At 37.2% G+C, this 144,179-nt stretch overlaps 1 pseudogene; it reads left to right on the top strand.

Moving 5' to 3' along the window:
* Nucleotides 1–79,840: 79,840 nt before the first annotated feature.
* Nucleotides 79,841–140,712, top strand: LOC131046509 (uncharacterized; annotated as a pseudogene).
* Nucleotides 140,713–144,179: the final 3,467 nt, after the last annotated feature.

The raw sequence follows: 144,179 nt of genomic DNA, 5'->3' as shown, positions 1-144,179 counted from the left end.
CAAGCTAGACCTTAAAAGTGGTTATCACTAGATAAGAATTAAGGAGGGTGATGAGTGGAAGACTACTTTCAAGACCATAGAGGGATTGTATGAATGGCTTGTGATGCCATTTGGACTCACCAATGCTCCAAGAACCTTCATGAGGTTGATGAATGAAGTGTTGAAGGATTTCATAGGCAGATTTGTGGTGGTGTACCTAGATGACATTCTCATCTATAGCAGAACCAAAGAAGAGCACCTTGAGCATTTGAGGTTAGTCTTAGAGAGGTTGCATGAGGAGAAGCTATCCATCAACCTAGAGAAGTGTGACTTCTTGAAGCAAGAGCTGGTTTACTTAGGATTTGTGGTGTCTAAGGGAACCTTGAAGATGGATCCAAGCAAAGTGGAGGCAATCTTGAATTGGCCTGCACCTATGGATTAGCCCAATTCTATAGGAAGTTTGTAAGGAATTTTAGTGGTATATGTGCACCAGTCCTTGACACCATTAAGGGAGGTCTTAAAACTAAGTTTAAATGGACAGAGTAGGTAGACAAAGCATTTCAATTGTTGAAGCAAGAAGTAGCCACAAAACCTATCCTTCTCCTACCTACGTTTGATAAGCTATTCACTTTGGAGTGTGACGCAAGTGGAATTGCATTAGGTGGTGTGTTGAGTCAAGAGGGAAGACCTATAGCATTTTTCAATCAAAATCTTAATGAAGCAAAGAAGAATTACTCAGCTTATGACCTAGAGTGGTATGCATTAGTGCAGTCTCTAAAGAAATGGAGGCATTACCTACTTCCAAAAGAATTTATAGTGTTCACAAACAATCAAGTATTGAGTTACATCAACACTCAAGAGAAGCTAAGCAATAGAAATCTGAAATGGATGGAATATCTCCAATCCTTCACCTTCACCATCTAGCATAAGAAGGGGCAACTTAACAAGGTGGCAGATGCATTGAGTAGGAAGTTGTTGACGGTTCAAGAGTTACAGTTGTAGAGCATAGACATAGAAGGTTTCAAATACCTCTATGAAGAAGATGAAGACTTCTCATCAGCTTTCAAGGTTTGCAAAGAGTTTGAGAACCATTTCCATGGTGAGTATGCAGATTACACTCTCCAAAATGGTCTCTTGTTCAAGAGTAACTAGTTGTGTGTACCTAGAGGATCCATGAGGGAGAACCTCATCCAAGAGAAGAATAATGGTAGTTTGAGTGGATGCTTTGGGATTAATAAGACCCTATATTTAGTACAGAGGTACTACTATTGGCCAAAGTTGCCAAGGGATGTGAAAAGACATGTAGAATAGTGTGGTGTATGCCAAAGAGCAAAAGGAGGATCAAGCAATGCTGGTATTTATCAACCATTGTCTGTCCCTAATAGACCTTGGGAATGTATAAGCATGGACTTTGTAGTAGGACTTCCCAAGACTAAAATAGGTATGGACAACATCTATGTGGTAGTAGATAGATTTTCCAAGATGAGTCATTTCATTCCATGTAAGACTACACATGATGCTAGCTATGTTGCACATCCCTTCTTCAAAGAGATTGTTAGGATTCATGGACTACCTTTAAGCATTCTTTCATACAGGGACAGCAAGTTCATGGGTCATTTTTGGCAAACATTATGGAGGAGACTAGGAACTAGCTTGTCATTTAGCTCAGCTTACCATCCCCAAACAGATAATCAAACTAAAGTCATCAATAGGGTGTTAGGAAATTTGTTGAGGTGTCTAACTAAGGAGTAGGGTTAGACATGGGACCTTATCATTTCTCAATTAGAGTATGCATATAATGACAGTGTGAATAGAACCACAGGTAGAAGCCCTTTTGACCTCTCCCAACCGGGCACTATCCAGTCTCACCTAGGAGTGGGTCTTTGCTTAGCCTCCCTGCATTTTTAAGGGCCTTGCTTGCATGGGACTATAGTATAGGGTCTTAACTTCCATTCCCCATGGTTTCATGGTGATTCCACAATGGGGAATGGAGTTATGACTTCATTTACACAACCAATCCAAAACTGGACAGTGAGACTGCAAATTGCAAACTATTTACAAACACACTCAACCAGTAAACAAAAACCTAAACTAATCACTCACAATGAAAGTATTTACACCATATAAGACATTTCACATAGTTTTGCATGTAGTTCAATCCATTTAATTGCCCGGTAACTTCATTCAATCTGACTGGTAACCAACAAACAATCACAGTCAAGCTCTTCTTGCTTGGGCCGTACAATCTCTAACATCCAACCCATGCATTTAGGGTTTGCAAATACTTATACCACCTTTGCCTTGGTCTGTGTGCCCATATTAGGTTTGTCCATGCCAAACTAAGGATTTTGGCCTCCTGGTGGAAAAGTTGCTTGACAACTTTTAAAAGTTGTCATGTAACTTTTGCAACTTTTGAGCAACTTTCCCAATGTTGTTCTTCATGACTCCTAGACCCACAATGGGCCAACCTAAGGACACCACGATGATATGAAGGACCCCTAAACACCTCTAGGACACACATACACTCCATTTTCAAGAAAATCACAATCTTCAGATACTGGTTGATCTACCCATTTCACTAAGTGCTCCATGTAGACCTGGTGTCTGGTAGAATTCTTCACCCTTGATTCCAAGATCTCCTCTACTTTAGGCTTCTTCACTTGAGGTAAGGTGTTTACATCCAAGTCTTGTAACACCTTGGCTTGGTTCTCAGTCTGCTCTGCTATCTCTCCCTTGTACATTACTAGATCAGCAACATTGAAGACTAGTGAAATGGCTAAGTCTGAAGGTAAATCCACCTTATAGGTGTTCTCACCATATTTAGCTAGAATTTTACAAGGTCCTACCCTCTTCATTTGCAGTTTTGTAGGCCTACCACTTTGCATCCTAGCTTTGCTCAAATGTACCATCACATAGTCACCCACCTTGAACTGAACTTCTCTTCTTTTCCCATCCACTTTGGCTTTCAATTTTTGAGTGGATTCAAGGATTACCTTCTTAACATTCTCTTGGACTTCCTTGATGGTTTGAGTGAAGTCCTCTGCTTGCCCACTCTTCATCTCCAAAGTACTAAGGTCTCTCAACTCACATACTCCCCTTGGATGTTTGCCATATAGAACCTCAAAAGGGCTTCTACCTGTGGTTCTATTCACACTGTCATTATATGCATACTCTACTTGAGGAATGATAAGGTCCCATGTCTGACCATACTCCTTAGTTAGACACCTCAACAAATTGCCTAACACCCTATTGATGACTTCAGTTTGACCATCTGTTTGGGGATGGTAAGCTGAGCTAAATGACAAGCTGGTTCCTAGTCTCCTCCATAATGTCTGCCAAAAATGACCCATGAACTTGTTGTCCCTATCTGAAACAATGCTTAAAGGTAGTCCATGAATCCTAACAATCTCTTTGAAGAAGGGATGTGCAACATAGCTAGCATCATGTGTAGTCTTACATGGAATGAAATGACTCATCTTGGAAAATCTATCTACTACCACATAGATGTTGTCCATACCTGTTTTAGTCTTGGGAAGTCCTACTACAAATTCCATGCTTATGCATTCCAAGGTCTATTAGGGACCGGCAATGGTTGATAGAGACTGGCATTGCTTGATCCCCCTTTTGCTCTTTGGCATACACCACATTGTTCTACATACCTCTTCACATCTCTTGGCAACTTTGGCCAATAGTAGTACTTTTGTACTAAATCCAAGGTTTTGTTGACCCCAAAGTGTCCACTTAAACTGCCATTATGTTTTTCTTCAATGAGGTTCTCCCTCATGGATCCTCTATGTACACACAACTGGTTACCTTTGAACAAGAGACCATTTTGGAGAGTGTAATCTGCATACTCCCCATGGAAATGGTTCTCAAACTCTTTGCAAACCTTTTAAGCTGATGAGAAGTCCTCATCTCCTTCATAGAGGTCTTTGAAACCTTCTATTCCTATGCTCTGCAATTGTAACTCTTGAAATGTCAACAACTTCCTGCTCAATGCATCTGCCACCTTGTTAAGTTGCCCCTTCTTATGCTTAATGGTGAAGGTGAAGGATTGGAGATATTCCATCTATTTTAGATATCTATTGCTTAGCTTCTCTTGAGTATTGATGTAACTCAATGCCTGATTGTCTGTGAACACTACAAATTATTTTGGGAGTAGGTAATGCCTCCATTTCTTTAGAGACTGAACTAATGCATACAACTCTAGGTCATAGGCTGAGTACTTCTTCTTTGCTTCATTAAGCTTCTCACTGAAAAATGTCATAGGTCTTCCCTCTTGACTCAATACACCACCTACTGCAATTCCACTTGCATCACACTCCAAAGTGAATAGCTTAACAAACGTAGGTAGAAGAAGGATAGGTTTTGTGGCTACTTCTTGCTTCAACATTTGAAATGCTTTGTCATCCTGCTCAGTCCATTTAATCTTGGTTTTAAGACCTCCTTTAATGGTGTCAAGGAATGGAGCACATATACCATTGAAGTTCCTCACAAACTTACTATAGAATTGAGCTAATCCATGGAAACTTCTAACTTCAGTCCCTGTTTTAGGTGCTGGCCAATTCAAGATTGCCTCCACTTTGCTTGGATCCATCTTCAAGGTTCCCTTAGACACCACAAATCCTATGTAAACCAGCTCTTGCTTGAAGAAGTCACACTTCTCTAGGTTGATGGATAGCTTCTCCTCATGCAACCTCTCTAAGACTAACCTCAAATGCTCAAGGTGATCTTCTTTGGTTCTGCTATAGATGGGAATGTCATCTAGGTACACCACCACAAATCTACCTGTGAAATCCTTCAGCACCTCATTCATCAATCTCATGAAGGTTCTTGGAGCATTGGTGAGTCCAAATGGCATCACAAGCCATTCATACAATCCCTTTGTGGTCTTGAAAGTAGTCTTCCACTCATCACCCTCCTTAATTCTTATCTGGTGATAACCACTTTTAAGGTCTAGCTTGGTAAAATACATAGCCCCTCGTAAACAGTTCATTAGATCCTCTATTCTAGGAATAGGAAACCTATACCTTATGGTGATCCTATTGATTGCTCTTGAGTCAGTGCAAAGTCTCCACTTACCTCCTTTTTTTGATGCTAGCACTACGGGGATTGCACATGAGCTGATGCTCTTCTTAATCAGTCCTTGTTCCAATAACTCCTGTACTTGCCTTGCTACCTCCTTGTTTTGATCAGGTGTGAGTTTATATGCAACCTTGTTAGGTAAGGATTCACTAGGAACAAAGTCTATTTGATGGCTTAAAGACCTTCTTGGTGGGAGTGTTGTAGGTGTTCCATTACTCACTATATCCTTATGCTCTTGCAACATTTGCTTCACCTCCTTGGGTACTTCTACCTGCAACTTGTCTTCTTCCTCCTTTGGTTTCACAAAGATTGCACACTTCACTATCTCCTTCTCATGTAACAAGTTTAAGAACTCTTTACCGGTAGCCAATAAAACACTAGGTGTCTTTGAAGTTCCCTCTTCATTCTTTGTCAATGACTGAATCTTGAAGGTCTTGTTGTCCTTCTTAAAGGAAATGGAGTTCTCCTCTCCATCATAGATCACCTTCCTATCAAATTCCCAGGGTCTTCCTAGTAATAAGTGACATGCATCCATAGGTAACACATCATAAAGGATTTTATCCTTGTATCCTCCAATAGAAAACTCTACCCAAGTCTGTTCATTAACTAGCACACTCTACTCATGATTCAACCATGTCACCTTGTATGGGTTAGTGTGGGGTATCCTTGTGAGTTTCAACTTCTTAACTGCCTCTTCTGATATGATATTGTCAGTTGAGCCTGAATCAACTATTACCTTGCACACTTTACCAATAATCTTGCATCTCACCCTAAGCAATGCCCTCTTATGCTTAGGTTCATTCTTCTTTGGCTATCTTATCAAGACCCTATTGAACATCAGATTTTCTCCAATCTCTAATTCAATATGGTCCACCTTAGGTGTCTTGCTACTTGAAGAGTCTTCATGTGCATAAGCAACCCTCTTTCCATTGTTTGATGATGTAGGCTTGTCAGGCCATCTATATGCCCAGTGTCCCAATTGTCCACAATTGTAACACTTCATAGTTCCAAAGTAGGAGTTACCTCTACCAGTACCTCTGCCCCTACTTGGACCACCTTGTGCACCTCTTCCTCTAGAATGTCCTCCTCTAAGATTGGTTTCACTACCATGTTCAGTCAACTTGGCTTCTCCTTGGTTCCTTTGCTCATTTATCTTACTTTGATAACCATCTTGGTGCTTCATTTAGTCTCTACCTCTGCCTCTACCCCTGTTATTGGAATCTCCTTTCCTTTTGTTCCTCTCTTCTACCTTGGCAGCAAGCCGATGACACTTCTAGATAGTAGTAGGAGTCCATAGGCTTATCTCCTCTTGAATGTTCCACTTTAGGACACTTAAATACCTAGCCACCTTAATAGATTCATCTTCTTGAACTTTGGACCTAAGACATAGCTTTTGAAATTCTTTTGTGTAGAAGGTCACATCAAGATCTTTTTGCTTCAATCCCTATCTCTTCTTATGAAGTTGGACTTCATAATCCTCTGGTAAGTAGTTCTCCTTAATCTTACCCACCATAGCTTTCCAATTTGCAATACGTAGCTTTCCCATACTAACTCTTTCTTCTTGCAGGTACTTCCACCATGTCAAAGCTGCTCCCCTTACTCTTGATTTGGCAACTTTAACCTTCTAAGCCTCTGTCATTTCTTCACACTCAAAGTGGTTTTCCATGCCCTCAATCCATTCCATAACAGTGTCTATGTCCATTCTTCCACTGAAATGTGGCAATCCTTCAAAAGCCTTGGTGTTCAAAGCCTTAATAGCCTTTACAAATGGTTCTTCATTGAACAAGGGATCTGGTTCAGGGATAATATCATCTATGTCTATAGTTTTCTTTCCTTTACCCTTGGTGTCTTCATCCCAAGGTCCTTGTGTCCTCTGATCCACCACTTCCTACAGTTTATCCCTCATCTCACTCACAGCTTCTTCAAGGAGTCTATCACAAATCCTATGTCACATCCTAAGCCCGATTCTGACAGGGAGAGTACCATCAACAACCTTCACCATAATGTTTTAACCCTCACTGACAAATCTTATGAACTTAATCTGATCGATGAGGTAATTCCCATTATCCATTCTGAACTCATCAAATGGAACCAACCAAATCCCCCATGCCTTGACCAATTCTAAAATGATGAGGCAATCATTGACTTTTTGGAACTACGGGATAACATACCAAGAAGGGATCAAAAAGCTGGATTCGCCATTGAACTTAATAGTGCAACATACTTTGGGGTGGATGCCAAACCTTTCGACTACAAAAATATAACAATAAAACATGGATCTTCCAGTGAAAACCACACTATGGCATAGTTTGATCCCACAAAAGTAAAAAGAAAGAGTGTATCCAAGGGTGAAAACCTCTTTGAGGCACTTGAGGATGAAAGGTTTGACATTCTCCTTTCTAGTACACAGCAGGAATGATCCACGATCCTTATTGAGGAAATAAAAGAATTCAATGTGGGGACTCCTGAGACTCCTCACCTCATACATCTAGCATCTCTTTTGACTCCAGAGGAACAACCTAAGTTTGTAGGTTCTTCCAGAAGTGTCAGATCAAATTTGCATGCTCATATGTAGACATGTCTGGGCTTGATCCTGATTTGGTCATGCATCACCCCACCGTAGTAGAAGGAGCTCAGCCTGTCAAATAGAAGCTTCACAAGATGCACCCTCAGATTGCGGTACTCATCAAAGTAGAACTCAAGAAACTCCTAGATGTTGGTTTTATTAGACGAATTGATTATGCAGATTGGATATCCAATATTGTACCTATTGGCAAACCAAATGGGGCCAGCCGTATCTGTACTGACTTCAAAGATCTAAACAAGGCATGTCCTAAAGATGACTTCCCCCTACCAAACATTGACATAATAGTGGACCTAACCGCAGGTCATGCCATGCTCTCTCTCATGGATGGCTTTTCCAAGTTAAAGATCGCACCAGAGGATCAGCATAAGATGGCCTTCACATGTCCATGGGGGACATACTGCTAGAATGTAATGCCTTTTGGTCTAAAGAATGCAGGAGTGACCTATCAAAGAGCAATGACCACCATCTTTGATGATATGATGCATACCATAATGGAAGATTATGTTGATGACTTACTGGAAAAATAACTCACAAGAGAAGGTCATCTAGAAATATTACAGAAAATATTTGATAGACTCGAACAATATCATGTTTGACTCAACCCAAAGAAATATGTCTTTGGAGTAACCCCAGAGAAGCTTCTAGGATACATTGTCTCAAGCAAAGGCATTGAGGTCGACCTAGCAAAGGTCAAAGCAATCATGGACATGCCACCTCCAAGGAACATCAGTCAGCTAAGGACACTCCAAGGGCAGCTACAATCCATCCGATGATTCATTGCACAAATGGTAGATAAGCGTCACCCCTTTACACACCTGTTACACAAAAGCATCCACTTTCAATGGGATTCCAGATGCCAGCAAGCATTCCAGATGATTAAAGATTATCTCATGAATACACCATTCCTGATCCCACGAGATCCAAGTAGACCTCTATTGCTCTATATTTCAGCAACTAATACAACATTGGGAGTGCTATTGGCTCAACATAATGCAGAAGGGAAAGAGTGTGTTGTATACTATATCTCTCGCACACTGGTTAGCTATGAACTCAATTACACACCTATTGAGCGAGCTTTCCTAGCAATAATCTTGGTAGCCACCAAACCGAGGCACTACTTGTTAACACATAAAGTACAACTCATTGCAAAGATCGATCCACTAAAGTACTTACTCAGCAAAGTAGCATTGACAGGCCGCTTGGCCAAATGGGTGATGATTCTAAGTGAATTTGACATCGAGTATGTGGACCGTAAGGCTATCAAGGGCCAAGTTATTGTAAATCAGTTGGTTGATGCACCTCTCATAGGCGATCATCCTCTCATTTCCAATTTTCTGGATGAAGAGATATTCATGATCACAATAGCACAACCATGGAAACTATACTTTGATGGTTCCTATACTAGACATGGTTCGGGGGCAGGCATTTTGTTTATCACACCTCATGGTGACAGCATCCTAAAGTCTTATAGACTAACTTTTTCATGCACGAATAATATAGCTGAGTATGAGGCCTTGATCACAGGACTTTGACTAGTCGTACAATGGAAGTTAAAAGAGCTACAAGTATATGGCGACTCCCAACTGGTCATCCGACAAGTCATAGATGAATATCATACCAAGGATGATAAACTCATGTTGTACAAGCAAATGGTAGATAGTTTAAAGACATCCTTTACTAATATCACCTTTAAGCAAATACCTAGATATCAGAATCGAGCTGTTGATGCTATGGCTACCATTGCATCTCTCCTAGATCTTCCACAGAATTCAACACGCTACGAGTTCTTGGTAGAACAACTTTGGATTCTCGCTTATGATATCCTCGAATTTGAGATGATATGACACCTTGTTGGTTTTGAATCCCCATGGTACGATGAGTTCTACACCTACCTTCGCAATCACACACTTCCTCCTAACCAATTGAATAACCAACGCAAAACCTTCATTTGCCAAACTGCTTGATACACCATCATTATTGAAACCCTATACCGACGTAGTCTTGATGGTACTCTCCTTCAATGTTTGGAACAAGATGAGACAACAAAGGCCTTGGAAGAGGTACATGAAGGAATTTGTGAGACTCATTCAAGTGGTCCTTCATTAGCAAAGAAGATCATGCGCAATGGATACTATTGGCCGTCCATGAAAAAGACTCCTATTATTTTGTCAAAAAATGCAAGAAATGCCAAGTTCATGGAGACCTGATGCATGCACCAGCATAGGAATTGCAACCAATCACAACACCATGGCCTTTTTGTCAATGGGGGCTTGACCTCGTGGGTAACATCTATCCATCTTCATCCAATGGCGACAAGTTCATCATTATCGCCACCAAATATTTCACAAGTGGATCAAAGTTATTCCACTTACCCAAGTCACCGACAAGCAGATCGCCTCATTCATCCTTAATTACATCATCTGCCGATATGGTGTACCCATGTCCATCATCATAGATAACGGGCTTCCTTTCAAAAATCAGGATGTCTGTGAACTCTATGAGAAATATCACATCCAACACCGCTTTTCCACTCCCTATTAACCACAAGGCAATGGTCGGGTTGAAGCATCGATCAAAAACTTATTAAGAATCCTCAAGAAGATAGTCAATAATGTCAGTCGTGATTGGCACGTTCAATTAAATCCAACACTATGGGCATATCGAACTAGCATTCGAACCCCTACAAGTGCGACTCCATATTCACTGGTCTATGGCGCAGAAGCTATCTTGCCTATTAAGGTTGAGATACCATCTCTATGGGTTTCTTTGCATAATTGCATAGACGATGAAGCATACAGAGTATCACGTCTTCAAGACTTGGAGCTACTTGATGAGAAGCGACAAGCTGCATATAACCACCTCAAGGCCTATCAGCAACGCATGAGCAGAAGCTATAATCATTGGGTTCGATCTCGTACATTTGAGGTAAGTGATCTTGTTCTCTGGGAGAATCCTCGTAGCCAACCAAACAGAGAACATCAGGGCAAGTTTGAATCAAACTGGTTGGGTCCATACGTTATCACTGTTGTATTTGGGTTCGAGGCATATCAGTTGGCTACTTCAGAAGGATAACTGCTAGCAAATCCAATCAATAGCATGCACCTCAAATGATTTCATACATAAGCTATACAGAGCATTCGGCTCCCATACATATCAGAAAAACACCAAAAACATTCAGATAAATGTCTTGAAGAAAACACAAAAAAATCAAAATAGTAAAGAAAAATCATGCATCCAAATGGTGCACAACCACTCTGGTGGCACCTTGGGTAAGTGTGATGGTGAAAACATGGCAAATAGGCACCACTCGTAAAGGCTATGGCTCCATTGTCTTTTAGACTTGTTGTGATCACATTCATTAAATCCACTCATCCATCATTCAAAGCATGGCTTGTTATTGATCTGCAATCAAGGATAGTACTTCATGCGTCTTGCATCCCGCTCTTTCATAGTCATGTCTAAACTGGGGGAAATTATCTTAAACCTATTGATGGAAGTGGATTCTACATTACTTGTGATTCATTGAGTTCTTCATTCAAAACTGTCTCACAACAAAAATATTCAAAATTGTCTCACAAAAATCGAAAAACATTCAAAATTGTCTCACAAAAATCCAAAAGCATTCAAAATTGTCTCACAAAAATTGAAACACATTCAAAATTGTCTCACAAAAATCTAAAAACATTCAAAACTGTCTCACAAAATCCAAAAACATTCAAAACATGTCTCACAAAATACCAAAAACATTAAAAAACACTCACAAAATCCAAAAACATCAAAAATATGACAATGCATATAAAATCCCTTGTACGTATGCATTGAAACAGACACCAAACAAACATTTTGAGCTACTCAAATGATGATCATTTGTCAAATCAACCACACAATCAACGCAGGTACCCACTATAGACACCTAAAATTGTCCAGTCTAATTAAATAAATATCTTTATTTATTTAATTATTTAAGCCTATTTCTTCTATTAATTAAATGAATCTTTATTTATTTAATTAATTCATTTATCCTCTTCTAGCCTTATTTCTCATTTAAATAAATACATTTATTTATTTAAATTATCCTTCCTAAATTAAATAAATATTTCATTTATTTAATTAATCCCACTTCTTCTATTAATTAAATGAATCTTTATTTATTTAATTAATTCATTAGCCTTTTCTACCCATGACACATGTCATTCATCTCTTAATTCCTACACTACCTACCCTCTAATCCTAGCCGACCATTTATCTTTTACACCTCTCAATCTTATCCCTCAATTTCTTTTAGTGTCTTCTATATAAGGAGATATTTCCTTCATTATCAACCTCTCAACTACGCATTCAGACTCCAACTATGCTTTCAAACTTTCATATGCGATCAAGCCTACTAGCAACCACATTCCATTCTTTGTTGAGCTCTTGTGCACACATAAAATCTGAGAGCAAATATATCAAGCAAGATTAATGGAGATAGGAAGAATGGAGAGTCAAACCCTATTAGACATGTGATGGTATAATCTTTGTGATTTTCATTTGATTTACATTGTACTAGGTAATCTTCATATGTTATGGTGGATCTTTGTAGATTGTTAGGCTAAGGTTTCGTGGTTGAATCTATTTAGTCTTTCAATATTGTTCTTATCCACTTTTCACCATAAACACCCACAACTATATTAAACAAGGATGCATCCTTCCTTACCAAAGCAAAGACAAAAATAACATTTTCTTTGACAAGAAAATTTTGTTTAAGCTATCAAGTACTTGGTCAGTTTGATAAATTATTTATTCATTTATATCAGGTTCCTACACTACTCTGGGATATCCACAAGTGATTAGCATAGCCAGGATGGTTCCTAAGCATTGTTTGTTTATCTTCTGTGAATTATTCCAATGAAGTTCTAGGGCATGTACTAATGGTGTCTATGTGGGAAGTTCACTAAGCTACATGATCATATGCAAAAATCTAGTCATGGATCACTATGGCTTGCTGACTACAGCGTATACCTCGACCATATGAGTATGACCCATTATGGAGGGTCCATATTCTTTATCTATACTACTTGCTTATAGGTACAATGCTCCAAACTTGGTTCCTACTACCTCGTCCAAGATTGATACTACCATGCTCGATGATGAAAAATAAAGCACTATGGATCGTCATTCCATCTCATATGTATATATTGCATTCTATTGCATTCCATCCATCCATACATTCATAATAGATGCATATCATCCATACATAGTAATGACAATGGATACTCTATTTTCCTCTTCTTCCATAGGAATGAGTCATAGGTCCTCCATTTCTTCTATCTAACATTGAACCCCCCTTCACCCTCCCCATCTCGATAATCAGCATCACATACCCTACATCATTTCCCATCAACCCAATCAAGCAATTTACTCTATCTGCATAGGTACATTGACTCCCACACACCTAGACTATCAACATATACTCTAATCAAGTATCTTTGGGCCTCAATAGGTAATTGAATATGGCAAACCTAGACTACAATGGGCATTTATCATAATGACCTAGTCTCAATGGAGTTGTTATGATTCATCACAACCATCCATCACACACACACACACACACACACACACTATCAATTGATCAAACACAATCAAAATGGGCAATTACATTCATTGTCTAAGTCTCACCAAGTATTTTGCTTTAGATACCTTGACTTCATCGGGCAATTACATCAATTGTCTAAGTCTCATTAGGTCATTTTGATTCACTTACTCAGACTTTATCTTGTCCAAGAAAACAATTGACATCAACTATCATGCTTTGACTCAACCGGGGCAATTAAACCAATTGCACTAGATTGTTCCACCAATTTTTATCAATTGTACAACATCAATCAAAAGCACAACACCACATTTGCACCGTATCTCCTACATCACCTATGGGTACTCACTAGCTTGCCATTTCTTCATATTCACTCTGTTTTCTTCCATTCTTTAACTATTATTGTTAATTTCTTCTATTCTACCTCCCCTCCACTTCTCGTTCTTTTTCGAGAGATCGCCCGATTTTTTGAAATTTTTTCTACCCATCTCTCAAGGGGGCATACCACCAACTAAATTAACATTTATGGGGCATATTTCTTCGCACCTATTTTTCTTTCTTTGAAACAACGCGATAAACCGCACCATCTCAAAGAGGGGCAAATGTAGTCACATAAATCCGTCCACTTAATTAAATGAATATTTAGTATTTATTTGATTATTTAATCATCAATCAATAATTAATTAAATTAATATTTAATTAATTCATCTTAACCCTCTTCTCCTATTAATTAAATAAATTATTCATTTTATTTGATTTAATTCACTTAACCAAATTCAAACCATTAATTAAATAAATAAATCATATTTGTTTAATTAAATCTTCTCTCACATTTAAATAAATTAATATTTATTTAAATCCCCCAAAATCCCATCTCTCACATTTAAATAAATTAACATTTATTTAAATCACCTTTATCCTCCACCCACTTGAATTTTCCTACAAAATGCAAGTTGCACAACTATTTTAAATGAATAAATTATTTATTTAAAATCCTATTTATCCTCACCCACTTGAAACCTTTAATGGCTTCCCTTAAAGTCTTCAAACTTAATGGCTTCCTTCTAGAGTCTTCTCAAGACTTTAATGGTTTCCCTTAAAGTCTCCAAACTTAATGGTTTCCTTCTAAAGTCTTCTTAAGCCTTTAATGGTTTCCCTTAAAGTCTTCAAACTTAATGGCTTCTTTCTAGAATCTTCTTAAGCCTTTAATGGTTTCCCTCAAAGTCTTCAAGCATTCAATGCTTTATCTTCCTTTTTCTCATGTAAATAAATTAAGATTTATTTAAATAGAATCCAAAATTCACATTCACATTTAAATAAATAAATATTTATTTAAATATCTATCCAAATGCAAATTACACCATTTAATTGAAATAAATGATTTTATTTTAATTGAAAATCCCAAAATTCCTCCGACTTGCATTCTCCTACAAAATCCACTTGCATGCCTAAATCCCTTCTAGATTCTTCTAACTCCTTCTAATTAGCCTAATCCTATCCTAATCATTGTTACATTCCTAAATAAAAGGAAGTCACTTCTCAAAAACCTCCAAAGTCTTCAATAACCATTAAAGGCTTTATGTCTTCAAATGGTTAACCTCTAAAGTCTTCCAAACCATTAAAGGCTCTTACATAACTATTTATCATTAACTCACCTTTTACATTTGGTTAGATACTTTCCTCTAACTTAACTATCCTTTTTGACTCATGGGTCTCTTCAAAGCATTTATTTTTTTGACTAAGGTAACCATTTAACCCTTGCACATTCATTTATCCCTTGGATAAAAAGAATATCCATTAACCTAACCCTAACCCAACCTCTTAGGGTAACCATCGTGTCCCCTCAAGCATTTAATGCTCCTTATCTCTCCTCTCAAGTCTCCTCATGGTGATACTTGTCAACATTGGATTGGGTTCAAAGTCTCACATAGATTGAATATCTTTCAATCCCAACCCTTGTTAAGATTGCTCAATCTTAACCCTTCATTTCCCCATTTCTTCTATAAATAGAACCCTTATCCTCAAGCAAAGAAGGAAGCATTAGAGTATTGTTACTATACTAGTATTAGCATAGATCTTTTTCATAGCATCACTATCTACACTTGCATATCATTTGTTTATCATATCCAACCATCTTGAATCTCCATTTGGCATCTATGGCTAGTGCTAAAAGCTAAGAGCTACACTCATTTGGAAACTTGGAGAGGAGAGGAACAAGGGAGGAGGAGCTATAAGCATGGTAGAAGACATTTGGAGATGTCTTCTTGCATTTATTTTCATAGTTAAATGCTTTACTATATTTTTAGTGTCTCTCTTGGTATGCCTGCTTAGATTAGTCTTTGGTTGATTAACACTAACATTTATCTTGGTTTGTTGTGTTTCTTATGTGTTATATGACCACAGGTTTTTTTCTAACATAACTCCATTTTGCAAAGCATCATTTGGTGAACCTGACATGAATCAAACAACAAACTATTGAAATACTAACATTTTTTATTGTTTTACTTGACACACAGGTCGCACTTCGACACTTTTGTTCCCATTTTAGCATTGTTGGCTTTCTATATAATAATTTATTTTAGCTCTTTTATCCTTACTATCACGCTTTTGTGTTAAGTAGCGCTTCTATTCTCACATAGAGTAGCGCTATTGTAATAGAGCGTTGTAAAAAATGCCTTGTAACCGATAAATCAATTTTTTTTAGGCCTGTAGAGGCCCACCAAGTATGCAGATTTTACTAACTATTTGTTTCTTGTGAAGGTTTGAACTAACCCATTTTATTGCTTAAAATTTTATAAATTCTCTTTTCTTGATTTTATTGCAAGTTAAAATTAACTTCAAAACACTTCATTTTGGTGCTTAAAAATCAAACCTCAAAGACTTCATTTTGGTGCTTTAAAAACTCACAACAAACTTTGTTTTTCATGCAAGATACACAATTTGAACACTTCCTTTTTGGTGCTTAAAAATCAACTTCAAACACTTCATTTTTGGTGCTTAAAATTCAACAAGACAAATTTTGATTTCCTTGCATCAACTCAAGCTAAAATTCACAATCCACATTTTGTTTTGTGCAAATAAAAAGAACAATCTACTTGTTTTGTTTTTTAAAGCGATTTCCTTTATAAATAGAACCCTTTTCCTTAAGAAAAGAAGGATGCATTAGAGTATTGTTACTATAATGGTATTAGCATAGAGCTTTTTCATAGCATCACTATCTACACTTGCATAGCATTTGTTTATCATATCCAATCATCTTGAATCTCCAAATGGCATCCATGGCTAGTGCTAAAAGCTGAGAGCTATACTCATTTGGAAACTTGGAGAGAAGAGGAACAAGGGAGGAGGAGCTATAAGAATGGTAGAAGACATTTGGAGATGTCTTCTTGCATTTATTTTCATAGTTAAATGCTTTACTCTATTTTTAGTCTCTCTTGGTATGTCTTCTTAGATTAGTCTTTGGTTGATTAACACTAACATTTCTCTTGGTTTATTGTGTTTCTTATGTGTTATACGACCATAGGTTTTTGTCTAACATAACCCCATTTTACATAGCATCACCTATTGTAGTCTAGGTGTGTGTGAGTTGATGTACTTGTGTAAACAAAGTAACTTGATTTTCTTATAGGATGACCTAGGTAACATAGGTTACACAACCTCTCCTTGGAGAGATGGTCGGTGATGAACCTAGCTTGATTGGTTTGATGGGAAATGATGTAGGGTATATGATTATGATGATGAGCTGGATAGGGAGGGTGAGGGTGAGATTCAGTGTTAGAAAGAAGGTATGGAGGACCTAGGACCCATTTATATGTAATAAGAGAAAAATAGAGTATCCATTGTCATGACTATGTATGAATGATATGCAGTGATATGGATGGGTGATATGCAACGAAATGCAATATAAATAGATGAAATGAAATGGTGATCCATGGCTTATTCAGAGTGCATAATTTTCATCATCGAGCATGGTAGTATTGATCTGGGATGAGGCAGCAGGAACCAAGTTTGGAGCATTGTACCTGTAAGCAAGCAGTGTAGATAAAGAATATGGACCCTCCATTCTGGTTCATGTGCAGATGGTCGAGGTATATGTTGTATTCAGTAAGCCATAGTGATTTATGACTAGATTTTTGCATATGATCACATAGCTTAGTGAACTTCCCACGTAGATACCATTAGTACATGCCCGAGAACTTCACTAGAACAATTCGCAGATAGCAAACAAGACAATACTTAGGAACCATCTAGAGTATTTTAATCACTTGTGGATATCCTAGAGTAGCATAGGAACCTGATATAAAATAAAAATATAACTTAAAAAACCAACCAAGTACTTGATAGCTTAAACAAAATTTTCTTGTCAAAGAAAATTTTATCATGTCTTTGTTTTTGGTAAGAAAGGATGCATCCTTGTTAATACAGTTGTGTGTACCTGTGTTGATTGATTGGTTGATTTGATAAGTGATCATCATTTGAGTATCTCAAAATGTTTGTTTGGTGTCTATTGCGATGTGTATGTACAATTTTTTTTATGTGTTGCCATGTTTTTTATTGATTTTTGATGTTTTATCATTTTTTTAGATTTTATGAGTTTTGAATGTTTTTGGATTTTGTGAGTGTTGAATGAAGAACTCAATGAATCACCAGTAATGTAGAATCCACTTCCATCAATAGGTTAAGAGTATTGCCCCCAGTTTAGATGTCACTATGAAAAGCAGGATGCAGGACGCATGAAGTACTAACCCTGATTGCAAATCAATAACAAACCATGGTTTGAATGATGGATGAATGGATGCAATGGATGTGATCGCAACAAGTCTAAAAGACAATGGAGCCATAGATTTTGTGAATGGCACCTATTTGCCAGGTTTTCACCATTTCACTTACCCAAGGTGCCACCAAAGTTCTTGTTCACCGTTTGGATGCATGATTTTTCTTTTTACTATTTTGATTGATTTTTATTTTTTTGTAATTTCTTCAAGACATTTTTTTGAATGTTTTTGGTTTTTTCTGATATATATGGAGCTTGATGCTCTATATAGATTATGTATGGAATCATTTGAAGTGCATGTTGTTGATCAGATCTACAAGTGATTCTCCTTCTGAAGTTGCCAACTGACTTGCCCTAGACCCAAATACAACAGTGATAACATATGGACCTAGCCAATTAGATTCAAACTTTCCTTGATGTTCTTAGTTTGGTTGGTTTCGAGAATTCTCATTGAGAACAAGATCTCCTACCTCAAATGTACAAGGTCTAACCCGATGATTGTAGCTTCTATTCATGCGCTACTGATAGGCCTTGAGGTAGTTGTATGCAACTTGTCATCTTTCATCAAGTAGTTCCAAGTCTTGAAGACGTGAGACTCGGTATGCTTCATCATCTATAAAATTATGCAAAGAAACTCATAGAGATGGTATCTCAACCTTAATAGGAAGGATGGCTTTTGTGCCATAGACTAGTGAGTAGGGAGTTGCGCCTGTAGGGGTTTGAATGCTAGTTTGATATGCCCATAGTGCTAGATTTAATTGAATGTGCCAATCACGACTAGCATCATTGACTATCTTCTTGAGGATTCTCAATATATTCTTGTTTGAAGCTTCAGCCTGACTATTGCCTTGTGGGTAATATGGGGTGGAGAAGCGATGTTGGATATAAAACTTTTCACAGAGCTCACGGACATCCTTATTTTTGAAGGGGAGTCTGTTATCTGTGATGATGAACATGGGTACACCATACCGAAAGATGATGTAATTAAGGATGAATGAGGCGATTTGCTTGTTGGTGACTTGGGTAAGTGGAATGGCTTCAATCCACTTTGTGAAGTATTCGGTGGCGGTAATGATAAATTTATGGCCATTGGATGAAGATGGATGTATTTTGCCCACAAGGTCAAGTCCCCATTGACAAAAGGGCCATGGTGTTGTAATTGGTTGCAATTCTTATGCTGGTGCATGTATTAGGTCTCCATGGACTTGGTATTTCTTGCATTTTTTGAAAAAATAGTAGGAGTCTTTTTCCATGGATGGCCAATAGTATCCAGCGCGCATGATCTTCTTTGCTAGTGAAGAATCGCTTGAGTGAGTCCCATAAATTCCTTCATGTACCTCTTCCAAGGTCTTTGTTGTCTCATCATGCTTAAGACATCAAAGGAGAGTACCATCAAGACTGCGTCAGTATAGGGTTTCGGCAATGATGGTGTATCGAGCAATTTATGGGATGAAGGTTTTACATTGGTTATTGAATTAGTTAGGAGGGAGTGTGTGATTGTAGAGGTAAGTGTAGAAATCACCATACCATGGGGATTCAGAACTGACAAGGTGACATATCATCTCGGATTTGGGGATATCATAAGTGGGAATCTCAAGTTGTTCTACCAAGAACTCATAGCATGTTGAATTTTGTGGAAGATCTAAGAGAGATGCAATTGTATCCATGGCGTCAGTAGCTTGATTCTAATCTCTGGGCATCTGTTCAAAAGTGATAGCTATAAATGATATTTTTAAAGTATCCACCATTTGCTTGTATGGCATAAGTTTATCATCCTTGGTCTGATATTCATCTATGACTTCTCGAATGACCAGTTGGGAGTCGTCGTATATCTGTAGCTCTTTTAGTTTCCATTGTATGGCTAGTCTGAGTCCTGTGATTAAGGCCTCATATTCTACTATGTTGTTTGTACATGGAAAAGTTAGGCTGTAAGACTTTAGGATGTTGTCACCTTGAGGTGTGATAAACAAAATGCCTTCCCTCGAGCCATGTCTAGTATATGAACCATCAAAGTAGATCTTTCATGGTTGTGCTATTGTGATCATGAAGATCTCTTCATCTGGAAAATTAGAAATAAGAGGATGATCACCTATGAGGGGTGCATCGGCCAACTGATCTGCAATAACTTGGCCCTTAATAGCCTTACGGTCCACATACTCAATGTCAAATTCACTCAAAATCATCACCCATTTGGCCAAGCGGCCAGTCAAGGCTACTTTGCTGAGTAGGTACTTTAGTGGATTGATCTTTGCAATGAGTTGTACTTTATTCGTCAACATGTAGTGCCTCAATTTAGTGGCTACCAAAATAACTACTAGGCAAGCTTTCTTAATAGGTGTGTAATTGAGTTCATAGCCGACCAGTGTGTGAGATATATCGTATACAACACTCTTTCCCTTCTGCATTATGTTGTGCCAGGAGTACTCCTAATGCCATATTTGTAGCTGAAATATAGAGAAATAGAGGCCTACTTGGATCTGGTGGGATCAACAATGGTGTATTCATGAGATAGTCCTTGAGCATATGGAATGCTTGCTGGCATCTAGCATCCCATTGAAAGCGGATGTTTTTGTGTAACAGATATGTAAAGGGATGACACTTATCTACGAGTTGTGCAATGAATCTTTGAATTGATTGCAAGCACCCTTGTAGTGTCCTTAACTAACTGATGTTCTTCGAAGGTGGCATGTCCATGATTTCTTTGACTTTCACCGGATCTACTTCAATGCCTTTTCTTGAGATAATTTATCTGAGGAGCTTCCCGGAGGTTACTCGAAAGACACATTTCTTTGGATTGAGTCGAATGTGATACTGTTCTAGTCTTTCAAAGATTTTATCTAATATGGCAAGATGACCTTCTCTTGTTAATGATTTTGCTAGTAAGTCATCGACATAATCCTCCATTATGGTTGCATCATATCATGAAAGATGGTGGTCATAGCTCTTTGATAGGTCGCCCCTGCATTCTTTAAACCAAAAGGCATCACATTCCAATAGTATGTTCCCCACGAACATGCGAAGGCATCTTTATGTTGATCTTCTAGTGCGATCTTTATCTGGTTGTACCCTGAAAAGCCATCCATAAGATAAAGCATGGCATGTCCTATTGTTAGGTCCACGATCATGTCAATGTTTGGTAGGGGAAGTCATCTTTAGGACATGCTTTGTTCAAATCTCTAAAGTCAGTATAGATATGGATGCCCCCATTTGGTTTGCCGATAGGTACAATGTTAGAGATCCAATCTGCATAATCAATTGGTCGGATGAAACCAACATCTAAGAGCTTCTTAAGTTCTTCTTTGACTAGTATCGTAATCTAGGGGTGCACCTTGTGAAGCTTCAGTTTTACCGGTTTAGTTCCTTCTACCATGGTGAGGTGATGTGTGACCAAATCAGGATCTAGACCAGGCATGTCTGCATATGACCATGCGAAGTTGATCTGACGCTTCTCAAAGAATTCTACAAACTTAGGTTGTTCCTCTAGAGTTAAAAGAGCTGCCAAATGTATTTAATGAGGTGTCTCGAGGGTCCCCACATTGAATTCCTTTGTTTCTTCAATTAGGATCATTGAGCATTCCTGATTTGTACTAGAGGGGAGGATGTCAAACCTTTCATCCATAGGTGCCTCAAAGAGGTTTTCACCATTGGATACACTCTTTCTTTTCACTTTTTTGGGATCAAACAGTGCCACAGTGTGGTTTTCATTCGAAGATCCATGTTTCATTGTGATTGTTTTGTAGCTAAAAGGTTTGGCATCTACCCCAAAGTATGCTGCACTATTAAGTTTGATGGCGAATCCAGCTTTGTGATCCCGGCTTGGTATGTTATCCCATAGTTCCAAAAACTCAATGATTGCCTCATCGTTTTGGAATTGGTCAAGGTATGGGAGATTAGGTTGGTTCCATTCAATGAGTTCAGGATGGATAATGGGCATTACATCATTGATCAGGTTAAGTTCATGGGATGTGTCAGTGAGGGTTAGGACATTGTGGTGACGATCATTGATGGTACGCTCCCTACCAGAATCAGGTGTAGGATGTGACGTAAGGTCTATGGAAGGTGTTTCCATTTTAGGAACCCAAGAGGTTTTAATCTATACTTCTTCGTAAATAGGGATTTATTTGCAAGGTGGAGGGGGTGAGGTGTCTTTCCCATCTAATGTGTATAGATGTATAGAGTCAAATTCCCACTCACGTGAGTTGGTCTCTAAGTCACTTTCTAATATCTGATTACTATACCAAACCAGGATATCTTTTGAGTTGAACACTGCAGTTGTGATTAGCTGGTGTACTTCTGGAGATGGAATGGTTGGTGTTGTGGGGAGGATTATCAGTATCTTTAAATCTGACACTGGGAGTGTCAATGTTGTTGAATCTATTGTTTCTGATGGAATTATCAATATCGTCGATGGTATGGATGTTGTTGATGGATTTATGGGGTTTGTTGATGTTGTGGGTGCTACTGCTGCTACTAATGGGTTGATTACTTTTGTCGATGTTGTTGGGGGTACTAATACTACTAATGGTTTTGTTGATGTGGTTGTTGTTGTTGATGGGGTTGTAGGTTTGATTAGTGGGATGATTGGTGTTGTAGGTAGGATTATCGGTGTTATGGATGATACTGATGGAATTGTTGGCCTTGTTGGGGTAGTTGGTGTTGTTCTTGGTGCTATCAATATAATTAAGGGTGGCCTCTTTAGAGTATTAGGCTGATATAGAGGTTTGCTTGGTTTCCCTTTGAATCTGAGCTTAGGAAGAGATTCCTTTTGAAAACCTAATCCAATGTTATATTTGGGCTTTAATTCAAGCTGCAATGATTAGTATCGTCCTTGCTTGCAAGGCCCCAAAGCACTCTGACCATCATAGCCCATTCTCTGCATGATAATAAGACTGTTACAATATTTATCAGTGGGTAGTTTAGCCCATGGGATGTCTTTGATAGGGTCTTTGTAGATCCATTATGCTAGGTCTTCATCTCGAGTCTCCTCTTCCTGACTTTTTCTAGGCATGAACTGCGCCAAAGTGCATGTTGACTTGACCAATGGTCATTGAAGCTATTAGGATTCCCATAGATACTGAGAGGGGGGGTGAATCAGTATCTAACCGGTAATTATAATTTCTTAACTTAAAACATGTAGAGCAAGTTAAAACTATGTACCAGTAAACAAAAAATAATGCAATAAACAGAGATAGAAACAACCACATGAAAAATACACCATAACACAATATTTTAATGAGGAAACCCAGTGTGGGAAAAACCTCGGTGGGATTTGTGACCCACAATATTCACTTACTGGCCAATAAGAGAATATTACTATTACAAGAGGGACTTGCACATGCAGGAAGGCCAAGTTCCTAGAGCTCACTGCTCAAAATGGAAGTCTCACTAACTTACAAAATGGATTATGTAAATCCAATGTCTTGTACTGCTTCAGAATAGCATCTACTATGCCAGATCCAGTACCAGTTTATAGCTCTGCTTCTTACATAAACCCTTAACCTATAATTCGCATAATAGGTCTGCCTTATTTCGCCTAACTACATTTATCCATAATACATTCTTACATTCATGCAATGTTCTACAATGATCTCTCTTATATAGGAGTCATTTTACATCATGCCAAGTCAACTTACAATGTTTTTACAATAATTAAAAAAAAATATTAACAATAAAATTCTTGTCGGCTTCCTATGTTGATATGCTTCCTTTCACTGCCAGTGTCAATAGTCTGAGTGCCGGTGTAGAATCTGATCTTGCTAGTGTCGGTGGATTGCCTTGCCGGTGTCATAGGATTGTAAGGTTGCCATCAATGACAAAACCTTCAATCACTTACAATGTCTCATTGGAGTGTGCATTTGCCAACAATATCCCCCTTTGTCATTGATGGCAACACTCATGAGAAAATTCAAAAAGTGTGTCAAAAATTGAAGTCCAAAAAAAAAGTGTGAACTCCCCCTGAGCAGATGAGTCTTTACCTGATTATTTTCTCATACCACTACTCCCCCTTTGGCATCAATGACAAAGGTTGTCAAAGTGTCAATAGAGTATGGTTTCCTGTCTCAACCTTGTAACCGGGTGGTTACAATTTGAAAAATATCCGCCAAAATTAAATTTAAGTTTTCAAGAAACTTTTTACTGTCTTTTATTGTTGCCTCTGTTCTGTGAACTGTACCGGTGAGGTGTTGCATTTGCTTTGCTGGTGTTTTCTGTCCCTGTACTAGAGCTTCAAATATTTCTTTCCTTAAACATGCTAAGTAGTCTAACTTTGGACTTAATTTCCATTTCAGTTCCTTAGCCTTGCTTTTTATTTTCTCCTTTTCTCTTTCTAACTTTAGTAGCTCTTCCTCAAAACCTGTTATCTTTTGCTCAAAAATTGTTAATGAATCGGATGAATTAACAAAATTGTCAGCTAGCTTATTGATTTCCTCATGTATTTTGCTCATTTTCCTGTCAATGTCGACTGTAAAAAAGTTTGTCTTGCAAGTGTCTCTATACAAGGTCTTGAATTCCTTAAGTGTGTTGCATAGTTCCGGTAGAAGTGTGTCAAACTCCCTTGTACACTTCTTTATTTGATCCTCAAAGAATTTCTATTTTTCTTTTTCCAACCTCTCTTTGAGTGTATCTTCCTTTATTTTCTCAACCATTATTGTGTTGTCAGTAATATAATTTGACAAGGTGTCAAGTTGACTCAAAGAATCCTTATTATCTATATTGCATTTAGGAGCTATCATTTTCAAAATTGGGATTGTGACATCTATAGCTTTATAAGCTTGTGAACTACAATTTGTTATTTTCTTCAAAGAATCTAAAAGAACTTTAGTTACATTGGTTGATTTGAGTGTTGTAGACGAGGAACCAACATACTAAATTCTGCCAGTGGGAGCACTATCCTTGCTAGTAGTGACCTTTGGTAGGTCAGTCTGTGTTTCCATTTCCTTAAGCAATGGTTTACAATGTTCATTAGATACCGGTGGCACTGAATCTACATTTACCTGTTGCTGTTCTGGAGAATGTTGCTCAACTTGTTGTTTTGTTTGTTGCTCCATTTGATTTTTAGTTTGTGTCTCTGCCTATTTCTCTGTGTCATCATTTGCCAGTTTTTCTTGTGTGTTATCAGTGTTATCAGTTATCGATGGCTCACTAGCCGTATCTATCTTACCGATTGTGTATTTATCTACCACAATGTTGACCTTCTGAGTATCAACAACCACAGTGTATAGTACCTCAGAGTTAGGATTAGTATCCTCTTGTGATATATCCATATTGTCATCTGCCAGTTGGCCTTCAGTTGTTGCTGTCGGTGGAGTATATTGAGGTGGTGGGGTTAAATTATTAGTTATCTTTAAACTTGGAGGACCACCAACCTTGCCTTTTCCTTTATCTTTGTCCTTTTGATAAACTTAGATTGGCTTGGGGTTCCTGTACTCTTCATGTTTTTCCTTCTCCACAAGGAATATATCCCATCCATTAGCAGTTTCTTCTACAACCTCATTTACTCTTCCTACCATTAGTGCAATATGCCGGTGTGCAGTAGAGAATGTTGGCATTATGTGAATCGACATGAAGACATAACGATATTGTATGTTGTCATTGATGTCAATATGTGTTATGAAGAGAACCGACATATATGATAGGTGAAAAGAGAAAGGAACCGGCATATGTATGAACCGGTTTATATGCCAAAGTGAAGCGGCATATTTGTTCAAGATGAACCAGCATGTAGTTATGGGAACCGGCACATGGAAGCATTGTATGACTATCGGTTGGTAGGTAGCTTCCACTTCAGGGTTTCCGGTTGGAGCACCTCAAGTGACTCAATCAGTGATCTTTGTGTGATGAGTTAGCAATATGATGGAGGACAGATCATGTTGCCACATAAGCTCTGTGCGCATGAAGGATCTTGCATGAAGAAGACTATTCCTATCCACCTCGACAATTTGTGAAGTCTGTCAAACGGTGATAACGCGTGATGGGTTATCCGCCGCCACGAAATCGGTGGATAATGGATGATGGAGAATGTCTTGAGATCGGTGCAAGATTGTTGCATTTAATGCAATATGATTCAACGGTCAGGATCAAACCATTTAAATTGCTTAACCTAACATGTTTAGGGTTTAGGGTTTTTGCTACCAACCTGTATGTTTCCTATAAGGTCGATGTTGTGTTTCTTTTTGAGGTTGTTGGCAAAAGTTGTGAGTGTGTATCCAAGGGAAGTGATACGTGATTCTTGCTAGACCAAAGGAGAGAAGAGATATCTGCAAAGCGAATGTGCAGAAGATGAAGAGGAGCCAAAATAGATCTGCATTAGCATTGAGTGCTGTTAACAGATCATTGTAATTCATGTTGATCTCTAACCACTTCAGCAGTTGTAAAATCCCCTAACAAGGTAGCCTTAACTGGCTTGATTCAAAATCCCTTAAATCGGGTGGTCTTAACCGGCTTGTTTCAAATCCCTTAACCGAGTAACTCAAGGCTAATGAGTTCTGAGAAGCTAGAGAGCTTAGGAGATCCTTTCAGCTATTGAGTTCTTGAAATCCTCTAACAAGGTGACCCTACCGGGTTTAACCCTTAACCGGGTATCCCTAACAGGATCGGTTCCTACTAGAACTTATTGTAATGTCCTTAACCGGACAAGGCTCCTAACAGAGCGGACTTCTAAAGAGTTCAAAAAGTAGCTTGTGGGTATTCATCCCCACCATGGTTTTTCCCAGTTGGGTTTCCATGTGAAAAATATGTGTGTCATGTGAAATGCTTTTGTCTTGTGATGCTTTGTTTTATCTGTTAAGAACATGAAGGTTCTATGTTTTATGCATGTCTATAAAACATATTGAACTCACTGTTGTGAAGATCTAACGAATAAGTTTACCTATTTATGCATGAGAATATAATGATACTATAGTATTGAGCTAAGAGGAAAGCTTATTGAGTGACTGGTTCATGATTGATTGAGTTGTACTGGATGTTACCGGTTGCACTCTATTTTACCGGTATCCCTGTTTGTCAGTCACTTGGGGTATTTGCTGTCAAACTAGTTTTGGACTGATATTTGTGTTTGTATTGATTCACCCCCCCCCCCCTTCTCAATACCAGTTTGGTACTTGTGGTTCATCATTGAGTTATCAATTGGTAACAGAGCACCTCCAAGTCCTCTGTGTTGTAAGCCTAACCACTTGAGGAAAAGATCCTAGTCAAATGATGAAGAGGGGAGGTCCAAAGCTTAACAGGGAAAATTTTGGTATATGGAAAGACAGGATGAAGATATTCATCAAAAGCATGGGTGTTCAATACTGGAGTTATGTTGAAAATGTATATGTTGTTCCAACCGGTACTCTCACCAATGACCAAAAGAGAGAGATACAAGAAAATGGGCAAGTCATGGAAGCCCTCATCAGTAGTCTATCTGATATTGAGTTTATTGATGTTTAGGACAAGGCAAATCCCAAAGAGGTATGGGATGCTCTTGAAAATATCTATGGTGGTGATGAGCATGTAAAATAGGCTAAGGAAGAGAGCCTGAGAGGGAAGTTTGAAGACATGTGGATGGTTGAAGGAGAGACCATTCAGCAATATGGAATAAGAATCAAAATAGTTGTTGGAGAAATAAAGAGTGCAGGTGGCAAAATAGAAAATTCCACTGTGGTAAGAAAAGTCCTGAGATCCCTGTTGTCGGTCTATGCAATAAGGGTTGCTGCTATTCAGGAGCTGAGATCAATAGACAAGTCTAAGGCATCCTTGGACTCCATCATAACCAAGTTGACAGCCTATGAGCTGAATAGTTTTGATGGTAGTGTTCAAAAGATAGAATCAGCTTTTAGAGCCTCTGCTACACCTTCTAGAAAAGGAAAAGAGGCTAGCACTAGTGGGGAACCTAATCAAAGCAGAGAAATGAAGGATGAAGAGTTTCTGATGGAATTTGAAGCACTTCTTGCCAAGAAATTCTCAAAAGGAACTGGTAAATACAAAGGTAAGCTACCTTTGAAATGTTTTTCCTGTAACCAGAAAGGACATATTGCTATGAACTATCCTAATAGTGACAACAAGGATAAACTGGAAAGGTTCAAGAAATTCAAAGGAGGGAACCGGAGAAACTGTTTTGTGGTAGTTGATGAAGGTGTCACAGATGAGGAATCAGAAGATGAAGAGAATGAAGACATTGTGTTTGTTGCTATAAAGGAAGATGTGGCAGACAAGAAGGCTCTTGTCTCCCAGTTTGAAAATTCAAATGAGTGGATCATTGATAGTGGTTGTTCTCACCATATGACTGGTGTCCGGAGCAAGTTTCTATCCTTAGAGGAGTATGATGGTGGTGTGGTTCACTTTGGAAATGATGCACCTTGCATGGTCAAAGGAAGAGGGTCCATCTCTTTGAATGGAAAGAGTAGTGCTGACAATGTGTACTGGGTTGATGGTCTCAGACACAACCTTCTAAGTGTTGCCCAGCTAAATGACAGTGGCCTCACTCTGCAATTCAAAAATGGAGTTTGCAGAATCAAAGGAAAAGATGGCAAATTGGTGGCCACCAGCATGCAAACTAAAGGTAACCTATTTCATCTGAATGCAAATATAAGTACATGTCTTATGGCTAAGCTTGATGACAGCTGGATATGGCATAGGAGACTCTGCCATGTGAACTTTGATAACATTGTGAAGGCTAGTAAGATCAAGGTAGTTAGAGGGTTGTCGATGTTGAGCAAACTGGATAATACCTTGTGTAGAGAATGTCAATTGGGGAAAATGTCTTCCTCAACTTTTAAAGGTAAATCTTTCACTACTGACAACTTGCTTGATCTTGTGCATACTAATTTGTGTGGTCCTATGAAAACTAGAAGTGTGCAGGGTGATAGGTACTTCATGATCCTCACTGATGGCTGCTCAAGAATGATGTGGGTCACATTCTTGAAAGACAAGTCTAAAGCTTTTGGGAAATTCAAAGCTTTCAGAGCATTAGTGGAGAAGGAAAGCGATAAAAGGATCAAGTGTCTCAGAACTGATCAAGGAGGGGAATTCACTTCTGGTGAATTCAACAAGTATTGTGAAGAATTTGGCATCAAGAGACAGTTGTCTGCCCCCCGGACTCCACAGCAAAATGGCCTAGCAGAGAGGAATAACCGGACTATGGTTGAAGTAGCTAGAACCATGTTGATTCAAGGAAAGGTAGCTCACACCTTTTAGAGAGAAGCGGTGAGCACTGTAGTCTACACTATGAACCGGGTACTCATCAAAAAGGGTAAGGACAAAACTCCTTATGAGTATTGGACCGGTAAGACACCTATGGTTAATTACTTTAAGGTATTTGGTAGCAAATTTTACATCAAGAGGAGTGAACATCAGGGCAAATTTGAAGCTAAATGTGATGAGGGAATATTTCTAGGATATTCCACCAAGAGTAAAGCTTTCAAGTGCTACAACAATAGGACTCAGAGAATTATGGAGAGCATCAATGTAAGAGCTAATGAATCCTCTGAGAAGACTGAGGAAACTGGTAGTGAGAAAGCTATAAATGAACCGGTTGCAACCTTTTGGGAACCAGTTGTTAGCCAACCAAGTACCAGTAATAGTGTCCCTAAACCAGTGAATGCTGATAGTGATGAAGATGAGGATGAAGAAGAAAAGCAAGAAGAACTAGTTAAGACCATTCCTCGGTATGTCAAGTTGAATCATGATCCCAAGCAGATCATAGGTGATAAGGATGCAAGAATCCTTACAAGAAGAAAGATCAGAGAAAACTCATGTATGATCTCTAAATTTGAGCCTAAGTCATTCAAAGAGGCTCATAAAGATGAAGACCAGATCAAGGCAATGGAAGAGGAACTCGATCAGATAGAGAAAAATAGTACATGGTCCTTGGTACCCAAACCTGAGCATAAGAATGTCATTGGCACCAAATGGGTGTTCAGAAATAAGTTGAATGAGGATGGCACAGTGATTAGGAAAAAATCCAGATTGGTATGCAATGCTCAAGAAGAAGGAGAAGACTATGGGGAAACCTTTGCTCCTGTAGCCAAATTGGAAGGAGTTCATATGCTTCTTGCATATACAGCTTTTAAGAGGTTCAAGGTATATCAAATGGATGTAAAATCTGCATTCCTAAATGGTGTACTTGAAGAGGAGGTATATATTGAGCAACCAGATGGGTTTTCCCTATCTGAAGACAATGACATGGTATGTAGGCTACATAAAGCATTATATGGTCTAAAGCAAGCACCTAGGGCATGGTATGAGCACCTACATTCCCATCTTGTGAAGATTGGATTTGAGAGAACAAGTGAAGATAGCAATATCTACTTGAAGTCTGAAGGAGATCAGATCTTGATCTGTGAAGTTTTTGTTGATGACATCATCTTTGGTGGAGATGACAAGATGAGTCATGAGTTCGCTGATGAGATGAGAAAGAGTTTGAGATGTCACTCATAGGGGAGATTAAGTTCTTCATTGGACTGCAAATCCAATAGATGGAAGATGGAATCTTCATCACTCAGTCCAAATATGTCAAAGAGGTGTTGAAGACTTTTGGCATGGAAGATAGCAAACCGGTTGGTACACCGATGGTGATCGGTTGCAAATTGACAAAGGAGGATGATTCCGTACTGGTTGATGAGAAGCAATACCGATCAATGATTGGTCAGTTGCATTATGTAGTGCATAGCAGACCAGATATTGCACATGTAGTTGGCATCACTGCAAGGTTCCAGAAGAGTCCAAGAGAATCTCACTTGATTGCAGTCAAGCAGATTCTTAGGTATTTGAAGGGAACAATTGACTGTGGATTGTGGTACCCATACAATAATAATTTCAATCTGAAAGTATTCACAGATGTTGATTGGGCTGGTAATGTGGATGACCAGAAGAGCACAATCGGTGGTGCATTCTTTCTCGGTGGTAGACTGGTCTCATGGATGAGTAAAAAGTAGAGTTGTATCTCTCAGTCTACAGCAGAAGCGGAGTATGTTGCAGCTTTCATGAACTGCACTCAGACAATCTAGATGAAGCATGTACTGGAAGGCTTCAAGATCCCTGTTTCTGAACCAGTAAGTATATTCTATGATAACATAAGTGCTATCAATATATCAAAGAACCCATTTTTACATTCTAGAACCAAGCATTTTGAGCTTAAGTATCATTTCTTGAGGGAAAAGGTCCAGAATAAAGAGATTGCACTGGAGCATGTGTCCAGTAAGGAGCGGTTAGCAGACATATTCACCAAGCCTCTCCCAAAGACAACATTTGTGCAGTTGAGAGGTGAATTAGGGGTATTTCCCCTACAGGAGGTGAACTAAAAGTGATTGTTCCACATCAGTTAGGTACTGGAAAGACAAATTTTTGGTTGATTGGTGTGTTGAAGGATGCTACTCCTCAGGGGAAGCAGCATGATGAAATAGTGATGACTGTACCTCCACTTTGGCATTGTTGTCAAAGGGGGAGAAGGAGTGAAGCGAAAAGATATCTGCAGCAAATGGGGAGAAGATGTGAAGCAGAGAAGATATCTTCTATATATTGCCATCAATGCCAAAGGGGGAGATTGTTGGCATTATGTGAACCGGCATGAAGACATAATGACATTGTATGTTGTCATTGATGTCAATATGTGCTATGAAGAGAACTGGCATATGTGATAGGTGAAAAGAGAAAGGAACCAGCATATGTATGAACCAGTTTATATACCAAAGTGAAGCGGCATATTTGTTCAACATGAACCAGCATGTAGTTATGGTAACCGGCACATGGAAGCATTGTATGACTATCGGTTGGTAGGTAGCTTCCACTTTAGGGTTTCCAGTTGGAGCACCTCAAGTGACTCAATCAATGATCTTCGTGTGATGAGTTAGCAGTATGATGGAGGATAGATCATGTTTCCATGTAAGCTTTGTGCGCCTGAAGGATCTTGCATGAAGAAGACTATTCCTATCCACCTCGGGAATGTGCGAAGTCTGTCAAACGGTGATAACACATGATGGGTTATCCACCGCCATGAAATTAGTGGATAATGGATGATGGAGAATGTCTTGAGATCGATTCAAGATTGTTGCATTTAATGCAGTATGATTCAACGGTCAGGATCGAACCGTTTGAATTGCTTAACCTAATAGGTTTAGGGTTTAGGGTTTAGGGTTTTTGCTACCAACCTGTATGTTTCCTATAAGGTCAATGTTGTGTTTCTTTCTAAGGTTGTTGGAAAAAGTTGTGAGTGTGTATCCAAGGAAAGTGATACGTGATTCTTGCTAGACCAAAGGAGAGAAGAGATATCTGCAAAGTGAATGCGCAGAAGGTGAAGAGGAGCCAAAATAGATCTACATTAGCATTGAGTGCTATTAATAGATCATTGTAATTCCTGTTGATCTCTAACCACTTCAACAGTTGTAAAATCCCCTAACAGGGTAGCCTTAACTGGCTTGATTCAAAATCCCTTAAATCGGGTGGTCTTAACCGGCTTGTTTCAAATCCCTTAACTGGGTAACTCGAGGCTAATGAGTTCTGAGAAGCTAGAGAGCTTAGGAGATCCTTTCAGCTATTGAGTTCTTGAAATCCTCTAACAAGGTGACCCTACCAGGTTTAACCCTTAAGTGGGTATCCCTTAACCGGGTGATCCCTAAGAGGATCGGTTCCTACCAGAACCTATTGTAATGTCCTTAACCGGACAAGGCTCCTAACAGAGCGAACTTCTAAAGAGTTCAAAAAGCAACTTGTGGGTATTCATCCCCACTGTGGTTTTTCCCAGTTGGGTTTCCACATGAAAAATATGTGTGTCATGTGAAATGCTTTTGTCTTGTGATGCTTTGTTTTATATGTTAAGCACATGAAGGTTCTATGTTTTATGCATGTCTATAAAACATATTGAACTCACTGTTATGAAGATCTAACGAATAAGTTTACCTATTTATGCATGAGAATATAATGATACTATAGTATTGAGCTAAGAGGAAATCTTATTGAGTGACCGGTTCATGACTAATTGAGTTGTACTGGATGTTACCGGTTGCACTCTTTTTTACCGGTATCCCTATTTGTCAGTCACTTGGGGTATTTGTTGTCAAACTGGTTTTGGACTAATATTTGTTTTTCTACTGATTCACCCCCCCCCCCCCCCCTCTCAGTACCGGTTTGGTACTTGTGGTTCATCATTGAGTTATCAAAGAATACTGACCGGTTGGCTTCTGCAATCAGATCATCTATTTCTTTTGGAGAGTTGACTGGGTAGATAGTAAGTAATTTTTCAACTTTTATCTTTTTGTCAAGCTCTACAATAGCTTGTCTCCTTGCTTCCAGTCTCTTAAATAGTTCACTTGGTAGTTCATCTAAAACTTCCATTAAGAACTTCTTATAGATATCCAAGTGTAAAATAACACTGTTTTCAACTTGTTCTTTATCATCAACCGATAGTGAGTCATATAGTCTGTTGATGTTTTTGAGTTTTCCCTCTTCTATGATCTCATCTAATAGTCTATCATCGGAGCAATATTTTGTTGAGTCTTTTTCTTTGGTGTCAATTTCTTCTTCTTAGGTGTTGTCTTCTTGACCGGGGGCCTCACTGCCTATTGTTTTTGCCTGGTTCTTCTCGATGAAGGGGTGGATACCGGTGAAGGTTCTCTTTTCCTTACAGCTCTTTTGAATGCTGCAGGCATATCACTTTCAGAAGAAGTAGCTACCGATGAAAGGTGAGTTTCAGGTTGTAATGCCTCCAACTCATCTTCAGTGATACCGATTTGTTTCAGTACATCTTCTTTAATGGCCTTTTCCTATCTTGAGCCTCTCCTCATAGTTGCTTCAACTTTATTAACTCTCTTTTTGGATTGAATTTGACTTTCAATTGTTTTTGCACTACCAAATACCTCTTCCTTGGGTTCCTTGGGTTCCTTGGGTGCTTCCTGAAGGGCTTTAGCATATGTTTCAATGATGTGGTCATCGGTCTCATAGCCCATTTCAGTAACCCAGATTATTCTTGGGATCACTACTTCCATCCAAATCTCATCTTTCTTAATTACAAAACATATGTCATCCTTGTATTTATTCACAATTTCCTGAGACAGTCTGACTCTGGTGTTCATTCTAGCCTTTAGTGCTAGAAAATATTCATTGATATTCTTCTCCTTGTTTTCACCCATATTGTTAAATAAGTCAGCTAACTGTTTTCCTACCGATATGTCAAATCCAAGGTTCTTGTTGCCTATACTGAGAACTTGTTTGGTTATATGTAGCATCAAACATACAAGTAAATTGCCAAACCTAAATGTCTCTTTCTTATCCTTCTTGATCTTTCCTAAATTATCAATCAATTCATCTTTTAACCACTCACATACATCAATCTTCACATTGTCCTTAATCATGTCATGTGCACTTTTTATGCATAAGTTGGAAACTGAGTTTAGTTGGTTTGCATGAGTTGCTTTGTATCCTAAAATCATGCTAACAAATCTCACATTTATGTCAGTCACATCATTAACCCTTAATGATCTCTTGTAGGATGTTGCACCTGTTAGTTTTGTTACTAGGTCATTTGAGACCTTCTTTGTCTTGTCTAGTCTGTTACCGGTGGAGGGTAACCCTATTACAGATTTCATAGCTTCCTTGGTAATTTTATGAACCAAATCTAGCCAAAAGAATGCACCATGTACTCTACTCAATACTATCCTAATAACTTCTTTGGGGAAATCCAGAATGCTGAGGATTTCAGTGGATCCTAGGGTTTCAACAATTTGGTGTTTAGGTTTTACATTTATGGAATCATCACATATAACAGTTTTGTACATGTCCTTGATTTCTTCATCTCCTAATTCTTCTATATGGCAATGGATATAAATTCTAGGCTCTTCTGCATAAACAATTCCTTTGGGAATTTGGGAAAAAGGACCTACATTATCATCCTTCTTTGCTATCTCGGGAACTAGTTGAAACATGGGCCTAGGGCACTTGATTACTTCCACAACAGTAGGGTTTTCCATAAATTTAGGTACAGAGGAGGATGCCATGATAATAAATACCTTTATCTACCTTTGGAAAGATTGAATGCTGAAATGCTCTGCTTCTTCGCTTGAAATGCCTTAGCTCAGGGAATTTTGTGCTCTTCGAATGTTTGAATGCTCGGTGAAGTAAAATGGAGCCAAAACTATTCATTTATAATGTTAATTCACCAACTACCACATTTAATGCATGTCAGTTAAGTAGTCACTTAACTTCATTTGCTAGTATAGAAGTAATTTCTTCTCTTTACCATCAACTGAGGGAATAATAGTATTTCACATTGGTTGCCAAACCCTCAAGTGAATTTTCTTCAATTAGATGAGGAGACCCCTGCTAGTGGAGTGCTACTCTGTTTTGTCGGTGGAGGAGTATTCCTGTCCACATTCAGTTCTGATTTCTTGATCCATTGTTTTGAAAATTCATGCTTAACTTCTTCAACCTTTTCTTTTCCTTTCAAAATAGGACCTTTGTTGTTTACTGGTGAGGACTTGCTTCTACAAAATTTAGCAATATGTCCAATTATGTTACATGCATAACAAGTCAAATTATTTTTCTGAATAGCTTTTCCATAACCTATACCAGTTTGTGTTCTATATTGGTTAGATAAGTGTCCAAATCTTCCACAAATATAACATCTAACATTCATTCTGCAATTTTTAGAGTTATGACCAATTTTGTTACATTTGGAACATTGACCGGTGGGTGCATTGGTATCCAGATAACTTCTAGATCTACATTAATTTTCTCTATGACCATACTTGTTGCAGTTAAAGTATTTTCCATTGAATTTATAAGCAGTAGGTTGTCTTACTAGTTTGCTATGATCCTATGTGTTTGCAGTACTGGAGCTTTCACCAACTTCAAAGCCAATTCTACAAGTGTCACCTTTGGGTTTCCGATTCTTCACCAAGTTACCAAGTTCTTCTTAACTTTTCTTGAATTTTTCTTTATGCTGATTTGTAGTATCCAGTTCTCTTTCTAAGATTTCTTTCTGCCTCATTAGTTCATTTGAGTCATTTTGTGTATGCATCAAATCTGTCTTCAACAAATCATTTTCATAGCTAAGTCTGGTGTTTTCATTTGCTGCATCACTTAGTCTTTTGGTCAAATCTTCTTCATTCTTCTTTCTATCTTTAATTTCCTTACAAAATCTCATAGTCATATCCTGCATCTCATTCCTTGTTGTCATGTTCTCTTGTTTTAGCTTGCTTATCTGCTCTTCTTTTTCATCATTCTCAATTTGCATCTTTTCACAGAGTTCTCTTCTCTATTTTCTTGAAGTGCTTGAATAATTTCTTGAGCTACCTTTAGATCATCTTCAAGTTTGATATTTTTCAATTTTTCTGCATCAAAGTCTAAGAGAGCTGCTTCCAATTGCTTCATCAAATTTTCCATCTTTACCAGTGTCAAGATCTTTCTCAAGCTATTAGACTTCAGAAAATAGAGGACCAGGCTCTGATACCAATTGTTAGGATTCCCATAGATACTGAGAGGGGGGGTGAATCAGTATCTAACCGGTAATTATAATTTCTTAACTTAAAACATGTAGAGCAAGTTAAAACTGTGTACCAGTAAACAAAAAATAATGCAATAAATAGAGATAGAAACAACCACATGAAAAACACACCATAATATAATATTTTAATGAGGAAACCCAGTGTGGGAAAAATCTCAATGGGATTTGTGACCCACAATATTCACTTAGTGGCCAATAAGAGAATATTACTATTACAAGAGGGGCCTGCACATGCAGGAAGGCCAAGTGCCTAGAGCTCACTGCTCAAAATGGAAGTCTCACTGACTTACAAAATGGATTATGTAAATCCAATGTCTTGTACTGCTTTAGAATAGCATCTACTATGCCAGATCCAGTACCAGTTTATAGCTCTTCTTCTTACATAAGCCCTTAACCTATAATTCGCATAATAGGTCTGCCTTATTTCATCTAACTACATTTATCCATTATACATTCTTACATTCATGCAATGTTCTACAATGACCTCTCTTATATAGGAGTCATTTTACATCATGCCAAGTCGGCTTACAATGTTTTTACAATAATAAACAAAATATATTAACAATAAAATTCCTGTCGACTTCCTATGCCGGTATGCTTCCTTTCACTGCCGGTGTCGGTAGTCTGAGTGGCGGTGTAGAATTTGATCTTGCTAGTGCCGGTGGATTACCTATCTGATGTCATAGGATTGTAAGGTTGCCATCAATGACAAAACCTTCAATCACTTACAATGTCAAATTGGAGTGTGCATTTGCCAACAGAAGCAACCTTTGAGGCTTACCATAAGTTCTAGGGGAAGTGGGTAATTTCCCAACACAAAAGAGTTGGCTTAGATTATATTCCCCAGGACCTTCCTTGGCCATTTTCATTTTCAACTTCTCTTGCTTTGGTATATGGGTGATTAAACTAGAAAGAGAGGCTAGACTAACATATGATGTGGATGGGATAACTTCTCTATTTTTTGGAATGGTGATCTCTAGCTGATGGTTAATATTGTTACAATATGTAAATGGATTTTCATCGCCAAGGATTGTGATTTCTACACCATTATGGGGAAACTTGATACACTGATGATAGGTGGATGGAATGGCTTGCATGGCGTGTATCCAAGGTCTTCCCAACAACAAATTATACGGTAGAGGAAGGTCCAGAACTTGACAGATAATATGTTTCACCACTGGGCCCACTCTGATTGGTAATATAACAACTCCTTTGGAAGAACGCTCTACATCATCATAGGCCTTGATGGTTATCTTTTTGCTGGGGTCCACTAATTCTATTGCATACCCCAATGTTGTGACCAACTATAATGTACATATATTCAGCCCCACGCCATTGTCAATCAAGACTCGCTTGATCTTGTGTTGGTTCACAAATCCTTCAATATGGAGTGAGGCATTGTGAGGTTGTTAGAAGGATGTACTGTCACTTTTAGAGAAAGTGAGACATGGTGATGACCTTAGATTACCAACCGTAGCTTGAAATCGATCTATATTAAGATTTGCAAGGACTAACGCTTCTTGGAGAGCTTGATCCAAGATCATTTTATGGGACGGGGATAGACGCAAAATCTCTAAGATGGATATAAGTGTGTGCGTCTTATCTAACTACTCTAGAAGATTATACTACTTTGGGATGGAGGTTGTGCCTTGTGGAGTTGCTTTAATGGTAATCTTTCTATGACGCATGACAACATTGCAGGTAGGGTTCGGATCTTTGATGGTGATGGTTGCAATTTATTCATTGTCATCATACAAGTGATTCACAATATAATTATAGGCAGCTCCAATATAATCAGTTGTATCTGTGTTTTTCCTTGAGGTCGAAGGACCCCTTTGATCTTATGATGGAATCGGATTCTTGAACATGAGATGATCATTATTTGAGGTTTTTGGGTCGTGTCCTTTGATTTCAATTTCACCTCAGTCAATAAGATCTTGAACAAGATTTTTCAATCTATGACAGTTACTTGTTTTATGCCCTTTCCCTTGGTGGAATTCGCAATGTTCATTATCTCTCCACCATGGAGGTTTGACCAGAGGTTCATAGTTAGATGTCTTTGGTAAGGTCACTAGATTTGAAGAGACCAATTGACACAATACTATTTTGATGGGTTCCCCTAAGGGTGTGTATGTATATTTTGGTTTATAATTTTATTGTCGTTGTTTGGGTTCCTCTTGCGGTGTATTGTGACCTTGATTTGGTGGAGGAGCAATGGTGTTGTTTTTAGGAGGGGGATTTTGCCCCGCAAATCTAACCACAGGTTGTGCACTTTTTATGGTCCTTACATCTATGACCCCATCATTGACGATATTTTTGTTCTTATTCCAGAAGTTGGGTTTATCACTATTAAAATGTGGGCGAGGGCCATCTTTTCATTCATTATATATCTTGATAAGTCCCTTTTTGATGAGGGCCCATTCACATTTTAATCCCTGGGTGATCATGTCATTAAAGTACTTTGTGCCCTTCATGTCTATATGGAATTCCATTTCATTGTTCAAGTTGAAAATAAATATTTCCACTAGCTCTCATTTAGGTAGCTGAAGAGAACGTTTGCTAGATAGTTGTCTCCACCATTGTAGGAAAGTTGAAAAACAACTCCCTTGGCTTTTTCTTGGTATTGCACAAATTTGCCATGGTAACATCGTGTTCTATGTTGTGTGAATAATGTGCGATGAACTTTTGGACTAGTTCTTCGAATGTTCTAATGCCACCTGGTAATCATGAAAACCATTGCCTAGTTGTTCCCCCAAACTCTGAGGAAAGAGGCGCATGAGATATGTGTCTTCATATGCCACTTCTAGGAAAGCTGAGTGAAATTCCCTGACATGATCTCTAGGGTCTCCTTTTCCCCGATACTTTTCAAACTTAGGTGTTTCAAACCCTCACAGAAAAGGTGGCTTATGTAGGTTCCTATCAAAGGGATAGACACAAATATCATTAAGTGAAAACTGGGTAGTCTTCACACCACTATGGAGTCCTTGAGCAAGATTCTTGACTTGTTGCCTCAACATGTCTATGTCATTAGGAGGGGGAGGTGGAGGGTTTCTTTGATTAAGGTCATATCTGAAGCTATCTCGACCTCTTTCACCCTCATTACGACTATGGTGTTCTAATGTTTGTCGTAATTGTGCGGTATCAAAATCAAAGGGTAGTTTAGCTCCCTCTTGAGCAAGTCTCAAAAAATGAGCACCTGCGTTGCTTTTTAGGATCTCATCAAAAATTCAATTAGAGAGGGGGTTGTGTTGTGCTCTTTCTATTTCTTCAGGAGTGGGAGTACTAGGATCTTCATCATTTGTTCCTCCTCCAATGGCTTCTTGAAAGTCATTGAGATTTTCATCCTCTTATTCTTCAATCTCTAGTTGTCTGGTTCTTGATCTGGTGTGAGCCATTTTGTTTGAAAGTTATTTTTGAAGTTTGGTGATATAATGAGAGATAAATGTTTTGTGAAGTGTTTTAGAAGATGAATCTCTAACACTAAAGGTTTGATGTTATCAAAGTTCCTTTCTAAATTGCTTTGTGTGTTTTCAACAATGTTGATGTGATAAGGTATAGCAAGGTTTGAGATGTGTTACAAACCTAGCTACCTAGTAATGAGAGGATGCACTCATATACTAGTTTTAACCTACGTAGAAATGCCTCTTATGATGAGTTTATCCTAGATGTAGAAACACTCCAAAAAGTGATGTGTTGTTTTGATTTAAGCAATATCTAAAAAGAACTTAGGACAAGACCTTTTTATGTTTTGAGAGTTGAATGGATTGATGATGTATGAATGTGAGAGCGGATAGAATGTGAACTTCAATAAAAACTTTGTGTTACAAATGGGACAAACTCTTCATCTTCTTGCTCAGGGGTTGGTGGTTCTTCTCAAGCTATGTTATATGTAATGCAGATGTTTGGAAAGAAAGCAGGGTTGATTTTGCCTCCTTTGTTTTTGTGATCTCAAATCTATATACTGAGTAATGCTCTATTTTTCAAAGGCTCTTTATCAAACTCGTTGGATTTTTCATGAAGATATAGACACATATGACACAAGAAGGTTCTGTGTGAGATAAAAAATTATCTATTGAGATAGAAACATTTCCTTCTTTTGATAAAATCCTTTGAACTCAATGGTCTTTTCTTCAAGTTGATATGTTAATGAAGATACCTCTTTCTCAAGATTTGAATGATGGTCATATAATTTGATATCTTGTTTGCACTTTTGTTTGATGTTTGTTTTGGTCAAATTATTGGATGAAAATTTGTGCTGGATGAATACTTGTTTTTGAATTGGTTTTGAATTTATTTTGACAAGAAAACACAACAAGAATACAAGCACAATAATGTTGCCTCAAAAGGCACAAATAGGTGTGGGTCTAAATCAGCCCAATCATGAACTAAAAAATAAACAACAAAGAACTAAAAACCATTCCAAACATATCAAAAGAGATTTCAAAAGGCACGAAAGAAGTTTAACAAAACAAAAGAAAGGAGAAGAGCCTCCCTAAGATGCTTCCATGATTCCTTTTGATGCTTCTCCCTTGTTTCTCCCCTCTCCAAGTCACAAATGAGTGTATCTCTCAGCTTTTAGCACTAGCCATAGATGCCATATGGAGATTCAAGATGGTTGGATATGATAAACAAATGCTATGCAAGTGTAGATAGTGATGCTATGAAAAATCTCTATGCTAATACCAGTATAGTAACAATACTCTAATGCTTCCTCCTTTGCTTGAGGATAAGGGTTATATTTATAGAACAAAATTGGGAAATGAAGGGTTAAGATGGAGAAATATTAACAAGGGTCGGGATTGAAAGATATTCAATCCATGTGAGACTTTCAACCCAATCCCATGTTGACAAGTGTCACCATGAGGAGGCTTGAGAGGAGAGATAAGGAGCATTAAATGCTTGAGGGGACATGATGGTTACCCTAGGGGGTTGGGTTAGGGTTAGGTTAATGGATATGCCTTTTATCCAAGGAATAAATGAATGTGCAAGGGTTAAATGGTTACCTTAGTCAAAGAAATAAATGCTTTGAAGAGACCCATGAGTCAAAAGGATGGTTAAGCTAGAGGAAAGTCTCTAACCAAAGGTAAAAGGTGAGTTAACCTTAAATGGTTATGTAAGAGCCTTTAATGGTTTGGAAGACTTTAGAGGTTAACCATTTGAAGACATAAAGCCTTTAATGATTATTGAAGACTTTGGAGATTTTTGAGAAGTGACTTCCTTTTATTTAGGAATGTGACAATGATTAGAATAGGATTAGGCTAATTAGAAGGAGTTAGAATAATCTAAAAGGGATTTAGTCATCCAAGTGGATTTTGTAGGAGAATGCAAGTGGGAGGAATTTTGGGATTTTCAATTAAAATAAAATCATTTATTTCAATTGAATGGTGTAATTTGCATTTGGATAGATATTTAAATAAATATTAATTTATTTAAATGTGAATGTGAATTTTGGATTTTATTTATATAAATCTTAATTTATTTATATGAGAAAAAGGAAGATAAATCATTAAATGCTTGAAGACTTTGAGGGAAACCATTAAAGGCTTAAGAAAACTCTAGAAAGAAGTCATTAAGTTTGAAGACTTTAAGGGAAACCATTAAAGGCCTGAGAAGACTCTATAAGGAAGCATAAAAACTCTAACTACCAATAATTAGTTGGTATATCATACTACCAAATTATAACATACTCCAGAACTCTAGGTTTCTGGGGTTTCGAGGCATAAAAACTCTTCAAAACAGGCGCCAATTCTGGGATTCCTGGGTTTTGAGATCCTGAATCATGAAATGCAAAACAAGAAGCAACTTCGGGATTCTGGGGTTCCGAGGTCCCGAATCATGAAATGCAAAATAGGAAGCAACTTCAAGATTCTATGGTTCTGGGATCTCGAGTTAAGGAAAGACATAAAACTACTAACTTCGGAACTCTAGGGTTCTGAGTTATAAAAGGACCTCAAAAGGAATTTTGGAACTCTGGATTTATGGGGTTTTGAGATGCGTAAAAGCATTACAAGAATCAAAATTTGAATCTTTGGGGTTCCAAGGTTCCGAATTGGATGAGAGTTTCAAAAATAGACTCTGGGATTTTGGGATCCTGAGATAGGCAAATCTCTATCAGAGGGACTTCAGAACTCTGGGGTTCTGAGGCGAGGAAAGACCAAACTTATAAAGTGCAAAGTTTTAGGATTGAAAATTTTGGAATCCTGAAATGGGTAAAACTTCTAACAAATGGGCATTTCAGAACCTCAAGGTTCTGATGTTCCGAGACAAGCAAAACTAGACATTTCAAGATTTTGAGGTTCTAGAATCCCGAGGTGCTAAAACTAGGGCTCCGTGAGGAAGGAAATTGAAACAAACAACATTTTGAAAGCATGAAAAAATAATCTTACATAGCTAAAAACATGAAAAACGAGAAGAAAACAGGAAGAAACCAAGTTGATAGGAGGTGGTCAAACCAAAAAAAAAGAAAGCATGAGGGAGTAAATCACCTGGAGGCAGAGCTCAAGTTTCATAGAGAAGGAATGCACAAATGAATGAAAATCATCCATTTTTCCCTATTTATACCTCGGCTTCAAGAGACCGTAAAACCTTACTAAACACAACCTTGGGATTTTGAGATTTCGGGATCCCAAGACAAAACAACAAAGAGAAGCTTGGACTTTAAGCTTGCAGGGTTCTGAGGCTTCAAACACAAGCATGAAAAGGCACCTTGGGATCACGGGACTCCAGAGTTCCAAGGTGAAACACAAAGCAAAACTTTGGATTTCAGGATTCTGAAATCCTGAAACTCAAACAAAATATAACATGAAGAACTCAAAATTCTGGAATTTCGGGATTCTGAGGCTTCAACGAAATAAAAGAGACAAGACTTCAGAACTTTGGGGTTTTGGGGTTCCGAGGTCTTAAACCAAACAACAAAACAAGACTTTGGGACTTCGGGGTTTCAAAGTTTTGAGGTCTTGGCAGAAAAACAAAGGCACAAAGAACACTTTGGAAATCTTTTCGAACCGAAAATAAAAAACAAACAAAAGGACACTTTAGAACTCTGGAGTTCCGGGATTCTGAAGTCTCCAAAGCAAAAACACAAGCCAAGGCAAAAAGAAAGAAAGAAAAAAGACAGAAAAAGGGAAAGCCACATTTTCATGCAAAAGAAAATGATGGGGTAGGTATGCAAGGCATAACAGGTCCAACTGAATTAAATAAAAATAATGAGAAATAATGCAATATATTATTGGATGATGTTATAAATGATTTTTTCTTATTAATGATAAATTGTCAAACCAAGCTCTTGATATAAACAAAGAGATAGATCAAAATTATGCTCAAACCAATCAAAAACTTCTTGATGAGTGGCTAGATCAAATTTACATTATCCACGAGAGTAAATTAGAAGCTATTATGTGTGCGAATACAAATATTTGAATGCATGAATCTAATCTTCTATTGTAGAAAGGTGTTTATGAAAGGGTTAAGGTTGATGGAATACAAAGAAATCGACAATTTTTCAAGAAGAAAAATTAGAAATTGGGTAGTGTCTTTTTAAATCTAATTTTATGCATTCTAGAGAAATTTTGAGAGAAAAATCTCATTTTCTATTTTCTAATGATTTGTTTGATGATGAAATGCTTAATGTCAACTTTTCAATCTTTGTTGGTCATATCCAAGAAATTGAGGAAGATATTGACATTGTGCATGAAGAGGAGAGTTTTCAAAGTTTGCAAGCTGAAAATGATTATGTGTAACTCACTACAATAAATGAAGTACAAAGGATGATGAACCTTGTGTAAGGACTAAGTAGAAATGAGTAGTCCTAGTTACTCAAGTATCATGGTAAATTTTTCAGTAGGTGATTCATGTAGGATTTATCCTTTGAATTCAGATTCTAAGATAAGTTGTCCATATTTCACATTGGCATCAAAGATTGCCATAAATTTTAAGGTGGATGATGAACAATTCATTTTTGAAGATGAAGAAGGTAAGCCAAAGAATAAGGAGCTTAATATTTTTTATTTATTGGAATAAAGGTTTGAAGTAGGTAGTCCATTGGAATTCAAACATCATGATCCACTATTCTAAATTAATGCTCATGATGATGATGTGCTAGGAATTGAAATTAGTTTTGATGACAAGCATGGTACATCATTAATGGATGTTGTTTCTTTGGGAATGTATGAACTTGAGCAAGATGGCATGATGCATCATGAGTTGGGACCTAATGGATGAAGTCACTATATAGGAGTGTTCCTATACAAAAACTAAATTAAGTGTCTTCCTTCCTTTTTCCTTTGTATGTTAATTATTTTATGTTTAAGTATGATGACGGGGGGGATTTGAACTCATTTGTGGGTAGATCATGGTAAAAATCAAAACCCATAGTTGCTGGTGTTTTAAATTTTTCTGCTCCCAAAATGAATCAAAATTGCCAAAACAATATGTTTTTTATTACAAAAACAAATTTGCTAGACTTAGGACCTAGCCTACTAAATTAATACTACTACACAGTGAAAAATAAGTCAACAAGTGGTTAATTTTCTTTCTTGTTCCATCATTTTAAGGTCAATTTTCTAGTTACGTTAGGGTAAGTTGAGGCTAGTTAGGTAGGAGTGGTTTAGTTTTAGTTTTTGTTTCTTTTGTTTTTGTTTTATTTTATGTTTTATCTTTCCTTCTCTATGTTGTTTTTCTCTATTGGTGTCTTCTTTCAGTCTTGGATTTGTATTTTGGTTGTTGGTTTGGTTTTCTTATTTTTTCTTATGTTTTTCTTTCTCTCTGCGTTGTTTTCCGGGATTTCTTATTTATTGGTGGTGTTCTTGCTTCTTTGTCCTATTTTTCTTTTTATTTGAAGTCCCTTGTTCGAAGTGAAAATGGGGTTGTCACATACGGGGTATAGTGAAGGATGACTTAATTGGGTGAATTTTTTCTCATATTTTTGGATACTTGATCAATTGTTTTCCTTAATTTGCTTTCACGCTTTTCAATCTTGAGGATGCTAACATGCATTAGGACTCGGTGCAATTTTTAGTTTCTAGGAAGTAGTTGAAAACCTAGCATAGGTTACACATCTTAAGCAATACATGGGCTAGTTTATATTGAGTTTAGCAGCTTTATTCTAGGTGAAAAATCCAAAGGGTTATGTTTCCTTCATAATGTATGCCATGGTTCCTATCACAATTTTAGTCTTTATTGCTTGAGAATTGAGAAAGAAAAATTATGCAAGAGAAAAAAATTAAGATGTAAGCAACAAGAAAGAAGAAAAAGCTATCAAAAACTTAATTTACTAGGATGATTTGAGTACCTCCACTAGGGCTATGGACACTTGGCTGGTAGTGGAGAAATACTTAGGGGAAATTAGAGGTATCTTTATCAGGGCTATAGGCGTCTAGTTGGTAAAATAGTTATGCTTAGGATATCATTGCATTATGGAAAACATAGTTTTTTCAATATGCAGCCTGGATAGGATCTGCCCTACTTTGATCATAACAACACTCAATGGATGGTTAATTAATCACCTATACACATGCGGGATTTTAGATTCAACTTCGATCTCATTGGTGTTGTGAGCCTTAATTGTGTTAGTGTTTCTTAAGTTTCTTTGTATGGATGCAAATCAGAGATTTTGCATACTCAAAGGGTTGTGTGTTTTAAAATACATGGAGAATTTTCCCAATAAAGTTACCATTTGTTATGCCTAGCATAACACACCACAAATTTTCACTTTTTGAGCTAGGGCCCCCTCCTCTTCTTCCCTGTTTTGCTTGTTTTTTCTTTTGTTGTTTATGTTTTCTCCTTTTGTTTGCTCTATGTTTTCCTTGCTTCTTTTTCTTGTTGTGTCTTTTGTTCTTCTCCTTGTAGGACTTTGAGTTGCATAAGTTCCTTGTGCACTATTTGTTCTCTCATGGGATTTCAAGTACCAAAGGGACGTCAAGATTTATCCTTACATCTTTGTTTGGCTTGCATCCCCACCTTGGCTATGTTGTCATTTGGTTTTTCTATCAAAACTTAATGTTTTGCATCAACATGAGAATGAAATTTTGTTCTCATGTTCGCATCGGTCCTAACTCCTTATTTTTCCTTTGTGCATCCTATTGGGATCAAATGTCTTGCAGGGACATCTAGACCAAAGGCCTAAATAATCGGTCATCCTACATTCTAGGCCCTATTGGTGTTATTTTTGCTTTTCTTTTCATCCTTCATTATTATAAGTTTCTTGGTAGTTTATGTTAAAGAGTCTTGAAAAATCCTTAAAAGCTGAAAATAACCTTCAAAATACAAAAGAAAAATGCAAAAAATGATGAAAAACTCTAAAAATCGAAAAAGAACACCAAAATCCTTAAAAATGACCTTAGAAAATGTAAAAAAATTAATAAATTAAAAAATTTGAAATTAATAAATAAATAAATTTATTTTAATTATATTAAAATTAAAATTTTGTTTAATTTTTAAAAATGTTAATATTTAAATAAAACTAAATTTAAATATCTTAAATTTAAGTATTAAATTTAATTATGGCTTTGAATTAGAGAAATGAACTTTAGGTTTAATTTTTAATGTATTAAAGTTTTAACTTTTTGAGGTTTTAAGTGGGTGAAGGAAATAATGAAGAAAGTTTCAATGAAAGAAATCCCCAAGACTCACATTACCCTCAAACTCGAGAGCAAGCCTAGAAACCCAAGACATTGCAAATCCCTGCACAAGAACAAATTAGGGAGTCCCAAAACTATTGTAGTTCGTAAAGTGTGTCAATCCCAAAGTGGGTTAAGTTTGAAAATGTTTAATTGATAAAATAATGGCTTGGCAGCGAAAACATAAGGAAAAGTTGCTTCAAGGTAAATTGGAACATTCAAGAAGATTTTTGAACTCTGATCCAAGTAATTTGATCTTTCAATATTTGATTGCCTTGATTGAGACTCAACTGCATAAACTTGACATCTACAAAGGTCAAGGGGCTAAAAATTTGTGCCAGCTTACACTGGGTTAAAGAAGGTAATAGGGGCTCTAAATACTTCTTTAATTTTCTTAACTATAAACATAAAAAAGAGTTTATTGGAGCCATTCAAGATGATTCTGGACAAGTGCACACAAATCTGGAGGACATAAAACTAATTTTTTAGAATTTTTATGAGAAATTGTTTAGAGAAGAGTCTCATTGGTAGGATGTGCAATTAATTCTCGAGGATAGTATTAAAGTCTTCATTCCTAGGAAGGTGGAACCTAAGTATAGTTGTTACTTGGATAGTGAATTATCCATTGATGACCTTGAACATGTTGTATTCTCTATCTTTCCTCATAAAAGTCCTGGGATTGATGGGCTCTTTGTTGAGTTTTATCAAGCCATGTGACAACATATCAAAGATGATTTCTATCTTCTTTACCTTGAGGCTTTTCACCAAGATTCTTTAGGGCCAAATATTAACAAAGGCCTTGTGAAACTGCTTCCTAAAGGAAAGAATGAAGACACGATCTTAGGATAGCATCCTATTACCTTACTAAACATGTCTTATAAAATCATAGTGAAAGAAATAGTTAGGCCAGAACAAACAGGGTTCTTCAGTGGATGATTTATTCTTGATAACCTTATGTTGGCATGGGAGACTAGGGAATGGGCACAATAATCCAACCAAAATGCTTTACTTGTTAAGCTCGACTTTGATAAAGCTTACAATCATATGTGATGGAGGTTTATCCTTAAAATGCTACAGTGGCTGGGTTTTGGTTTGAAGTTTTGTAAACATGTGAAAATGCTATTCCGTGATGCCAATTCTCATTTGGTAATTAATAACTCATTCTCTGATTCATTCCCTTTGCAGCACTCAATCAGGCAAGATTTCCCTTTAGCTCCATTTCTCTATGTTCTTGATGTAGATGCACTTGGCTATCTATTGCAAGCCTATAGAAAAATGAATTTTATTAATGGAATCTCCATTCCTAACAATATGGTAGTTCTCAACTCTCATTCTGCTGATGACAACATGCTCTTTCTCTAGAATTCAAAACAAGAAATCAACAACATCCTTGAGGTCTTAGACCTTACTGCTCAATGTCAGGGTCCTTGATTTCTCATTCAAAGATTAATTTTTTTCCGATACAGCCTGATCATGTTCCTCATTGGATCCCTAAGGATTGGAAGAATATTAAGAATGGTCAAATTGTTCGATATTTGGGCATTCCTTTTGATCTTGGTGTTCCTCTTTCTGAAATGTGGAACAGATTTAGTTCTAAGTTGAAGAACAAACTTTGGAATTCGGGTAATAATTTTTTGTCATTAGCTAACAAAGTTCAAGTAGTGAACCGTATTTTCATTGCTTCACATGTTTATTATTCATCTTGTTTGATGCCTTCCAAGAAGGGGTATGAGGGCCTTATCAAATTAATTCATCATTTTTTATGGTCTAAATGGGATGGAAAATTTGGTTTTAAGTCCACTGCTTGGCTCCATTGTATCCAACCCAGAGCCAAAGGTGGTTTGGGTCTATTAGATCCCAAGACTCAAGGTATTTGTTTAGTTGCTAAATGGATACTCAGGGTTGTTTGTGGAGATGAACCATGGAAATTTTCTGGTTTGACATCGGATTAATCTTGCTGCTATAAAAAACAAATGGTATGATGTTCGATGGGTTGATAAAATTCTTCTTGCTCCCTTCTTTGGATTGAGAGCATCTTTTCCTCTTTAGTCCATCTGGAAAGCTTGGTAAGCAGTTTGCAAATTTTTGAACTAGAAAGACTATTCTTTGTAACATGAGTTTAGCTTTTCCACCTCTTCCATTTGATGGAACAACTTAATTTAGTATCAAGAGCAACCCCTTGTTGTTGCATTCCCTAGACAGGCTCATCACCTTTTCAAAAAAGGAGTGCATTTCTTTGGTGACATTTGGGACTTCAATAATTTTGATTGGTTCTCTTGGGACATGACTAAAAAATATTTCTACCTAAAATACAACATTAAAGGGTTTTTTATCTTTGTGATTTCTTTGGTTCATAAGGATCTTGTTATGAAACTCTGCACCCCTTTGCACTGCTCTTTTCTCAAGGATTGGTTGTGGCTTTCCAAGTTTTCATTCTATTGCTTTCCTCTTAATAAAATCTATTTAAGCCTCATTCTGTGCATGCCTCTAAATCCACGTTTGAATAAAAAATGAAAATGTAAGCTAAATGAGAAGACATGGAAGAGGTTGAGTAATCAAATATGGAGGTATTATGTTGATGCTAATGCTCAATTGTTGGCTTGGAAGATCCTACATTTCAAATTAACTATTGGTGATAGGTTGAAATGTATGATAGTTCAACCCATCAAGTGTCCTTTTTGTCATCATGATGAGAGCCTTAAACATATATTTTGGGGTTGTTTGTTTGCTAAAATGAAATGGAGGGTTATCAACAGTTACTTCCTTGTTGTCTTTGGTTCTAGTTTTGGCTAGAAAGTTGTTATTTTGGGCCTTGGCTTCCATAATAATGTGGTGGCTAATACTATAAGACATGTTGTTTTATTTAACATTTGGAAATGCAGGTGTATGGTCTTCTGTAATGTTCTCATTTGCAAATCTTCCATTCTTCAAATTGTAATCAACTTTTTCTTTTCAAGAGTTGGCCTATGTTTGAGGTCTTATAATAGTTTTCTGATTGTGGTTCTCTTGTTTACACTGTTGTTCTATTTGGTATCTTTTGTTCCAAGTTTTTGTATGGTTAGGGGTGTCTAGCAGCTTCTCTTGTTGTTGTTCACTAGTTTAGGTTGCTATTATGTTGGTGATTTGTTGATACTGTGGGCAGTCCTTTTACTGTCTTTCATTGCATATTTTAATTTAGATCATTGTGGCTTTCCTAGCATTAAGTTCACTATTTATTTTTTTGGCTAGGGTTGTTAATTTAGAAATTTAAACTAGAATGAGAAAGTAATCCATGAATGGTGTAGTTTTAGTGATCATTGAGAAGGTCTTAAGTGTCTCATTTTAAGACTCTAAATGATGCAATTTTTTTAAGGTTTGCATGCTTCTTTTGCTAGTTGTCAATGGGCATAGATTATTTGACCTCATACACATTATTAAAAATAATCATTTCATTTAGACATCAAATCTAGAAGAGAAACTGGGAACATTACAAAGTCCTAGGTCCATGGAAACTTTGGCACCTCTATGGGTGAATTACACAATTTGAATAGTGATAAGGATATAGAAACACCACCAAGAAATGTTGGCTTTGGGGGAGATTTTGGAATATGAAAGAAAATCGGCTCTTTGTTTTAATCTTAATGTCACCTGATTTTCCACTTCTCGTAGCTATATAATAGAATTTTATTATGCTTGCAAAATCTCATGGGATATTTTAGTCATATGTGATAGAGGTGAAGTTTGGGCTTTAACATGAGTTTAATTCAGCTTTCTTTTGGAGTGTTTTAAATTAAACTCTCCTTAAAAATATTTTAGTGTTTTTTCACTTTTTCTATCTACTAGCACTTGCACCAATATAGGAGCAATAGTTACGCTGATAGTGAGAGATACTTTGAATTGTATACTAGAGCGTTGAAGAATCACAAGTTTTGAGATGTTATAGGATCTTTAAGGTCAAATTCTCCTAGGTCACTCCTAGAAAAAATAGTTTTATAGTTGAAGAAATTATTAAGGACATTAATTTCAAGCATATATGTGCTCTACAAGGATGATGCAGCCTTAGATTTATTTTATGTTCTTTTAAGTGTTCCTAGGATGATTTGAAATTATTTGATTGATGAATGCTTGCTTCTCCCTCGATAGTAAATGAATGCACATTGAATTTCTTTAAAGAAAAATACATAGGGATAAAACATGCTAAATATGTATCAAGTCTTCTCATCGTAGGAAAGCAATCAAGGAGTTGGCCAAAAATTCTATTTGAATTTTACAATTTAATGGGCTAGATTTGCAAGCTCCCAATTGACTCCACACATGCAAGATCATGCCATGACCAAAAAGTAATAAATCTAAATTAAGAAAATTATTTTTAAAAGATGGGGCACAATAGTGGGAATGATAAATGTCAAATGTGTAAAAATATGCATGCATATATACATGATATGGAGCCATTACAAGATAGCACATAAACATGGATGAGTAATAACATGGAAGAATGGGCCCAATATTTCACAAAAGTGTGTCATTTATCAATATGTAATTGTATTGAATCATCTACTAATATGTAGCCAAAATTAAATAAGAATCGATATGGGTAAATAAATTTCACCATTATATTTTACAAAGAAATGTATTTTGTAATTTAAATTATAAATCCACACAATACTATCTTGTTACAAATGGTTATAATGATAAAGAAGGATTTACCTAGTAAATAAGATGTAGCTATTTTAGGAAAACCTTTATTCTTGTAAATGAATTAACAATCCTATTATGTTTGAATATAACATAATTAAAAGAGTTATATCATTGTTGAATAATGTACAAAGGGCATGCAAACATATTAAATAGTTTAAATAAGATCTAGTTCATGTTTCTTAATCATCAATTGAATTTATCAAAGTTTCATAAAATTGAATCCTTTTCTAGACTAGCAAGAAGTTACATTGAACTTCTTTCAAAATGATGTTAATATTATTATTATTATTCTAAATATGGTTAAAATATTATGTAACAACGACTATTTCTGCACAACACTAATCATAAGAGAAGCTTAATATTGGAATGTGTGTAACACTAATGCTCTTAATTTATATGTAAACTTAATGTGTTATTGTCAACAATCCAATGTATCCATATCCATCAAATGGGTGTGGGACAATATGAATAATTATATTTAGATTCTCCTCTTAATGTTAAAAATATGTATGGTCTTAAAAATTGACTTATAATTTTTTTTAGATTAATTAGTAATGAAAATATGTGCACTAAAATGCATAGTTTATTACTATTATTTACTTGATGGAATGAGACTTCTACACTTTAGTTGTATGCATTTTATTAGTGGATCTTAATAAAAATTAAACATAAGTTTGCTTATTTTCAATCATTACACTCAAGTGTACACCATTCTTAGTAGTGGGAAGGAGTCCTTAAAAGACGTGATTTGAAATTGTTTGTCATCAAATTGATATTTAGACTTTCAACATTTATTATTGAATATAAAAAATATGGAATAAAAATTATATAAAAACATAGTTGCTATAATTTAAGTTAAAAAAATATTCTTCATAAAATTTTCCTAAACCAAATATTTTCACCAGTATAATTTCACTGCTTGGAATACTTATTATTTTTTTAATACCCAAAAGAGAATAAAAAGAACATCATTTCATGATCTTGATAAAATTTGATGCCAAAAGTATACTCTTACACATCAGAGCCGATACTTAAAAAACATGATCACTAACACTCATAGAGTGTGATATTCATACTGAGATGGAAATAACATCTCCCTCATACGCATCAGTGTTGATGGTAGCAATTCCTTTGGCCATTGAGAAATCACCAATACCACCGACAACAAATATATCTCTGTACTTAACCAGAATTAGGTCTGCTTCATTGAAGGTGATGGTGCCCTTATAGTCTATTGAATTCAACACAAATGTGGAGCCAAGACAAGAACTAAATGTATTCTTCATATCAAAGAAATAAAATCCCTGAGCTCTTCCCACCAGAGGAGAATGAACATTATTATCCAAAGTGATAGGATCATCAAATACAACAAGATTTCCAAAATGGTTAATTTTCCAAAATGGTTATTGCCAATCATAATGGTGAGATTAGCTCCTTTAGGGGTTGCAATAAATACAGATGTTGCATTATGGCCATTTTGGCAATTGTAGATTATATCATGGAAATACAAAACAAAATTCCTACAGGTCTTTGGAAGCTTCCATTTTCTACCATGCCAATCTACACCACTGAGCAAAACTGTGGACACCAAAAGCCACATAATGCACAAGTTCAAAATCCTACCATTCCAAATTGCCATTGTACAACATATATCAAAAATGGTTGAAGAAAGTAGGACTCTGAAATAGAGAAAGAAGCAGTGTATTTCAGCTTGCACTTGAGTTGTCTATATATAACACTGAGTTGCACAGATTAGTTGAGGAGTCCTGGAAGATAACTTTGTGTCTGAAGAGGAGTAGGTAGGTGCTTACATCACTCATCTTCTTTTACGAAAACTTTCCATTCTTCTTCTTATTGTACGATCTCATTTTTTTTCCAATCAGAAAAACATTTGTATATTTGTGTAGTGTCATAAAATTATGACCCTAGCAATTTTTGACTGCATTAGGGTACTCACGCATGCAATATTGAAACCCTAAGCCTGATCGGAGAATGAAGATTGCTCAACCCCAAAAACTGCTTCTCCCCTTGCCTTCACACCACCTTGTCTGCACTCTACCCTAGAGAAAAGGGCAAGATAGGGGCATGGCACCCCTATCCCTACCCTATTTTAGGGTAGTACCCTTCCCTGAGATCACATTGTGGGTTGTGCATTGGGTGGGAAACCTTTCTCGACATCATCCCATGATGAAAATCAACTTCATTAACCCTAATTGATGAATATTAAAGTTGCATTTATCCTCCCATTTGCATAAGTTTTCATAAATGAAGTTCATGAGATCATGCATTCAAACAATCAAGCATTCAAGCATTCAAGCATTCAAGCATCCCTTTCAAGCATTGAGCATCTCAAGTCTCCCTTCAAGGCTAGGTGTTGCATTCAAGTCAAGGATTCAGCCATTGAAGAGGAGATCCATTTAAACATTCAACTTCATTCAAGCAATTCTATCAACATCTCTATCACAGCCTCCCTTGAGGTGATTTACATTTTAGTCTTTTATTTACATTTACTTGCAAGTACTTTCTTTCATTACTTGGTTAATTCCAAAACTGGGGTTTGACCTGAAGGCAAACCCCCAATCCCAACCCCTTTTCCTCTCTTTTATGTGTGTAGGTTGCAGGTGCATAGTTATACTTTTGGATTTGGACTCCATTTGCAAAGGAAGAAAAACCCTTTTCATTTCATGGATTTTTTGGAGGACCGTGTACATTCCCGCCATGATCCAGGCAATTTTTTCTCAAATTCACAAGATGACTTCATCTCGACTTTTTATTGCTAGATCCAGGTGCACAACATCATCCCATATCTCGATCTTAATTCATAATCACTTCTTTGTCACTTTTGCGCTTGATTTCAATACACAATTCAACCAATTCATTTCCATTAAAAGAAGAGGGGATCAATTCATCATTCTCATTTCATTTCGAATTCAATCTTCTTCCTTGGGGGTTGAATCTAGTGAATTATTCCTCCCCTCTTCCAATGTAATGGGTAAAAAGTGTTTGAAGAGAAATCTGTAGTGAAACTCTCATCTCTCTTTGGAGGGAAAGGGTAGCTTTCCTCTTGATCTCTCTCTCACAATCATTCCTTTTCCACCTATTACATTTTGGTGAAATCGACATCTTGCATGCTTTCCTTTGAATAAAATTGCATATTTTTCATTTACAAGTTTCCCTTTTCTGCAAACTTAGTGGTTAATTCATTTAAAACCCTAGTTTTTAAAATTGGAATTGAACTTATGATTTGTAAAAATTGTTTGTTATTATCTTAGATCTGAAAATTGTTTTGTTTGTCAAATTCAATTTCCTTATTGTTTTGTTCAATTTACAAAATCAAATTTACAAAATGAAGTGGTTAATTGCTAAAACCATAATTTTTAAAAATCATCTTGAACTTGTGCAAAAATTGGATTTCCATTTAATTTTCAGATTTGTGATTGTTCTTAGACTTGTCTTCATTCCTACAATTGAAAATTTCAATTTCCCTCCTTTTTCCAAAATTCAAATTTTAAAAATTAAGTGATTAGGTCATAAAACCCTAATTTTCAAATTTAATTAGATTTTGTGCAAAATTTCAATCAATTACATTCAAACTTAGATTTCTAAACATTTGCTAAGGTGTCCTTATCCATTAGGTTTGACCTTTTTCAAATTTGCAATTCAATTCCTCTTTTTCTTCAAAACCCTAATAGGGTCCTATTTTCATATTTGAACCTTCATTTTGTCTATCTAGAGATCGTAAAATTAGCCAATTTTTCGGGGTTAGCTTCAAAATCATCGTAATATTCATCCCTAAAAATTTCAAAAAAAGTTGGTCGAACCATTTGCATTCCCGTCACGGTCCTTAGCTTTTTTCCCAAAATTTTAGGAGACTATTAATGACTGTATTTAATAGCCTAAATCTAGAAGTTTGGCTGATTTTGTCAATTTTTGATCCTCTATAATCAAAAATACTTCCAAAATTCAACATTTCAAATTTCAAGACAATTTTTAAAATTAAGAAGTTAATTTTAATCTACCCTAATTTTAAAAATTATGTTAATTTTAAAATTAAATGGTATCCTTTTGGCCCTAATTTTAAAATTCCAATTTCCTTTGATTTATTACAATTTCTTTTTGGAAATCGTGTCTTTCTCTTTCTCCAACAAAGTTCAAATTGTTTAATCATTATTTTCTTAAATTTTGCATTACTCAATTTTGTAAGCTTTGTTCTTCAAAATTCAAATTTCCCTCTAGTGCATGAGTTTTACCACTATTAGTCCTACCTATACCATCCCCGTTAGACAAAGCATTAGATTTTAGGCCTCTCAAGGTTTAATTATCGAAGAGATGGAACCTAATTTGAATGACTTCTTTAATGAGGATCATGTTAAATCTTCTCATCCTACTCATGTGCCTATTTATCCCATTGATGAATCCCATGATGAAGAAGAAGCTTTGACTAGAGTCTCTATAGATCAACTTTCAAAATTGGAGAATCAATTTGATAATTTTCAACAATGGATGTCTCAAGAGCATCCTAATAGTGAATCTCTTCCATTAATTGAAGACCTTAAATGCATGATTCAAAGTGATAAGAATGGAATTGATATATTATGTGGCATTGCACATATTGTTGATTCTAATGTCATGCATATTAAGAGTTGTGTTGAAACCCTAGGTTATTCACAACCTTCAACAAAAGTCAATCCTTCTATTCCTTTGACTCCTATGACTAGTATTCCTACTTTCACCTCCAACATCATGGCTACTTCAACTCAAAATGTCATTCCTACAACAATTAGTCATGGGGCATTCCCTCTTCTTCATTCAATCCTCCATCTTTACCTATGTCTTCAATAAGTATTCCTACAATCCCTAAACCAATCAATGTGACACAAGGGAGCAATTCCTTCAACAAATTTGTTCCTCCTTTAAGTGTCCCTTTTCCTACCCAGTCATCTCCTATGCCTACTTATCATAATATTCCACCACCTTATTCTCAATCCATGCCTTCTTTCAATAACATCACACCACCTTCTCAATCAACTATGTCCAACATCAATTCTTCTACTGAAGAAACAATTAACAATCTTGCTCAAACTGTGTCTTCGTTACAACAACAAATTGCTTCTATGAGTCAATCCAAGTTTAGTGTACCCACCTTTGATGTTGCGAGCCCACTTTCTCTTGATATTGTTAAAGTTGTGTCACCTAAGCATGTAGAGGTCCCTCAATTAGAACTCTATAATGGAAAAGGTGATCCTCTTACGCATGTCAAAACATTTCAAACCTTGTGTACTAATTTTGCTTATGATCAAATATTGCTTGCAAAACTATTTACAAGAACACTAAGAGATAAGGCTTTACAATGGTATTTCTCTTTGCCTTCTTATTCTATCACTTCTTTTCAAAAACTAGCAAATGCTTTCATCCAACAATTTCAAAATAACATTGATCCTAAAATCACTTTGATTGATTTAATGCATTGTAAACAAGGCGTTAAAGAAAAAGTGATTGATTTCATTGGTAGATATAAGCATTTGTGTGCTCAAATTTCTTTTCTTGATAATGATATTCAAATAATTTTCATTTCTAATTTGCAAAAAGATATTAGGGAAAAGCTTCTTTTGTCTGAGTTTACTTCCTTTCTGTAGTTGTGGGCAACACTCCATAATTATCAACTGCTTGTGAGTCAAATGGAGCAATCCACTCCTATGGCTTTGAGTGATAAGGGGAAAAGTATTCAACAACCATTTGCGAAATTCAAACCAACAAAAATCTCCATCAAGTTCAATGATACAATCAACAACAACAATGTGAATTCTACAATAGGTGTGCCTCCTATTTCTAAATATTTCAAAAGAGAAAGACAATTTACTTCTATGAATGAATCTTTACATAGTATTATGTCTCAATTGTTGCAAAGAAATGTTATACAACTTCCTCCTATCAAACTAATTGATCCTTCTAAACTTGCATTTCCTTATTTGCCTGGTCATGATACTAAGAAACATTTTCCATTGAAAAGTAAGACTCAAGATTTGATTTATAATAATACTATATCTGTGGTAGGTGTGAATGATAAGGGAAATAAACTAGTAGCTCCTCCTAATCAAAATCTTAAGATTTTCACTGATCCCTTGCTTTCTCATACCTCTAATGTGATTGAGCATGTGCATACTTCTTTCTCTTCTGAGGAATTCACTTCTATGGCTTCGAAATTGGTGAATATGGTAGAGAAACAAGATAAACCTAAGGATCCTTGTATTACATTTGACCCTAGTGAGACCATTAAAGCACTCGATGGCCCTTTATACATAGTTGCGAAGGTTAAGGATATACCTTGCCGTGGTACTCTTGTTGATCCCTCTTGCATGGTTAATGACATAACTGAAGAGTATCTTTTCACTTTACGATTGCATAAACCCATCTATAATGACTCTAATGTAGTTATGAAGTTGTTTGATGGATTCTCTTGTCCTACCATTGGTTCTATCACCCTTCCTATTGAAGTTCATACTAAATCTATGGATGTTGACTTTTTTTATCATTCCCTCTTTCGAGCAATTCCATGTGAAGTTGGGCTATCCTTGGCTATCTTCCATGAAGGCTATTGCTTCTCCAATCCATATGTATTTGAAATTTACTCACAATGGCAAGATCATAACTGTGAACCATAGCTTATTTCAACCATCTGAAAGAAGCCTTGGCATTCCTATTGATTTATTTTGGCCTAAACAATTTCAATCTCTTCAATCAAGGAGCGATTCTCTTTTTCAATCTTATCAAAAATAGAAGAAAGGTATGATTTTATCCTTAAGTCAACCTAGATCCCCAACACTTGACATTCCTATCATTCTTGAAGATGAAGTTCCTCCCCTCATGGATAGAACTAATCTTCCTCCTAAGCAAGATCCTCAACCTGTTCCTATGGATGTGTCTATACCTTCTCCTAAGAAACAAAACAATTTCCATCCTAAGGTTAGACTCGTACCTCCTCCTCATGATGGACCTAGTCTCCTTCCTACACCTAATATTCCTCCTTTATATGGCGTAGTTCCACCTCCTTCCTCTTATAGAGAGAAGAGGCATGCTTCTCCTCTTGTCCAACCTAGAAGACCTCAACCTAAACCTTCAACTATCAAAGATGAGAATATTCCTCCTTCAACGAATGTTCCTATTCCTTCTCAGCCTTCCACTAGGACTCGACAAAATCATTGTGTGAGAGAACGTTGATGAAGACGTTGTGTTTGAGCTCGTGAAGAAGTCCCTCAAACTAATCAATCTCCTAAAACTCCAATAGTTGACATGATTCCCTTCTCTCCTAAACAAGATGTTGAACCTAAATCTCATAAACATAAATTGAAAAGCACATGTGATGGTTTTACTTCTATTCATGTGAGAGCTCCTCTTTCTATAAATCTCAATGAAGAAATAGGTGAAAATGATATTCATGGTAGAAATACAACTCATAATGCTTCTAATAGTGATTATGAATATGTTGATGTTGACAAGAATTTATCAGCTGAATTTTCAAAAGCCCCAATCCTGGCTCCTAGAGCTGAACAAAGTGACTTACCACATGAGCATAGTCCTTGTTTGGATCTTGTGATAGCTCCATTTGTTGTACTCAATTTCACTCCTCTGGTGTGTTTCTCACCTTCCCAAAATAGTGATCAGCAAGATTTGGAGGTGGATGTCATGCTAGATTAGCAACATTAGCACTGTAGATCTCTCCCTCTCCTTTCTTTCTCTTTTGTGACCATTCTTCTATGTGTATCCCTGTTATTCTTTTTTTCCCTTAATTTGTATTTGGGGACGATGCAAGGCATTGAGATCTTTCTTGGTCTCTTTCATGTTGACTCAAAAGACTCCTTTCTTCCCTTTCTTCCAAGGAACTTTCCTTTCTTTGGGGAATGACAATTATTATATGCACATACATATATGATATACATGAGTTATCATACAACATACTAACCCTGAGGGAAGTGAAACTACCTCGTGTTTTGTGTTCATTATCCTTGGGTTTATCCTTCGATTAGGGGCTAAATCCTTATGATAATGTGCTCCTTTTCTCTCTCTCTTGGGTGTGTCCTACCAATCACTCCCTATAAGGCACGCGCGATTGCTTTAACATGGGGGCATACACTCTGCTCATATTTTCCTTCTTGATACTTAGAGTTACTTAGTGAACTTGGCTTTGCTTTGTAATTTTGGTATCCTTTCTTTCATGACTCATACTGAGGGGAACCTTTCTACTTGCAATCATGGTTTTCCCCTTCTTGATCTTCCCTTTGAATTTGTCAATCGATGTCGTAAGATCCTAAGCCCACTGGGGGCTTGGCGCATCTTGCCTCCTTGATGTGGTAGAAGTCTTTCAATCTTGTTTCCTTGTACTTTACCGAGAGTATTGGTGTATGCTTATACTCTCACTAAAGTCATGGGGGCTAAATGTACTGTCATAAAATTGTGAACCTAGAAATTTTTGACTGCATTAGGATCCTCACGCACGCAAGATCGAATCCATAAGCCTGATCAGAGACCAAAGATTGCTCAAACCCAAAAACTGCTTCTCCCCTTGCCTCCGCACTAACTTGTCTGCACTCTGCCTTAGAGAAAAGGGTAGGACAGAGGTGTGGCGCCCCTGTCCCCCCTAGGATAGGGGTGTGGAGCCCCTGTCTGTGCCTTATTTTAGGGCAAGACCCTTCCCTAAGCCCGCATTGTGGGTTGTGCATTGGGCGGGAAACCTTTCTCAATGTCGGCCCGTGACAAAAATCAGCTTCATTAACCCTAATTGACGAGTATAAAATTTGCATTTATCCTCCCATTTGCATAATTTTTCATAAGATAAGTTTATGAGATCACACATTCAAGCGCATTCAAGCATCCCTTTCAAGCATTGAGCATCTCAAGTCTCCCTTCAAGGCTAGGTGTTGCATTCAAGTCGAAGATTCAACCATTGAAGAGGAGATCTATTTCAACATTCAACTTCATTCAAGAAATTCTATCAACATCTCTATCACAACCTCCCTTGAGGTGATTTACGTTTCAGTCTTTCATTTACATTTACTTGCAAACACTTTCTTTCATTACTTAGTTAATTCCAAAACTGGGGTTTGACCTAAAGGCAAACTCCCAATCCCAACCCCTTTTCCTCTGTTTTCTCTGTGTAGGTTGCAGGTATGCAGTTGTACTTTCGGATTTGGACTCCATTTGTAGAGGTGAAAAAACCCTTTTTGTTTCGTGGATTTTTCAGAGGACCGTGTACATTCCCACCACAATCCGGATAACTTTTTCTCAAATTCACAAGGTGACTTCGTCTCGACATTTTATTGCTAGATCCAGGTGCACAACTTCATCCCATATCTCGATCTTGAGTTATAATCACTTCTTTGTCACTTTTGCGTTTGATTTCAATACACAATTCAGCCAATTCATTTCCATTAAAAGAAGTGGGGATCAATTAATCATTCTCGTTTCATTCATAATTCAATCTTCTTCCTTGGGGGTTGAATCTAGTGAATTATTCCCCCCCTCTTCCAATGTAATGGGTGAAAAGTGTTTGAAGAGAAAATTGTAGTGAAACTCTCATCTCTCTTTGGAGGGAAAGGGCAGCTTTCCTCTTAATCTCTCTCTCACAATCATTCTTTTTCCACCCATTACAATTTGTGTCGTTAGTGTAGTTTGCAATGTTTTTGGTTTGGTTCTGCTTGTTGTTATAAACCTAGATAACATCTTAAACAGGTGAAAATGGCAACTGTGGAAGAAGGAATGAGAGTGGTGTACAACCCTCTGCAATAGATGATGAGAGTGGAGATACAGAAGATGAAATCCTTGCAAATGCAAAGATGAAAGCCTTGATGAGAGGAACTTTCTTATTTGGGTGACATATGAAAGAGATGTAAATATAGGAAAATGACTCATAGAGAGTGGTGTAGAGCCCTTTGTAATAGATGAAGTGGCACTCTGCTTCACCTTGCATTCAAGGAAGAACAATATAACAAGGTTGTTCATGTTCTTCTTTTGAGGGAGGACAATATTTTGCCTTTTGATTATGCAATTAATTATGATTGTGATGAGAGTACGGTGGTGTCCTTGTTGTCATTGTCCTTTTATTATTTTAAAATTTTAATCCAATGTTTCTATGGCATGGAAATCATTTTTTACTAATGCGAGATTGACCAAAAAAAAGTTTCGGCGTCTAACAATAGATGAATCTGATGGGGTTTCCCCACATATATAGCCTATCGGCTAATTAATATCATTTTATTTTTAATTGATTGGAGCAATGTAATTATAAATCCATAATAATTGATAGTCAAAGAAGATTATTGTTAGTATGTCAAAGATCTAAATCTTTTAATGTCATTATAATTTAATTTTTTATGTAGATTATAATGGTCATCATTTGAGAGACATTTAAAGCATTTGAAAGAATTTTATAGCATTTAATGAATTTGAATTAATCATATTTTTTTCCTTATGTTTTGCAGGTAAGATGACATTTATGGGAGAACATAAAATCACATGAGTATTATTAAATTTTAATTTGTTTTAAAATTAATAAATTGAAATTTGTTTTATTACTTTAAATTCACAATTAAAGTGGAAATTTTATTTTATATTAAATTGTGAATATTAAAAGTGGCATTTCAAATAGAAACTTGTTTTTATATTAAAATAAATTGATGTGTTTATTTATTACCATGTTAACGTATAGGTCTATATGGGAAAATAAGGATTAAAACAAAAATGAAAAGATGTCAAGGTTGGAGCCCGAACATGAATTGGATTCAAACTGAAGCCAACTAAGATTCAAATTAGAAATTTTGTCATTTCAAAGGACTTATTCAACTAAATCTAAATTGGAGCTTAAACTTGGAGTGTTGCTAGTTAAGTGCTTCCTTGCATAAAGAACTAGATAAAACCATGATGAAAGATGGAATGTTTTCAATTGAATCTTGTTGGGACCTTCAAATTTTTGCATAAATTTGAAGGGCTCATGTTGAAAATTTGTTTGTGAGACTCGGAAACACCCTTGCAAGATCTCTCCAAGTAGAAACCACTGGGGATACTATTAACCTATTATCAAAGATGGCTCATATTCATTTGCAGCTTCTCAAAATCAGACTTGATGATTTTTTGAAGTCTTTGTTTTGGGGTCCTGAGGTAGGTTTATTATTTGTACATTGTCAAACTTTTCTAAGTAACCACTTTCAAAGAGCTACATTTTGTTTCCAGTTGAATGTCATGTTAGACCAATAATTTTTTGCATCTTAATAAACTCTCATGCTAGTTTTTACAGCTCCATGAATGAATTTGACATGTTTCCTAAGCCAAATTCATATACAATTTGTGCAGAATTGCATATTAAACTATGTAAAATATGCTAAAGAAGCCTTGCATCCTAAACTTTATTTCATGACCTAATGACCTGCATGCCAAAGTGAGTATTTTCCATGATTCTTTGTGTATTCATCTACCACTTCACCTATTTGCAACAACCTAACACTTCATTTGACATTTTTCAAAGCCAAATCCAAATGGACTTTGTGAGGGTTGAAAATAAATATTCCCAAAAAATTCAAAGAGGGCAAGTTTGGACAGTAATATCTCACACATGTGATCAATTCAATCCAAACCCCTTTGGACACATGCTCACTATATCCAAATGAAATGATTTCCCTAGTGATAGCCCCTAATACTCAAGTTTTGTATTTTTTTTAAATGACGATTGAACAAGGTTTGAAAGGGTTCAGAAATGTTTAGTTTCATAAAGTATTTGAGTAGGCAACTTCAAGTCTTAAATGTTTTTGCCTCAAGCATCGTCTTGAATATCCATTTGGTATTCTAGATGTTTTGTATAATACTATGCATGTGTGTCAGTTTATGGGATTCAAGGATAATGTTTGATCGATTTTTTAAAGTAGTTCTGGAGGCTACTTGGGTTGTGTTTTATCACAGTGCCAAGACGTCAAGGGTAAAAGAACAAGACTGTCACGTTTCAAGCCAACTTATCAGCACAGGTGAATTTAAGTAATTCTAACTAAAAATTAATTTTAGTCAAATATATGTGTGTGTGTGAAAAGTGGACCTGTATCTGCAAGACACAACACTTCAATCAAGTCATTACATGCATGGTTAATCAGATATAATCAATGAATAAATAAACCATAACAAATCGACCCATTGCCTTCTAAAAGATGCGAGTATAAGATTGCTCTCAGATTATTAGCAATACCAATGACTAGACAACATCAAGATGAAGGATTTTATCTATATGAACATGATGAATGCTAGATGGATGCAATATTAATCTAACAATATTTTTGCAATATTAAACTAAATGATTTAATTAATATGAAATAATTAATATGCAATATATCAATGAAATCCTAGAGCAAAAACAGTATAATAACAATATATTCTCTAGCCTCCCTTTGAATGAGAGATGAGCCTGAATTTATAGAAAATTCAGAAAGAAACCAACGGTTGAGATCAAATGATGATGAGCGGTCAAGATTTTCCAAGAGGAAGCACAATCCAGGTGAATTGATGTGATTGGATGCTTTTCTCAGTTTTAAAGGAAATTGAACTAAAATTAAGATTAAATCAAGAAAAACTTGATTTAAAGGAAATTGAACTAAAATTAAGATTAAAATCAGGAAAAAACTGATTTATTCTCTATTTCATTCAATTTTAATATTTAATTATTTTAATTCTTTTCTTTGAGATTATCTATCAATTTTTAATTTGTTTTTTTCAAGATTATCTCCAATTGATTTCTTTTCTCAAATTTTAATTCTTTTTTGTCAATTAATTCCTTTTTTGATTTATTTCCATTTTTGAAGATTTGTGCTCAATTGATTTATTTAATTAAATTAATTCCTCTTTCTTGATTTGTTTCCTTTTTTGATGATTTGTGGCAAATTGCTTTATTTAATTAAATATGCTAGGATATTTAATTAAAATAAATAAGATAATTGTTTAAAATGATTTACTTGGAATGATTTAATTAATTAAATAAATATTTAATTAATATTGAGTGATTGATTTGCCATGTGACATTTGATGATTTTAGAATTAATTGTGTGCTCAAGATTTATTTAATTGCCTTTGGTTAGGACCTTGGTGATGTTGTCGAGATTAGGGGCCTATGGTTTAGATGACCATTTTTAGGGTATTACATTTGCCCCTCTTTGAATTAATGTGCGAGCAGCGCGTTGGTTCAAAGAATAGTTGATGTCTAGGAGATGTCAGTTCTGAACTTGATTGATCACGAACTACATAAAAAAGTGAGGTGTTTAGTTTGATTCAAAGCGACAAAGTTGAATAAAGTCTGATTAACATGATACCATTCCGGAACTTGATTGAACTTAGGAACGATAGAAAAAAAAAGATACCGAACTTGAACTTGATTGATCAAGAAGTGGATCTTACTGATCTCAAACTTGATTGAACTTAGATACAGTGAGTGATGATAAAAATCGATCTTGAACTTGATTGATCAAGATACGATGAAGATAAACTGTTCAGCTTGATCAAGAAATGAATAAAACGTAACACCTATTTAGATTTAGCATAATTAAAGATACTCTTTAAACCCTTGATTGAGTTTAAACAAAAAATCAGCTTGATGAAAAGCAATGGAACTGATTAACGTAAAGAGATTGATTTAGATAAAAGACAAATATCAGCTTCATATGAAGCGATGAAACTGATATGCCCCTAGAGATTGATTTAGATGAGATGATCGAGAAATCTCAACTTGATATAAAGCGATGAAGTTGAGATGCCCCTAGCGATGAGGTCTTATTTGATTTTCTTCAGTTGAAAAGATTTTTGCTCGACTTTCGATGAAGATTTAAAAAATTTCTCGACATTGAAGAATGTGAGGTCATAAGGTCATGAGTATGCCCCCTCGAGAGCGAAATTGAAAGATAGCGAGGGTTCATGATGATTATAGGCAATTTTGAGTGATGATAAGTTGTTTTGAGCACAAATGATTCAGAGGAATTTTTGAAATTTTAGCGAGAAATTGAGCGCAAAGTTGATTTGTAGAAATTCAATTGAGATTCAGCGTTGATTAACGAGAAATTGAGCGCAATTAGAAGAGAGAATGAACTTTTGATGAAAAGCACTAAGTGGTCCAAATTTTGAAATTGACTAGCAAAATGATCTCAATTTTCGATTTCGATCTCGAAAATGGACTCAGGACAACCGATTTACAAGCTCGTGATGTGATTTCATCGTACTTGTGTTGATGGCTTATGAGATGTTGTTCTATATGCTTTATTCTATATGTATGCATTTCTTTTCAGCATGAATGTATGCAATGCAAATGATCATGGATGTCTATTTTTGTTTCTTTTCATATGCAAATAAATGATAATGCAAATGAGTAAGGAGAATGAGTAATGCAAATTTATTTTTTTTCGTTTTTCTATGCAATAAGATGAATGCAAATGAATGATAGTGAATGTATGAATCTATATAATATGCTTATGTATGCAGCTAAACATCTCAAAACACAAGTACTCGATCAGAGAAATGATGAAAAGAGACCACTTAGCGAAGAAATGATTACGCTCCAACTCTCATTCAGCAGACAAAGAGGAAGCATTGTTACTATACCGAAATCACTCCAAATTCACAAAATGCAGAATGAAATGCAAGATGAGATGCAAAATGAGATGCAACCTAAACCTAGTCACTGGACTTTGAAAAGCTTAATTGTCATCATTGAGCATTTTACAATTATAGCAAGCAAAATAGAGTTCATTTCTTTTCATGTGCAATATTAATTATCTTGTCTGCAATAACCCTTCTTTGTTCATATCCTTGGACAAATTACGCATGGACCCAGATTGCACAATGAAGAAATTCCCTCAAAACAAACAAAGAAATGATGGGAACCTCCCTGTAGCATTCAAATAAGCGGAGTCGAGGTATGTGAGGCGATTCCACCTTGATGTGAAGGCTCTTATCACAGACACCTAGCTAATTTAGATGTTTCCAGATCATTGGGATCATTCCTTCAAGCAGCAAACAAGAAAATATTATGCCCCCAATCCTTGCTCCTCTTAGTCAAGATAGACTTCCTTGAGTTACTCAAAGGGATAATAATCGAAAACCAATATAAAAGACAACACACAAATACAATTTTCATGCATAGCTCAAATAGTTTAGTGATTGTTTGTCGTTATGTTGTTTTGCTTGTTAATTCAATGATAAAACTCTTTAGTAGTTAGGAGATAGGTAACTGACTCGGAGTGGACGACCAGGTTTCACTGACATAAGGTTGACTTGGTTGATACTGCTTAGGACATATAATGTGCTCTGTGGATTACCTAAGACTAGGACATTGATTGATTTCAAGCCATGAGGGTTCCAACGAACTAGGATGTCACAAAAGTGATTGAAATATGTACAAGCGAAAGAAAATATGCAGGAAAGCAAGAATGTCAATGTTGCGTTGATAGATGGAGCGCTTGAGTACAAGAGGCGCCTGTTTACTAGGTTTTCACCTGCTTGGCAGAGATTTTTTTTTTTTTTTTTTTCTTGAATTTCTTCAGGACTTTTTCTGATTTTTAGGATTTCTTCAGGACATTTTTTTTTATTTTTAGGATTTCTTCAGGACATTTTTTTTTATTTTTAGGATTTCTTCAGGACATTTTCTAATTTTTAGGATTTCTTTAGGACATTTTCTGATTTTTAGGATTTCTTCAGGACATTTTCCACTGTAAAAGCTGCTAGAATAGAGAATATCTAGGTGAAGAATTTCTTCAGATGGATGGTGTTAATCGGTTCACGGAGCTGTTCTCCTTCTGATGTTGAGAGTTGATAGGCACTAGAGCTGAAAGCTGCAGTGATGATATAGGGACCCAACCAGTTGGGTTCAAACTTCCCTTTGTTATCTCGAAACTATTGATTTTTAGGATTCTCTCTGAGAACTAAGTCACCAACCTGAAATTCTCGGTGTCGAACTTTCTTGTTATATCCTCTGGACATTTTCTTTTGATACACTCTGAGATGATCAAATGCCACTTGCCGACGCTCATCCAACAATTCAAGCTATTGCAATCTAGATATTCTATAGTCTTCATCAGTAATAAGACCTTGCAAGGAAACTCTTAGAGATGGTATTTCTACTTCAATGGGTAATACTGCTTCGGACCCATACACCAAAGAAAAAGGTGTAGCCCCAGTAGGTGTTCTGATACTTGTTTTATAAGCCCACAATGCAGGATTGAGCTGCAGATGCCAATCCTTCCCAGATTTGTTCACTGTTCTGTGCAAGATAGTCAGTAGGTTTTTGTTAGATGCCTCTGCTTGTCCATTACCTTGAGGGTAATATACTGAGGACCAGTGTTGTTTGATTTTAAACTTCTCACAAAGTTCATCTAGATCTTTGTTCTTAAACTGTCCTCCATTGTCTGTTATAATTGATGAAGGTATACCATACCTGCAGATGATATAGTTAAGAATAAATAGAGATACTTGTTTTCCTGTTGCCTTGATGAGTGGAACTGCTTCTACCCACTTAGTGAAGTACTCAGTGGCAGTGATAATAAATTTATGTCCATTAGATGATGCAGGATATATTTGGCCTATTAGATCGAACGCCCACTGTTGGAAGGGCCAGTGCGTTACAAATGGTATAAGATCCCTTGCAGGAGCATGGATAAGGTGCCCATGTAACTGACACTTTTCACAGGTTTTAGCAAATTTTATGGCTTCTTTCTCCATGTCTGGCCAGTAGTATCCAGCCCTTAGTAGTTTTCGCGCTAAATTTAGACCGTTTGAATGAGATCCACAAACACCTTCATGAACTTCGGATAATGCGCGTTGGGACTCCTCAGTTTCTAGACATCTAAGCAAAGTATTATCTAAACCTCGCCTAAATAAGTCGTTAGCAATGATGACGTACCGGGATGCATTTCGGATTAGGTTTCTTTTTTCATTTCGAGAAAGATTGGTAGGGACAACTTGGTCACATAGGTAAGAGTAAATGTGACTATAACGAGATGAGTCATGTCCAATAATAGAACAGACTACCTGGGACTTGGGAGAATCATAGGCAGGGTAATGTAACTCTTCCACTAGGAATTCAAAGCAAAAATTAGACTCTTGTAGCTGTGGTATAGATGCCAAAGTGGCCATTGCATCTGCCGCTCTATTTGCTATTCTGGGTATCTGCTGAAATGATATGGAGGTGAAATATTTCTTGAGGTCATCCACCATCCTCTTGTAAGGCATCAGTTTCTCATCTTTCGTCTGATATAGGTCATTAATCTGGTTGATAATGAGTTGAGAATCTCCATAGATGTGTAATTCCATGATCTTCCACTTGATGGCCAGCTTGATCCCATTTACCAAAGCTTCATACTCTGCAATATTGTTTGTGCAAGGGAAGAGAAGTTTGTAAGCTTTTGGAATTGAGTATTTCTAGGGAGTAACAAATAGTATCCCAGCACTAGAGCCATGTTGAGTAAAAGACCCATCAAAGAACATCTTCCATGATTGTTCAGTAAGGTGCATGGTTGATTCATCTGGGAATTCTATATGCAGGGGTTGATCATCTTCAAGTGGAGCTTCAGCAAGTTGGTCTGTGATAACCTGTCCTTTGATAGCTGTACGTTCTACATATTCAATGTCAAATTTTGTAAGGACCATGACCCATTTGGCCAGTCTTCCTGTAAGCGTTGCTTTACTGAGAAGGTACTTAAGTGGATCAATCTTGGCTACCAGCTTAATAGAATGTGCCAACATATAGTGCCTTAATTTTTGTGATGCAAAGACTAATGCTAAGCATGCTTTTTCTATTATAGTGTAATTCATTTCATATGACACCAATGTTCGGCTGATGTAATAGATAGCTCATTCCTTTTTATTGTCATCCTGTTGTGCCAGAAGTGCCCCCAGTGAAGTATCTGTAGCTGATATGTACAGAATCAGTGGCTTACCTTGAATCGGTGGCATTAATATGGGTGGATTAGAAAGATATTCTTTGATTTGTTGTAAATGTAGTTCACAATATTTATCCCAATTGTATTGAATCCCTTTCCTTAATACCTTCATGAAGGGTTGAGTCTTGTCAGCTAGCTGAGATATAAAACGCCTTATGGACTGAAGACGACCTTGTAGACTTCTCATCTGACTGATATTCTTGGGTGGAGGCATGTCCATTATAGCTTGGACCTTTTCAGGATCAACCTCAATTCCCTTTTTTGAAATTATGTAACCAAGTTATTTTCCTGATGTGACTCCAAATGCACACTTTTTTGGATTTAAGCGGAGCTTGAATCTTTCCATTCGATCTAATATGAGGCCTAGCTCTTGAATGTGTGTAGATCTCTTCATAGTTTTTACCAGGGTGTCATCTACATAATCTTCCATGTTTTTATGCATCATATCATGGAAAATAGTGGTTACTGCTCTTTGGTAAGTTGCTCCTGCATTCTTTAGACCAAATGGCATAACATTCCAGCAGAAGGTTCCCCACGCACATGTGAAGGTTGTCTTCTCTTGATCCTCAGGTGCTATCTTGATCTGATTGTAACCAGAGAATCCATCCATTAATGAATACATCTCATATCCAGCAGTCATATCTACTATCATGTCAATGTTGGGTAATGGAAAATCATCTTTTGGACATGCCTTGTTGAGATCCCTGAAATCTGTGCAAACTCTAATAGATTTGTATGCTTTTGATACAGGTGCTATGTTGGATATCCATTCTGTGTAGTCTATAGCTCTGATAAATCCAGCTTTTAGCAATTTCTCTAGTTCAGCCTTGACTAGTAGTGCCACATGAGGATGCATTTTTCGAAGTTTTTGTTTGACTGGTTTAACTCCTGGTATAATAGAGAGATGATGCATGATGAGATCAAGATCTAGTCCTGGCATATCTGAGTATGTCCATGCAAAGTTAATCTTCTTTTCTAAAAATACATTGGTGAAATCTTTTAACTCTTCTGCTGACAGTGATTGGGCTAAATGAATGACATGCGGTATCTCTTGACTCCCAATGTTCACTGGCTGAGTTGGTTCGATCAATATGGAAGATCTCTCCTGGAAGTGGCTCGACAGTATATCAAGTACCTCACCTTTAGGTGCCTCATAGAGGTTTTCACCTTTGGGTATGTCCTTTATTTTCTCTTTTTTAGAGTCTGACACAATGCGGTTTTCGCTATCAGATCTTTTATTCTTATTTTTCTTGTTTTTGCGACTAAGATACTTGATATTCGCTTCAATCATGTTTTCATTTTGTTCGCTGGTGGAAGAGTACATGGGTTCAACTGCATTGAGATAGTAGGCTAGTGTATAGTCATTGGCAAAAATAGGCACATTCAAGGGTTGGTTATAAAGAGTATTATCAATCAATTCTGGATGTATTAAGGATAAGGTTGGTACAGGCTCAAGGGAGTTCACAGTACTCTCATCATTGTTTTGAACTGACCAGTCGAGTTCCAGAATACTACCTTGCGTATGTGTCTCGAGACCAGGAAGAGTTATGACACAATTATTGTCATTCATGTTAGTATTTATTGGACCTAACTCAACCGACCTACTTCTAGCATCGTCGTGTATTTCATACTGGGCTACATACCGTGGTATAATAGTAGACAATATTTCATTATTCATGATAGAGTAGTCATAATGTGTTGTTGAATAGTTGTTGTCATAGATAGAGCTCCTGTCTGAGCCATCAGAGTCATAGTATGGAGTTGCTGACTCATCTTCAAGTGGTTTAGTGAAGGTATATATAGTATCAACACCCACATCCTTGATGTTGCAAGTTCCTTCTTGATTTGGTTCATTGATTGCTTGCATTTGACACACTTGTGGATATGACTTTGATGATTCTGTTAACCCCTGTCGTCTGTTCCATTCAACTTCTTTTGGACTGATGACTAGTTCTCTTGCTCTAGCTTCTAGTTCTTCTTGTGTGATTCCGTACTTGATTTGTCCTGTCTCATTAGGATAATTGGTAAGTGAAGGACTTGCTTGTGTCCTTTCTTTCTTCAGTTGTCGGTCATAGTCTTCTTGTTGTTTTAATCTAATTTCTTCTATTTCCTTTTGCATTCTTAGGCATATCATCTCTTGTGCGTCATCTACGGTATCCCTGAGTTCTTCAAGTGTTTATGTAGTAGATGTATCTGAGATGTGATCTAGACCCCATTCATACTCATTTGAATCAGTTTCTGAGTCATCTACTGTTGTCTGCCAGTATATGTGATTGGAATGTTCAGTGGTGCAAACAATTCTCTGATTCTGTATATTTCATCTCTCATATTCTCTGGAGCGTCTACTTCATGTGGTATCATAGCTGATACAACTGGAACTTGATTACCATCTATTTCCTTTCCCTGGGTGGGTTATTCTTTTTGTTCACCATCACATTCCTCCTGAGTTTGTTGAGTATTAATTTCTTGTGTTGTTAGAGGTAGTACCTTTTTCTTCCACTTACGTTGATGGCAAGGTGTGTGCTTCTGATCTGATGACTTTCTTGGATCATATCCCAGTCCAGCTTTATCATTGGTTGACTTAGTTTGTAGCTGAATAGGTTCAACAATACCTTTTTGACATTTGCCGAGAGGACCAGTACCTGAATATCCCATGCGTTGAAGCATCTTATAGCCTGGACCATATTGCATTGGAGAAATCTCACAATGTCGTATTTCTTTATTTGCACTATCTTCTTTGAAGAGTGATTTAAGGACATCATCCCCTTCTATTTCATCTGCAAGAGAAGTAGAGGACTGTATAAAGCTGCCATCATAAATGACTTTTGGAGTTGAAGTTTGTGGCCTCATGCCCTCTGTTGGTTTTCCTGACTGTCTTGGTGATGGAGGAAGAGACATGAGTGAGAGTATAGGCTCTATCTTGTAACCATCCATGCCAGTGTTTGTGATTTTCAGTTTCTTTTCCAAATCTTTTAGCAGAGATTCTGAACTTTCAGCTGCGGAAGCTGCTCTATTATTAGGAACAAAAGCATCAGCACCTTGCGTTAATGCATTGCAGGCATAGCTTATATCGGCAGGAATACTAACCTCTACTCCATTATAAGGAAACTTCAGACATTGATGGTACGTAGATGGTACTGCTTTCATTTCATGAATCCATGGCCTACCCAATAAGATGTTGTATGAAAGATGAAGATCCAGGACTTGAAAAATGATATCTCTCTCCACAGGTCCTACTCTTATTGGTAATGATACGAGTCCCTTAGAAGTTATTTCTTCTTTGTTGGATCAATAACATTTTCAAAGAATCCCAGCTGTGTTAATAGATTGTAAGAACAAATATTCAACCCAGCGCCTCCATCTATCAAAACACGTTTAACGCGGTGTTTATGGATCATGGCTTCAATGTGTAATGGCTGGTTATATGGATGACTCAGTGAGTTATCATCTTCTTTAGAAAATGTGAGGTAATGAGGGGAGATCAAGTGACCTACCATGATTGAAACCGATCTACGTCTAAATCTTTCGAAACACTGGTGGTAAGTAGAGCCTTGTCTAGGACTTCTTTATGAGCAAAAGAGATCTTAAGCAGTTCTAGAATGGAGATCTGAGCATTGGTTCTCTTTAATTGTTCAACAATACTATAGCCAGGAGAAGACGATGGAACTAGTTGCTTTGATTTGGCCATGATTGTGTCTGTTTGTTTATTTGGCAGTTTTGATGTTGTTTGATCAAAAGTGGAGGAACTATCTCTTGGGAGAGAAATCTTCCTTTGAGCACGAGTCACGACATTAGCAGCTTGTGCTTGATTTTGATGATCCTGGACTATGATCACATTGCAATATTCAGGTTGAACAGATTCAATCATGTTGATCACATTATCATTGTTAGTGTAAGTATAATTGACTCTAGCTCCTCCCTTGGATTTTGAGGAATCTCCTTGTTCATAAGTGGGTATGATCAGCATTAGTTGCGTGATTTCCCACAACGATCTTGCCTGCATCAATGAGATCTTGTATTTCATGTCGGAGTTTCATGGAGTGGTTTATGTTATGTCCCTTGTTCCGATGGTAGTCACAGTACTCATTTTCTCTCCACCATTTGGGTCTAACTTCTGGGTCATAGGGTCGGGAATTGTCTGGCAGTGTTATCAGATTATTTGCCAATAAAGTTTTAAAAGCCGATTCATATGACTCATCTAGAGGAGTAAACTCACGCTTAGGCTTTGAGACCCAAGGTTTGTCTTTAAACCACTCTCTTGTTTTCTTTAGGGGATTCTCTGTTGTAGTTTCAGCTACCTTGAGTGCTTGTGTGCCACTGGCTAAGTTAAATATTGTGGATTTTGTTTTTGCTTGAATAGTATCTACCACTCCATCGCTAACAACGTTCTTGTTGTTGTCTTTGCTATATTTCCAGTATTTACTCTTTTCTTTAGAGCTAGAACCTTGCAATGTTTCTTTCCAAAGTGATATATCTCCCTTTTTTATAAGTACATCTTCCATTCTAAGGGCGTTATCTACCATTTTGTTGAATGAAGGGTGCAATTGCATCTGGACACTGTATTTCAATTCAGGGACTAAGTTGTTGACGAAGATGTCCATTTTCTCAAGATCTGGGATAGTCCGTGAATATCTAGAGAACATCTTTCTCCATCGTTGGAGGAAAGTGAGAAAGGGTTCTCCTGTCTTTTGTCTGGTATTGCAAAGCTCTATCATAGTGACTGGATGACGAATGTTGTATGAGTATTGTTGTAAAAATAGTTGGATTAGTTCTTCAAACATTTTTATCCCTTTGGATAGACTTGCGAACCATTCCATTGCTTGACCTCCTAAACTCCTTGGGAAAAGGCGCATGAGGTACGTTTGATCATGCATGAACTCCATACAAGCGGCACAGAACTCTCTGACATGGTCTTGAGGATCTGAGGTACCATCATACTTGTCAAATTTTGGTATCTCAACTCGTGAAGGAAATGGAGACATGTAAAGGTTTTTGTCAAATGGGAATGGGCATATTGTGTCCAAAGAATATTGTTTTGGCGTTTTATCTTTGTTTTCTATTCTTGTGGCTGCAGTTTGTAATGCTTGCATTTGTTTGCTCATTTTTCCTCATGGTGTCTCTTCCTCTTTAGCAATGAGGGCCTCCACATTATAACCAGTAGGGAGTTTGGCACCTTGTTTTGCTAATTCTAGGAAATAGTCTTCTTTTTCCCTAGCCATGATGACCTTCATCATTTTTCGGAATTTTTTATTATTCTGACATCTATGTACTTCGTCTTCAGGAGGTTCAGAAAGCTCAGACTCAGTTGATGATTCACTGTCAGTGGCATGATTGCTGAAGTCGTCATGAGTGTTTTGTTTATTAGCTTCTCTTTCTTGTCTTTCCCCAGACATGGTGGGAGATAGGGGCTGATCGAAGATTGGTATATCATAAACTGGTATCTGTGATGAGAACGGTATCTGTGACGAGGATAGTTTATTGTAAAAGGGGTTTTCTTTGAAGAATGGATTGTCTTTGGTCGAAAAGGGGGTTTCTTTTTCTTTGTCCTTTTTATTGCGAGAACTTCTGGTTTGAACAGGCATTTCCAACCGACAGGACCGAGAGTGAGATGTGTTGCAGAAGTCAAGATCAAATTGTAGCTAGTAGTTCGTTTAACATAGTAATTAAGAGAAGTAACTTAAGATCTGGTCTGGTTTCAGGAACGATCTATCCTGTGTAAGACGTTATCTAAGTTGACTTAGGTTTGATAAAATGTTCGTTTGAACTAGCTTAAAGATGATCAACAAAATCGTGCAACGCAATGACAGAGGTACACTATCAAGGTTGTTTATGCTCAAGAGGATGATAACCAGTTTTAGGCTTGCTGTAGACTGATCTAGGAAACTTTGACTATTTTGACTGACAGGATCAGGAATTCATATTATAGAGGATTGGACAGAGACAAGATTCTGACAGACAGAGTTTCAATGACTGACGACTACTAGTTTTTGATAAGGATTGATGTTTCAATGACTAACAGAGACCAGTTTGGACACAGACAGAGTTTATCACTGACTTTGTTTGTTGTTTTCTCCAGTTTTGGTATTCCAGTTTTAGTTTTAGGGATGAAAACATAGAAAACACACAAGATATATAATAATTCAATCACAGCACGCTAACCCTATGGAAGTTGGCTTAGAGAAGAAAACCTTTGCTTGCTGACTTAGGTACACACCCAATAGCTAATCAGAATACGGCCGCTGAGTCTCACGCAATGGATTCTCAATGCCGTATTAGCTGACTGCAAATGCTAATGGGGGCACGATATGGCAAGTGTCTTGGGAGAGTTACTATCTCTCTTGCACAAAGATTATCAACCTTTCGGAGGTGAATCAGGTAGTTTCTATCTTATGGTTCTTAGTCAGGAATTCCGTTTGAAATTACCCCTTGAAGTCATGCAAGCATGATTGAGGCCTATAGCCCAACAAGGTACCGAAACAAGATGTAGTCACGTAAACATGATTGAGACCGCGAGGCCCTACAAAATGCTCGATATGAGAGATCTCAAAGAGAAAACTCAAATAATCCCATCCTCTGAGACTTTAATCACTAGAGGCCTATTTATTATAGTGAGTTGGAATGCTCAGGTCCAGCTGTACTCACTTGGGTCGTTCTCACAGGGTGATTACTTTTTCCCACTGTGACAGGCCCGCTAAAGGTACACAAATCTCAAAACTTAGAAAAAAACTTCAAGGGTCTAGATTTCTGATTGTCTATAAAAGACAAGAGCATACTCTCCTACCTCTTAGATTTTTCTGAAAACACGAAAGATAGATTTGTTCTTTAACCAGATAGCAATTTAAGTGCCTAAGAAAATACTAAATGAATACACAATGTTTAGTCGATTCTCCTTAGGCAACCTGCAAAACCAATATGTCAGTAGTCATTTTCTTCTTGATTCTTTGGCATGCGTAAGTTTGATTGATAGATTCTTTGACAAGCGTCCTGAAAACATTAAAATCTCAAAATTAGTTTCCAAGATAACATAAAAAAAATCATCAAAAGAAAATTCTATCATGTAAACTTTAAACTAATCTAACAAGAATTTCCATTTTATGACTATCCTAGTTATGACAATTTTTGATAGTACTGCACTTTGTCGCTTATTAACTTTTGAACCAGAAATAATTTGGCAAATCTCTTCGGTGGAAATATGGAAACCTTGGGTTTACAAAACATATTAAAATTTGGGTGAGATCCAATGGTTCAATAAAAAGTTATGCCCTCCGAACTGAGACCATTTTTGACTGTCATAGAAGAATAGGTAAAATGACAGTCCTGCCACTCTGTCAATCATAACTTTCAAACACAAAATATTTTGTCAAATCCGTTCGGTGAACCTGTAGAAAACTTCATTTTCAAAAACATATCAAACATTTGTTGAGATCCAATGGTTCAATAAAAAATTATACTCTTCCAACCGAGACCATTTTTGACTGTCATAGAAGAAGGAGTAAAATGATAGTCCTGCACTCTGTCAATAATAATTTTCAAATCCAAAATATTTAGGAAAATCCCTTCGGTGATCCTGTAGAAAACTTGATTTTACAAAACATATCACAAATTAGTTAAGATCCAATGGTTCAATAAAAATTTATACTCTCCAAACCGAGACCATTGTTTACTGTCATAGAAGAACAATAAAAAAGAAAGATTTTTATTTGCAAATTTAACACATGTTTATTAGTTATAAAAATCAAACATTAAATTTGTTCAAGAAACATTATAAATCTTGTAGTTGTGGGTTTGAGCCCCATGGTGGGCACCAGAAATGTGTGTGTGAAAAGTGGACCTGTATCTGCAAGACACAACACTTCAATCAAGTCATTACATGCATGGTTAATCAGATATAATCAATGAATAAATAAATCATAACAAATCGACCCATTGCCTTCTAAAAGATGTGAGTATAAGATTGCTCTCAGATTATTAGCAGTACCAATGACTAGACAACATTAAGACGAATGATTTTATCTATATGAACATGATGAATGCTAGATGGATGCAATATTAATCTAACAATATTTTTGCAATATTAAACTAAATGATTTAATTAATATGAAATAATTAATATGCAATATATCAATGAAATCCTAGAGCAAAAACAGTATAATAACAATATATTCTCTAGCCTCCCTTTGAATGAGAGATGAGCCTGAATTTATAGAAAATTCAGAAAGAAACCAACGGTTGAGATCAAATGATGATGAGCGGTCAAGATTTTTCAAGAGGAAGCACAATCCAAGTGAATTGATGTGATTGGATGCTTTTATCAGTTTTAAAGGAAATTGAACTAAAATTAAGATTAAATCAAGAAAAACCCGATTTAAAGGAAATTGAACTAAAATTAAGATTAAAATCAGGAAAAAACTGATTTATTCTCTATTTCATTCAATTTTAATATTTAATTGTTTTAATTCTTTTCTTTGAGATTATCTATCAATTTTTAATTCATTTTTTTCAAGATTATCTCCAATTGATTTCTTTTCTCAAATTTTAATTATTTTTTGTCAATTAATTCCTTTTTTGATTTATTTCCATTTTTGAAGATTTGTGCTCAATTGATTTATTTAATTAAATTAATTCCTCTTTCTTGATTTGTTTCCTTTTTTGAAGATTTATGGCAAATTGCTTTATTTAATTAAATATGCTAGGATATTTAATTAAAATAAATAAGATAATTGTTTAAAATGATTTACTTGGAATGATTTAATTAATTAAATAAATATTTAATTAATATTGAGTGTTTGATTTGCCATGTGACATTTGATGATTTTAGAATTAATTGTGTGCTCAAGATTTATTTAATTGCCTTTGGTTAGGACCTTGGTGATGTTGTCGAGATTAGGGGCCTATGGTTTAGATGACCATTTTTAGGGTATTACAATATGGTCCATATAGATTTATTATAGCTAAGTTATATATGAGCCACAACTTTTCCAATTGGAAGTGTTTACTAAATGTATATTTTATACCACTTTGGGTCTAATTACCCCAAAAAAATTTAAAAAAAAAAGCCTTGATATTTCAACAACTCCCACTCTTATAAATAATATTTTTTTGAAATGTAAAAATACCCTTTTATAGATCTACAAGTGAATTTTCCAAAATATATATCTTTTAATGTTTTAATTACTTTTTATATTTTATATTTTGTTTTTATCGAAAGTAGGTCATCAACACTAAATATATAAGGTTGATTGTCTTTTCAAAGAAAAATACTAAAATTTATTTAAATTTTTTGAAACAAATATGATGCAGTAAAGAAAAGAATCTATATCAAGATGATATAATTCTTTTCTAATTTGGATAAACAATTAATAAAAAAGGTGGTGGCAATTGGAAAGAGTTATATTTCAGCACACACAACTTTTCAACTTTATTGAAAAAAATATATCCATGCACTAAAGTTTCAAGTTATCAATATATACAAAAAGATTGAAGAAAAAAGGCAAAATTTACTATATAAAGTGTGGCAGCTTGTGTAACCTTAATTTCAACATTTTATAAGTAGCTAAATTATAGTGTTTACAATATAAAAAACTACATTCAAATATTTTTTAAATTTTTGTTAAAATTACAAACATAAAATAAACAAAAGAATATAAATTTAATTACTTTACATCATTTCAAAATTCAAACATATATTTGGCTTACTATTGGTTTAATTTAAAAAGTTGATTGTTTTTTCCATGAAATGTGAGAGATTATCCAAAGGTTTTAGTGTTCAACAATTGGTCCCTTTGTGTTCAATATAAGTTGTATTTTATATAATAATATGTTTTTTTTAACAACAAATAATTTTTTGTGTTCAACTATTGGTCCTTTGGTATTGGATATAAAAGTTAGAGATAACACACATTTATGATTACTAATAGGAATTTGGTCTATTTAAGTTGCATATAAGTTATATTTTACATAAAAATATGATATTATATTACCATTTTTGTGACTTAACCCTCGCTACTAATGATCCCTCTCCTATGTAAAGATTTAGAAGTTAAAAAATATTGATGCTCTAAAACACCTTAACATCTCTTTTGGAGCATGTTTTAATTTAATGGACAATGGTCTAGCAACTACTTAAATAAGGTATATAAACAATTCTCCACACCCTGTGAAATAAACGAGATCAAATGAACTAGAGGGCAAATGGGTTTTCTACTTAAGATCAGATACCTAAACAAATCTTCACACCCTGTGAAATATTGAGGGCACATGGGTTTTCAGGAATGTCTGGCGATTTGACGAGAGAACGAAACTGTTGGGACATATTTTAGGGTTACATGCGCAGAAGCGTATAGCTGTTCTGCTCCTCTATTTGCCCTTTACAGCATCAAATGAAAATTGGGAACAATTTGAAATGGATGCGCCTCTGCCCCCTGTTTAAACAGGTAAAAACTACACTCACAGAATCTCCTTTTTCTATAAAACATTTCATCGCATTATCTCAACACACACACAAACAGAAGCAGGTCGAGGAGGACAAAAATCGTATGATGCACACATCTGATATTGCACACTTTACCCAGTCTATAAATACCCTCTGGAAATTGGGCAATAAAAGCAAGGCGTGGAAGTTTTACCATTCAGCCTTAACTGAAGGCCTTTCTGTTAACGTCATAACATTCAATGTGCTTTTGCGCGGGCTTGGACATGATGGCGATTTCTGTAAAATCTATTCCCTTCTTGCTGAAATGACAGAGATGGGGGTTCATCCAGATGTCATCACTTATAATACCTTGATGAAGGCTTTATGTAAGTGGGGTCGAAGTGAAGAAGCAAATGACCTCTTGCACAGAATGAGGTATGCTCGTTGTTTTCCAAGTATTGTTACATATAGCACCCTTGTAGATGGAATCTGCAAGGAAGGGAAAGTAGATGAAGCTTTGGTATTGGTAGCTGAAATGATACAATATGGTTTGGTTCCTGATGTTATTACATATAGTACTCTTATTAATGGTCTATGCAATGTGGATAAAGTAAATGAAGCTCTGAAATTAGTAGCAAGAATGAGAAATAGTCATTGTTCTCCAAATATTGTTACATATAGTGCTCTTATAGATGGACTCTGCAAGAAAGGGAGAATAAATGAGGCTTTAGTATTGGTAGCTGAAATGATACAAAATGGTCTATCTCCTGATATTATCACATATAGTACCCTTATTAACGGTCTCTACAATGTTGATATGGAAGATGAAGCTCTCAGGTTGGTAAAAAAAATGAGATATGGCCATTGTTCTCCAAATATTATTACATACAACATTCTGATTGACGGAATCTGCAAGAAAGGGAGAGTAGATGAAGCTTTGGTATTGATATTTGAAATGATACAAAGTGGCCTTTCCCCTAATGTTATTACATATAATACCCTAATAAATGGTCTCTGCAGTGTGGATAGGGAAGATGAAGCTCTCAAATTAGTAGCAAGAATGAAAAATGCTCGTTGTTTTACTAATATTGTTACATACAACACCTTGATTGATGGAATGTGTAAAAAAGGTAGAATAGACGAAGCTTTGGTATTGGTTGCTGAAATGATACAAGATGGCCTTGCTCCTGTTATTTGTACATATAATGCCCTTATTAATGGTCTCTTTAAAGCAGATAGGGAAGATGAAGCTCTTGAATTAGTAGCAAGAATGAAACTTACTCATTGTTTTCCCGATACTATTACGTACAACACCCTGATTGATGGAATCTGCAAGAAAGGGAGAGTAGGTGAAGCTTTGGTATTAATATCTGAAATGATACAATATGGTCTTTCTCCTGACAGCGTTACATACAATACCTTTATTAATGGTCTCTGCAACGTTGATAGGGAAGATGAAGCTCTTATGTTACTAGCAAGGATGAGATATGGTCAGTGTTCTCCAGATACTGTTACATATGACACCCTGATTAATGGAATCTGCAAGAAAGGTAGAATAGATGAAGCATTGATATTGGTAGCTGAAATGATACAAGATGGCCTTTCTCCTGTTACTTTTACGTACAATGCCCTTATTAGCGGTTTCTACAAGGTGGATATGGAAGATAAGGCTCTCAAATTAGTAACAAGAATGAAACATACTCATTGTTTTCCAGATATTGCTACTTACAACATCCTGATTAGTGTAATGTGCAAGAAAGGGAGAGTAGATGAAGCTTTGGTATTGCTATCTGAAATGATACAATATAGTCTTTCTCCCAACGATATTACATATAATACCCACATTAATGCCCCACACAAGATCGATAGGGAAGATGGAGCTCCCATGTTAGTAGAAAGACCAGGACATGGTCAGTGTTCTCCAAATATTGTTACTTATGACACCCTAATTGATGGTCTCTGCAAAGCAGAAAGAGTAGATGAAGCTCTAGGGATGGTAGCTAAAATGATAAAACATGGATGTTGGCACCATAATACACCATTAAGGAATTCATTTAATATTGTGCAAGTAATTATTTAATAATTGCACATCTAATTAATATTGCTTGTTGTAACATAAGAAGGTTGTATAACATAAGCATGCCGCCTATGCACTTATAAGTAGGTTTTTGGATTTTCCCAATCAATTCATCCAAGGGCCTGAGGAAAGCTTCAGGCGAGTGGTAGCATTGAGGGGATTTAGCTACCCCTTTGCCAATATCCATGCAGTTTGTTCGTCATAATGTTGACAAAGATGATGTGCGTGATTCTTGGCAATCATATGTTGTGTTTACATTTGCGGTTGTAATTGTTACCCATAATCTAGACATATGGATTTATATTTAAGATCTTCTCCATTGCAAGACTCCATACTGGGTTTCGTAATCATGTGCAATTCGGGTGAGACTGTCCTTTGTGTTTGTTGCTGCTCTTTGCAGATCAGCAGGCCAGTGTGCAGGAATTGATGTCTGACGAGGAAGGTTGCAGTGCATGAGGTTAGGGAACACCTGATTAGCGTTGGTTCTGTTGACAGGACCCAATCTGGATTTCTGTCACAGAGATCTGGGTAGTTTTGTGTTTGTAGATGAGTCAGTTGGTGCTAATCTCAAGGTGCTGGATGCAGCAATTTAGTAGATTTATGTTTCCTAAACTGTTGATTGTTTGCCTGTGCATGATCACTCCACAAACAAAATACTGAGGGCTCGTTTGAAGGTAGTTGATTGGGATGGCATGTTTGTGGGGTGTATTGTGCATGGTGCACCTTAGATCGGAATTCCATGTTTGGTTTCCTAAGTGCTCTGCTGCATCTTTGGATCAGCATCTTGTTGGAAGAGTTTGTGAGTTTATTTTTGTCCGTATTTGTTGTGATTTTCCATTATAATCTCTGACCCAGGGCAGAAGTCTTATTTGGCTGTGCCTTACGTTCATATATCCAATCTGCATGATTTCTATTGTCAGTTTTGTTTGTGTTACTTTGTTAGCTGGTTTAATTGTGATCACTGGCACGAAGGTACACACAATTGTGGAACCTTTCAAGGATGGACGGTGCAGGAAAATAATTTGGACAGCACGCTCTAAAATGATAATGCAGGACACATGAGAAATTAACAAGACGCTGAGCAGGCTATTATGATTGCACAAGGGCATTAACAGATGAACAGAAAGCAGTACAGAGAGGCGGAGATTTGCAGTGCATTGCTGAGAAGGGCTAAAACGTATTGATATGATAAGAGCTTGCATTTGCATTTGTCAGGACAATAAAAAATATCCATTTATCCTCTTATACCCATGCATTGATAAATAATCTACTTTTGTAAACAAGAACACAAAAAAGGCATAATCACAATAAATCTGGAGGGAAAATTTTGGCGCTGCATCATACATTTTAGGTGTTATCAGGGTATAACATGGCTATTTGGTGCACAAGGCTAATTGGTTTCTCTTTGGTGGATAGGGTTTGATGCACCAGCAGCATCTCCAAAACAGAAAGTGCTTTATGTCTGGTTTGCCTGGGAAGGGAACTTTTGTATAGAACTTTAGTGAGTCACGAATGGCGCAGCTACATGATGTGGATTTGGTACAACTATATGTTGGAAAAGGAGCACACACCTGAACCAAAGATGAAGCTATCGTCAAGAGGACTGGTAGCTCAGTGGGAAAGCACCCTAGTAGCAAATAGGAGGTCTGAGGTTCTACTAGCTGATCCATGAAAAGTTTAACGTAGAATCAGAACACAGGTCAGCAGACACAGACCTAGCCAGGTTTTTCAAGCACCTGTAGTGTGACTCAAGAGGTGTGTTAAAAAATGAGCTACACCTGAACCAATGATGGACCAATCACCAAGATATATGAAGTCCAGTTGGCGCATAGGACAAAAGTAAATGCATATGGTGCATGCAGTGAGAATAAGAGAATGGTGTACTCTCAACAGAGATATTTTGGATGGGCAGCATTACATGCTGGTATGAAACAAAGGTATAATTCAGCCCTATGAATTTGTGCAGATTTCTGTTTGTACATCAATGTTGATGTGTATTTGGTGATTATTCTTCTGTCATAGATGTTACTTTGCTAAGCGTTCAACTACAGATGCGGAGTGCAACAATGTTTTTATTGCATAATTTTCGTGGTTAATGGATATGGTCCATGGCTTGATGACCCAGTGGACTGTGCAATAGAGTAGAGTGATGGATTTTACAAGCTGGTAAAACAGAGGATGCCTGCAATCTATTTGTACAGATGGAGTTCGGTTGTTTTCTCAACGAAGTTGCATTCCCTGTAATCATATTGATGGACTGGGCAAAGATGGCATGATGGGCAAGGCTTGGAATTGTTTAAATAACATAAACAGAAAGAGTTATCAGCCAAATGTGATTACTTGTAGTTCTTTGATTTGCAGTCTTTATGAATTACGAGGTGGAAAAGGCCCAAAAGTTGTTTAAAAAGATGCAAAGAAATGGCTTCTCCAAATATTTTTACAACTTTTTTATTGTTGGCTATTTCAGAGTAAAGAGGGAAAGGGAAGCATGTGCAGTTTTTTCCTGGAATGGAAAACAAGGACCGTCTTCGCAATGCAGTGACTAGTGACGCAATATACTGATACGTCCATTTTGTAGGAAAGTAGAATTGAAAAAGGCAGGGAAAATGTAGAGGAAATGACAAATAGGTAATTCATACCTGGTGAATTGATGTACACCAGTATCTAGGCAATAACTGGTAGGTTGTGTTTGCAGATTTTTATATGAATGTAGTTGCATTTCTTAGCGGCCATCAAATGCGAATTTGTAAGCAGAGATTCTCTGCATATTTATAATGTGTTCTAGCATAATAATGAATAAAGGAAGGATCTTTGTGTTGCTTTATTTATTTAGTAGTTTACTTGAAGTCCCTGTTGCCCAATATGTTTTATTATAAATTCAGTTATTTATTGTTCTGCCCTATTACTGTTTTGACAGGAAGTCTGTAGAAAATTGTTTTTGTCTAAAATCATAGCATAGGTGTGTGGGTGTGATCCATCATGTGAGAGCTACGTGTAGATGTGTGAGGGTGGTTGCCATCACTTATATCATGCTTGTGAATAAAACCTGGTAAGAAGAAAAATCGTGAATTACAAAGTTATCAATTAGTACAAATCTAGAAATTACACTTAAATTTGCTTAAAATCTAAAAATGACACTCTTTAACTCTTCAACAAATCTTATAAGAAAACTTAAGCTCAACCAAACAAAAGTTGTATTAATTTCATTATAAAATAATACGTGCTTTAAATAGACTGAGTTGTTAGTAACAACTCAACATATACCACTATTATAATAACATACCAAACAAACTTTGCGACTTATAATAATATTAAGTTGTTTCTTAACAACTTAATACTATGACACTTTATAACACAAATTTAAATACCTACATAAATTCTAATTTCTAACACTTATTTGAACACTAATTCCCAACACCCCCCCTTAGTGTGAACATGGGGAGATCACAATCCTTTATGACCACACTTAGTAGCTCACCTAAAAAATAAGGTAAGAATAGGGACATACGCATCTACTCATGGAACCAAGGATAGAGACTAACACATGTATCAAAGGTCTTACAACAAGGTTATGAACAAGGACAAACACATCTATCCAACATCAAGGTTATGAACAAGGACAAACACATCTACTCACAACAATTATTATTAGGGACACACACATCCATTCACAAACAACCAACAATATTGACTGGGGACAAACACATCCAATAACAAATGCAAACTTTTGATATAATTTAGAGAACATATTCCTCCTCACTATCTTCACGTGGAGGGTTTTTAGTAGCCATCCAATGAAGGCACTCTTCATCATTATTTGCAGCCAATGCCTTATCTGTATTTCATTTGCCATCAAGGAGATCCTTGGCACGCTAAGTGCAATTTATAACAATGTGTCCCTTCTTCTTGCAATAGCAGTACAAAATTCTATCCTTTGAAACATGGTTTCCCTTTGATGTAGAAGAATTGGATTTGAAGGAACAATTGAGCTTGTTTTTCCCAAACATTGCAGTTTCTTCTATGGTCGGGTCCATTTTCTTAGCTCCTTCATCTATTAAATTAGAAATTTTATCTTCTAGTCTAGCATCTATTTTGTTTAATGTGAACACAATATTACCATAACTAGAAGGCATGCTATTTAACAAAATATCTTTAGCATCATCATTGTTTACTTCAGCATCTATCCTTGCTAGTTGTTTTAATAGATAACAAAAGTTACTAATATGTTGAACAATGTTGTCACCTTCCATCTTTCAGTCTGAACAATTTCCGCTTTAAGCCCATCTTAGCACTTGATGCTTTTGATCCAAACAAAGCATTCAAAGTATCTCATACTTCATTTGAGGTCTTTGATAAGTCAATATGGTGGAGGTATGCATCAGACACCGCAAAACCAATCAAAGCTATTTTCATCAAGATTATTTGGCCTTGTTGTTGCTCTACTTACTATATCCCACAGATCCTTTTCAATAAGAATCAACTGTAACTTGATTTGACATGTGTGGAATTCTAAACTTTCAAAATTTTCAAACAAAACACTATTTCTCTCCATAGAATAAAATATCTGACCCCTCCTTAATCAAATAAATATCAAAGGTGTTGGATTATATCGATAATACACCTTTCAAAATGGCCAAAAACTTTTACAACACTAACGAGATAATAATAGAATGATGCTATTTTGAATACTTGAACATGTGTTGACTAATGATTGCATATGTGACTATAACCTCTCCTTACTACTCCCAAAGTGAATGGTGAGATATCTTGACAAATTAGCCAAAGCTAGCTACAATAGTAATCGATTGTTCAACCTCATGTGCCTCAACATTCACGTTGCCACCACTGCTGTAAAATAGAGCAAAAAAATTGTTTATATTTACCTCTATACTCGACGATTTGAAATTCCTCAACTCTACGTGTTGACTATTTGTGTTTTGCAAATGTGAAGGAGGTCCATGAAAGTTTACACCACTATGTTTTGCAGATGTTATTCATGTCGATGATCTCGTGTATTGTTGCAAAGAGATCAATCTACCTAACTTTGCACAATAGGAGGTCCATGCAAGTTTACACCACTATGTTTCACAAATGTTATTCATGTCGATGATCTCGTGTATTGTTGCAAAGAGATCAATCTACCTAACTCTGCACAATAGGACGACTTTTGTGCCCTCCTCGTTGTCTCAAGTCTGCTACAGGCTTATCCCAAGACATATGTTGATGAGAAAATCTATTCATGCATCTCAGGAGGACTCCATTGAAATTTCTCTTGAATAATACTCCTTCAATCAGTGCGTAACCGCTAGTCTATAGAATCTCCTTTTATGGAAAGGGGGGTTCGGTGGATACTTACCTGTTTGCATGAAGGTAATCCTATCCATTATCTAGCATCCTTCAGGCTCCAGATGATTGATTAGAACTTGTTCTGACTGATTTTCTTCATCCATAGTTGTGAGCTCTTGTGCCATGTATTCGCACAATACTTTTCCCCAAATTACCTTGGTTGGCCTAACCTCAACATCATACTCCAAAATTTTGGTAATCCAGTTAGCCTGCTTCTTTGTTATTTCTCCCTCCATGACATATTCCCACGCACTAGGGTGTACGACATAAAATATCATTTTATTGCAATCGATTAGGTGTCAAAACTTCTCTAACCCTTTGATAATAGCTGATGCTCTGCAAAAAGGATTAGAAAATCTATTTGATGGCAACACACACAAGAGCACAAGAAACAAACGTTAGTGTTAGCAACAAAAGATTATCCTAAATAAGCATATCAAGAGAGATATTAAGCATGAAATAGAAAGCATATAAACATAGAATAAAATAGCTAATCAAGATGCTCATAGTTGCTCCTCCCTTGTTCCTCTCCTCTCCAAGTCCCAAATGAGTGTAGCTCTCGGCTTTTAGCACTAGCCATGGATGCCATATGGAGATTCAAGATGGTTGAATATGATAAGCAAATGCTATGCAAGTGTAGACAGTGATGCTATGAAAAAGCCCTATGCTAATACCTGTATAACAACAATACTCTAATGCTTCCTTTTTGCTTGAGGAGAAGGGTTAAGATTGAGTAATCTTAACAAGGGTTAGGATTGAAAGATATTCAATCCATGTGAGACTTTCAACCCAATCTCATGTTGACAAGTGTCACCATGAGAAGGCTTGAGAGGAGAGATAAGGAGCATTAAATGCTTGAGGGGACATGATGGTTACCCTAGTCAAAGAAATAAATGCTTTGAAGAGACACATGGGTTACATGAGGGTTAAGTTAGGGGTCAAAGTCCTTAACCATGGGTGCAAGTGGAATTAACCATTAATGGTCATGTAAGAGCCATAAGTGGTTTGGAAGACTTCAGAGGTTAATTTGTTGAACACACAAAGCATTAATTGCTTTTCAAAGACTTTGGAGTCTTTGAGAAGTGACTCCAATTTGCTTAGGAATGTGACAATATTTGGGGGATGGATTAGGTTAATTAGGAAGGGTTTAGAAGAATCTAGAAGAGGTTTAGGCATGCAAGTGGATTTTGTAGGAAAATGCAAGTGGGAGAAATTTTGGTATTTTCAATTAAAATAAAATCATTTATTTCAATTAAATGGTGTAATTTGCATTTGGATAAATATTCAAATAAATATTAATTTATTTAAATGAGAAAAAAGAAGATAAAGCATTAAAATGCTTGAAGACTTTGAGGGAAACCATTAAAGGCTTGAAGACTTTAAGGAAAACCATTAAAGTCTTAAGAAGACTTTAAGGGAAGCCATTAAGTTTGAAGACTTTAAAGCCATCAAGTTTGAAGACTTTAAGGGAAACCATTAAAGGTTTCAAGTGGGTGAGGATAAATAGGATTTTAAATAAATAATTTATTTAAAATAGTTGTGCAACTTGCATTTGTAGGAAAATGCAAGTGGGTGGAGGATAAAGGTGATTTAAATAAATGATTTATTTAAAATAGTTGTGCAACTTGCATTTGTAGGAAAATGCAAGTGGGTGGAGGATAAAGGTGATTTAAATAAATGATTTATTTATTTAAATGTGAGAGGTGGGATTTTGGGGGATTTAAATAAATATTAATTTATTTAAATGTGAGAGAAGATTTAATTAAACAAATATGATTTATTTATTTAATTAATGGTATGAATTTGGTTAAGTGAATTAAATCAAATAAATTGAATAATTTATTTAATTAATAGGAGAAGAGGGTTAAGATGAATTAATTAAATATTAATTTAATTAATTATTAATTGATGGTTAAATAATCAAATAAATACTAAGTATTCATTTAATTAAGTGGACAGATTTATGTGACTACAATAGCAAAAGCATGTCTCTCCACAAAGTTATACTTAACTTCATAGTTCTTGAGCATCCTAGAATGGAATGCCACCGGATGCTCTCCCTTTGCTTCATCATCCTTTTGAGTTAAAACCATGGCTATACTATGTTTGCCACTTTAATAAACATACATAATGAAATCTTTGAGAGGTCCGGATTGACTAGTACTGGGGTAGAGGAAATGACCTTTTTAACTTTCTCAAAAGCTTCTCTTGGTTGGCTGGTACATTTGAAAGGTTGATCTTTTTTTAACATGAGGGTAATGGATCTAATCGTCCCTACAAAATCTGATAGAAATCTGCTGACAAAATTAATTTTTCCCTGGAAAGGTTGGACTCCCTTTTTGTTTATTGGTAGGGGTAATTCTTTAATAGTTGACACCCAGTTTGGATCAATTGTAACCCCATCTTTGGACAATACATGTCCAAGCAACTTCCCTTGTGGAACTCCAAAAATACACTTCTTCGAGGTCAGGGATGCTCCAAACTCTAAGCATTTCTAAAACACTAATTCTAAATGGTCAAAATGATCTTCTTTAAATTTGGAGAACATAGTGAGATCATCTAGGTAAATCAATATGATTTTATTTATCAACTCCTTGAAAGCTATGTTCAATGCTCTCTGAAAGGTAGCTCCCACATTGGAGTGACCGAAGGGCATTTTTGCAAGTGCAAACGTTACCCACTTGGTGATGAATGTTGTTCTGTGTTGATCCTCCTCCTTATCAGGCACTTGATTATACCAAAATAAACCATCAAGCATAGAAAACATTTCAGATCTGGCTACTGTTTGTAGGATTTGCTCCATGGAAGGCAAAGGGTAATGATCATTCAGGGAAGCCCTATTCAGATCTCTAAAGTCCACACAAAGGCAGATATCCCCATTTTTCTTCCAAATTAGAACTAAGTTAGAAATCCATATGTTGTGCTTGATTGGATATACAATCTGTGAGTCAATTAATTTTCAAAGCTCTTGAGGCATCAGAGTTTCAATCTTAGGGTTGACTGGCCTTTGCTTCTGTGTGACGAGCTTTACACCTCTAGTGAGCTCGATAGTATGTTTAATGACTTCAGGGTTGTAACCTTTCAAATCATCATAGGACCAAGCAATGACCCCTTTGTACCTCTCACAAAAAGATATCAACTTGTCCTTATCCTTCGGTGGAACATTCTTTCCTACCTTTAGTTTCTTACCTTCACCAACCTGCAGCTTAGTGTGATCTCCCATGTCCACAGTGAATTTTCTTTTATCATTTCAGGCATCATCACAATCAAACAAGTTTTCCAGGGTAATCAGGCCTTTTGGAAGCTTATTAGTTTTAAGCTAGATGATTTGATCTTCATATGCCTCTGCTACTTTTGGTTGCAACTGCTCAACGAACTCATAAGACTATTGAATAAACATTGCAATATGGGCATCACTCTAAAAAACCTACCAATTTTGATCATTATCCGAGACGGCTAGTCTCACTATTACCTGGACAAAATGCTTATTCTCTAGTAACTCAGAGACAAGATCAAACTGGGATCCTATAGTAGCCAACCAATCTGCGATCACATTTTGCCTCCTGGGAATCCCTTGAATATTGAAAGCTTCAAAACTTTTAATCAGGTCCTAGACTTTGTGTCTATAGCAATGCATTTTTTGCCATATACACACCCCACACTTGCCTAACTACTAGCTCAGAATCTCCTAGGACTCTTAGCTACTTAATGCCCATGTGTTTCACAAGACTTAATCCACGAATCGAACCTTCATATTCTGCTTCATTGTTTGAACAAGCAAATTGGAAGTAGAACGCTCTAAGAGTTTGCTCTTTAGAAGGGAGAGTTAGGCACACTTTTGCTCCAGATCCTGATTTACATCTTGCTCCATCAAAATGCTGAGTCCAAAGCTTTGAGACACGATCTTCTTCATCCTTCTTTTTGTCTTGTTGATCCCTGGAGACTTTAGGGACTATCTGATCCTCATCATAAATTACATATGTCCCAATTCCAGTAGCATGGTAATTGCCAAATGGATCCGTGTCTATGAATTCATTGAGGAAGACCTCTTGCTCAGGTGTCTGGTCACTAGTTACTTCTTCATCTTCCAATAATTCGACGCATTACATCTCATCTTTGGTAATAGAGGTATGGGCAGCCTCAAAATTCATCATGGCTCGTCAGCTATATGTTTTGAATGCAAGGACTTGGATAATATTTTTAATTTACCTCCATGTTTCGTTCTCAGGATAAGGTGTGACCAATCTAGGGAAAGGTATCTGCCTATTTTTGCAATGAAATCTATTGACAAACAAAGACCAAAAATAGGGGGAATATCAATTATCACCACCTCTTAGGGAACTGTAATGTTAGGGAAAGCATACAAGGTCAGCGGAAGATTTCTAATCACACATATGGCTTGAACCTTGTTACCATCTAGTTGCACGACTCCTCTATCTAAGGGCTCATATTCAACCTTTAAGTCTTCGGCTATTTGCTTAGGCATAACAATAGTACTAGCTCTGGAGTCAATCATTGAATTATAAAGTAACTTATCTTCTACAATGAGAATAAAAAAGAAGTGGGTAGGCTTTGGTTTATCTACATTTATATTTGCAGAGGCCTCCCCTTCATTCATGATCACTGCAACTTGATGTGATTGAATCCCAACCTTAGGTCCTTTGTCTTTCTCTCATATCGGTCTTGCAATTGGTCTTGTAGCTGGTCTAGTTGTGGTATTCTCAAGATCACCCAATGCTTCCTGTAACAGAGACTTTTTCTTAGGGATGGCCAAAATATCCCACAAATATACACTCATTGGAGCCTTCTTAAGCTATTCTACCACGTTAAGAGAAGTTGGGAAAGATGATTTTGATTCGTTCAACTTATAAGGTGTGACCTCCTTGTGCTTTTGGAAGGGCAGTATTACTACAAGTTGATTTTGAGCTTTGTTTGGACCAACCCTAGGTTTACTGGATCACAGGCTCCCTTGTGAACCTATGCTTTCAACAAAGGTTATAATGGGACTGTACTTTGGAAACTTTTGAGGTTGAAGCGTCATTTGCAAATACTGCATCTTCGCTTTGCATCCATGAGAAGAGTGTGTGATCGAGGGCAATTTTTTATTCTTGTTCTAAGGGCATGCCTTGCATTTTAGCAGTGAGCACATCATTATCCATTTTAGGAGATCCGTATACACTAGCTTCATGTGTAAGCCCTTGAATTCATTATTCAATTACCTTCTGTTGTAGGTTCCCTTGTGGACAATTCTGAGGCATGTGTGCTTCATTACAAGGGAAGTACCGAGAATTCATTGCATCCGCGAAGTTGTTTTGACTTGCTACTATAGTGTCCTAAAATTGCACCCTTTGCAATTTTGACTGCATTTGGGGCCCTCACCTTAGTGTTCTCATTCTCATGCTTGATCAGGACCTATTTATACCTCTACCATGCAATAATGGCTTTTATTTCACACTTTATCTTGCATTGCCCCTTAACCCTAGCCCAAATTTGGTAGGACCAGGGCATGGCACCTTGGTCCTCACTAGGGCCATCATGCCACACCATGGTCCTCCCTATTTTGGGCCCATTTTAAACCCCTTTCCCTATCCCAATTTTGAGTGGGAAACCTTGTTTCCTGTCGGCCTATGTCAGAAAATTAACCTAATTAACAACGAGCAAGTATATAAAGAAGTCTTCCCCTCTCATTTGGATATACATTCATGATAGGTGGATAATTGGGAGCCTCACAATCAAGCAATCAAGCATTGAAGTATTCATCATCAAGCATTCCAAGAGGTCTTCAAGGCTACATATTCTTCATCTATCAATTATGGGGCAACTTTACATCATTCATTTGCAAGAATGTGTGTGTGATTACGGTTTTGTCATGTTCATGCCATTTCATACAACATATGTGATGACATTCAAGAAGCAAAGCATCATTATTAGTCATTGCAAATCTGATGTATACCTTTACATCATTTATTTCAAGCATTTGCAATATCATTCAAGATTAATTTTTAAACCGAGGTTTGACTTAGGCAAACCCCTATTCCCAACCGATTTCCCCTTCTTTATGTGTGCATGAATTAGGTATAGAGTTGTGATCTTCATAATAAGTATTATTTGTAGAGACGAAACAACCCTTTTCGGCGTACGGAAAAGTAGGAGGACCAAGGTGCCCACCACCACGGTCCTAAGATTTTTGGATCTTTTTCGGAGATCAAATCCAACTCTGCTTATATTGCTCAGATCTAGGTGCATGAAAATCCCGCGTCTGTAGCTCACTGTTTTCTTAGTTTTACCTTCATTTTTCAACATTTTACCTTAATTCAACATTTCAACTCACAAAAGAGGGTCAATTCAATTCACAGACTCTTGAATCCAATCGGTATTCACTCATCGTTCTTGATTTGGGATTGGATCTATTGGATTCATCCCTCTTTTAAATGTAATGTCAAATTAGTGGTTTTCATCCCTCTAATGGTGGAAACCCTAATTTTTTCCACATTACATTTTGGTGAACCCGACCCCTTACACATTTAATTTTGATTTTTGTTCTCAAATTTGAGTGTATGCAATTTAAAATTCAAGTTTTCATTTACAAGTTTGATTTCCTTGCAAATTTTAATATTTTAGAGGTTAATTTTACTAAAACCCTAGTTTTTAATTTCCAATTTTGATCTTGTGAATTGCTTAATTTGGATAAATTATTTCAGATCTGAGTGTCTTTCAATTTCAAAATTCAAATTTTCACTTGCAAGTTTAAATTCAAATTAAATTTTAAAATTAAGTGGTTAATTTTCAAAACCCTAATTGTGTGTTGTCTAAATTTTACTAAGTTCGCCATGGGGAGATTTCCATGGGGACTGATGCTTGGCTGCCCTGAGAAGTGAGTGCCGTGGAGGGGAGCCCGTGGGGTCAAGCATCAATGTATTCTCCTTGAATCTCATAACGAGCCTACCTCTCAAAGTATCTACTGCCCTTGCCATCCATAAGAAATGTGTGAATGAGCATGATTGTCTTGGGTCTAAGTTAAAATATCTTGTCTTCTTTGCTTGTCAAAAGTTGAATTGTGTCTCATTTCAAAAACAAGACAAATTGATTCAAAACAAGGTTAAACACAAGAACATTTCATCCAACAAAGTTCAAAGCACCTTCAAACATGGTTGTCAAACATTTTTCAAAATCTTGTCTCAACATTCATGTCACTTAGATTTAGGTTCATCCTAGGTTTGCATTTTGCAAATTCATTGTCAACTACCAAGGTTAGGTTTCACCTAGGTCATACTCCTTTGCATATCAATAAGGGTCATCCATTTGCATGTGTCCTCTTGCATTAGAGTAATACCATTTCATAATTCAACCTTAGGTTTTGTCTTAGGTTGACATTGTCATACATTTGTATTTGCATCCTTGTCCTCATAACATTAGGTCACATTTGCATACCCTAGGTCTCTTCATTAAGCTTAGGTCATTATCATATCATATTAGGGTCATTTGCATAGTAATTGTCCCTTTGCATATAGGGTCAAAACTAGGTTTGTCATACTTGAGTAATGCAAATCTTTGATAAACCCTAAGTTATTGTTAGGAAGTCTAGACCTTATCACACTTTTGTCTTTTTTTCATCAATGTCATTTGGTCAAACCTAGCTTAGTATCCAAGCATATAGGGGAGACATTGTCATTTTATCCTTTTGTCACTTGGTCCTTTTGTCCTTTGAGGTCTAGACATCATTTCAATTTCCTAAGGGTCTCATTTTTAGAATTGTATTCATGAGTTTGTCAAAATCTTGAAATACAACAAAAACATAGGTTGCATTCTTTCCATAAAGTGCATTTTCGTCTATTTAGTTTGCATTTACTTGCATATCATATATCATCCTTGAAAAATTCCAAACAAAATATTGCATTGCATAGTGACATGTCTATTGAAACAAGGTTCCAAGCACCAATGATGCAACAAAGTTTGACGTATCAACCGATAATGCAATCGAATTTTAATCCAAGGCAATCACAATTATATCCAACCCAACAACAAGGCAATATCAATCATACTTATCATGATGATGTAAATGTCCAAATACAAAAACTAGAGGAGAAACTAGCTCAAGAAAATGAGATATTGGAACAAAGAGTGAAAAACATTGAGAAGAATAGATCACAAATGTCCAAAATGTTTCAAAAATTTCCAAGTCGAAATCCAAAGATTGAGCCAATTGATGTAAGATCTCTTATTGAACGATCAGACATACCAGCTCTCCTCTCACAAATAGAGATGATGAAACAATTTCAAGAAAAGAGACAACAACATTATGTGCCTTCGCAACAAGAACAAGAAGGTGTTTACTATCAATCACATTTTCAACCATCACAACCAATTGTTCAACAGTTCGAACATTTCCAACAGACACAACCAATGGTCCAACATATACAACCAACACAACCAATGGTCCAATTTCAACAATATGTCCAACCAACTATACAATGTCAACAAATAGTTCAACCAATGGTGGAATATCAACAAGTTCAATCAACATATCAATGTCAACAACCACAACCAAACATTCAAAAACAAAGGTTGCAACATGCGCCAAGCCAAATTTTGAACATGTCAAACCAATTTGATCAACATCTAGTTCGAAATCAAAACATCACATCAAACGAAGACCAAATTCTTGCCAAACAAGTTCAAATTCCAGATACAACCATGTCAAAACCTTGAAAGAAAGGTGGCTTTATTGCAATGATCTTAAGGAAACTACCAAGTGAGTTCTTTGAGGAAGATCAAGATAATAAAATTATGTCTAGCAATGCCTCATCTCCCCACAAACAAATTGACTCTCCAGTGGCATCTATCCCTACACCTTTAGAAATTTCACAAGAACCTTCCATATTGTCCTCATCAAACAATACGCCCAAGGATGCAATTATCCAAGAGCTATCCATAATTGATTGCCAAGATAATCCAATTCATGATGCACATCCTTGTCATGTTTCAGAAATACAAGACCCAATGCCACCATGCACTTTATTGCCATTACCTATTTTAGAGGACCCCATTCGAAGTCCCTCTTCCTCATGTTCAAGCATTGATTCCTTGCCAGAATCCATCACAAATGTTCAAAGTGCATTTCCTTCATCCCAAAACATTGATCCCTTGTCAGAATCTCCCATGCATATCCAAAGTCCAACCCCATGTCAAGAGGATAATTTAGAGCATGAAGAAACGTGTCTTAAAACAGATCAAGATCAAACCTTATCATCCCATCCAATTGTTGACCAGGACCCCATGTTCCCAGACACTCATGATGATTCCCCTATTCTTGTCCATCCTATCCAAAGTCCTATTGACACTCCATTCCCAGAGCAAGATCAAGATATCCCAGTCCATCCAATCCCAAACAATCCCCTTCCATTTCATGAAAAAAATGTCCTTTTAAATCCCATTGACATTCCACTTTTTAAGAAAGATCAAGATATCCCTTCCATCCTTTCTGATGATCCCATTAAAAGTCCAGAGCAAAGCAACTTTAAAGAGGATTCCAATGATCTTCCTCCTTGTCAAGATCAAATTATTCCTTTAAATCCTCCACAAGATCCTTTTGTTCCTCCATCTCCTTGTCTTAATGCTCCATATACATTCCAAGATCGCATTTCTTTTGATGATCCCATTATTTCTCCCATTCCATCTCTTGAAGAGCCTGTCATTGAACCATGTCCACTACACAATCCTAGCCCCCCTCATGATCCTAATCCCCTTCATGATTCTAACGTGTCAGTGCAAGATGTTCATGAACCCTCGACATGCATAATGGGTTCTTCCACTTTGGTGCAATCCAATCCACTTCAAGATCTCATTATTTCTCTCATATCATATCCACCTCATAATGGACTCGCGTCTTCTTCCCAAAGAAAAGAATATCCTACAAGTCAAGATATTCATAAAGGCCAAGGGGTAGACCTTCACAAGAAAGAACTCCTCAATATGAAAGAAAATGTTAAGGGTCATGTCTACACAACTCACTCTCAAGACGTTGGTATCCCTCCATCAAAATCAAAACATTTCCCTTCCCCATCATCCCTTCCATCCATCTTAGGTCCTTATATCCCTTCGTCCTCTATGCAAGGTCAGCAAAGGCACACATCCTTGAGTAAATTTCATCAATCCAAAAGAATTCCACTTCATTCCTATCCATCCACGCATTCCTTTCCCCCTCCAAGCAATTTGGATGCCAAGTATAAAAGTCATAAGTCTAAAAATCCACATGTATTCAAGGATCAACATGTCCAATATAATCGACATGTCAAAAAAAGAGAACAATATGATCTATAAAGAAAAAGAAATATCCAAACGGCCACAAAGGCCCACTGAGAAAAATAAAGCAAAGTCAAAATATATATGGGTTCCTAAATCCCTTGTGTTGGCAATGCACTCCAAGGAACCACAAAAGCATGAAAAATAAAAAACCATGTGGATCCCTAAGCGGCTCCTTGAAACACAAAAGCCTAAAGAAACATCCAACTTGGCATCCAAAGTTGCTATTCCTCCATCCAAACCTCTCAAATTTGTTTCTCCATCACCTTCTTCATCCACTTTGGGCCCTTGTGTCCCAAAATCCCAAGCTATTCCTCCATCCAAATCTCACAATCTGAGATCCATTTTTCCTCCATCAATCCATCACCCGTCAAGGTGTGTTCCAATGTCAATCTTGCCAACATTTCTGTCCATTGAAGCCCAATTCTTCCAATACCCTACCTATTATCCAATGCATATTTTCCATCCTTCCATCTCTCTGGTCCAATCCTTTGCATAAATCCTTGCCTTAGTTTCATCTTATTTTCCATGTCCTTATCCTACCAACGTCTTTGAGCATACTTTTAAAGGTCATGGTCCATTTTTTTCAAGGCTACTATCCAAACAAAAAGATGTTTGAGTCCTTCTTCCATCCCCTATCATGTGTCCATCTTCTATTGAAAAAGTCAAAATACAAAAAAAAAAGTGAGAAAAAAAGAGAAAAAGACAAAAGAAAAAAAGTAAAGCAAAAATAATTCGTCTACTAGTGAAAACCTGGCAAACAGGCGCCTTGGGCAAGTACCGTGATGAAAACCTGGCAAACAGGCGTCATGCATAATCTATGAACTTCTTGCATACCGTACTTGGGGACAGGTTTCCTCCTTCATATCTTATTGCCCTTCACTATCCTATCGAACCCCTGTCATTACCCTTCATATCCTATTGTCCCTCATGTCCATTTCCTCTTTCCACCTTTGATCTTGACAAGGCTGAGGATCTTCATGAGCATCACACATCTTGTTTGCAGCTTTTAGTCCATCATAGCTTTTGGTCATTTATCCATTTGCTTATTATAACTTTTCATCCATATTCCCTGTCTTATTGCAACTTTCTACCACTATCCCGTATCCTATCCCGACCTTCAGTCCATGTCCCTTATCCATTCTTGGTCTTGCTTATCCTATCCATATCTTATCACTATCCATAGACTCTTTTTCATTCCTTGACCTTGATCTGACATAAGGACACAAAATTTAAACATGGTTTCAAAAACCTCTTGACATGTCCCTCATGCCATATCACTTCTTTACATTGTCATATCCAGTCTCTTGTCCCATCACGCCATAGCCCTTGAAAATTGCATCTGTGTTGTCTCCATGATAAAAAGCCTTTGTCTTCCCTCTATCCACCAACATTTCAGAAAGCCTATTTATTCACCTATCATATTCCTTGCCTTACTAGACACTGGGGGCAAAATCATGAAAATTGAAAAATGTCTTGAAAAAAAATTCCAAAAAAATTAAATAATGTCCTGAAAAAATCCAAAAAATTGAAAAAATGTCCTGAAAAAAATCATAAAAATCAAATAATGTCCTAAAAAAATCCCTAAAAAGTCAAATAAAGTCCTGAAAAAAAACGAACAAAAACATTGTAAAAAAACTCGAAAAAACAAAACAACAATATCCCCTTTGTGCATAGACAGATCGCTGAGCATAAATCCAACGACAATCAATCACACACTGCGCTTTACTGAAATCACGCATTCACAGATGAACTTTTCAATCAAACCAGACATTCAAACTGATTAACATTGTCATGTCCATCAATCAACATCAATATCATTTGTCCTTGTCACTATTATCATGGGTCTTATACAGGGTGTGGTATACTCGAAACCAGACTGTGTCCTGTCTTAGATGGGGTACCGCATTCCCTGAAACCAGATAACATGATCATTCTTGTTTTCCACTTTTGACAATGACAATCAGACTGTTTGTTTGACTTGGTTGAATTTGTGCGTCTTATCTTTTTACTGATTTATCTTTGGCTTGAATCATGTTCCTATGTTGCTCGATGATGTCACTGAGTGATTTAGAGTAAACAAGATGGTTCATGGTCCCTTTTGTTTTTTTGTTGTGTTTGCTGTTTGTGGAATGTTTGTCACAAACTGGGGCAACTATATCATTGGGTGTCTGTGATAAGTACGTTCGCTTTGTGAATGCCGCACATACCTCGACCCTTGATGTATGCACCCTAGGATGCTTCACTCATTCCTTGTGTGCGATGTGTCTGTCTTTTGCAAAAGGGGTTGCGTTTCAGCTCTGGCCTTCAATGCCATGATGCTCTGCATCCGCTTTGCTAGAATAAATAAAGGTTCTCACCTACTTATGTGCATTTGTGAAAGCAAGTTTTCCTTCATCTCTAACTGTCCTCTGTCTAATTTCTTCTTACTAACATTTCTTCCATCAGTCTTGGCAGTCCATTTGATCCGTTCAAACCTATCATCTTTTGTCATTTTTATCGATCAATTGGCCTCTTTTCTGGATGTTTCCAGCCAATTCCTCGAGGGGGCATGCATATGTCATTGTCATTGTCTGGGGCATTTTCATTATTGTTCTTTGAAACAACGCTTAAAATCACATTGTCTCAAAGAGGGGCAAAATGTAGACATCTAAAAATGGTCAATGCTTGCGGAGTCATACTTTAACATTTGCGCATTGCCTTATTTTAGGGTTTTTGCATCACATTAACATTTCTCCTATGTCACACACTTGGTTTTTATCACTTGTGAGCATCGAGTCCTTCTTCTGCATTCTTCATTTATCTCGCTTTCGAATTAGGATCCTTGTCCTTTTCAATCTTGTCATCTTGCGATCGATTTGTCATTGATCATTGTCGTTTTCAATCTTGTCATCTTGCGATCAGTTTGTCATCGATCATGGTCATTTCCAATCTTGTCATTTTTGTCATTTTGCAATCGATTTGACATCAATCGTCGTCCTTCTCAATCATGTCAATTTGGATCAATTAGTCATTGTTCCTCGTCAATTGGCGTATTTATCAATCAAATCGTTTGTCAATTGTCAATTGGCGCATTTGTCAATCAAATCACTTATTAGCATTGGTCTTTTATCAATTCAAAATCATGATCAAATCAACATCAAATCAATCTTACATCAAGACCTAATTGTCGTTCTTGCATCTCTAATTTATCTTCTAGGGTTTCATGATTTATTCATTTAACCTTGTTTGTCATTTTCTCTCCATTTTCTCTTTAGGATAAATGATTTATTTATTTATCCTAAGTCTTCTTGTCACAATTAAATATTTATTTAATTGGCTAATTAATTCCCTCTCTTTTTGTTAATTAATTCACCTAATTTTCTAATTTCATCAATTTCTAATTTTCTAATTTCATCATTTCTAATTTTCCTAATTCCTAATTTCTACCTCATTTCTAATTTTCCTAATTCCTAATTTCCACCTCATTTTCTAATTTGCTAAATTCAATTTCCACCTAATTAATTTCTCTCTAGTCTTTCCCTATTTTTGTGCTTCGGTGGAAGCATGAATTTCTCATGTGTCATACTATTGGCATAGTAAGATGTCATAAGCTTTTAGTCCTCTAACCTTTGCATTGGCAATATGTCATAATTCATGACATAGAAGGTGTCATAACCTTCTTCCTTCAACTCAATTTTTCCATTTTGAAATCAATTGCCTCTAATATCAATTTCATGCTAATCTTGTATTTTCTCCAATTTATCTATAAATTGGATGAATTTCTTCAATCAAAAGGTCAAATCAATCACGCTTCTAGTACCCTTATGCTATCGTCTCGTCTTGTCAATCTTGCTTTCACATTAGGTTTATGCACTTGAAGGTGAGATCCACAAAACAAAGTTATTTGAAGGAGAAAGAAGGACAATGTAGCCACATGAAGAAGACATCTGCATTTGGTTTGCTTAGATTTCATATTGAATGTTTTTAGGATTGTTATCACTGCATTTTAGTTTTCGTGATTGAACTAGTCCAATTTGCTATTTGCTTTGATGATCCTCAATTTCCTATCTACAAATATTATTAAAAAAATTAATATAAAAGAATTCATTGTTTTTATTAAAAAAGCAACATTAACCAGAGTGCTCACCCTTAACATAGCCAAAGGCTATCAAAAACACTTTAACAACACTAGAACAATTTCAAAACATCAAAAACATAAAAAGTGACAAGAGTTTGCAACAAAAAAAATAGGGGCATACCCCAAGTCCAAAGCAAAATGAACAAAGACCTACAACCTAAGACCTAAGGGGCTTATTTACAGACCCCAATCATGTTTATGACCTTTTACCAATCATCAAAAAGGAACCTGTAGAGTTCCGTGGCAACCTATTTGTCAGCTTCATCCTTAGTAGTCCTGTCATGCAGGAGGGGGAGCGCTAGCATAGAGTTGTGAAGCACCCAGATGCAGAATTTGTTAATGTTGACCAATAGTTTGTCTCTAGCATCCAACCTGCATTTGATTTCACTAATTTCCTCTTTCATCTTCTTAGTTTCTAGAGCTGGGACCAAGCTGTCAATGTGGTTTAACAACTCACGAACCTTGCTATTAAGGGCCTGCAACTCGTCCATCCTTGGGTTCCACTTCCTCTTCCTTCTGCACATCCTCATGCTCCTCGTTTTTGGGTGAACCCTTCTCACTTTCCTTTTCCTTTCCATTCATGTCGGTCTTCTTGTCTTTAACCCCATCATCAACAACAATGTTGGTGTATCCAACTAATTGCTCCAAAGATCCTCTATGAAAGGGCAACTTCAAATTTTAAGGTCTTGGATCAGTGGGCCAACTAACAGAGTAGTGACTAGGGACAAGGAACTAGTCACCCTCTCTACACTTCAACTTTGTAAAACATAGGTGGGTACCCCTTATAGTAGCACCTTTGAAATTCTCCAAGCTTGTGTGGTGCTACAACATATGAGTTCTTGGACTACTATGTGAGTTAGTAAACTTTTAAACTTCATAGGATGTGGCCTTCATCCTTATATTAATCTAATCACAATGAGAACTAATTATCCAATATGCTTGAAAGAAGTAAATAAACAAACATGAAATGATTACTTTACTATTTGACAAAACCTTCTCCTTGCCATAGTTATGAACCCATTCTTATGATCAGTGCCTCATCCATTGGGATAGATGCTAGATGAACCATTATCACAATATAAAATATGCATATGCTACACCATCTTTTGCCTTGTAAGATTGATACCTAATATCAGTCACACCATAAAATGAATTTCTCAGTGTATCTCAGTTTTTACTCTCTACATAGAGCCTCTCTAAATAAAATTAGCAAATTTAATCTCCTACTTTAGAAGAAGCTAAAGATTACTCAAATTGATCAACATAGTGAAGATACATGAACCAAAAACCCTTGATTTTATTGACTCATATGAGAGTCTAGATAACAAGAAAAGAGAAACAACATAGAAATCATTGAATTGGATTTCCAAATGTTTATATTTTTCAGAACATGTATGAACCTCCTTTGCAAAAAAAAATATTGCAAATAGGACATGACACAAAATCATAATACCGTATTACAAAAAATATGAACCCCGTTGTATGTCATTCACCCTTAGTAAAAAAATAATGCACAAGCCTCAAATTGTATTATCTATCTTTTGTTTCCGAGCAAGAAGAAGATAAAAAACAAGGCCTTGAATATTCTCTTATAGAAAAATTCAAGGATGCAAGAAGCTTCAGGCCTTTTACAATAACAAAATGTAGGTAACCGCCTAACAAGAAAAAGACAAAATACTTTTTGAGTTCCCTGACAGGGACAAACATTCCTTTCTCTTACTTTTTAAGTGGTAGATGTTCAGGATGATCTGAAATCCCCCTTTTCATTACTTGATCTCTCTTATCAAGTTGAAAAGAGTGACAATCCTACAAACCTATTTAATGCACAGTGACAGAGAGCAACTTACAAATCCTTCTCAAAGATATGCATTTAATTAGAAGGATCAAGATCAATATCTTCAGGAAGATGTTCAAGGTCATCAATTCATCCTAGAAAAATTAATGAAATCAAAGATGGGAAAATACAAAATTTTTAAAAAATCAGAAACGGAGAAGGAAAAGGATTAAGAATCTTCAAATTCATGTTGCTTGAGCTCTTGGAGTCCTTTGAGGTGTTGTTGGTACTCATTATCTTCTATCTCTGATTTGATTGTCTCTATTTTGGTCATCCCATTGTCAAGGCTTGATAGTGCATCCATATAAAATCCTAGCTTATTCAAGAGTTGTGTATCATTTGCAACAATATCAGGCGATCCACCTTCCACTCTAATTTTGATATCAGAACTTTTACACCTTCTGCTTTGCTCTTTTCTCTATCAAACAATGTAGGCACATAATTGGTTACCAAGCACTGAAAACTTCTGAGTTCATCTCCAATTCTCTGTGTATACATTCTATGGATAATGAAAATATGCTTGACCACCTCAAACTTTTCTTTTAAATTCACAATGATGTTGAACAATTGGTCACGAAGGGGTCTAGCTAGTAAATTTTTTAACACTGTAATCCTCTTGTTCATATAAAATAGTGAGCATTCTATAAAACATTGCCACTTTAGATGTTCCTAAGAAAGTGCCAACAACTCCTTATGCTCATCTCAAGTTGTATCTACATGATCCAAAATCTCACTAATCTTTGATTCAAGCAATTTTTCGATCACATCTATCCTTATGTTTTTCTCTACCTATGAAGTATTAGCCCTCGACACATCCACCTCATTATTCAACTTTGCTATATCTAGCTTGGCTTGGGCTAGATCACTTCTTAGTCCCATCATTTCATCAAAAGAATGTTCAATTATGCTTGGAGGTTTGTATGTGGGTCCTTCATATAAATGCTCCCATAGAGTAGTCACCTTTTCTCTCAAAATGAGAACCTCCTCTTCTACCCTTATGGCCAATTTGTGTGCAAAATTTGCCACATTCAAATTTATGCTCGTTGCCTCTGTGATTGAAGTATCAACTACTCTTTTGACCAACAAGCTTCCAAATAACTGATCCACCTCATAACTCATTCTTGGTCTCATTGTGACTCGATTAAGGCACCAAATCACCAGTTGATCTAGGTGATCATAAAACACCACCCCATTAAGAACCTTCTCTCTTTGTTCTGGATCCATTGTATCTAAATCAATGTCATGTCTTCTTCTCAATTCATCAAAAACAATTGCATAAGAGATGTCCGAACCTTCTAGAAGAACTCCACTTCTCTTCACAATTTCCCTCCCCACCTCAGGAGACATGGTTGCCAATTGTTGATTTGCAACCATTAATATCTCATCCTTCATTTTCAATCTTTCTTCCCATCCTAAACTTTCAAAATTAACACCTTTCTTCCTTTCTGTTGGTGTAAATAATTATTCATCTTGGATATTATTACACCTTACTTAAGTTTACTTAGGAAATGCATTTCATAGTAGTTTGGGTATGAGACACTTGGGTGTTTGTGCCACATTGGGATAGTGTGTGTAGGAGAATTTCCACCTTTTGTGGACTTATCTTGTTGTTACACTCCACATTCAGTGGGTGATCCACCTCATGTGGAATATTATATTGTTTCTCCTACCTACCCACACCTATTTCCTACCTACCCTTGTTTCTTATTGAGCCACATGTCATGTTTGTGTGCTCACATATCCATATAGCCTTGCCTATATAAGTAGGCTCATCTACATTGTTTGTATGGACAATCATTGAACATATTGTAATGATCCAGTTGATCATATTTTGCATCTTGATAGAATACAGTTTATTTCTATCATCTATTTTGTTCTCTTATTTGTGCTTTCCATTGCCTCTTGATCTTGGCAAAATCTCACATGGTATCAGAGCCATTAGAGTGTCATTGGTTTACCAATTGAGATAAATTTGATGCTATTTGGGGTTTGCATTTTGGAGCTTTCTATTGCAAGTTATTATTGAAGCTTGATGGGTCAAATCTGAGGTTACCATTGGATTGAGGAGGTCCAAGAAAGTTAGTTTTGCTTTTTGTTTCATCCAAATCAGACTTCGGAGGCCAAATCAAGAGACATTTGAAGTTTGACGTTGCGACGAAAATTTTCCTGAAATTGTAATTTTGCAGGCAATTTTCAAATAGTGATATCTCACTTATTCGGACTCGTTTTTTTGAGCAATTTTTTTTTGTTTTAGGGTAGAATTTCGTGATCTATACAGTGGTGCAAGATTTTTCTGATTTTCGGATACAGGTTTTTTGGAAATCGTGAAATCCTGATTTTTACAACTTTGGAGGCTTCATTTGGGCTCATATGGACTCCTTTTTAGGTGTCATTTTTTTAGAGTGCATAATTTTTTGTCTACTTTCATAATCTGCCATTAGTTTGCAGTTATTTTAAGTAGAAATTGTACTTTCAGTATTTGACCATTCTTGGCATATTTGGTACTTGTATTTTGCTTGGATCTCAGTTTAGATCACTAGCAGTATTTGTTGAAGTCTCTTATATTGCATTTTGAGAAGTTGTAAAGTTGAAATTAGAAGTCCACTTTGCCACTATTTGCAAGTGCCAACATGATCTTTTTATGGGGGGTCAGTTGTTCATTTATATCTCTTGGTGAAATTTCATTCAAAGGCATCTTCATCTGCAATATTCTACAGGGCTTCTTTGTTGGTGGCATCATTTTCATGTTTCCACATTTGAATATTTTTTCATGATGTATGCTCTTGCTTAAGAAATGTTGTACTCGCACTATCATAAAGTGCCACGCCTCTTTGTATCTTGTTATTGTTGACTATTTGATGTAATCCTCTTGTACACATAGATTAGGAATATCTTGTGAGACTTGGTGCATGGCTCCAGTCGAGACTTAGATTGTACACATTTGTGCATGGCTCCAGTGAGACTTGGATTGTATCAGTATTTTTGCTATTTCTAAGTATCCAGATGATGCTCACAGCAGGTTGTCTCCATGCCTGATCCTCATTTTTGTGCAGCGAGTGATTCATCATCATCGACTTGGTACCTGGTTTTGTCACACTTTGACATTATTGGTGCAGCATTGGCTCTCTTTCTTCCTTATGGGGAGGTATTTTTGTCATCATCATTAGACCATCTTTGCAGGAGATTTGACATTGAGGGGGGGCTTCATGGTCTTTTCTTCTCTCTTATGGGGGGAACATAGTTTTGTTCTTCTCATTCATCATTGAGAGCATTGTGTGCTTTCATCATCTCTCTTTTGGGGGAGGGTTTTTTCCCATTGGGTTTTTCTCTCTTTCCTTGCTTTGTGGGAGATTGCATTTGCATTTGTACATGGGTACCTAACATGGCCTCGTAGCTAGGACCCATCTTGCATTTCTTAGTTGCATTGTAGACTTTAGTGCATTCCCCTAAGTTGCACTTAAGGGGGGGTGTTGGTGTAAATAATTATTCAGCTTGGATATTATTACACCTTACTTAAGTTTACTTAGGAAATGCATTTCATAGTAGTTTGGGTATGAGACACTTGGGTGTTTGTGCCACATTGGGATAGTGTGTGTAGGAGAATTTCCACCTTTTGTGGACTTATCTTGTTGTTACACTCCACATTCAGTGGGTGATCCACCTCATGTGGAATATTATATTGTTTCTCCTACCTACCCACACCTATTTCCTACCTACCCTTGTTTCTTATTGAGCCACATGTCATGTTTGTGTGCTCACATATCCATATAGCCTTGCCTATATAAGCAGGCTCATCTACATTGTTTGTACAGACAGTCATTGAACATATTGTAATAATCCAGTTGATCATATTTTGCATCTTGATAGAATACAATTTATTTCTATCATCTATTTTGTTCTCTCTTATTTGTGGTTTCCATTGCCTCTTGATCTTGGCAAAATCTCTCACTTTCCATCTCATGGCTTAAATTTCTTATCACAAAATGCCTAAACTCCTTGGCGTTTACAAATTGATCATCACTCATAAATTGTTCATAGGCATTTAGCCTCACATCATCACTGAGATCATCCCCGAGTTTGAATTCACTAAGGGCTCATTCCTTAGGAGGATCTTGGATTGTGACACCTAATCTTGTGTCAAATCTATGAGGGGGTAAAGGCTCATCTCCTTGAAACTCAAAGCTCTCATAAGACTGAAAAGGGATATCTCTCCCTAGGGACAACATGTACAAAGGAGTTATAGCTCTTGGGCTTTCTGGTACTTGAGAAAGAGGGCCACTTGAGGATGGTGCACTCATGGGTCTTTTCATAGTAGCCTCTGCAAGCAATCTTTCTGAAGGGTAAGGGTCTAATGTCATATGAATATCAATAGAGGTTGAAGGGGGACCATCAAGGCTTGGTGGGGGAGATGCAATATCAATGGAGAACCACTTGATTTAGGAGATTCTAGTTTCTCCTCCTCTATAGTCTAAGCTGGTGGCATAAAGTCTAGTTGAGGCCTCTCATGAGGCAAGGGGATCCTATCAACATCCAGATAGGTTCCAAAGATGGTCCTTACTCTGACTTATAGAACTGTTAGCATCTGCCATGAAGGAGAATATGCACTATCCTCCCTCTTCTTTCTATGCTCCTCATACTAAATCTTATACCATCTTTCATTTCTTTTCAAGACATCATTGTAGTCTTCAACATTCTTGATGATGTCTTCCTCATCATGCTACTCATGTGATGGTATTCTTGCCTTCCCAAGCCTCTAAATGAATCCCTCAAAGTCATAAAATCTATATATAGCTCAAGGGAGCCTATACAAATTTAACATGGAGGCAAGAATCTCATATGCCTTCCTATTCAAGAAATGATACATCCCAATCACAACTTGTGATGGGATCATTGATCCTTTCCTATGAGCTCATCCAATAAAAGACTTGTCAGTTTCAACCAATTGATGCATAATTTCTAATAGGGCAACCCTATCCTGGACAGTAATTGGTAATTTTCGAGGAGTGAAAGGGTTAGCAAATACCCTAATAACTGTATGGTCCTTGAAATAGAACCATGATCCCCAATTATGAGGGATCTCTAATTCAGGCCCGAGATTCTTAGGCCTTAAGAATTCTCTAACCAATTTATTTAATCCCCATCTAACATCCCCTTGGAGGATACTTAACAACTTCCTAACAAAAAGATTCTCAAAAACCAAATAATTGGACTCATTCATATGAGCATCCCAAATATAAGTCCATTCTTGGACTGGGAGTTCCTCTCCTCCAATTGCAGTCATAATTTGCAAGTTGGGATGCTAAACTTTTAGGCCCTTATATAAGAAAATATGCAATAGCAAAGAGTAATACCTGAAAACTAAGGATCTTTCAGCCTTGAAATCACATAAGGCATTATGAAGGCCTTCAACCACCAGGGAGGCAAAATCAAATGGTCTATTGATATCTCTACCTTGGATATCCATGCATATGACTAGCATCCAGTTAGGAATCATATCCTTCACATCTGTAGCATATATCTGACACAAAGCATAGTAGGTATCGATGAAATATCTTGCAAATAAATCAATACTATAAGGAGCAATTTGTTGAGGGGTTAACTTCCTATCATCCCCCCTTATCCCTAGAGGCCTAAATGAAGCCAACCTTCTCTTGTATAAGTTTTCATTGCTCTTGTATTTTGCCTCCAATTCCTGGGAGTCAATTGCCCAATTGGTATTAGGGTTCAACATAAAAACTTCATTAATGACATCTCTTGTTATTTCAGTGAGTCTAGTCCCTTCTTTTGCTACAACCTCTTAGGTATCAGGTTTATAATTCACAAGAATGGCAAAGATTAGCTCAGTATCCACATACACATTTGGGACTACAATGCTTCCCAAATTGAAATTTCAGATGTTAGACACTGGAACTCTCTCCTTCTTATTATAACCTCTCCTCCAAAGGCTAAAACCCCATGGTGGGATCAATGTATCTCTAATTCCTTCTGAGTGATCAATTACAAATTCATCTAGTTTATAATCTGGCTTAGATCTCTTCTATGTCTCAGTTGATTCAAGGAGTTGTAAAATTATCTCCTATGAGAATTTCCTTTTCCATGTGCTAGAGGATTATGCCATCTCCAAGATTAGGGTTTACTTGATACTACTAAGGAAACAACTATTGATCCTGAAATCAAACTCAAGTTGCAATATTAAGAATCTAAATGCTTATGCACAACTAATAAGCATAAAAAAGACAAATAGAAAAGATATAACATGTGCAAAGAAAAGTTTATGCGAAACCCTTATTAGATGAACCCAAAATTTTGATAGTGGAGAAACAAACAAGGATTCAAAGCATGTACAAAACACTATAAGTGTGAATTTGAGAAAATTCAGTGCTAATATAGACAAAAAGACTTGGATCATAATGGGCAATTGAGTTATTTATTGCAGGCATGTATGCTGGTGTGATGGTGGGAGATAACAATTGCATTTCATATTTAAATGTTGGGGCCCTAACAACAAACTCCCAGTCAGTCGACAAAAAATGAAAATTTGACACATAGAAATTTTGTTGTTTTTTATTTACCATTGTCTTCTCGACATTGTCAAATTAGCTTGGTCACACATTTCCACACTATTGCGCAATTGCACGAGTATCTTGGCCCTTGATTTGTCTTGCAACTATCACTTTGTAATTCTTTTAAATAGTGAGAAAATGGGACCCTTAATCTTATTGTGTGGCACATACATCTAGGTGTCCTTCTCATTGGTCCGTGCATCCATCGTCACCTTGGGTACAAGGCCCACATGCCAAGCCCACAATGGAGTTAACCCTTGGGTGAAACTCTTACCAATCACACAATCATGCAAGCTTACTGTCTATTGATCACATGCAAGTTGTCTGCTTAATACAACACATAAGGCATGAGTATACCGAGCCCATTCTTTCGCCATGTCATCATATTTTCCATGTGTCAATTTCTTATTCGGCCATGTGCATGTACAATCACTATGAGTAGGACCCACCCACCACATAAGTGATGAGGCTATGGAATTAAATTTATCGAATTGCTTCAAGTAACTACACAATCATGTGATGATCCGGGCCATTAGATCAAAATGAAATGATTGTTGATTAAGACGATGAATATTACAAAGATATTAGGCCCATCTTGTCAATGTGGCCAAGAGTATCCATTGGGTGAGAATTGATTGGTTCACCCAGAACATGACCTATTCAAGTGGGGCCCATGTGCCAAATAGGAAGGCATTGAACCATCTCTTCAGTTTAATTGTGCAACTGTGCGAGGACACAAGTCAATGATCTTGCTAAAGAAGTGGGATGATAAATAACAAAAGGGAACAAGCAAACTAGACGACTAACAAGAGGGGGTCGATCAAGGAATGTTAAAGTAGGCTTTAAGTGATAAATTAAGACACTGGAAATTGATTGCTGAAGGTCAACAACCAATTAGAACAAAAGAAAATGAGGCAAGAGGGGGCCCTTAGGGTTTAGGGTTTTAAACTTAAAATATGTAGAGGATCAAAACCTTAAACCATACCATACAAAGATTTTTCAAAATATACCCCAACAAACAACCCTCACATCAACCTGAGCCCTAGAGTCCAACTCAAAAGCCCTATGAATAAAGGGTCCACCACATCCATAATTTAGTCCGGGTCCACAAGGTCAACTTTATCAACAAGTTCCTCAGTGTCTGAGTTCAAGTTCTCGAGACCCAGAGGGGGCCCAAGGTTATCCATATCAGAAATGTCCATAGAATCATTAGCAACCTCTTCTCCCACAAACTCATTCAAATTGCCACCACCCTTACCCTCCTCAATATCTTCCTCAGTATCCGTAGCATGTTGGGGTTTAACCTTCTTTTTCAGTAGTACCCCTAGAGGCAAGCTTGTGAGATCTTCTCCTACCATTAGTTTCAGGAGTTGAGTTTTCCTCATCCGATTCCTCTGAGGAAGAATTATCAATGATAATTCTCTCGCATTTTGCAGGAGATTTTCCTTTTCCCTTATAGGAAATGGGTTTTTTATCCCTCCCAGCAGAGGGGTAGGGGAAGGTGGGAGGGCTCAGCACGAGGGAATCAGGGAGGAAACAAAAGCTTCATTTGAAAGCTTAAACAGTTTGGAGGGGACCAACCCACTAGCATAGGCTGCCAAAGGATGAGAGGGAGGCATAGGAGGTTGGATGAGAATGATATTCCTGAGAGGGTAAAGAGACAAGTGGTAGTGGTAAAGCCTATAAATCAAACCCTAATGGAGGGGGATAGAAGGCTTATCAACATTCTTTAGGTCAAGGGCCTCCTTGATAGAATTTTCAATGGAATGCAAAAGATAAAAGGGCAAACATAACAAATCATTATTTCTGAAATGGTTTAGCAAGGGCAAATGGTAGTACTAGCATACCTTATGGCGGCCCTCAAGAGTGAAATACTTCATAATCATTAGACAAATAAGGCCCATGGGTATTTGAGCTCTTCTCTAGCAAGCCCACCTTGCTATTTAATGGGTTCTTCCTTACCCTTGAAAATTTTTGTTAAGGCCCTCATTGTTAGCAACATGGCTTTCCCTTTTCCACCTTCTTCCATCCAAAGAAAGGCCAGTCGCCTAGGCAATGGTTTCCTTAGTGACTTCAAAAGAAATCCCTCCAACAATAACCCTTGTGTTATTCCAGGAAACCACAAACTAGATAGATAATTGCTTGTCATGACCACACTAATTTTCCATGAATTCTACCACCCCTCCTTCCACATAGTAGTTTCAGACCACAACATCTTGCTTGAATTCGTTTGTTTTATCAGGTTCATAACAAACTCTATCACCTCCCAAGGGCGAATCACAGATGTTGATAGCCAAAGCTTTTTCACAAGCTCAAGACATATGCGTAGAAGTAGAGAACTTGGCCAAAAGACAAAGCTTTAACAAAATGGAATTACACTTAACATAAATGTTAGAGATTTTGATGGAGATTTGGCAATCATGCAAACCTCCAGTGAAATAATTGCCATAGTTATCCTCCCGTCAAGGAAAAATGTGTGAAAGATAACTCAAACCTTTTGAAGTGACATTGGACATGAAGAAAGCCATCTTGGAGTCGAGGCATGAGAAATAATCATTAATACAAGATCCACGTGTCACATTCTAATTCATTCAGAGAACACACATTTTACCATAGGTTTCACATGAGTAATTAATTACACAAGCCAACTGCATCATTAGGAGATACAATAGGAAACTATGCCAACTAATGATGATGATGCGCATGACACAATTCGTGGGTCTGTTGGCAATCCACCTCATTTGACTATTAGTGCCAGTCAGCAAAAGGTTAGGATTTTTCAAATTTGAAAATTCCCTCTTCCAATGACCTCTACAATCCCAAAGGAAAGGATGGGTAGAATCAGCGAGGGCTTATCCATGGGGGATAATTTTAGTGAACTCTCCTTCTTGGAGTGAAGTAACACTAAGAGGCAAGGAATTAGATTTCCTCCAATATCTCAGGCACCATTTCAGGAGCTCATGGGCCATAAGAGCATCAACAAACCCATTTCCTTCTCTGTAGACATGGCTAAGGCAGAAAGAGTCAAACCCAGAGACGAGTCTAAGAATATATCTGATAGTACCATCAATAGACCAGTTGATCCTGTTAAGCCCTTTAATAGCATCAATGATGAGTTGAGAGTCCCCCTCTATGACAATTGACCCGATTCTAATAGAGAGGGCAATACGAATACCCCAAGACAAGGCCATAACTTCATCTTGATTATTGGAGCAACCATTCAAATTACCAGCATAGCCAGTAACTAATTTCCTAGCGTGAGATCTTATAATACTTCCCCTTGCTGCTAGCCCAAGTATGACATCACCATCAAAGTTGAGCTTCAAGCAACCTGGGTTCAAAGGGGACCACTTGGTATTCCTCTTGAGTAGATGCTTGGAGTTGTGAGAGGTAGCAAAGGAGTGAGGGAGGTTCTAATGGAGAGCAACCTCCCAATCACTAATGGAGGGAGGATTAGGCGACTTTTTAATCAAGGTGACAAAGATGTTCTCTAAAAGAATTCATTGTTGATAATGTATAAAATAAAATAAAATGATTGGAAGCAAAAGATTTAAAACAAATACTTCAATCACGAACATAACACAAATGGGTGACAATGGTCTTCTACGGAAGATACAATAGTTTTTTAAAAAATTCCTCTATTAATTCCTCTGTTTCCCTCTATGTTTGTTCCTTTTGTTTCCCTCCACGTTTGACAAAGTCAACCCCTGTAGCAAGTGGGCATGCATATGGTGGGATGTATGCATGGTATTTTTATGACAAAGTCAACACCTGCAACAAGTAGGCATGAGTATGGAGGGATGTATGCATGACTTTTTTATGTATGTTTTTCAGTATGGCATGCTATTTTATGTGGAGAATAGTCACTTCCATTGTTTTTGCTGAAATATCCTTTCTTTTTGTTTTTTTCGAGAACAACCGGGTCCATTTTGACCAGATATGCATCCCCAAATAACATAGATATAAAGATTTAAAAAAATAAAAAAATAGTGATGCTCTAAAACATCTTCACATCTCTCTTGGAGCATGTATTAATTTAATGGACAATGTACTAGGGGAAGAGCACCAGTTACCGTTAATGTTCCAATAACCATTCACTCCTTGCACACCTAGCTTCCTAATTACTAATTTAAAAAAAACCAAAAAATAGATAACTTCATTAATAAATTACACATGTACCAATAGCTACTCATTTTTTAGCTTTTTTGGACAATAATTGGCCCATTTGTGCACTTTTATTGGTACCAATAACATACAAATAACACACGAATATTGAGACATTTGTGCATAAGTATTGGTGATTTTAAGTGCACGGTTATTGGTGCATCTTTAAATAGGTATTGCTACTACCCAAAAACCAAAACAATAGCTATAAACAATTAAATCGTATGTAAACAAACCAAAAAAATTCATAAAATTTTGTTATACCATTTAAAATCTATAAATACTTAGCTATAACAGCTATAGGTATGCTTCCCCTAACAACTTAAATCGGATATATAAACAAATATCCAGAGACTGAAATAGACGAGATCAAATGGATTTGAGGGCAAATGGGTTTTCTACTTAATCAGCTAGATAAACGAATCTTCACACCCTGTGAAATGGATTAAGATCAAATGGACCATTGAGGACACATGGGTTTTCAGGAATGTCTGGTTGGGAGATAGTTTAGGGTTACATGCGCGGGAGCGTATGCCTGCTCTGCTCCTCTGTTTGCCATCTACAACATCAAAATGAAAATTGGGGACAGTGTGCAATGGATGCGCCTCTGCTCCTTGTTTAAACAGGTAAAAAATACACTCATAGAATCGCCTTCTTCTGGAAAACAATTCAACGTGTAGGCACCTAAAAATGGTCAACGCTTGCGGAGTCATACTTTAACATTTGTGCATTGCCTCATTTTAGGTTTTTGTGTCGCATTAACATTTCTCCTATGATTCGCACTTGATCTTTATCATTTGCAAGCATCGAGTCATTCTTCTACATTCTTCAATCATCTCGTTCTCAAATTTGGTCTTATCGACAACAATCTTCAGTCATGATTTTGGTCAATCTTATCCTGTCGCATCAATGTGCGTATTCATTTGGTATCATTTTGGACATCGTCAATCCTAATTAGGGTTTTGTCTTCTAATCAATCTTATCATCATGCGATCGATTTGTCATCGATCGTTGTCCTCTTATCAATCTTGTCGTTTTGCGATCATCTTGTCATCGATCGTTGTCATTTTTCAATCTTATCATCATGCGATCGATTTGTCATCGATTGTGGTCATTTTTCAATTTTGTCATTTTGCAATCGATTTGTCATCAATCATCGTCGTCTTCTCAATCATGTCAATTTGGATCAATTAGTCATTGTTCCTTGTCAATTGGCGCCTATCAATTTGGTCTCTTTATCAATCTCGGTTAGTTTGTCAATCAATCAAATCATTTATCGCATTGGTCATTTATCAATTCAAAATCATGATTGACATTAATTATTTCTTGTCAAGACCTAATTGTCATTCTCGCATTGCTAATTCATCTTCTAGGGTTTCGTGATTTAATCATTTAACCCTATTTGCCATTTTCTCTCTCTAGGATTAATAAATTATTTATTTATCCTAAGTCTTCTCATCGCAATTAAATGTTCATTTAATTGGCTAATTATTCCTCTTTTTGTGAATTAATTAATAAATGACAAATTATTAATTAATTTACCTAATTTTCTAATTTCCTATTTTTCATCAATTTCTAATTCCTAATTTTCTTCAATTTCAATTTTCTAATTTCTTAATTTCTAATTTCTTTTCCCTCCTATTTCATCTCCTAATTCCATGGGAATGACATTTCAATTCATCATAATTTGTCATAATTGACAATCAATCAATTTTGACATAGAAATTTGTCATAAATTGTCATGAATTATCAATCAATCAAATTTTGCATAGAAAGTGCATAATTTGTCATAATTTGTCATAATTGACATGTTTGATTTGCAATTTCCATTCGAATTGAATCATGCTAATTTGATCTTTTTCTCCAATTTCTCTATAAATTGGATGAATTTCTTCAATCCCAACTAATTGGTAATCACTTTGTCGAATCACATAATCAGATAATCAGATAACCATTTTTGAGTCAATCAAGCTTCAAGTATTCTTGTGCCAATGTCAATCTTGCTTTCACATTAGGTGTATGCACTTGAAGGTGAGATCCACAAACAAAGGCTATTTGGAGAAGAAAGAAGGACAATGGAGCCGCATTGAAGGAACATTCAAATTTACATCTGGTTTGCATAATCTTTAATATTGAATGTTTTGATTTCATGTCTTCATTGAGTGTGTTTTAGGATAGATCATTGCATTTTAGTTTTGTGATTGAGCTAGATTAGTGTTTTATATATGTTTGTGATGATTCCTAATTTCCTAACGTACATTAATTGGTGAACCCGACGTGAACACTAACCATCTAACCCCTTGACTATGTTTTTGAGTGCTTTTGAGTTGATTTGCAGGTCAAAAAAAACCTAAAAACAGGGCAGTGCAGGGTTTTCTGGGGACTTCTGCACTTGTGTAAGACAACTTGCGCCTGTGTTGAGCATTCTGTGCTTGTGTGAAGGACATTCTGCGCCTGTGTCATGGGTTTTGTGCCTGTGTCATGAGTTCTGCGGCTATGTAAAGTCCAGAACAGAGGTAAAAATGCAGTGTTTTACTTGAAAATTGTTTGTTTTTGCATTCTGCTTTCTGTTTTTTTGGTTTTTGGTACTAATTATCTATGCAGCGTCTTGGCATACACATGGCAAAGACTACAAATGAAACTCCTAACATGTTTATGCAGATTCGATAGTCAAAGAATAAACACCTCAAACTTCTAACTTGGGTTTTGCACGTTGCCTTGGACTACAACTAAACCTTGTGTTTGCAATATTTTTTTAGGCACCTAGTGATTTCTAAATAGGATGGAATGAATCTATGCTTGATTTGATTGTTGAGTTTGACATTGGAGTAGGAGAGTATGCTCTCATCCTTCTTAGGGTGATCAGAAATCCAGATCTTCAATACCATGCTCATGTCTTTGATTGTGTGTCACCTTTAGAGGGCCTGCCTTCCCGACCATTTGCTTTTGCAAGCAAGTGATAATCGTGAGAAGGGAACAACCCAAAGTGAGTACGGCTAGAATACCTTGGCATTCTAACTCACTATAAACAAATACCTGATGAGCGAAAGCTTTGAAGGAAGGGTTACATGGGAATTGCAGTTACTTGGGAAGTGATGACCCTTGAACTCTTTCTCATATCAACATCTAAGTAGGGCCTCAAGGTCTAAATCGTGCTTGCGTGACTACATTTGTTTGGTATCTTGGTGGGCTTAATGTCTTAATCACGCTTGCGTGACATCAAGGAGTAACACTTAACATAAATCCTTACTAAACACCTTGTTTTTAGAGGCCAAAAACCCTTCTAGTTGCTTGAGAAGGACAAGTTCGGATACTGGGAAGAGATACTAAGTTCGCCATGGGGAGATTTCCATGGGGACTGATGCTTGGCTGCCCTGAGAAGTGAGTGCCGTGGAGGGGAGCCCGTGGGGTCAAGCATCTATGTATTCTCCTTGAATCCCATAATGAGTCTACCTCTCAAGTACCTAATGTCCTTGCCTACCATAAGAAATGTATGAATGAGCATGATTGTCTTGAGTCTAAGTGGAAATATCTTGTCTTCTTTGATTGTCAAAAGTTGAAATTATATCTCATTTCAAAACAAAGCAAATTGATTCCAAACAAGATTTAATACAAGAACATTTCATCCAACAAAGTTCAAAAAAAAAAAAACCTTCAAACATGGTTGTCAAACATTTGTCAGAATCTTGTCTCAACTTTCATGTCACTTAGATTTAGGTTCATCCTAGGTTTGCATTTTGCAAGTTCATTGTCAAGGTTAAGTTTCATCTAAGTCATACTCCTTTGCATATCAATAAGGGTCATCCATTTGCATGTGTCCTCTTGCATTAGAGTAAGATCATTGTCATACATTCACATTTGTATACCCTAAGTCTCTTCATTAAGCTTAAGTCATTATCATAACATAGCAATTGTCCCTTTGCATATAGTGTCAAAACTAGGTCTTGTCATACTTGAGTAATCCAAATCTTTGATAAACCTTAAGTCATTGTTAGGAAGTCTAGACCTTATCAAACCTTTTGTCCATTTGTCATCAATATCATTTCGTCAAACCTAGCTTAGTATCCAAGCATATAGGGGAGACATTGTCATCTTGTCCTTTTGTCACTTGGTCCTTTTGTACTTTGAGGTCTAGACATCATTTCAATTTCCTAAAGGTCTCTTTTAGATTTGCATTTCAAAAGTTTGTCAAAATCTTCAAAACAACCAAAAACATAGATTGCATTTTCATCTATTTAGTTTGCATTTAGTGGCATATCATATATTATCCTTCAAAAATTCCAAAAATATTGCATTTGCATAAGTGACATGCCTGTTGAGACAAGGTCAAAATCTAAGAAGATGGGAGAACCAACATATCAACCCATGGACAACATAGCAAATTCGCAGTTTCAAACTAGTCAAATAGTGCAAGTTGAAGGTTCATCAAACACATCATTACCACCATATGGAATGGTTCAACTTGGACCACCTCCATTATATGAACCAGTGTTTGTACCCATGAAACCAGGACATGGGAGTGTTCAAACAACACCAAAAGGAAGTGCACCTTTCAATTGGAATCAACCAAACATACAACATGACATTCAAACTCAAACGTTATATGAGGAACAAACTCTTTCACAAGGATTCGGTTCAGACCAAGGCATTCAACAAGAAACAAATCCAAATGTCCAACCAGATTGTTCATCAGATTCTAATGCTTCTGATGATGTTGATATGTTCCTTCAAGACCCAAAGTTAACAAAAAAGATGGATAAGTTCTTGAACAAGGTCTTTAAGATGTTCCCTCAAAAATATATTAGTATGATGAGTAATGTGGCTTCCTCAAATGAGCAAATTAATGTGCAAAAACAACAAGGCAATGAGCTTTTAAGTTTCTCTTTGCATCAAAATGAAGAAAATGTGCAACAGGAACTTCAACCTACTTTGATGAGTAAATGTGCTTTGAAGGCGTTGACAGTGACTATTCCTCAAAAGTCACCATTTGAGACAATAAATAATCCATTATTCAATACAACGCCTGTAATACAAGATCAAATGAAGACCACGCAAATATCGACAATGGTTCCTCAACAAGAAGTGGTTCCTCACATGCATAAAGTTTGATCAAAATCCAAGATGCAAGAAATCTTCACGACTGGAATGCCTAATATCACCAATGTTAAAAATGATTCCACAATGCAACAACGTTCTTATGTCCCATTAAGCTCAATATATTTGCCAAACACTATTGTGATAGATCCTTCTATAATGGCGACACAAAGAGCTATGGATAGTGGTATGCACCAACAACAAATGTTGCAACAATTGAGTAATACGCAAATGGGACAGTCGAATGTGCAAACAAGCAATGCACAACAACAACAATATCGCAGTCGACAACAAATTGCAGCGCCTTCTGCTCCATTACAAGTTAATACGAACTTGCAACCATCTCAATGGATTGGACAAACAACATAGAAAGTTAATGCAAGTGCCATACCCCGTCTTAAGGAGAAACAACAAAAACCACCTAAACAAAGTTTTTTGCAAATGATGGGGTTTACACTGCGACGACAACAATTGGCACAAAGTTAGCATATTCTGATTTGGCAGCATCAACAACATGTGCCTCAATATGCGCCAAGACAAACAAGTTATCATGCTCCACAACTGCAATTGGCGCCTGTGCAATGTCAACAATATCCTCAATTGCAATATCAACCTAGGCTGCAAGAAGCACAACAACATGGTCAATATCAAGGCATGGCACAACCACAACAACAAGAGGTGTACCAAGAACATTATATGCCAGAGACACCAAAGACGACAATCTCGGAGTATCAACAACCGATTGGAAACATGATGTATCGGCAAAGAGTACCTACCACGATTGTTAATGATGAACCTCCAAAATCGGATACAATTGCACAACAACTTGAGAAATTGCAACGACAAGTTGACACATTGGAAACTAAAGAACAAAGAAGCTCTATACAGATCAAGATTTATGTCCTAATCCATTTGATAAGAGTTTATACATGCCTCCATTCCCTAAGCATTTTGAGGCACCAAATTTTGAGAAATATAAAGGGAATGGCAATCCAAAAGATCACATTCGAGCATTTTTCGCGGCATGTATTGAAGTGAGCTATGAAGAAACATATTTAATGCGCTTATTTGCACGAAGTCTCACGGGACAAGCCATGGATTGGTATTCGCATTTGCCAGGAAATATAAAGACTTGGTCGGAGCTGGCTCAAAATTTTATATCTCATTTTGCGTTCAACATTAACAGTGATGTGACTATGTCAGATTTATGTAACACCAAGCAAAAGCAAGGTGAACCATTAGTGACTTTCTTGCAACGATGGCGAAGCTTGTATAGTCATTCTTCCCTAGATATACTTGAAGAACAACAAGTAAATCTGTTTATCCAAAATTTGGTCCCAGAAATGATGTATGAGCTCAAATTGAAAAGTCCTAGTACTATTGAGAAGCTCATTAAGAAAGGGATGAACATTGAAATTGCTCTTGTAGCTAAGGGAATTATTGAGCTCAATAAAGACAGTGACAGCACAAATAATTCAGGGGACCGGAATAGATTTTGGTATAAAAACAAGAATGTCACTAATGATGGTGTTGTTGATGCAAGAGCGGTGAATGCAAATCAACCCCCATTCACAATCAAGAAATTGAGTGTTCCTAATATGTCAACTATGGAACAAAATCGAACACCAATGAGCAATGTTACTCAACAGCCGCAATACCAACAACATGCTCAACAATATAATCAACAACAAGGTCAGCAACAAAGCCAGCAACGCAAACCTTTCTGATCAAGAGATGGACCTCCTCGACAATTTACGCCATTGGGAGAGCCTATTGAATCAGTAATGAAACAATTGATGCAAGCAAAATTTATCAAGCTACCCGATATCAAGGCAGAACCAGCGGTAAAGCCGCATTGGTGGAATGATAATGCATATTGTGAGTACCATCGATCAAAAGGGCATAAAACTGCGTCATGTTTTCAATTGAAACATATGATTCAAGACTTGTTAGAACAAGGAGTAATTGAGATAGATCCACCCAACATGACCTCTAACACTGATCATACAATTTTCAAAACTCCTTTGCTTGATCATGACAAGGGTAATGCATCCTCTTCAAACTCTACCCAAACAGCAAATTATGCAAACACTGGTTATAACAATGTCATTAATTGTTTTCGAGCGTCAGATGAATATGTTGCTACTCTAAGAATAAAGGAACAAGATCCTTCTTATGCGGCCACTACTCGTCGGTCCAAAATAGTACTGAAAGGAGCTCCCACAGCTCCTCCCAAGCCAACTCCTGCAAGTCAGTATAATCTCTTGGATCATCTAGGAAAGACACCTGCACAAATATCCATCCTTGAGTTGTTGAAAATGTCTCCCATGCATCGTGCAATCCTAGATAAAGCGTTAATTGAGTCCACCGTCCCGACAGACATTGATGTTGACCAGTTTCAAGCTCGAATCGGACATTTAGCTGTTTCTCAAAATGTTGCATTTTTCGATAACGATATCTCACCCAATAAGCTTCCGCATAATGATCCTTTACACCTTGAAGTCTTTGTCCATAATTGTAAAATCCGACGAGTCTTGATAGATGGCGGATCGGGTCTTAATATTTGTACCTTCAGAGTGGTTATTGGCCTTGGTTATATAGAAAATGACATTGATGCTTCCAGAAGAATAAACATCAAAGCATATGATGATGCTGAGCGCCCATCAAAAGGGATAATTACATTGCCTATCAGAGTCGGTCCAGTGACAGAAAATACTTTCTTGCAAGTCTTAGACCTTGATCTCCCTTACAATATGATTCTTGGTGGTCCATGGATCCATGCAATGAAAGCAGTTCCATCCACCTATCATCAATGTTTAAAATATCCTTATAATGGAACTGAGATAACAATTCCAGGAGATCCTAATCCATTTCAATTTTGCGTTGCCCTAAAGGATTCCCCGCAACAGCAAGTCCCTGTCAATAGAGAATCCAAATCAAATAGCTATGTGGATCCTAATGAATTGTTAGATGCTGTCAAAGGAAAATTGAAGATACAGGACCAAGGATGCGGAGAGTATTCAATGGATCAAACGTTCCTCATTGGGAATTTACCAATATCTCCAAAATCATATGGAAAACCAAGTTTGTTGCAAAAAGAATCTAAAGTGGTTATTCAATATCAGCCTCCCACTACATTTACAAGATGGGGTGAACTCGACAAAGAATCTTTAGATGATGATGTCATAGACTGGCTTTATAAGGATCCAACTGAGACCCCACCTGTCAAGTTGCCAGTGGAACTATACGGCAAAGGATTTACTATGCTGCAAAAGAAAGGATATGATGGCTGCAATGGCTTAGGCCCGGACAAGAAGGGAAGGCTAGAACCTATTATACCCAAGATACGACCTCCAACTTTAGGGTTAGGTTTTGTACCATTGCGAATTGGATCCTCATCTACCAAAGTGACCACGTGTGGAAAAGGGCATAACTCTGACGATGAAATAACACCTGAGGATTCTCGACCCAAAACTGATTCCAATGAATGGGAGTGGAGTTCTTTTTCTTCTAGCTCCTATGCTCTTGACAATATTTTCCTTGACCCTGATAATTTGCCCATGGAAGACAAACATGAAATAAATTCTCTTCTTAAAACATGTCCTCATGCTTGGATAGAGTCATTTTGGGACCCAAGCTCCGAATCGACTTCCAGCAGCTTAGATAGTGATACCACAGATGTTCACATCTTTACCATTTCAGTCCTCTCCCTCCTTAAAAACGATGATGACATGCCCCTCGTCTATCCCCAGCTTATCCAATACGACCAACAAGAACCACTCACATTGGATTGTTTTTAAAATGATGAAGCAATTGCAGAATTCCTTGGACTATGGGAAGGCATACCACAAGGTGATCATAAGGCAGGATTTGCTATTGATCTGGATTCCACGGCATATTTTGGGGAGTCAACTCCCTCTTCCAGTCATCAAAATGAAAAAAAGAAAGAAAAAGAAAAAAATCAAAAGAATAGGTCTTTGAGTGAAAACCGTAAGGCACTCTCTGATCGTACAAAAGTAAAAATAAAAGACGTACCTGCGGGTGAAAACCTCTCTGAGGTGCCCAAAGGTGGAAGAGTGGACATACCCCTATCAAGTCAGGACAAATCAACATTGCTTGTGGAAATGACCGAGGAAATCAATTTGGGTACACCTGACAACCCTAAGGTCATTCATTTTGCTGCCTCACTATCAAAATAGGAAAAGATAGATTTTATCAATTTCTTTCTAGAGAAGAAGATTAGCTTTGCATGGTCCTATGCAGATATGCCTGGCCTCGATCCAGAATTAGTTCTGCATCACTTGCCATCGAAAGTGGATGCCAAGCCTGTCAAACAGAAACTTAGAAAGATGCATCCTCAGGTGGCTCTTTTGGTCAAAGTCGAATTGAAAAAATTACTAGATGTGGGCTTTATCAGACCCATTGATTATGCAGACTAGATTTCCAATTTAGTACCAGTTAGCAAAGTAACTGGGGGCATCAAAATCTATACAGATTTTAGGGATCTCAATAAAGAATGCCCCTAAGATGATTTTCCACTGCCAAACATAGACATCATAGTTGACATGACTGCTGGATATGAGATGCTCTCATTGATGGATGGTTTCTCCGGCTATAACCAAATTCGCATTGCTCCTGAAGATCAACATAAGACCGCATTCACATGTGCTTGGGGCACCTATTGCTGGAATGTGATGCCCTTTGGTCTTAAAAATGCAGGCGCAACATATCAAAGAGCAATGACGACAATTTTTTATGATTTCATGCATACTTTGATGGAGGACTATGTTGATGACTTGTTATGCAAATCTGTCACAAGAGATAGTCATCTAGCCATCCTGGGACCTATCTTTGACCGAATGGCAACCTACAAGCTCCAACTTAATGCAAAGAAGTGTGTCTTTGGTGTCACTACTGGCAAATTGTTAGGATACATTGTTTCTCATCGAGGCATCGAAGTCGACCCGGCCAAGGTTAAAGCAATAATGGATATGCCTCCTCCTTCCAACCTCTGGCAATTAAGAAGTCTGCAAGGAAAGCTCCAATCAATTCGCCGCTTTATAGCTCAGTTGGCAGATAAGTGTCATCCGTTCCAACATCTATTACATAAGGGAGTTGCTTTTAAATGGACCGAGCAATGTCAATCAGCCTTTCAAGCTCTCAAGGACTATTTGCTATCGCCGCCTATCCTAATGCCTCCTATAGAAGGAAAGCCATTTATATTGTATATTTCTGCAACTGAAACGACACTAGGAGCTCTATTGGCGCAACAAGATGAGAATGGCAAAGAACGAGCTGTTTATTATATTAGCTGGACACTTGTAGGCTATGAGCTAAATTATTCAACTATTGAATGGGCATGCTTAGCAGTGGTCTTTGCAACACAGAAACTCAGGCACTATATGTTAAATCACCAAACATTGCTGGTTGCAAAAATTGACCCCTTAAAATATTTGCTTAGTAGAGCAGCTTTAACTGGTCGCCTAGCAAAGTGGGTGATGATCCTTAGTGAATTTGATATTGAATACATGGAGCGAAAGGCAATAAAAGGACAAGTCATAGTTGATCAACTTGCAGAGGCTCCTATTTATGATGATCATCCCATGTTAACAGATTTTCCAGATGAATCTGTCTTTGCTTTTACATCTTCTAATGAATGGAAGTTATATTTTGACGGGTCCCATACCAAGTTCGTGTCCGGAGCAGGCATCTTGTTTGTCACCCCTCAAGGTGACGCTATTCCCAAGTCTTACAGAATAACTTTCCATTGTACCAACAACATTGCAGAGTATGAAGCACTAGTCACAGGCCTCTGAGTAGCGGTCCATTGGAACATCACACATTTACAAGTCTATGGAGATTCTCAATTAGTCATCCGACAAGTCAATGATGACTACGAAACAAAAGATGAAAAGCTTATTCCCTATAAGCACATGGTAGATTTCTTCAAGACAAAATTCACAGCTATCCATTTCAGTCAAGTGCCCAGAATGCAAAACAAGTCGGCAGATGCAATGGCTACAATCGCTTCCATGCTGAATATGCCCCATAATATGGACAAGTGTGAATTTTTGGTCGAACAATTGCTTGTCCCTTCTTTTGACATTCCGACAACAGATGTGATGTGCGTTCTTGTTGGTCCTAACTCCCCGTGGTACAAGGATATATATCAATATTTGAAATCCTAGACTTTACCACCTAACCTTTCCGCGAACCAACGTCGAGCCTTTATCCGACAAATGACCAAATATGTCATCATTGCCGACACCCTTTACCAGTGTTCCTTTGACCATACCCTCTTCAGGTGTTTGGATTCTGACGAAGCACAAACGACTTTACACGAGGTTCATGATGGTATATGCGGGGGCCATTTCAATGGTCTAAGCTTAGCCAAAGATGTTCACGATTTTGTTAAGAAGTGCTACAAGTGCCAGATCCATGGAAATTATATTCATGCACCAGCCCAAGAACTTCATTCTGTCATATCTCCGTGGCCCTTTTCTCAATGGGGATTGGATCTTATTGGCAAGATTCACCCGACATCTGCAAATGGACACAAGTTCATCATTACAGCCACAGAGTATTTTACAAAATGGATCGAGGCCATCCCCATGACCTATATCACTGGTGTCCAAATTTCCAAATTCTTGCTCAATTATATCATATGCAGATATGGGGTACCCCTTGCCATAGTCACAGATAATGGTCGAACTTTTAAGAATAAAGATGTCAAAGAACTCTGTGACAAGTTTCATATTCAACACCATTTTTCCAGTCCATACTATCCATAGGGTAATGGTCAAGCTGAAGAATCCAATAAAACCATTATCAAGATCCTGAAAAAGGTTGTCAATGACGCTGGTTGAGATTGGCATGTACAGTTGAATCCAGCACTATGGGCCTATCACACTTCTATCCGCACACCTACTGGCACAACACCTTATTCCTTGGTGTATGGTGCGAAAGCCATTTTACCTTTGGAAGTGGAGATTCCTTCCTTGCGTGTTTCCTTGCAACATCTGATTGATGATGAGACACACAGAGTATCTCGGTTGCACCAACTTGAAATATTAGATGAGAAACATCAGACAGCCCTGACACATTTGCAAGCATATCAAAACCGTCTCCGTCGCTCTTATAATAAGAAAGTCAAAGGGTGACACTTCGAAGTGGGAGACCTGGTTTTAAAGGCAAACCCCAAGAATGCACAGTCTACTGACATCATCAAGGGCAAGTTTGAACCTAATTGGGTTGGGCCTTTCATAGTAACTGCAGCCTATGGCTCGGGGGCATATCAGCTTGCGACTCCAGAAGGTGAGCCTTTGTCTGATCCTATCAATAGAATGCATCTTCGCAAGTACTGGGCATAGTGTTTCTATCAACACTTCTTCAAGCATGATCTTGAAAAAAATACAAAAAAATGAAAAAAATCAAGAAAATACAAAAAAATAAAAAAAAAGTGAAAAGAAAAGAAAAAAGAGCCAAAAAAAGTAAAGACAAATGATTCGCCCTCTAGTGAAAACCTGGCAAACAGGCGCTTTGGACAAGTACCATGGTGAAAACCTGGCAATCAGGCGCCATGAGTAATGAGATCATTGCTCCATCATCTATCATGACTTCTAGCTATGCTTTTTTCTTCTTGGCCGGTTTATCATGCTTTCTTTGTCTTGCCCCAATGTTCTGTTTCCGGCCTGTTATTGGTCAACATCATTGTCTTGCATACTCTGGTTTCTTGTGCATATGTTGTGATCCCAGTCTATATATATGTCTTTCAGATGTGCATTGGGTGTCTTCCCCTTGTCATGATCAATCACTAAAAATTTTTAAAATTGAAAAATGTCCTGAAAAAAAGTCATAAAAATTGAAAAATGTCCTGAAAAAAAAAGTCATAAAAATTGAAAAATGTCCTGAAAAAAAAGTCATAAAAATTGAAAAATGTTCTGAAAAAAAAAAAGTCATAACAAATTGAAAAATGTCCTGAAAAAAAATCCCTAAAAAATCAAATAAAGTCTTGAAAAAAATGACCAAAAAAAATTATGAAACTTGCAAAAAAAAAAAAAGCATGTTGCAATAAATTACCCCCTTTGTGCACAAAACAGATCACTGAGCATCCATCCAACGACACTCGCAATCCAACACTGTGCTTTAATGAAATCATGCATTAACAGATGCACTTTTTTTCAATCAAAACCGGACATTCAAACTGATCTAAACTGTCATATCAATCAAATATCGGCATCAAAATAATTTGTCCTTGTCACTACTATCATGGGTCTTATACAAGGTGTGGTATACTCGAAACCAGACTGTGTCCTGTCTTAGACGAGGTACCACATGTCCTGAAACCAGACAGCATGATCGTCCTATCAGCACTTTCAACTTTTGGCAATGAAGATCAAGATGTTTGTTTGATTTGCTTGAATTTGTGCATCTTATCTTTTTATTGATTTATCTTTGGCTTCGATCATGTTCCTATGTTGCTCGATGATGTCACTAAGTGATTTAGAGTGACCGGGATGGTTCATGGTCCCTTTCGTTTTTTTGTTCTGATTGTTGTTTGTCTGCGATGTGTCTGTTTTTTGCAAAAAGGGTTGCATTTCAACTCTAGCCTTCAATGCCATGATGCTATGCATCCATTTTGCTACATAAAAATAAAGGTTCTCACCTACAAAGTGCATTACTGAAAGCAAGTTTTTCTTCGTCTCTAACTGTCCTCTGTCTCATTTCTTCTTACTAACATTTCTTCCGTCAGTTTGGATAGTCAGTTCGGTCTAGTGCTCAGATTTCCCCAAAACACATACGTTGCATCCTGCATTCATTGGTTAGTACATTTGCATCACATCAAGCATCATATCAAGCATTTTATCTATTCCATATTTTAAATGCATCAAAAATACATAAAAATATATCCATACATGTTCACAAATAGTGCATAAGTCATCCATACATGAAAAATAACTACAAATCATAACACATTGCATCACATTTCATATCGATGCATATCATATCACATATCACAATAATATCAGAGTACAAAATTGGACTGTCTGTCCTAAGTATGGCCCGCAGGCTGACTACATAATATCACACTACATATGTCATCTGTCTGTCATAAAGGAGTACATGCCTCTATCACTAGGTGCTCCCTCTGTCCTCCTCATCCCTGCCATGTCTCATGGATGATGTCCCTCCTGCCCCTGGTCCTGGCTGTGGTGGTCTCATAGGTCCACTCACCCCCATGCTGCTCAATGACCTCCGAGAGTGTGCCCTGCTCTCTGTCCTCGATCGTGCCCGATATGAAGCTGCCCTCTGCTCTGGTGGAACGACACCCTCATATAGTGTCCTCCAATGGCGTATCTCCTCTTCGGTTTCAACCAGCATCTGTGCCATCTCACGTGCACTGGCATCTCTAATCGACCCAATGAACTCAGTGACTCTCGGTTCCTCTCGCTGTGCCTGAGCTATTGTTGTATCTCGAGCCACTGTGAGTCTGGCTATCTTTGCTCTGAATTGATCCTACTATCTCTCCAATGTCGCAATGAGATCCTGCTGACTCGCTATGGTAGCCCTACACATCTCCATCTCCTCTGTCCTAGCTGTCTCCGGCTCTATGGGAATATCCTGCAATGTCTTCTGATCAGCTAAGTCTGGCTCATCATCGTCATCCTCACCATCATCTCCGTCATCGTCATCCCCCTCCTCCTCATCGTCACCCTCATCCTCCTCGTCATCCTCATCTCCCTCCTCTCCTGTGAGTGGAAAGTTCTCCTATCTCCTCGGTACTGGAATATCAGGATCAGTCAGTGGCACTGGCTGTCGTCGTGCAAACCATCTCTCATACTTCTTTGTCATCCTGACATCCACCACATCTGACCTCCAATCCCATTGTCTCTGTTGTAGCTGTCCAAAGTTGGCATATGCTATGTGTGGCTGAATCATACTCCCCCACTGACTCATCTCTCTGTGAGATTGGGCAAACTGTGCAGTCCTCCTAGGTACATCCTGCCTCTCTCCAAACTGTCGTCTGACTCTCTCTGGCAGGTACATCTCAATCACTCTCTGGCGATTCACTGGTCGCCTAATCAGGTATCTCTCCTGTTTACAATATGGTAGCTCCTCATGATCATCTGACCATCCAGGGCAATCACGATATGGCCTCCATGTGAACTCTCTCAATCTGTCTAGCTCGTGTCGCCAATACAATATGTATCCAAATGGACCCTATCTCAGTGCTCCCCCATAGCAGTATACATATGGTCAGTGTGGTACTACCTGTCTCTCTGTAATCGGTCAACATATGGCTATGTGCTCAAATGCCCATACCTGTAGCAATGTGACTCCACAGCTCAGAGTCTGCACTCCCTGATATGCTATCTGATGCAGCTGAAAATATAGTATAGCAAGCACACATGGTCCCCATGCGTACACCATCCCTTCTATCACCATCCGCTCTAGCACTCTTCCCCATCCAATAGGGAATCCATGTCCTCGTTTGTCCCCTACTAACAAGCATGCTATCACCACTGCTATCACCACATATCGCTGATCATACTCCACTGCCATGGTCTCCCAGCGGATCTCCCTCTCTACGATCTCAAGGTCATCTGCATCACACTCGAATAGTCTTCACAAAGCATCTCTCCCTGTCACTGGGTCATACTCTATCATCTCCCCATGTATCGGAATGTGGAGGATGCGCCATACATCCTCTAATGTCACTGTCGCCTCTCCAGTTGCCAAATGGAATGAGGAAGTCTCTGAATGCCATCGCTCTACCAATGCGGTAAGCAATCCGGTGTTTGCCCTAATTTCGGGCATGAATGTGATATAATATATCCCAAGTCCTGCTAAGATATCTCTGTCCATGCTCCTGAGTCTATGTCGTAGCATGAAATAGTCTGGTCGGTTCTCCCGCATGATCAACGGATATTGTCGACTCTGCATCACAATTGGGGCACAATTTTTTCAGTATTAGGGTTTGCTCCTATGGGCTACATTTCTTTGTTTCATGGCCAAATCAGAGTGTTCTTTATCTATTTTACCCTATCATACCCTTATCCCCCCCTTATCGGATCATTTGCATACAATTTCGACCCAAAATTGAGTCATAAATGCACAATTGCACCTGTGTCTTAACTCCTGCACCTGTGTCACATAACTTGCACTTGTGTACCCTTACACAAGCATAGAAGACATGACACAAGTGCAAGATTCACCCTACATAGGCACAGAAGTTAGTTTCTGCATCCCCTGTGGGCCCCGCAATGTCCTGCAATCGATCAAAATTCATGAAATTGAAAACATGGGTTTTTGAGATCCATACCGCTGCTCCTGCATCGTCCGGTCATCTGTAAGTGCGTACACATTCTCTGAGGTGATCTGCCATTGGAATGTTCGCCATCTCTCTGCAAGTGTCCTTGTCCAGAGCAACAAATTCTCCTCTTTGGCTAGTGCAAATGAGCAATTTTCACCCTCTTGGTCTCATTTATAGATCTTTGTCAGTGCATAGATGGATGTGCATCCTCTCCATCTTATGTTGGTCGCGGTCTTTTGCACCTTAAATTGCTTGTCCTTTGTGCATCCGATCTTCGATTGTCAGTCCGTTCGATCCTATCATTTTTATCGATCAATTGGCCTCTTTTCAGTGTGTTTCTGGCCAATTCCTCGAGGGGGCATGCATATGTCATTATTATTGTATGGGGCATTTGTAGTGTCCTAAAATTGCGACACTTGCAATTTCGACTGCATTTGGGTCTTCACGATGGCGATGCAACACGGAACCTGAATGGAGACCCCGAAACTTGTTCATGACATCAAAAACTGCATTTTTCAGCACCCTGGCTTGATCCTCCTTGCACCCTGCTGTCCCTGGAGGTGGGACCATGGCGCCCAGCACCATGGTCCCCCAAGACCATGGCGCCCAGCGCCCTGGTCCTTGGCCCTATTTTGGGCCCGGTCTCTTGTTGGGCATCGGGTCTTTAAGTTTGCAATTCGGAAAACAATGCTTCTAGGTCGGCCTAAGGTCAGAAAAATGAGTCTCTCAACCCTAATTAACAAGTATATAAACTACTTTTCCTCTCCTAGAAAGGGAGGAAGAAAAGAAGCAAGAGTAAGACGCGGAAGCGATATTCAAACATTCAAACATTCAAGCATTCCTTCAAGCAATTGAGTATTCTAAGTCTCCATTCAAGGCTAGGTGTTGCATTCAAAGACAAGGATTCAACCATTGAAGAGGAGATCACTTACAAAATATAGCATACAACATCATTACACCTTCGCATGTAAGAATACAAACATTCTTACAACAAGGTATCAGTACTTGTTTACATTACAAACATTTACATTTACATCATTCTCATTTCTTGGTTAATTCCAAAACCGGGGTTTGACCTAAAGGCAAACCCCTAATCCCTAATCCCCCAATCGTCCTCTCTTTTTTGTGTGTAGGTTGCAGGTACGCGGCTGTAATTGAAGATCCGGAATCCTTGTGCAGAGACGAACAGATCCACCTTCGTTTCACGGATTTTTCGGAGGACCGTGTGCACTCCGGGCGCCATCGTCTCGTCAACTTTCGCTCAAATTTGCAGGACAACATCGTCTCGACATTTTACTACTAATTTCAGGTCCGTAGCTTCATCCCGTGTCCCTATCTCTGTCTACAAGCGAATCTTTCTTACTTTTACATGCATCTCTAGTTCAATCATTCTATCTACATTCTTTACAAAAGAGGGTATCCTTGATGTCACAACCCTTGAAACTCATTTAAAATCCAATCTTGCATTGTGTGAGATTGGATCTTGTGGGTTTCAACCCCTCTTTTGAATGTAAAGTCTCTCCTAAGTGAAAACCATCAATCCTAGTGACCTCCTTTCTCTCTCCTTGGAGTGGAGTTGGGGAGGGGAGAACAACTAGGGTTCGATCGCGATTTTCCTTTTTACAGCATTTTTAGTATTGTTCTTTGAAACAATGCTTAAAATTGCATTGTCTCAAAGAGGGGCAAAATGTAGGCACCTAAAAATGGTCAACGCTTGCGGAGTCATACTTTAAAATTTGCGCATTGCCTCATTTTAGGTTTTTGCGTCGCATTAACATTTCTCCTATGATTCGCACTTGATCTTTATCATTTGCAAGCATCGAGTCATTCTTCTACATTCTTCAATCATCTCGTTCTCAAATTTGGTCTTGTCGACAACAATCTTCAGTCATGATTTTGGTCAATCTTATCCTGTCGCATCAATGTGCGTATTCATTTGGTATCATTTTGGACATCGTCAATCCTAATTAGGGTTTTGTCCTCTAATCAATCTTATCATCATGCGATCGATATGTCATCGATCGTTGTCCTCTTATCAATCTTGTCGTTTTGCGATCATCTTGTCATCGATCGTTGTCATTTTTCAATCTTATCATCATGCGATCGATTTGTCATCGATTGTGGTCATTTTTCAATTTTGTCATTTTGCAATCGATTTGTCATCAATCATCGTCGTCTTCTCAATCATGTCATTTTGGATCAATTAGTCATTGTTCCTTGTCAATTGGTGCCTATCAATTTGGTCTCTTTATCAATCTCGATTAGTTTGTCAATCAATCAAATCATTTATCGCATTGGTCATTTATCAATTCAAAATCATGATCGACATTAATTATTTCTTGTCAAGACCTAATTGTCATTCTCGCATTGCTAATTCATCTTCTAGGGTTTTGTGATTTAATCATTTAACCCTATTTGCCATTTTCTCTCTCTAGGATTAATAAATTATTTATTTATCCTAATTCTTCTCATCGCAATTAAATGTTCATTTAATTGGCTAATTATTCCTCTTTTTGTGAATTAATTAATAAATGACAAATTATTAATTAATTTATCTAATTTTCTAATTTCCTATTTTTCATCAATTTCTAATTCCTAATTTTCTTCAATTTCAATTTTCTAATTTCTTAATTTCTAATTTATTTTCCCTCCTATTTCATCTCCTAATTCCATGGGAATGACATTTCAATTTGTCATAATTTGTCATAATTGACAATCAATCAATTTTGACATAGAAATTTGTCATAAATTGTCATGAATTATCAATCAATCAAATTTTGCATAGAAAGTGCATAATTTGTCATAATTTGTCATAATTGACATGTTTGATTTGCAATTTTCATTCGAATTGAATCATGCTAATTTGATCTTTTTCTCCAATTTCTCTATAAATTGGATGAATTTTTTCAATCCCAACTAATTGGTAATCACTTTGTCGAATCACATAATCAGATAATCAGATAACCATTTTTGAGTCAATCAAGCTTCAAGTATTCTTGTGCCAATGTCAATCTTGCTTTCACATTAGGTGTATGCACTTGAAGGTGAGATCCACAAACAAAGGCTATTTGGAGAAGAAAGAAGGACAATGAAGCCGCATTGAAGGAACTTTGAAATTTACATCTGGTTTGCATAATTTTTAATATTGAATGTTTTGATTTCATGTCTTCATTGAGTGTGTTTTAGGATAGATCATTGCATTTTAGTTTTGTTATTGAGCTAGATTAATGTTTTTATATATGTTTGTGATGATTCCTAATTTCTTAATGTACACAACGCATTATCTCTACACACGCACAAACAGAAGCAGGTCGAGGAGGAGACACATTGTATTCTGCACACATCTGATATTTCACACTTGACCAGTTAATAAATACCCTCTGGAAATCGGGCAAAAAAAGCAAGGCATGGGAGTTTTACGATCAACCATAGCTAAAGGCCTTTCTGTTAACGTCATAACATTCAGTGTGCTTTTGCGTGGGCTTGGACATGATGGCGATTTCTGTAAAATATTTTCCCTTCTTGCTGAAATGACAGAGATGGGAGTTCATCCAGATGTCATCACTTATAGTACCCTGATGAAGGCCTTATGTAAGTGGGGTCGAAGTGAAGAAGCAAATGAGCTCTTGCACAGAATGAGGTATGCTTGTTGTTTTCCAAATATTGTTACATATAGCACCCTTATAGACGGAATCCGCAAGGAAGGGAGAGTAGATGAAGCTTTGGTATTGGTAGCTGAAATGATACAAGATGGTTTGGTTCCTAATTATGGCTGCTTCAGAGAGCTTGTATGCAAGTTTGGTATCAGAGCCTAGTTTGGCAAGTTGTATACGAAGTGATTGCCGGTGTATTTTTCACAATGACACCAGAAAGGGAGGAGTTAACTCCATCTATGATGGCAAGTATTCAATCTATCACAGAGAAAGTGGAATTACTCATTCAAGACTATCAAGAAGAAGATGATAGAATCCAGGAATTGGAAGAAGCCAATCATCAACTTCGACTGGAGAATGCAAATCTTCAAAGGCTTCTAGAAGAAGCCAATCGAGAAAAGCAGAGCTTGCATGAGATGTTTCAAAGGGAGAACATTGGAAGGAGTAGGGAGAACATTGGAAGGAGTCCTCTTCGTTCGGAGAGTGTGGGCATGTATGCACCAAGCCCACGAGTAGAAGGAAGTTCCTCATACTCTCCACTCACCCCACCTGGAAGTTCCTCATACTCTCCACTCACTCCACCTGGAAGAATGTCTGCATCATCAGTTGTGAAGTCTTTGCCGAAGAAAGAATTCCCTTGTGGCCATGGCAGATGGGCTAATTATGGCTCAAAGGAGGATGTGAGCCACTGTGCTTTTTGTGAACAACTGGAGTACCTGAGACAGTTCCAAGCACCTACCAACCACAGTGGTTGGATAGAGGCATCTTCTGCATCAGAACAGAAGCAGGAACCTGAACATCACTCCACTGGAAGCTTTGAGAAGCACACAAAGGGCATTGGTGGGAAACTAATGTCCAAGATGGGATACAGTGGCAAAGGCCTGGGCATCCGTGAGCAGGGCATGACCCATCCTTTTGAGGCAAAACAGAGGCCTCGAAAGCTAGGATTGGGATTTGGAGAAACTGACAAGAACTCTGAAGCCTTGTTGAAGACAAATTCTCTGGACCATGTTGAGGCTGAGTCTTCTATGAAGAAGAAGGTCAAGACACATGGAAAGATCCAGAACTTCTGTAACCATTGCCAGATAAGCGGCCATTGGATAGAGAAGTGTTGGAAGTTGCACCCAGAACTTCAACACTTCCCTAAGTTCGTTGCAGAATCCAGTCAGCCCAAAGCAGACAGGGAAGGGATCAAGGTGGCACCCAATACCACCAGGCAAGAGACTAGGGCACAGTCAGCACCAATAGTCTCCACCACTCCTGAAGCAGTCCTAGTGGAAGCGCAACAAAGCAGTGAGAAACCCAAGAAGGGAGGTTCCGTTGAACAACTCTGTAAGAATTGGGAACAGTTTTCTGCTAACTAGCGACATCAGCTTTTTGGGTATTACCTTTATAGGGTAATTGTTGATAGTAAGCTAGTATGTTTTTGAGTATATGACTCTAAATAAAATTGTATGTAATGAAGTTGTATAATCCTAGGGTTGAGATTTTTTTACGGCTTTTAAAAGTCATATCTCTTGTAATCCAGAAAGGAAAATACTTTGAACTTCTTATTACAGAATTTGTTTGGTGCGAGGCTCCTCAGAAGAAGCACCTGTTACAGCTATTGTGATTCCGAGCTGCAGAGAATGGCTAACTAATGCCTTTAAAGTTCTTCGCTTTATGACTCAGTTAAAGATGGTCAGTTGGTGACCAATGTTCCTTCAGGTCTTTACCATGACCTTGATGCATATGCAACTATTTGGAGCTTTATGGTGATGCCTTTAGTCAGCTTTTCCGAAGTACAAAGGTGAAGGAATGTTTCAAGCTGAGGCTTTGTTACCATCGCTCGTGCAATTTGCAAGGAAGGAGGAGCATGAAAAGTGATTAGGCTGGAATGCAGACGTGAACTACCATCGTCAGAAGCATTGAGTGACAGGTTTACCATGCTCAATTTTTCTTCTTACTTCATGGTTTTCTTTTTATCAAGTTTCATTTGAATTGCATTCCTTTTTCTATATAAGTCCTAGTGTGGCCAAAGTAAAAGTCCCCTCGAGGGTAAATATGGCATTGAATGCTTTCCTGATATTGTCAAAGTGTAAGACCTTGAGAAGGCAAAATGGACAGTATCGAGGCATGGCTGAATTGGACCAAGACCAGAAGCAGAATCAGTTGTCGTAGGTGGAGCTAGCAGTAGCATTGCAGTGAAGCTTCGAAGGTGGCAACATTGTTGAGATCCGCGATAAGGGAGATAAAGGTTCTACTGTATACGTTTTTGGAGGACCAAAAGCCTTTTTAGTGGGGAGATTTGATCCAGGTGGATCTACCACTGAAAATTGAAGTGTTCCAAAAATCTCTCAAAAATAGCACCAGATTGAAGAGCTCATCAAAATGAACCTAATGCAACTTGGATAAAACCAAGTAAAAAGGTGAAAATTTGATCGTGACAAATCGAGTCAAGTTTGGTGACATTATGAAGATCTCATCACCACGATTCCAACGACACTTATTTCGTCAAAATCGGAGCTAATATGCATAAGTTGTAGCCGGTCAAAGATTGGTCAAAAGTTTGACAAAGTGCTGACGTGGCACCTCAAGGCAACAGGTATACAAAACTCTCTAGTGGGTTTGGAACCCATCACCTCTAACTTTATAACCCCTTAATTGACCATCACACCATAGGCATGAGCTTATAGGGGGCACATAGATTTGTAATTTGTCTTTTACTCCATATAAGACAAAATAGGGATAAGACAAAAAGTGGGAAGTTATAAGCTTTGAACCCACAACCTTCTCCCAACGTCAAAGCCTTAAGCGCCTTTCCCATAACAAATGTGCCGCCCATGCCGTTTAGATAGTATGGTATGCTTACATTGTTTTAACATTGTTCACGGTTTTATTTTCAAAGAAATCACCAAATGGAGGAAGCGGGACCGGCGGGGATGGAACCCTTGACCCCTGGTTTCTCAAAATCATCAATGATCGTTGCACTATTTTTGGTCCACGCAAGTATTTCGGGATTATTTATATTTATCCTGATCCAAACTCTGTCATTCCCTAATTTAATGGGATCTTTAAACTTAAATAGCCCGAATTTAAATTGTTGTTGAGAACCCAAAAATTGTAAAGGATTATAATCGGATTTAAGTTCTTTTAAGGGTTATTTTTGGCGGATTTGTTTATATCAAAGATTTTTATGGGATAGATTTTATCTTATCAAGATAAAAGAGTTATCTCATAATTAATTGGGAAGTCTATTTTGGCACAATTTTGGGTATAAAAAGGGGGCTTGGCATTTGATTCAGGGGGTTAAACAAAAGAAGAAAGTGAGAGTTTCCCTTATGAGAAGAATTCTTGTAGGAGATGGATTATGATGTAATAATGCTCGATCTTTGTAGTAAAGCCTTTTAGGAAAAGTCTTTTCTTGCTCTTTTAGAAACCAACTTGATCTGAGCTTAAGGATCTAGGCAATTATATACTAAGTGAAAATTTGCATCAAAGTGTACAGATGCTTAATGCCTAATGTTTAACTGAAAATACATTAAACATTAAGATGACAGGAACCAGAAGAAATGTAATTACAGAGAACTAAATATTCTAAAAAACCCCCGATGTGCTAGTGCAATGTGTTAAAACACTGACTCTATGCCAATTTACTTAACCACTTCGATTTAGTTCAATGCGGAATAAAGAACTTAATGATAGTTAAGTAAAACTAAAAGCACATTAAAGCACACGAAACAGAGAAAGAGAGAGAGAAGAACCAATTTGATTACGGAGTTCGTCCGATCTGAGCGGACTACATCTCCGGGTCTAGCTCAACTGAGTGACCGATATATTAATAATGCTCCAAAAGTTGATTACAACATCTTGTAGTCCATCCACAAAGTCGTCATACAAAATCCTTACTCGAACCACCTTGCATACAAGCTCTCAAAGCCGCAAGTCTGGTTTCTAAAAGAGCAAGAAAAGACTTTTCCTAAAAGTCTTTACTACAAAGATCGAGCATTATTACATCATAATCCATCTCCTACAAGAATTCTTCTCATAAGAGAAACTCTCACTTTCTTCTTTTTTTTAACCCCCTGAATCAAATGCCAAGCCCCCTTTTTATACCCAAATTGTGCCAAAATAGACTTCCCAATTAATTATGAGATAACTTTTTTATCTTGATAAGATAAAATCTATCCCATAAAAATCTTTGATATAAACAAATCCGCCAAAAATAACCCTTAAAAGAACTTAAATCCGATTATAATCCTTTACAATTTTTGGGTTCTCAACAACAATTTAAATTCGGGCTATTTAAATTTAAAGATCCCATTAAATTAGGGAATGACGGAGTTTGGATCAGGATAAATATAAATAATCCCGAAATACTTGCGTGGACCAAAAATAGTGCAACGATCATTGATGATTTTGAGAAACCAGCGGTCAAGGGTTCCATCCCCGCCGGTCCCGCTTCCTCCATTTGGTGATTTCTTTGAAAATAAAACCGTGAACAATGTTAAAACAACGTAAGCATACTTTACTATCCAAACGGCATGGGCGGCACATTTGTTATGGGAAAGGCGCTTTAAGGCTTTGACGTTGGGAGAAGGTTGTGGGTTCAAAGCTTACAACTTCCCACTTTTTGTCTTATCCCTAGTCTTATATGGAGTAAAAGACAAATTACAAATCTATGTGCCCCCTATGTGTTCAACGCAAGCATATGGTGTGATGGTCAATTAAGGGGTTATAAAGTTAGACGTGATGGGTTCCAAACCCAGTAGAGAATTTTGTATACCTGTTGCCTTGAGGTGCCACGTCAGCACTTTGTCAAACTTTTGACCAATCTTTGACCAGCTACAACTTATGCATATTAGCTCCGATTTTGACGATAAGTGTCGTTGGAATCGTGGTGATGATATCTTCATAATGTCACCAAACTTGACTCGATTTGTCACGATCAAATTTTCACCTTTTTACTTGGTTTTACCCAAGTTGCATTAGGTTCATTTTGATGAGCTCTTCAATCTGGTGCTATTTTTGAGAGATTTTTGGAACACTTCAATTTTCAGTGGTAGATCCACCTGGATCATGTTATTACATATAGTACTCTTATTAATGGTCTATGCAATGTGGATAAAGTAAATGAAGCTCTGAAAGTAGTAGCAAGAATGAGAAATATTCATTGCTCTCCAGATATTGTTACATATAGTGCTCTTATAGATGGACTCTGCAAGAAAGGGAGAATAAATGAGGCTTTAGTATTGGTAGCTGAAATGATACAAAATGGCCCATCTACTGATATTATCACATATAATACCCTTATCAATGGTCTTTACAATGTTGATATGGAAGATGAAGCTCTCAGTTTGGTAGGAAAAATGAGATATGGCCATTGTTCTCCAAATATTATTACATACAACACCCTGATTGGTGGAATCTGTAAGAAAGTGAGAGTAGATGAAGCTTTGGTATTGGTATTTGAAATGATAGAAACTGGCCTTTCCCCTAATGTTATTACATATAATACCCTAATAAATGGTCTCTGCAATATGGATAGGGAAGATGAAGCTCTCAAATTAGTAGCAAGAATGAAAAATTATCGTTGTTTTACTAATATTGTTACATACAACACCTTGATTAATGGAATCTGTTAAAAAGGTAGAATAGACGAAGCTTTGGTATTGGTTGCTGAAATGATAAAAGATGGCCCGTCTCCTGGTATTTGGACATATAGTGCCCTTATTAATGGTCTCTTCAAAGCAGATAGGGAAGATGAAGCTCTTGAACTAGTAGCAAGAATGAGACATGCTCACTGTTTTCCAAATACTGTTACATACAACACCCTGATTGATGGGATCTGCAAGAAAGGGAGAGTAGGTGAAGCTTTGCCATTGATATCTGAAATGATACGATATGGTTTTTCTCATAACAGTTTACATACAATACCTATATTCATGGTCTCTGCAACGTTGATAGAGAAGATGAAGCTCTCATGTTACTAGCAAGGATGAGACATGGTCAGTGTTCTCCAGATATTGTTACATATGATACCCTGATTAATGGAATCTGCAAGAAAGGTAGAATAGATGAAGCATTGATATTGGTAGCTGAAATGATATAAGATGGTATTTCTCCTGTTACTTTAACGTACAATGCCCTTATTAGCGGTTTCTACAAGGCTGATAGGGAAGATAAAGCTCTCAAATTAGTAGCAAGAATGAAACATACTCATTGTTTTCCAGATATTGCTACTTACACCATCCTGATTAGTGGAATGTGCAAGAAAGGGAGAGTAGATGAGGCTTTGGTATTGCTATCTAAAAAGATACAATAAATGGTCTACACAAGATAGATAGGGAAGATGAAGCTCTCATGTTAGTAGAAAGAACAAGAAATGGTCAGTGCTCTCCAAATATTGTTGCATATGACACCCTAATTGATGGTCTCTGCAATGTAGAAAGAGTCGATGAAGCTCTAGGGATGGTAGCTAAAATGATAAAACATGGATGTTGGCACCATAATACACCATTAAGGAATTCATTTAATATTGTGGAAGCAATTATTTAATAATTGCAAATCTAATTAATATTACTTCTTGTAACATAAGAAGGTTGTATAACATAAGCATGCCTCCTATGCACTCATAAGTAGGTTTTTGGATTTTCCCAATTAATTCATCCAAGGGCGCGAGGAAAGCATCAGGCTAGTGGTAGCATTCAGAGGATTTAGCTGCCCCTTTGCCAATATCCATGTAGTTTGCTCATCATAAATTTTGACAAGGATGATGTGTATGATTCTTGGCATTCATATGTCGTGTTTACATTTGCAGTTGTAATTGTTACCCATAATCTAGACATATGGATTTATATTTAAGGTCTTCTCCATTGCAAGACTCCATATTGGGTTTCGGATTCATGTGCAACTCGGGTGAGACTGTCCTTTGGGTTTGTTGCTGCTCTTTGCAGATCAGCAGGCCAGTGTGCATGATTTGATGTCTGATGAGGAAGGTTGCAGTGCATGAGGTTGAGGAGCACCTGGTTAGCGTTGGTTCTGCTGACAGGACCCAATCTGGATTTCTGTCACAGAGATCTGGGTAGTTTTGTGTTTGTAGATGATTCAGTTGGTGCTAATCGCAAGGTGCTGGATGCAGCAATTCAGTGGATTTATGTTTCCTAAATTACTGAATGTTTGGCTGTGCCTGATTACACCACAAAGGAAATACTGCGAGCTTGTTTGAAGGTAGTTGATTGGGATGGCATGATTGTGGGGTGTACTGTGCATGGTGCACCTTAGATCGGGATTCCATGTTTGGTTGCATTAGTGTTGTGCTGAATCTTTGGATCAATATCTTGTTGGAAGAGTGAGTTTAGTTGTTGGGATGTGAAGCCCAATGGTCACGACCTTTCGTCTTCTCCAGACTCTTCATTCCAAACTGGAATGTGAATGTATATATAGACGTGTACAGTTATGTATTGTAGAGTGTTGTATTTGCATTATTGATTAATAGAAGAACTCCCTGCATTTCTGGTGGACGTAGCCACTTAGTGGTGAACCACGTTAAACTTCGTGTTATGCGTTGTTATGTTTTCATTTCTGTTTTGTTTTCTCTATTTTATTGTTGATTGTCATGTTTTTTTGCTCAGTTTTAACTAACAATTGGTATCAAAGCTATGGTGAAATGTTGAGTAGACATGGGATTTGATTGGGTAGTTGATCCTGGATATGGGTGCCCTTACTTTGTGTTTGATTCCGGAGCTGGGTGCTTTTATGTTATCGACAAACAGGCTGAAGATTCAGATGATGAAGTCGAATCAGTCATCGAAAAATTTCTTGGCAGTGTAGACTCGGTAGAGAGTGATGTCCATGTGGAGGTTGAAACCAAATGACATTGGTGGAATGGCTGGGAAAAGGAGGAGACTTTGTCTGAAGAAGAAGAGGGTTTGTTGTATTTGCTGTTTGAAGAAGAAGAGATTGGTTTGTTTGCCTTCCAAGATGAGGAAGATGACTCCCGGGGTGAGGAGGATGCAGTCTCGAAACTGGCGAATGAAGATGACCTTGAAGAAGGTGAGGCCTACAACTCGAAAGATTACCTATACGAATGAGTTGAGAAACTGCGGGAGGAAAATTTTATTTTTGCAGAGCGAATATGCCGTATGGAAGATGAAATGGCAGAAATGAGAGAGAAATTTACGAAAGAGTGGGAGTTTTCTGTAGAGAAAAGAAATAAACAACTGAAGGAGGAATTGGCTGAGCTCCATTCTATTCTCATCGAATTTGGCATTGATGAGCAAACATGTGAAACCACAGAGGCTGAACCAGTTAAAGAATTGCGAGGAGTTGAAGGGATACTTGCGGATGGCCTAGAACAAGAAGAATTTGCTGCAAAGGCCACTAATGACATGTCGCTATTTGAAGGGATTCCTTGGTTGAAGGAGGACCAAGAGGGGAGTCCAAACGACAACATGGTTATTTTTGAAAATATTCAGCTGATAGATTTTATTGAGTCAGACAGAATTTGGAGAAGACTAATTCGTACAGTCTGTGAGCAAAATCTGGTGAAATTAAAGTCTTTGATGCGCCTGATTGCGAGGTGAAGAAATGGAAATGCAAGGATTGTTGTGGTATGGCTGTGCCGATTGAGCTTCAAGTGGGAGATTGTTGGGATGTGAAGCCCAACGGTCACGACCTTTCGTCTTCTCCAGACTCTTCATTCCAAACCTGAATGTGAATGTATATATAGACATGTACAGTCATGTATTGTAGAGTGTTGTATTTGCATTATTGATTAATAGAAGAACTCCCTGCGTTTCTGGTGGACGTAGCCACTTAGTGGTGAACCACGTTAAACTTGTGTTTTGTGTTTATGTTATTGGCTACAGTTATCTACGTGATTTGTTGTGATTTTCCATTGTAATCTCTAACCCAGGACAGAAGTCTTATTTGGCTATGGCTTGCGTTCGTATATCCAATCTGCGTGATTTCTATTGTCAGTTTTGTTTGTGTTACTTTGTTAGCAGGTTTAATTTTGATCACTGGCACAAAGGTACACACAATTGTGGAACTTTTCATGGATGGACGGTGCAGGAAAATAATGTGGACTGCCCGCACTAAATGGTAATGCAGGGCACATGAGAAATTAACAAGGCGCTGAGCAGACTATTATGATTGCGCAGGGGCATTAACAGATGAACAGGAAGAATGTGGGGTGTTAAGTACAGAGAGGCAGAGATTTGCAGTGCATTGCTGAGAAGGGCCTAAAAGGTATTGATCTGATAAGAGCTTGCATTTGCATTTGTCAGGACAGTAACAAATGCCTCATTTTTACCTCTTATAATCTACTTTTGTTCAGAAGGACACAAAAAAGGCATAATCACAAGAAATCTAGAGGGAGAGTTTTGTCGCCAAATCATACATTTTAGGTGTTATAAGGGTATAACATGGCTATTTAGTGCACAAGGGTAGTTGATTTCTCTTTGGTGGACACGGTTTGATGCACCAGCAGCATCTCTAAAACAGAAAGTGTTTTATGTCTGATTTGCCTGGGAAGGGAACTTTTGTATAGAACTTTAGTGAGTCCCGAATGGGGCAGCTACATCATGTTGATTCGGTACAACTATA

This window comes from Cryptomeria japonica, chromosome 7, assembly GCF_030272615.1.
Source record: "Cryptomeria japonica chromosome 7, Sugi_1.0, whole genome shotgun sequence".
Lineage (NCBI taxonomy): Eukaryota > Viridiplantae > Streptophyta > Pinopsida > Cupressales > Cupressaceae > Cryptomeria > Cryptomeria japonica.
This window is presented reverse-complemented; position numbering and strand designations above follow the sequence as displayed.